Here is a 144,179-nt window from a genome sequence, read left to right as displayed (position 1 = left end):
AATATGTGAATGAAAAAGTTTAACGTTCATACACCCTGAACAATACATATAGGACATTGAATGGGCCCTAATAATGGCAATTTAGCAATAGAATTTAAAAAGTTATAGCCCTGCAAAGAAGGGGAACATCTACATTGACAAATAGAGCTGGCAACCTATGGTACAGTATATCAAGAATTTAGCCTTAGGCAATCAAAGTGTTAAGGGGATGCAGACCAGAGAAAGACGTTTGTCTTGTTTACATCAGGGTCCCCCATTTTCTTTTTTTTGATATTTAAAGTTTTTTTTATTTTTCTCAAACAAGACAATACATACATGACAAAACAAGACAAAAAATTATAATAATAATAATAATAATAATAATAATAATAATAATAATAATAATAATAATAATAATAATAATAATAATAATAATAATAATAATAATAATAATAATAATAATAATAATAATAATAATAATAATAATAATAATAATAATAATAATAATAATAATAATAATAATAATAATAATAATAATAATAATAATAATAATAATAACAATAACAACAAGGGGCGAGGGGGGGTTGCAGAGCGTTACAAAGGTTCAGTACACAAATTTATTCCAGATAGTGATCTAATAAAGTTCAGGGGACCTTGAAGGCCATCGGGCCTATCACTCTCTTGAAGAGACAGAGCAGCCTGTTCCATCGATAGCAAGTCCATGAAGTCCTTGCGCCAGTTATCCATACTGAAGCAGTTCGGTTTGTTTGCGTTCTTTCCAGTTCATTAAAATAATCCGTTTGCATGCTAGAAAAGCCAGTGCTACAGTATTATTTACAATCTTTGCTTGAGCAGTGACCATTTTTACACCCAATATACACATTATAGGGCAAGGATTAATGTCAATTTGGAGAGTAACTGACAGGTCCTCAGCAATGTCCAACCAAAATGTCCTAACAAGCGGGCAGTGCCACAGCAAGTGCATGAGCGTACCCTCTACTCCACACCCATGCCAGCACAATTTGGGTAGGGTGTGATTCATTTTATTCAATGTACAGGGTGTTATATAGGCCCTGTGTAGTATCTTTAATTGTATAATTTTATATCTAACACATTTTGATATTTTTGTACTATTCCCAAGTGCTGCTTCCCATTGTGTTTCAGATATGGGTATACCCATGTCTCTCTCCCATTGGACTTTAGTTTGGGTATTGGTATCAGGGGTGGTTGAACATGATAGTTTATACATTGCAGAAACAATGCCTTTCGTGCCTGTAATTCCCCTTAATGTCTTCTCCATGACTCTGTTTGTTCCTATAGCTATGCCTTTAGACAACAATGATTTAATAACTGATTGTATTTGTAAATAAGATAAAAATTCTGTGTCTTTCAGCCCAAACTGTGTTTTAAGTTCATTAAAAGGTAGGTGTCGTATTCGATTTAAAGAGAATAATCTTCAGGACGAGGAGATTGCATTTAGAGATTTATTCAAAGGTAAGCATTAGTTAAGCATGAGTGTAACTCCATCCACGGCTGACTGTCAGGACCCCTTGTGCAGGTATTCATAATAGGAAGGTGCGCCTGGCGCGCCTGTCGTAAAATGAGACATTCAAAGCATGAATATTACATCCTCCTTCTTTTAAAGAAAGCTTTATAAGCTATGAACAAAATTGAAATAAAGAAAGTCGTGCATTACTCTGTAAGAGTTTCTTTGTAAACAATAACCATGTGCGTTACATGTGTCAGGACCAGGCAATGTAAACAGGTAAGATTAATATGTTAAGCATAAAGATTCTTGTATCAAAGGTATTACAGTTCGTATTGTGTGCCCTCTTATTCTGGAAAGTCTGCTTTAGTATTTGAATACTTCAGCTGTGAATAAGGTATGTATTCAAGGCTTATTTGGTCGTGTGTCTCACCACTCTTACCATATGCAGCTCTTATTTGTAGAATGAGCTTGCTAGCAAAATGGGAATATATCGACAAGTAAGCAAGGTAAGTAAGTCATAGATTCAACACATATAGTAAGTCATCATTTCAGCATACATTAATATTTTGTTACATTTCACCACCCCTTTTTTTTTTCAATGGGGTAAACGGTGTTATAATAGGGCAGCGATCCGCCTGCACCCTGTACATTTATAGGTCTAAAACGTCCCGAGGCTTCACTGCTCGGCCGGATCTGGTGTAGTATGAAGCTGAGTTCTCTTCTGAGTCCTCTGACAGTTCAGGGTCGTTGGTCTCCGGCGGTTGATCGACGCTCTCTGGACTTGGCATACCGTCGCTGTCCTGGAAGTGTTCCTCTTTTGTGTCCCTCAGGTGCCTGCGGTTGCGGCGGTATTCGCGTCCATCTTGGGTGCGAACGTGGTATGACCGCGCAGTGTCGGCTGGTTGTATGACTACTGCTGGCCTCCAGCGTCCATGTTCTTGGAGCCTGACAGACTCACCACAGTGTAGTGGGGGCAGTGGTCTAGCTGACCTGTCATAGTATTTCTTCTGGTGCTGTTGTCTCTGCACTCGCTTGTCATGTCCATCTTTGGGGCTTACTACCCCTGGCCGCAGCTGTTGGTTGGTGCTCGGGAGGGTTGAGCGTAGCCTGCGGCTCATCAACAGCTGTGCCGGCGATTTGAAGTTGTCGACTGGGGTGTTACGATACTCCAGGAGGCTTAGGTACGGGTCTCTTCAGTCTGCCTTAGCCTTGTCCATGAGTGATTTTGCCATCTTCACAGTTCTCTCCGCTAGTCCGTTGCTTTGCGGATAATGTGGGCTTGACGTGACGTGTGTAAACTCCCACGACTTGGCGAATGCCTCGAACTCTTTAGACTTGTATTGTGGTCCGTTATCTGAGACTATGGTCTCTGGGACGCCATGCCTGGCACAGGCTGCCTTTAGCTTGTGGACAACAGCTGCCGATGTGGTGCTGTGAAGTCTGTCTAGTTCGAAGAATCTGCTGTAATAGTCGACGGTCACGACATAGTCCTGGTTGTTCCAGTTAAAGAGATCTGTCCCTACAACCTGCCAGGGACGGTCTGGGATACGATGAGGCATCATGGGCTCCTTGGTGTTTGATGGGCGGCACTCTTGGCATATTGAGCACTTCTCCACGACTTGCTCTATATGTCTACCCATTCCAGGCCAGAACATGATGTCTCATGCTCTCAGTTTGCATTTCTCCATTCCCATGTGGCCTGCATGGATCTTGATCAGCATCTCTCCTCTGAGGCTGGTAGGGATGACTATTTTCTCCCCTTTGAAAATGATTCCATTCGTTTTGGATAGTTCATCTCGGTGATTCCAGTATTCAGTGATGTTCTGGGGGCATTGTTTTCTTTCCTCAGGCCATCCCTCCAGGATAGCCTGGCTGAGCAGCTTTAGCTGTGTGTCATTGTCTGTTGTTTCTCTGATCTCCTGTAGCCTGTCGTCGTGCACAGGTAAGCTGTTGTATACCATGTGTACCTGAAGGTCCATCCCTTCACTGAGACCGTCGTCGTGAGAGGTGAGTGATTTCCTGGACAGCGTGTCGGCAACTGGGATGTCTTTCCCAGGGCGGTGCACGATTGTGAAGTTGTACTTGTGTAGTTGCAGTATCATCCTCTGTAACCGCGGTGGGGCTGCAGCGATCGGCTTCTTCATGATCGACTCCAGGGGCTTGTGGTCAGATTGCACCATAACATGGCGACCGTAGGCATATTGGTGGAAGCGTTTGAATCCATAAAGGACTGCGTACATCTCCTTTTCGATTTGTGCGTAGTTGACCTCGCTGTCCGTGAGTGATCTGGATGCGTAGCTAATGGGCCTTCCTTCCTGCATCAGCACAGCACCCAGACCATACTTTGATGCGTCCACTTGCAAGCTGAGCTCCTTATCTGGGTCAAAGTAAATGAGGACTGGCCCCGATTCACTGGTAAGTATATCTTTCATCTTTTGGAATGCAGCGTCGTGCTGCGCGTCCCACAGGAACTCATTCGATTGTTTAAGCAGCTGTCTCATGGGTGCGTTGATCTCGGAGAGGCTCGGGGCGAATTTCGCCAGATAGTTGACCATACCTAGCACGGTCTACAGTTCTGCACGGCTCTTTGGCGCCTCCATCTCCTTGATGGCAGCTATCTTGCCTGGGTCAGGCTTCATGCCGTCAGCTGAAAGGACGTGCCCGAAGTAGCTCACTTCGGTGGCTCCGATGGTGCACTTGTCTGCGTTGAGCCGAACGCCTCTCTCCCGTGATCTCACCAACATTGCATGTAGGTTCTTATCGTGTTCCTCTCTGGTCGCGCCATATACAAGGATGTCGTCTACTATAGCTGCTACTCCGTTCAGTCCCTCGTATGTCTCGTCGATTTTCCGTTGGAACTCGTCCTGGGCAGAAGTGAGCCCAAATGGTAATCGTAGGAATCTGTATCGTCCAAACGGTGTGTTGAACGTCGTCAGCTTCGATGATTCTGTGGAGAGCTTGATGGACCAGTATCCCGACCTTGCATCCAGTACGCTGAAATAGCGTGCGCCTGTTAGTCTGGGTGTGATGTCCTCTAGTGTCGGCAGAGGGTAGTGCGGGCGCTTGATAGCCTTGTTTAGCTCCTTAGGGTCCAAACATAGTCTAAGCTTGCCTGTGCGTGGTTTCTCAACAATGACCAGTGCACTGACCTACTCCGTTGGTTCGATGACTTTAGCGATGATCTGTGTGTCTTCCATACTCTGTAGCTCCTTCTTTAGTCGGCCACGCAGGGCGATCGGTGTCCTTCTCAGTGGGCAGACTACTGGCGTGGCGTCTGGGTCTATATGGATGTGACACTCTCCTGGGAATAGTCCTATCCCTTTAAACACGTCGTGGTATTCTTCCATGATGGTCTGTTTATCTGTGTATGCATTTACTGACAACACTAGTTTAATGAGGTCCATATTCAGGCATGCCTGTAAACCTAGAACTGGGGGTGCCTGAGTGTCTACTATGTAAAAGTCTAACAACATGTCACGCTCTTTGTATTTACACTTTAACGTGCATGTGCCCTTTACCACTAGCTTCTCTCCACCATATCCTGTCAGTCTGCGTGAAGTAGGCTGTATTTTGCGTTTATCTTGTAAACTGTGATACTCTCTCAAAGGAATTATATTTACTAAGCTTAAATTTAAGCTCTGTGCCCTGTTTTCCTACTTGTATGTCTGCGAACGCTTGTTCTGTTGCATCAAACCATCTGTCTGTCACGGTGTCTACATACAGTTCGTCTGACTCTTCTCCTGACTCAGAGCGCATGCTAATCTCGTGTACTGACTTTTTCTGGAAACTACTGGCCCTGCAGACTTTGGCAAAGTGGTTCCATTTTCCACACTTCGTGCATTGTTTCCCCCTAGCTACACAGTTATCTCCTTCCTTGTGAGCTCTACTCCCACAGTATCCACAGTTCTTACGTGTGTCTGTGTCGCTCTCTCTGTCCACTCTGTTCTGGGGCGGTATCTCTGTGCGCTATACTTCTGTTCATGTCTGTGCACCTCGTGCACGAGCTGCTCCTGCGTGCTGCTTGTGGCGCCAGTAAAGCTCTTTATCTGTGATTGTGCTAGCTCGTGGGCTCTAGCTATATCTACCGCTTTGTCTAACGACAAGTCTGATCCAACGTTTAATAGTTTCTCTCTTACTTTTGCTGAGTGTATGCCAAACACTATGCGGTCTCTAACCATCTCATCGGTGTTCACATATGCACAGTCCTTCACGAGTAGTTTCAATGCAGTGACAAATTGTTCAAATGACTCGCTAGGTTGCTGGGTTTTTTCATGGAATTTGTACCTAGCGAAAATCGTGTTCCTCCTTGGAAGTACGTATGCTTCGAAATTGTCATAGTAGCTCTTCAATACCTTTGCTTCATCTGCACTGAGAGTCCATGTGTTGTGAATGTCTCTCCCTTTTTCTCCGCTCCACAGTAGCAGGTAGCTACATTTCTCGTCCTCTCCTTTCTTCTCGAGTGGGCCCGAAAACATTAGCTCTGCGTGCTGCCTGAACTTCTTCCATTCTCCCGGTAAGTCCAGAGAATCCCAATTCATCCGTGGCGACGGGACTCCGTTGATATCCATGTTCATCCTGCTTCTGACATCATGTCGTATTCGATTTAAAGAGAATAATCTTCAGGACGAGGAGATTGCATTTAGAGATTTATTCAAAGGTAAGCATTAGTTAAGCGCCTGTCGTAAAATGAGATATTCAAAGCATGAATATTACAGTAGGGTCCCCCATTTTCAATTCATAGTGATGGACCTGTAAGCGCCTGGCAGAGGGCAGTAGGTCAAACAGGTGATACATGGTAGCCTCTCCCTGCTAGCTGGCACGCCTCCACCATGGCGTATCGACGAGATGACCTGCCTTGTGCAGAGCAGACAGGTTTCAGATCACGTGCAGGCAGCTTAAAAAGCCTTAGACACCATTATTCTGAACTAGAGATAAGTAATAGAGATAAGGCTTGTAATACACAACAGAGTAACAGAGTCCATCTCGAAAGTCTAATCTAAAAATCTAATCTTCGAATTCCAATCTGGCTTTAGAACATCCCACTCCACTGACACATGCCTTCTCTATTTGAACGACCACATCAAACAAGAGGTGGACGCGGGCAAATACTGCGGCATGGTCATGCTGGACCTACAAAAGGCCTTCGACACAGTCAATCCCTCCATTCTGATTGACAAGCTAAAAGCAATTGGTTTTGATAGTCTATCAGTGAGCTGGATGCAATCCTACCTGGAGGGGAGAGAACAGATGGTGGAGGTAAACGGTACCCTACCCCCCCCCCCCCCTCCCAGTGAGCTGTGGTGTTCCACAAGGAAGCATACTAGGACCGCTACTGTTCCTAATTTAAATAACATGTCGTCAGCTTGTGACTGCAACTTGTTCCTGTTCGCGGACGACTCAGCCCTGCTGGTCTCTGACAAGAACAAGTTACAGGTTGAAAATACCCTCAGCTCGGAACTAGGCTAAATCTGCACCTGGCTCGCTGACAACAAACTATCATTACACCTGGGTAAAACAGAGTCCATTCTCTTCGGTTCAAATAACAAACTCAGCAAGGCCGACGGCTTCTCAGTTACAGTGGGTGACAATCCTAGAGGCTAATCTTTCCTGTGACAAAATGGCATCCAATGTAATAAAAAGAGTCAATGGGCCTGGTCTACAAGATACACTACACAACCAAGGTACCCATGTACATGTCAAAATACTTCCCAAAGGTCAGTGAATACCACGATCACAACACCAGAGGGAGCTCCACAAATCATGTTAAACCCAGATTCGGCTCAAACAAGGGACTAAACACGTTTAGCAATTATGCCACATCAATGTGGAACGCCCTACCCACAGCTGTAAAGGAATGTGAATCACCACCCACTTTTAAAACTGGCCCCTGTAAATGTCCTAACCCAACCCCCTCCAATGTACAGTAAATGTCCTAACCCAATAATACACAAGAACCTCTTCTTGGGACCAAGTAAGGTTTCGTCGATAATCCAATGTACAGTTCGGGTGTAATGCCGGTGGATATGGTGCAATATTGCCCTAAATTATTCTCTCATAATTGAAGTACGCAGTTACATCATTAGGCCACAAGATGGCCCCGTTGTATGACTGAGGTAATGGTTCAGTTTTGTCAGCATTTTGCTGTAGTGTAGTTTCAGTTACGGATGAATGAATGAATGAATGAATGAATGAATGAATGAATGAATGAATGAATGAATGAATGAATGATGAATGAATGAATGAATGAATGAAAACTTTATTTAACAGATTGCAGAATGGGTACAATACAGTACGGCTCAATACATACAATTGTTAAGGGGATGCAGACCTGAGAAAGACGTTTGTCTTGTTTCCATCAGGGTCCCCCATTTTCAATTCATATAGACATTTATGACATACACAACATACATGACATTTATGGCATAGGGACATATAGGTATTTAGTACTGATACATTTGTGACATAAGCGGTATTCAAATATACAGTACTGTTACCCCTAGATCCTGACAGAGTATATACATATGATGGGGAGGGGACTATACATTAGGAGGGGGTGGGTGGGTGGGAGGGAAATATACATACGGCGGGGAGGGAATATATACATGCGGTGGGGAGGAGACTGTCTATTAGGAGGTGGTGGGGGTTTTGGGCATTTACGGTGGCCAGTTTCGAATTGCAGCCTCCCGTAGGTGCTCTTTAAGAGCGGTTTTGAATGTGGGCAGGGATTCACATTCCTTTACAGCTTTGGGTAGGGCGTTCCACATTGTTGTGGCATAATTGCGAAACGTGTTTAGTCCCTTGTTTGAGCCGAATCTGGGTTTAACATGATTTGTTGAGCTTCCTCTGGTGTAGTGGTTGTGGTATTCACTGACCTTTGGGAAGTATTTTGACATGTACATGGGCACCCCGGTCGTATAGTGTATCTTGTAGACCAGGCCCATTGCAAGTTGCTGTACTCTGTCGTCTACTCTAAGCCATCCTAGGTTGTCAAAGTGGGCAGGGGTGAGGTGGGTTCTGGGGTTCAGGTCAAGTAGTAGTCTGACCAGTTTGTTTTGTGATGTTTGTAATTTTGTTTTAAGCGCCTTTGAGGTGCTTTGGTACCATGAGGTGCACGCATAGTCATAGTACCCTTGAATGAGTGCTCCTGCCAGAGTCTTCAGGGTATTCTTGTTTACCAGAGAGGAGATCCGGTACAAGAATCTAGTTCGTTGGTTGACTTTTTTTATTACATTGGATGCCATTTTGTCACATGAAAGATTTGCCTCTAGGATGGAACCCAGGTAGGTAATTTCGTCTTTCCTTGTGACAATATTGTCACCCACTGTAACTGAGAATCCGTCGGTCTTGCTGAGTTTGTTATTTGAACCGAAGAGAATGGACTCTGTTTTGCCCATGTGTAATGATAGTTTGTTATCAGCGAGCCATATGCAGATTTTGCCTAGTTCCGTGCTGAGGGTTTTTTCAACCTGCAATTTGTTCTTGTCAGAGACCAGCAGGGCTGAGTCGTCCGCAAACAGGAACAAGTTGCAGTCACAGGCTGACGACATGTCATTTGCATAAATTAGGAAGAGTAGCGGTCCTAGTATGCTTCCTTGTGGAACACCACAGCTCACTGTGAGGGGGGGGGATAGAGTACCGTTTACCTCTACCATCTGTTCTCTCCCCTCCAGGTAGGATTGCATCCAGCTCACTGATAAGCTATCAAAACCAATTGCTTTTAGCTTGTCCATTAGAATGGAGTGATTGACAGTGTCGAAGGCCTTTTGTAGGTCCAGCATGACCATGCCGCAGTATTTGCCCGCGTCCACCTCTTGTTTGATGTGGTCGTTCAAATAGAGGAGGCATGTGTCAGTGGAGTGGGACGTTCTGAAGCCAGATTGGAATTCGTAGATTAGATTTTTTTCCGCCAGGTACTTTTCGACCTGTTCGTAGACTATTTTCTCCATCACTTTCGAGATGGAGGTAAGAATAGAAACAGGGCGGTAGTTGCCTGGGTCTAATTTGCTGCCCTTTTTGTGCAGAGGGGCCACTCTCGCAATTTTGAAGTCCTTGGGGACGTGCCCCTGTTTTATAGAGAGGTTTATTATGTGTGTGATGACTGGGGTGATGGCGGCTGCTGCGTCTCTGAGGAATTTGGAGGGGATGTTGTCATGGCCAGTGGCCTTGTTAGGTTGGAGGGCGCTCAATTTTTTGAGTACCTCATCGGTTGTTACCATTTCAAGTTTGAAGTCGTCTTTGTGGACCCCTAGGTTTTTGTAGTATGCTACTATGTGTTCTACCCCATAATGCCCTGAGTGGGAGGGTAGTTTGTTTACCAGTGTTGTGGCTATGTTTGTGAAGAAGATGTTTAAGTAATTGGCTACATCCAGCTTGTCTGTGATGAGCGTGTTGTCCGTCTTTATGTTTATGTTTGAGAATCTGGTTTTAAGTTTTTTACTGCAGCCTAGTTGATTATTGAGTAATTTCCAAAGTTCGCAGGGTTTGTTTTTGTTTTCCTCAGTTTTGTCGTTGATGAAATTTCTTTTTGCGGTTCTGATCATGGTGTTTAGTCTGTTTCTTTGGATTTTTAGTTCAACCACGTGGGCTTGGAGTTCACTGTTCACTGAGCTTTTGGAAAGCTTTGTCTGACTTTTATGAAGTTCAGAGCATTTTTTGTCTCTGGTTTTCATAGCGGCCAGTATTTCAGTGTGCATCCATGCCTCAGCACGATTTTTAACCCTGGTGGTTCTTATCGGTGCCATGTTGTTGAGTATTGCTGTGAATTTGGTTTTGAATCCAAGCCATGTTTCTTCAACCTGTGTACCACTGAGTTCATCTGACCAGTCCAAGCTCCCCAGTTCTAGGTTAAAGGCCTCTCTAGAGTAAGTTTTGAGGTCTCTAGATGTGACTGTTTTGTGACAGCCGGCCTTCTGTTTTAGCTTTTTGCGGGTACAGAAAATCATATAATGATCACTTAACCCGCATGCTATCACCCCTTTATTGGAGATCATTGACTTGTCAGAGGTCAAAATGAGGTCAATGGTGGTTTCGGCATACTGCTACTGTCTTTCATGGATCAACAATCATTTTAACATTCGCTTTAGTCTGTGTTACAACCCCAGTAAGTCAAGGGGAAGGGGTAACTAGCATAAAAGATTATTGTGTTGTAACCTGGGATAAATTAACCAAAGGAAAAATAAACCAATGCCAACAACAAATGTGAAAGAAAGTGAAAGTATTGTGCAATTGATATTTAGTGTTTACAATAAACCAAAGACGGACTAAATGCACAACAATGGAAATGGTGGGTTCTGGAGGCACACGACCATGGGGGGGGGGGGGGGGGGTCTTGAATGTTGCCAAAGGAATGAACAGAGTATTGATTGATTGATTTTTTATCCACTTTTTCTCCTCCTGTTTTTCTGTGATTTCCTCCCATCCCAATTTAGTCGTTATGCCAATTCCCCCCTCCCCTTCCTGGTCGTTGCTCGCATGTGCGCCCCACTGGTCGGTCTAGGGAGCCCTGAAGTCCAGCAGATGCTTCCCCCGAGACATAGGAGACAGCCAGCAGCATCTTTTCCCCTGCCAGCGCGGACTCTCATTGGTGAGGTGTAACGCGTGGGAGGTCACACTACCCTCACCATCTCCTTCCCTCGCTGTGCAGGCGCCCTGACCGACCTGTAGGAGTCGCTGTTTACAACGACCAGAATACCACCCCACCGGCTTCCCTCCCGCTGACTCTGCCAATTGAGCCAGTATGACGGCCGGCCAAGCCGGAGGCAACGCTGACAGCCGGATTCGATACCAGTGTCTCTTGCGTTGGTGACGAGCGCTTAGACCGCTGCGCCACCCAGCCACCTATTGATTGATTGATAACTTTAATTAACAGATTGCAGAATGGGTACAGTACAGTACAGCTCAATACACACAATTGTTAAGGGGATGCAGACCAGAGAAAGACTTTCGTCTTGTTTACATCAGGGTCCCCCATTTTCAATTCATAATGACATTTATAACATACACAACATACAGATATAATAATCTTATCATTAATCTAATCATGACATTTGACATACAGATATACAGTACTGTAGGGCTGACCCCTATTAGTCGAATAGTCGACTAATCGATCGAAAGGAGCCTTAGTCGACTGCCAATCTCTTAGTTGAATGCAAAAAAATATATATATTATAATTCTTTACTAGACAAATATCAAGATGTATCAATCAGTGGACCAATTGCATGCTTTTGCAGAGAACAAGAAGCCTTCCGTCGACTCCTTCAGACATTAAGCACCCCCACAGCCCAAATGGAATGATAAAAAAATAATAATAAGGAAGGGTACAACTCTATCAGCTGAGTAACAATGTTCATCAAAGTGTTGAGTGCATGACAGTAAGGTAATTTTATTTAATTTTTTCAGATTTTGATTGAAGAAGTGTGTCTTTAGTCGATGGCAAAAGATTGGTCGGGTTTCGGCTGTCCTAACTGTGGTGGGAGGTTCAATCCACCATTGTGGGGCAAGGACCGAGAATAGGCGGCTTCTCTTTGATGACCCTCCCGGAGCTCGGATAGGAGTAGGTCTGAGGCGGCCAGAAGATGCAGAGCGTAGAGGGCTTGAGGGTGTGTAGTTAGAGACCATTGACTGGAGGTAGGCGGGAGCCGTTCCCTTTGCAATGGGGAGCCAGTGCAGGTCTCTAAGAAGTGGGGTGACATGGGCTGACTTCGGTAGGTTTGAGATCAGGCGGGCCGCTGCTTTCTGAATGAGTTGAAGAGGCTTGGTGGCAGTGGCCGGGAGGCCAGCAAGCAGTGCGTTGCAGTAGTCGAGGAGGGAGATGACTGTTGATTGGACGAGGAGTTGGGTGGCTTCTTTTTTCAGGAATAGGCGGATCCGTCTGACGTTGCTCATTCATTCATTCACCTACATTCATGTTAACTACTGAGTTAATCTTCATTCATGTTAACTACTGAGTTAGTCTTCTATTCATTCATGTTTCATGTTAACTACTGAGTTAGTCTTCTATTCATTCATGTTAACTACTGAGTTAGTCTTCTATTCATTCATATTAACTACTGAGTTAGTCTTCATTCATGTTAACTACTGAGTTAGTCTTCATTCATGTTACCTAGTGAGTTAGTCTTCTATTCATTCATGTTAACTACTGAGTTAGTCTTCTATTCTTTCATGTTAACTACTGAGTTAGTCTTCTATTCGTTCATGTTAACTACTGAGTTAGTCTTCTATTCGTTCATGTTAACTACTGAGTTAGTCTTCTATTCTTTCATGCTAACTACTGAGTTAGTCTTTTATTCTTTCATGTTAACTACTGAGTTAGTCTTCTATTCATTCATGTTAACTACTGAGTTAATCTTCTATTCATTCATGTTTCATGTTAACTACTGAGTTAGTCTTCTATTCATTCATGTTAACTACTGAGTTAGTGTTCTGTTCATTCATGTTAACTACTGAGTTAGTCTTCTATTCGTTCATGTTAACTACTGAGTTAGTCTTCTATTCTTTCATATTAACTGCTCAGTTAGACTTCATTCATATTAACTACTGAGTTAGTCTTCTATTCATTCCAAACAAACTGCTGTTGCTGCTGTGTGACAGATGTTTTTTCCTGGAATGAGTTTAGAACAGACAACTAACCCCTACCAGACACCAGTGATTAGAACAGGACTGTCCTACCAGACACCACTGATTAGAACAGGAACGTCCTACCAGACACCACTGATTAGAACAGGACTGTCCTACCAGACACAACTGATTAGAACAGGACTGTCCTACCAGACACCAGTGTTTAGAACAGGAATGTCCTGCCAGACACCACTGATTAGAACAAGACTGTCCTACCAGACACCAGTGTTTAGAACAGGAATGTCCTACCAAACACCACTGATTAGAACAGGACTGTCCTACCAGACACCAGTGTTTAGAACAGGAATGTCCTACACCAGTGTTTAGAACAGGAATGTCCTACCAGACACCAGTGATTAGAACAGGAATGTCCTACCAGACACCAGTGTTTAGAACAGGAATGTCCTACACCAGTGTTTAGAACAGGAATGTCCTGCCAGACACCAGTGATTAGAACAGGAATGTCCTGCCAGACACCAGTGATTAGAACAGGAATGTCCTGCCAGACACCAGTGATTAGAACAGGAATGTCCTGCCAGACACCACTGATTAGAACAGGAATGTCCTACCAGACACCAGTGTTTAGAACAGGAATGTCCTGCCAAACACCACTGATTAGAACAGGAATGTCCTACCAGACACAGTGTTTACAACAGGAATGTCCTAACAGCCAAGAACAGCAAATGTAAAAGCATTAGTGAACTGATTATAGGTAGAATCACTATTGTGTTTCATCAGTTGGTGACAGAGAGTGGCAAAATAGACATTTATTTATATAAAATGTATTACTTTAGGATCTATTCAGTGCATTACCTGCATTACTGCACAGAGGTATGGGGTAACACATACAAAACAACCATAAATACATTGACTATCCTACATGTCATGTACAGAGGTCTAACGACCGCACAGAATAGTAGCTGGAGCAGGCTGTACATGAACAGAAACAGCCCCTCTCAGTAAATGCTTTTCAAACAGTCCCGGGTAGGCAGATAATAAACGAAGACGTTTCAAATGGTAAATAATATTTATTGTATGTGGGGCTTTAAACCCACTGCTTTTCCCAAAGGGAAAAGGGATGTTATTTCAGAGGGGATTTAAACCCAGACCACACAAAGGGAAAAAGGTAAGGGGAGAACAAACACGGTATACATACAGACAAACAAACAATTAACAAAATAACTACGTGTCCGTTTATAGGACACCACCACAATCTAGGATCGATCCACACCAAGTGGTCACTAACACAAAGCCACAATGTATATCACTTCCACCGCGACAGCTAGCAGAGAAGGCAACCTTCCTTACTCCACTCTGAGACGTGGCAGTGACTCAAATGAGGCGCCTCGTGTGTGTGCCATCTTCCAGGTTATATCCACTCATCCAACTGACTGCCCACAGGTGCAATCAAGCAGGTGCAATCAGCTCAATCAGGGGGATGCGTGGTATCTGGGAAGGGAGAAAGAGAAACAGGATTAGAAGATGACACATCACACAAACAAAAATAACATAACACATACTAATTATACTAACCTGATGTTCACAAGGTCTTCCAAATACAGTAATAATGATAATGACCAACCCACGTACGTCACACCTCCCCCCATAAGAGCGAACCCGCAGGGTTAGCAAAACATTATCACTTATTATTAACCAACATCAGATTAGCACCAACAGAACAGAAATAAATAAAAATCACCCTCCATATAGGCCACATGCCCCTATTTCGGGCCCACACGGTCAACCACCACATCACCCAAAACACATATACCGGCCTTAGGCACACCTCCCAATACCAGATGCATCAGCCGTCGGAACGTGGCTGGTGCATTCCTCATACCGAGGCCATGACGGTATACTGTAGTCAACCATACGCGAATTGCTCAATGGGGTTCGCACTCCCAACATCAACACCGTGCGTCCTGTAAGGCACATTAGAACACAACACAGCATGTGAAACAACAGTCCTGTCACATCTCAACTCCGACAAGACGCGGGCAGGACTTTTCATTAGCCTATTCACATGACACCAGCGTGTCCTTCTCCGCCGCTCGGGCGTACACAACATATACTTAGTGGCAGACACCCTTCTCTTTACCACATAAGGTCCTGAGAACCGGGCAGTGAGCACAGTACCAGGCGTGGGCAGCACAATAAACACCTCATCCCCCGCCTCAAATTGTTGCTCCACCGCCAATTTGCACAACTCACCACAGACAGAGTCACAAAACACAGTATTTATACTGTGTGTAACATTTGGCTACTTTAAATCATTGAATGTAGAGAGAGCGAGAGCGAGAGAGAGAGAGAGAGAGAGAGATAGAGAGAGAGAGAGAGAGAGAGAGAGAGAGAGAGAGAGAGAGAGAGAGAGGGGGGGCGAGAACGAACAAGAGAGCCAGCCCCCCCCTTCGGGTTTTGTTCTAGGTTCGCGTTTTGATCGTCTAAGCTGCCGTAGGTGATGACGTCACACTCGAATGTAAACAGGAAGAGATGGAGATGGAGACACACGGAGATCGAAATTGAATGATATACAGAAATGAATAACCAATAAATATGAAGTTATGTTTAAACTTCTGTTGTCAAGCGTTGTCAATATAACCCACCCTGAAAAGGGTCACAGCCAGCAAGACCCAAGATTGATGACCTCTCGACAACCAGGGACTTCACGTTTACCAGAGGGCACAGGATCTCCCCCCCCCCACGACGAGAGGGTGGTCAGAGTATGAGAGACCAAAGAAGTCAAGAAAGACAGCCAGCTACACAACCAGCAAGCCTTATCAATAAAAGAAATGTTGGTAAAAATATAATCAAAAGCAACGCCCTGTTTTCTAAAAACCTGGTTGGAAGACAGTGATTATATAGTTGTGTGAACAGTGATTTCTGTTCTACCCTTTTGTATATGTAACACTATAGCCGTATAACCTATTTTTCACATGTAATTATATAGGTACATATATGTATAATGCTATATTGATTATATGCTTCATAGGCAAATCATATGTTTCTGCTTAAGAATGAATTGCCTGGTCTGCATAGAGGTGTCTGTAAGAGCAAGCATGTAGGAAGGGAGTTAACTGTAAAAATGTGGCCTTGACAGGCGGGGTCTCTTCCCTTGAAAAAGGGATTTTACCCACAGAAGGCCTTGCCTAGCCTGCCTGCATTTTTTACTACCTGTTCCGTACTGATCCGTCTGCTTTTCTTACTGATAGTGTGAGGCAGAACGAGAGGCCCCAAGCCAGGGGAGGTAAAGGCGGGAATGTGAAAGCCTAGAGAAGACAGCCCAAGTCAGAGGGGGCATTGTACTCTTGTGTATTCTTGTGAATCACTATTCTGATATATAACTGCAAAAGTAACAAATAACTGAAGGAGTTGAGAAGAAACACGTTATGTGTGCCACAAGTCAACGAGCGCCACCTGTGTAATAAACTTATACACTCTTAAAACTATATAACAGTTAAATGTTAAATGTTATGCTACAGTCAGAAATGTTGGTATAGAGGTGTATACATATACTGCTGAATTAATTATATGTTTCATAATTATATGCTTAAAAAGAAAGTGTGTAATACTATATATTACTATACTGTGTAAATTCTGTGTTCACAATGGCTGAGAGCAACTCTGAGGACTCTCTGCCACTCGGAGGCAACTCTGAGGAGTCGAGATGGGAGGTTTCACAGATGGCCTCGCGGCACTGGCAGACACAAGGTTAACCCTTGCAAGCCTTGCCCTGTTAAATAGTGTGTGGAGGGACTCTCCATACTTGAATCACTATGTAACTGCATGTAACGCAAGTAGGGGAAAGGGGATGAACAGTACAGTATATGTACAGTACAATGATTGGATAAAATATACTGATGTTTTAAAACGTTGAGTGGCTAGTGAAATTACATCACAGTATTTAAACCAATGGCAAAAAGATCTTCTTTCCTTTATAAGGGCTAACTCGCTCCATCTCAAGAGAGATTTTTGGATTCTGCATTCTGACATTTTTAAGAGGAACCTTTTGTACTTAAAGCATGATTGTGCATTTATTGTAATCTTGTATTTTTAAAATAAAACCTTTTGGAACCTACTTCGTGTAAATCCTTCTGACCATCTCTTTATGATGAATTGAAAATGGGGGACCCTGGTGGAAACAAGACGAAAGTCTTTCTCTGGTCTGCATCCCCTTAACAATTGTATGTATTGAGATGTACTGTACTGTACCCATTCTGCAATCTGTTAATAAACTTTTCAATCAATCAATCAATCAATCAATCAGCATTGAAATGTGTTGCACTTGTAACTTTACCCATTTTTTTGCATGATGAAGGAGAGTCGGCAGAAACACTGCCCCGTGATGTTTATGATTTATGATGTAAAACTCTAGTGGTAATGATCAGTAATCAGTAATGTAGATTCTATATAATGGGCTTATTAAGTAATGTTACAGTGGTAATACTTATTAAAAAAGTAGTAATACAACCAAGCCTTCAAATGAGCAGTATTACAAGCCCTTTCGTAAAATGATGATAATGATGATGATGATAATAATAATATTATTTTTATTACAGGCGATAATGGTTCTCCTAGACATACATATTGTGACTTCGTAAGAGTAACTCCTAGTTGCCGTGTGACGGATAAGGGAAATGGATATCATCTGATTAACGACAGTGTCATACTGGTCAGATGAATCCTTCCCGGTGCAAATAAAATAAGAGATTCCGCAACTTCAATCACTTGACTATGGTCGATGACTGGGGGGGACGGAGCGGTGCATGTGTTATCTCTGTCGGTCGGGTGTAACCCCAGCATTTTGTAGGCGCATTGGGTTCTGGATATCACAGACATTGCAGGATGCTGCTTGATGTTGAGATGAGCGGACCAATGAGTTATGGAGTTATCAATCTGACCGGAGACTAGCATGGGCATTTATCACACCCCCTTTCCTCACGAATGGAACTAGTCTTGTGGAGTCCGCTTTGACCGTTTTCCAGGGTTAGCAGAGATCGGTAGTTAGCTTAGCATAATCCTAATGGATACCTTGGTTAGAAGCTACCGTTAGCTCATTGCTCGTGTCAATTAAATTGCATGTTATTAAAGGTCCGCGCTGGTCTGTCTAATGAAATTACAACCGCAACATTATATTGCACTGTACAGCCCTGATTGTAGGCTAATGTTTTACTATAATTTGTATGGATTAATTTAGGAGTGAAATGCGAATGAAGGGTTGAAATCACCACTCGCAAGCTTGCCCCCAGATATTATTTTAAACTCGCACGGACCAAATTAGGGGGCAATTTGCGATCATATCATCGCACTGTACAGCCCTGCAATAAGGACTAACTCGCTCAAAGCTTCGACACCATCCACGTTACATGCTTCACACCAAGGAGTAAACATAGTCCGTTGTTCACGGGAAAAATCAACATGTGTTTGAGAGGGAGCTTTACTTAGTGCCCTAAATCGTTGTCTATACGCTTCCGGCACCAGTTCATATACGCGCAAGACAGCACTTTTCACTTTCTCATATACCACGCTGTCTTCATTCGATAATGACTGGCACGCCCCCTGAGCCCTACCAGTGAGTCTGTATCGCAATGAAATCGCCCACTGGTCCTTTGGCCAATGCAAAGCCCACGCTATTTGCTCAAAAACAGAGAAATATGATTCCACCTCAGACTCCCGAAAAAGGGGAACTAAAGAAATATGCTGCCCAATATTAAAAAGGGCCTGGGAGGCTCCAGTCGAGGAGGAGGAAGAGCCACCACTCTCCAACTCCATCCTTCTTATCGCCAACTGGAGCTCCCTATCCTTCTCCTCCTTTTCCCTCAGCATCTCTCTTTCTTCCCTTCTCTCTTCCCTGTCTCTCTCTTCCTTCCTCTCCTCCCTGTCTCGCATAGCCGCTCTCTCCTCCATCTGGAGACGGGCCAAACGTGCACGCGATTTAACAGTGGGAGAAGAAACAGAGGCACGTCCTGAGTGTACAGAGTTATCACTGTCATTCTCCTCCCCCTTGGTAATGCCACCTCTCTGTTTTTGTACCGCACCAGCGTTTCGATCTAAACCACCAGTGTCCTCAGTCGCCTCGCCATGCGCGACGTTCTCAGAGACATGTCCCTGGGCTATGGGCAAACTAAATATATTTTTATCCAACAACCCAGCCAGCACGATCGCTTTCAACTCCTCTTTACTTTTCGAACTTTGGACAGTAATGCCATAATGTTTGGCGACACTACACAAATCTATTTTTGTGCAGATATCAATTTGATCCCTCGTAGGGTCTGCCAAAAAAACGTCCAAAGTAAAAGCTGCCCCAGCCATAGCCCTTGCAGAATATGACTATGCCACAAATAACATATGTATAAATACCCTGTGCTCCCGTAGCAACCCGCGTTACCACCAAACAAATAACAGGCACCAGGAAATATCCACTCACCTACTCCACAATATCCGTGCGTAACACATTTAATCGCCACATTCCGTAGTATACAATTTAACCAATCTGATTTAATGCCCACATCTACCATTCATGAAAACAATAAACGTTGGTCCTAACCATCTAACTAGGATCACCTGTGTCAGTCGCTTACCGATTTCATTGCACGCTCCACCGGAATTACGACGCGTGCCCCCCACCCACTAACCAGGTAGGTGATCCCCCTGTTACCTATGTGGCAGAAAAAATATTAGTTTAAGAGCATTACATACAAGAACGGTTTACATCAATCAAACTGTGTAGCACGGACAATGGAAACACAATACAACTTACCAATGAGGGAAAAAAAAAAAACGCTACCTTACCTGCCATGCTCCAATTGACAAGTTACAATGTTACATAACTATACAATTGCGCAAACTAACGAGCCCCCATGTCATGTACAGAGGTCTAACGACCGCACAGAATAGTAGCTGGAGCAGGCTGTACATGAACAGAAACAGCCCCTCTCAGTTAATGCTTTTCAAACAGTCCCGGGTAGGCAGATAATAAACGAAGACGTTTCAAATGGTAAATAATATTTATTGTATGTGGGGTTTTAAACCCACTGCTTTTCCCAAAGGGAAAAGGGATGTTATTTCAGAGGGGATTTAAACCCAGACCACACAAAGGGAAAAAGGTAAGGGGAGAACAAACACGGTATACATACAGACAAACAAACAATTAATAAAATAACTACGTGTCCGCAGGGAACAAAATTAACTTTTTGACTTACCAGCCATTTGGCTGGTAGATTTTAAAAACTACCAGCCAGGCAGATTTTTTACCAGCCAAAAATTAAAAATAGCTTTTTAGTATATCGCCATGTGTTATTATTACTATATAATACTCTCATATGCTATTTTCAATTAATATCATAAACAACATAAGGAATATTAGCATAATTTTGAGTGGACTGAAGGAATGAGTCAGCGTTAATCGTTTTAAATGCAAATAATTTATTGAAACATAGAAGTGGGGTCGGGGACACACACACTGTTTCAACTCACCACCCCCGCATCATATTGTAGTCTAGTCTGTCTTCAAACTTCCACTCCTCTCGAAACCTTTTTATATTTGAATATCAACATTATCTGTGCATCCTCAGTAATCCTCAGTTTACTACAATATACTCCTCTCCTGAGTCCTGGCTAGTGACTTCATCGTCTTTCCAAACGCACGCACACACAGAGAAAGGGAGAGTGCCCCCCCCCCCCCATTTCCCTTTCCCCAGTCCACACTGTCTGCTGTTCTCTATGGCTCTGCCGCTGATCAGGATTAGCTTGTTAGCTTACGCTAACATAACGTTCATTTCGGGCGATGTGGGCATAAAGGAATGGCGACGATGCAATGCATGTTAGATGCATTTGACCCGTTGTGAGAAGAAGAAAAAACCACAGACTTATTTCATCCAACTGACTGCCCACAGGTGCAATCAAGCAGGTGCAATCAGCTCAATCAGGGGGATGAGTGGTATCTGGGAAGGGAGAAAGATAAACAGGATTAGAAGATGACACATCACACAAACAAAAATAACATAACACATACTAATTATACTAACCTGATGTTCACAAGGTCTTCCAAATACAGTAATAATGATAAGGACCAACCCACGTACGTCACACTACAAAAAAGAGCAATAAGAGAAATAAACAATGCAGGATATCGGGACCACACACACACACCGTTTCTACAATCACACATTTTGAAATTCATTGATATGGTAAACTTTTAAACTCTGCAAGTTATGTACAAACAAAGCAAGAAATAATGAATTTATAACTGAGATGAGACAGGGTTTCAGCTGGACTCCAACACATTTATAACTGAGACGAGACAGGGTTTCAGCTGGACTCCAACACATTTATAACTGAGACGAGACAGGGTTTCAGCTGGACTCCAACACATTTATAACTGAGACGAGACAGGGTTTCAGCTGGACTCCAACACATTTATAACTGAGACGAGACAGGGTTTCAGCTGGACTCCAACACATTTATAACTGAGACGAGACAGGGTTTCAGCTGGACTCCAACACATTTATAACTGAGACGAGACAGGGTTTCAGCTGGACTCCAACACATTTATAAGTGAGACGAGACAGGGTTTCAGCTGGACTCCAACACATTTATAACTGAGACGAGACAGGGTTTCAGCTGGACTCCAACACATTTATAACTGAGACGAGACAGGGTTTCAGCTGGACTCCAACACATTTATAAGTGAGACGAGACAGGGTTTCAGCTGGACTCCAACACATTTATAACTGAGACGAGACAGGGTTTCAGCTGGACTCCAACACATTTATAACTGAGACGAGACAGGGTTTCAGCTGGACTCCAACACATTTATAACTGAGACGAGACAGGGTTTCAGCTGGACTCCAACACATTTATAACTGAGACGAGACAGGGTTTCAGCTGGACTCCAACACATTTATAACTGAGACGAGACAGGGTTTCAGCTGGACTTCAACACATTTATAACTGAGACGAGACAGGGTTTCAGCTGGACTCCAGCACATTTATAACTGAGACGAGACAGGGTTTCAGCTGGACTTCAACACATTTATAACTGAGACGAGACAGGGTTTCAGCTGGACTCCAACACATTTATAACTGAGACGAGACAGGGTTTCAGCTGGACTCCAACACGTTTATAACTGAGACGAGACAGGGTTTCAGCTGGACTCCAACACATTTATAACTGAGACGAGACATGGTTTCAGCTGGACTCCAACACATTTATAACTGAGACGAGACAGGGTTTCAGCTGGACTCCAACCGGAGGAAGGTCGTCGTGGCCCGCCAGACGAAGCACACCTACAAGCAGGCCCAGGGAACCAGGGAGTACATCGCGGTCCTGGCCTGCCTCAACGCGGCTGGGGAGGACGTCCCCCCTTTTATAATTTATAAGGGGGGCTACCCGGGAGGGCCCTACAATAGGGAGGGAGTCCCCAATGCCCTCTACGGGAAGTCGCTTCCTGAAAAAGCATAAAAAAGGAGCCTTAAGCCTTAAAGGGGTATCTTAAGTACACACAGATCGTGATAGCCTGACTATAATCAGATCTTGACATAGGCCTATTCCCATTATAACGATACTGTATACTGTGGGATTAAATGTATAATTCAATTCACTTTCAATGTTAATTTAGTTTATAATGTTGTTCTGTTTAATAGGTTGTTTATAAAACTCTAAGTGGTTCCTTATCTCATTGTGGTGTCCTTTGTGTCCTGTATATGTATGATAAAGACAGACCACTCTGTGACATTATGCTAGTAGCTGTTCTGTAGTTTAATAGGAGCCTAGTACTGCTCTTCTAATTTAAGGCTCACAATCACCCCTGACAATAAATAGTATCTAGGCGTATTATGCATTTCCTGGATCCTTATGGTCCTGAGAGTGTTGTAGATTTTGTATTCTGTGTCCCTGTTGCTCCTAGATGACAGTAGGCTAAAATATAGTATAATTTAGGCGGAAATCATGAACAAATTTGTTGTTGACTGTTCAAAGAGCTCCAGTGACCTCTATATTGGTCAGAAAGATTCACATATTAGCTTGAATGAAAGATGACACTTTCCTTTAAAATTATACCAAAGACAATGGGTCTCATTCTCCAACGGACTTACGACAAAAAGGGCTTTCTCTTAGGGCCATTTGAGACATTTTCGGGCAAGACATGAATGTAGACAATATATTATAATATAATATTAATTATATATGTTTTATTGGGACCGTCTGTGAATCCCAAAATCGGCCCGAAAAGGTCTCAAATGGCCGTAAGAGAAAGCCCTTTTTGTCGTAAGTCCTTGGTGATTGTGAAACATTGACAGATGTCCTCTGTGAGTCTAAAGCAGGGGTGGGCAATACATTTTTACATGGGGCCACTAAGAAACCTGAACTGTGTTGGAGGGCCGAACCAATGATAACTTGAACTTAATTATGCTCAATATACATCGTCTCCCATTGTAAAAAGTAGTAAATTATATATTTTGATTACCTGCTACTGGTAATCGAAGAATAAACATAGAAATATAGAAGTAATAAACAGTAAAAACTAAAACAATCATTACATCAGTGTTCCATTTTATTTTCAACTTGTTGATCTTCACAAACACTGAAGAGATGTTTTGCAGTATGTTAAAAGACATGCAATTGATTAACTTTATACAAAAAGCAATACAGTAGTTGTGTGTTGTCTTGGGCTTTATCACGTTAGCCTAGCTTAGCACAATGAATGGAAGCGGATAGTGCCGGTTAGCTAGGCTAATAACGTGCAACCAGATAGCACTGAATGCAGACACACACACACACAGCCAGCATGTAGGCGTTATTTATTTCTATTGTGATTCATTCATTGACTCGTTCTGTAGAAAGCCATCTGGCTCAGACTGGCTGATTTCTCCAAAGTCCAGTTATTATTATTAGCCTAGCTTAGCACAATGTGCTGTGCGGGTTAGCTAGGCAAAGTCATCATTGGATTCACTCTCGCTCGCCGGCTCAGTCTTCATTGAGACCGAGACAAAATAATAATAATAATGGCCTAATATCTGTGAACACAGAATTCTCCAATACGATTGATAACTGCTGCCAACGCTGTGTTGTGTTGTGTGCTGTGTTGCCCAAAGGGCCGGACGTGGCCCGCGGGCCGTAAATTGCCCAGGTCTGGTCTAAAGCATGATATGCACCAGCATCTGAAATGCTATTTCCTGAGGGGGTGGGTATACTTCATGACTTGATAATTATGATACAGCTACCACTCAGGAAGGGCTATCATACCAAAATATCATCTACAGACATGGATCTTTAAAAAAATTATATATACGTTTCTTCACCTTGAGTGGTACCGACAAGTGAAATTTTGGGCTCTGGCCCATGGACTATTAGCCCTTTATCTGCCGGAGCTTATTCTCATCCGTGTAGCCTCTCTGCCAGTACTGTAAGTCTATGGAGATGTTCACCTTCTTTGCAGGGCTATAACTTTTTAAATTGTATTGCTAAATTGACATTACTATGGCCCATTCAACATCGATTATCTATCGTTCAGGGTGTAGGAACGTTTTACTTTTTCATTCACACATTCATACAAAAATACGGTTTAGAGTATAAATATGTTTTTATCGTTTTCTGCAGTATTTCATAGAACGTGAGTTATAGCCATAAATGCATATATTAGATCATCAAATGCAGTTTGATACTGATTGACGCCAGATTAAAAATGTCAACTGTAACTGAGGGGTACAATTCCCTGACTGTATTGATAAGTATGGTATCATTAAACCACTACCGCTTTATGTACTTTAATTACTGGCCATACAGTACACGATATATGAATATGATGAACACCTCCCACAATGAAATCGGTTCCAGTCAAAGGTATTAATCAAGTATTTAATGGAGCAAAAGGTACATAGGATACTTTACATTATTCTTTGAATGCACTTGTAAGGCAAAGGAGTATGCGTAGGCAAATCAATAACGAATGTCCATTCTCTGGTTACGCAGGAGGTAATTATACAACCTGAATCTTAAGGAATTATATCTATGGTACACTAGTAATAGCGGGAGATACTGGAAGGGGTTCCCACTGGTTGTAAGCCAGCAAGGGGGGTAGAAGATCTGTCGGTAGTAGGACGTCTGGTCAACGATGACTAGGGAGACTTCAGGTACAGAAGCCGGTGCAGTAGTCTCTTGATCCACAGACGAATACAGCTTGGTTCTCTTGTAGACTGTAGCTCTACAGGGAAGAAAGCTAGGCGGCCTCAGGCTCTCTGAGCGCCGACTCGACTTGACTCCTCTCGGGGTAAATCCAACACGTGCAGGCGTCGGCGATTATCCGCTCCATAAATCATAGGACCAAAGCAAATATATTCCAGCCGCAAAGGCTATGTAGTCGTCGGGTAGATTAATCCAGTGTACATGTCCACACGGTTCTCGCCTAGGTCTCCTCGGGTGAAGGCGCCATGCGGTCGGCCCAGCCTGGATAAGAACTCTAGCTAATACGAGAAAGCGTTGGAGATGCTGGTCACTATAGAATTCTAACCGCACGATACACTATACACAAATAGACTATTAAAGACTCAATAGAAATATGTCGCACTCGACGGTATAGTGCCAAACTCTGACAATTCAGTTATTAATTCGCACGCGGTCTCGATACTCTATTCTGAGGCCAAACAGGCCATACTTCACCGCACGTTGTATCGTGGGTGAGGCTTCAACTTATCGGTAACATGCTAAGTGCACGAAGGGTACGGAGGTAAGGGGCTAAGGGTCTTCTACATTCACCTGCGCCGTATTTATACGCACGGTGCACAAATAGTGCCACTCTCATTTCTGTCGCCGTATCCCTGGGCAGGGCCGGGGCAAGTACAGACATGTCGTGTCGGTGACTTTGAACTTGGCTCCGGGGGCCGGTCCCTGGCGCCGGTGGACCGCTGTCCAATAGGAGAATGAACTATTATGGGCTGGACTAAAGGGATATTCCGTGTATATGTACAAGGAATATACAAGGGATATCAAACGATATACAAATACTATGCAATATATATCAATAAATAAATATATATATTCGGTTTAATCTGATCCTTCGTAACATCAACTGTACATGGTCCTAGACATTATGACTTATCATCTGATGTTGACCGGAGGGGGGGGGGGTCGTTTATAATTCCGTGGCCCACGTTAAAGCATTTATGTAGTATAGGTGATATATAGATCAGAGCAGTTTGTATCGAAAATGGTCTCCTCGTAGCGTTGGGTGATGAGCGTTGAGCAAAAAGATCGCTATTATGGGATGTTGATCTATGTGATCCATTTCCAGGTTGTATAATACTATATACGTCCAAATAATGTTGTTTATTGAGTTATGGCAACGGATCGATGTCCAGTGTGTCAAGATGGAGTCCCGCGAGCAATAGCGAGTGGCCGGACGGAATAGGGGAAACACCAAGCACTTCCGGCGACTTCCGGTTTTGGCACCTCGCCGATCGGCCACCAGGTGGCGGTATAAATTACACACCAGCAAGAACACTGCGATCATCAGCTGCTGGACTACTAGAGGCTCCCAGAAACAGTCAAAAGAGGATCTGTAATGCAGCTTTTATCAACTATGCCCCAAAACTGTGGAACAAACTACCCCAAAACATCAGAGAAGCCAACTCGCTAGACATCTTTAAAAGACAGCTTAAAACCTATCTCTTTGCTCAGGCATTTCACTGTGGGGTAATGTAGGCAAATACTTGATGCTCTGTTGTGAGGAGAAGATGACTTTTGACCTAAATCTTTTCAAAGTTGTTTAACATTCCAGTTAGGTACATGGTGTTCACCGCCTAGCCTAGGTTGATTCTCCTAACTGGGCCATTTTCATCTGATTGAACAATCTTATCACACTTTTTACTGTAACCTTGCTATTTACATTTTAAATTTTTATGCTCGCTTATGCCTGAATTTTGTACTGTTGTACGTCCGTTCTATTTTATAATTTTTAGACTATTTTTAAACTTATTATTTTAAACTATTTTATTATTTGTATTACTGAATGAAACTGTAAACAGCCTATTGGGATGCTAGATCCTAATGTGAAACACTGTGATGCCTGTATTTTTTACTGTTGTATGTCCGTTCTATTTTATAATTTGACTATTTTTTAACTGAATCATTTTAAACTATTTTATTAATTGTATTACTGAATAGAGAGCCTATTAGGATGCTAGATCCTAATGTGAAACACTGTGATTTACCATACCTTGCTATGCTCGCTCATGCCTGTATTTTTTTTACTGTTGTGAAGCACTTTGAACTGCAACCTCTGTATGAAAAGTGCTATACAAATAAAGTTATTATTAAAGTTATTATTGAAGTGTTGGAGAGTTGAGCGGAGATCTACAGCACTTTGATTTGACAATTTCCGTGGGTGAAATATGAATACCATGACAGAAATTTGAAATATTGATCCAAAAGACGCTGTAAAACATCATTGGCAGATTACGCATGGCGAGGAACGACGTCTTAACACGTCATCGGCGGAGAAAGGGTTAGTGTCGTGGGTCCAGTGTGACAACTGTGTACAGTGGGAGGAGGGCGAAGACTTTTGGTGCTATTGGTGTTCGGATGAATGAGAATGAATGAATAAATGTATGTATGGTGTATTGTGTTTAGGGATGTCCCGATCCGGTGACGTGATTGGGGCAGATCGAGATTTTCAGAAAATCTGGAAAAAAGAAAAAAAAATTATCTGGATTATTTTTTTTTTTATTCAACAAACATGACCATGTTCACGTCTTAAACTCATACTGAGGCCTTAGTTTTGGTTTTAAATTGCATATCATCATTCAGTTTTTAGATTACTCCGGTTGCAATGCCTCGCTTGAATGAAGTTAACTTTTCACCTGGATAACATCAACATTCAGGGTGAATGTAATGTGAGCCACCGGCACTCGAGCCACCTCGAGGGACTATTGAGGCAACAGTCTCGCTTGGCCAGTTTGACAAAAATGCGTCAAATCGGTTACTAATGGCAAGGCGCTCGCCACTAACGCAGGGGATGCTGGGTTCGAGCTCAGCTCTCTGCGTTGCTACTGGCTTGGCTGGTCGTTCATACTAACACAATTGGCAGTGTTAGGGGAGGGAAAGCCAGTGGGTGGGGATTGGACGTTGTGGACAGCGACTCCTACAGGTCGGTTGGTGCGCCTGTACGGCAGAATCAGGAAGTATCGGGGGCACCGTGAGCCTCCCACGCGTTACTCCTTGCCACTGAGAGATTGCGCTGTTCAGGTGAAAAGATGCGACAGCTGCCTCGTGTACCGGAGGGGACACGTGATGCAAGGCTTGGTCCTCACTGCAGCCGACCAGTGGGAGGCATAGTCTAGCAACGTTCGAGACAGGGGAGGGGAGAATTGAAGGAAGAATTGGTGAGGTGAAATTGGGATGAAAAAAATAATAATAAAAAATTTAAGATTGGATCGGGAAAGATCGGTATCGGTAGATACTCAAAATCACATGATCGGGATCGGATCGGGAGCAAACAAATTTGATCGGGACATCCCTAATTGTGTTGTAAATAGTTTATATTGTTTTCAATTGTTTATATGTTTGTTTATAAAATGTGCTGGCTGTTGTGTCAAGTTTGTCATATTTTTCAAAACAAGTGATTGTGATTAGTATTTGTTTGTTAGAAAATATAAATGACAGTACTGTTGTTGTTGTTGTTCTTCATTCAGTGTTAGCAGTGATGAATATAAAACATTTACAATTTTTTTTATTGAAACCAAAATAAGTCATTAAAAAAACATACATTTGGGTTTTGAACTGAAAATGGCCTGTGTATTTACAAATCAACTTACATACAGTACTTTTCTGTAGTCCAGTAGATGGCAGCATTGGTTTAAAAGGTGAAACGTTATGTCAGAAAAGGTTGTGTATGTCAGAACTACAAATCCTACAAATCCCAAATCCAGGGGTCAGCACCGGATTAAAGGTGAGGAGACGCCACCTGAATAGTGGCCGAGATTGGCTAACAAATTAGCATAACAAAAGTGCAACACTAGCGTTAGGTCTGTTGTCTAAAGGGGGACATATGGTACAATTTAAAGGAGACATGCACTGCTATTCCTAGCACTATTTGGGCAACAATTCCTGTGCGTCTATTGAACACATCTGTACGTTTTTATTTTTTTTATCATTGTTTTATATTTCTAATCAAGTACTCAAAAGCCACATTTTTCTCCCTTTGGAGTTCAGGCTGTGTTGGCCTGGCTCCGCCCATAAGCACTTTGAGTGACAGTCATCCACACAGTCTGCGACTGGCACAGAGAGAGAGATAGAGAGGGAGTGAGATAGAGAGAGGGACACGGAGCATAAAGTTATCTCTCCATTGCTTCCCCGCGAGGTCCAGGTTGTGTGTAAATGAGTATGTGCTACTGCCGCTTCCCCGCGAGGTCCAGCCCAGGTTGTGTGTAAATGAGTATTTGCTACTGCTGCTTCCTCGCGCGCGGTTTTGTTTCCCCAACAGAAGCTCCCCGCTCCCTCCCTCTCCCCCTGGCTCGTTGTCTGCCTCACTCTGTTTGAGGAAGTGAAGATTTTCCACTCGCTCTGCGGTCGCCGTCAACCATAGAGTTAGTTATGCAAATCAGTGCTATATTCACGTCAGCAAAACCGTCAAATCATAACAGCTTAGTTGAGTGAGGGAAGATCTCGTGAACTCGAGACTAGACTGATGAGTCAAAATGGTAATTAGAGACACAGACCAATTGATACTAACTCCTATTACTATAAAACCATGCTAAACACAAAGCCATTTATAATGCATGTCCCTTTTAAGATTTTAATGATAGTATGAGTACATGGGGATCCTATTGAGTATACTGCTTAAAATAAGTACATGGGGATCCTATTAAGTATACTGCTTAGAATAGGCACATGGGGATCCTATTGAGTATACTGCTTAGAATAGGTACATGGGGATCCTATTGAGTATACTGCTTAGAATAGGTACATGGGGTTACTATTATGTAAACTGCAAAATGTGTTTTGGGACCCGTTCTCTCTTCTTTTCAAGTCTACTCCCAGCTTAAACTTAACAGAATGTTTCTTTTTTCAGTATGAGTTCTCATGTGTGTCTTCAGATCTCCCTTCATACTGAACCCTTTCCCACAAACTGAACAACTAAATGGTTTCTCTGCTGTATGAGTTCTCATGTGTATCTTCAATTGTTGTTTCCTATTGAACCCTTTTCCACAAACTGAACAACTAAATGGCTTCTCTCCTGTATGAGTTGTCATGTGCGTCTTAAGACTTGCTTTCATACTGAACCCTTTTCCACAAACTGAACAACTAAATGGTGTCTCTCCTGTATGAGTTCTCATGTGTATCTTCAGATAGTCTTTCCTATTGAACCCTTTTCCACAAACTGAACAACTAAATCGCTTCTCTCCTGTATGAGTTGTCATGTGTGTCTTAAGACTTGCTTTCACATTGAACCCTTTTCCACAAACTGAACAACTAAATGGTTTCTCTCCAGTATGAGTTATTGCGTGTATCTTCAGAGAGTTTTTCCAATTGAACGCTTTTCCACAAACTGAACAACTAAATGGTTTCTCTCCTGTATGAGTTCCCATGTGTGTCTTAAGATTAGCTTTCTTATTGAACCCTTTCCCACAAACTGAACAACTAAATGGTTTCTCTCCAGTATGAGTTATTGTGTGTATCTCCAAATATTGTTTTGAATTGAACCCTTTTCCACAAAGTGAACAACTAAATGGTTTCTCTCCAGTATGAGTTATTGCGTGTTTCTTCAGAGAGTTTTTCCAATTGAACCCTTTCCCACAAACTGAACAACTAAATGGTTTCTCTCCAGTATGAGTTATTGTGTGTATCTTCAAATATTGTTTTGAATTGAACCCTTTTCCACAAAGTGAACAACTAAATGGTTTCTCTCCAGTATGAGTTATTGCGTGTTTCTTCAGAGAGTCTTTCATATTGAACCCTTTCCCACAAACTGAACAACTAAATGGTTTCTCTCCAGTATGAGTTATTGTGTGTATCTTCAGATATTGTTTTGAATTGAACCCTTTTCCACAAACTGAACAACTAAATGGTTTATCTCCAGTATGAGTTATTGCGTGTCTCTTCAGATCTCCCTTCGTACTAAACCCTTTCCCACAAACTGAACAACCAAATGGTTTCTCTCCAATATGCTTATTTATGTGTATCTTCAGATTTCCCTTCTTTCTGAACCCAGGACTGCTGTTACACAAACTTTGTATTTTCTGTGTCTTCTTTGGTTTCAGAGTCATGAAATCTGGCCCTGCAGTCTCCTTCCATTCATCACCGTCATTGGTCTCAGTTTCAGGACTGTCATCATCGCCGTCATTGGTCTCAGTTTCAAAACTGTCATCATCACTGTCATCAGTCTTAGTTTCAGAACTGTCATCATCGCTGTCATCAGTCTCATTTCCTGAAGAGAGGAGCTGGCCATCTCTAGTTGGTTCTAAATCACCAGCTGGATCTAGGTTACTGGCTGGTTCTGATACTCCACAGTCCTCAGCATCAGGTTCTGTTTTCATCTGTTCAGTTGAAGTGCTGGGTAAAGAGTATGCTTCTCTGTTTCTCTCCCTTTGGGTTTGAAGAGGCTGATCATTCTTTTCACCATATTCACATTTCACTGGGTTTACTGTGATCTTGGAGCAATCAGCTTCTTCCAGCCCTTTATGTAGTTCAACTTTAATCTGTAGGAGCTCTGGGTCCTGGGTTTGGCTGAGTTGTGAGGACGGAGTATTCTCACTATATTCTTCATATTTCACAGGATGTAAGATCATCTTGCACCTATCAGACTCCTCTAGATCTTGACATAGTTCCTCCTGTTCCTCTTTAATCTGTAGGGGCTCTGGGTCCTTGATTTGGTTAAACCACGAGGACTGAGGTTTCTCTTCATCGTGTTCACTCTTCACATAGACAGGATTGAATGTGACCTTCATGATGTCAGCCTCCTGCAGACCTTGGAGGTGCTCTCCCTCCTGACTGGTCCAGAGTTCCTCATGTTCCTCTTTCATCTGTAGGGGCTCTGGCTCCTCCTGGTCCAGACTGGGGCTCCTCTCCTGCTGCTCAGGGGGAACCTCCTCTTCACAGATAAACAGTTGTAAGGCAACGGAGTCTAGAAAGAAGAATGCATGTTAAATGTAATTGGTTGTAACCATTACTTTTGAAAGTAACAAACACTACACTCTTGCCAGGAAAGTAACATGTTGAACAAATAGGCCTATATAGGGATGCACAGATCATATACCCAATATCGCTGTCAGGGTGATACATTTGATTGATCTGTATCGACTACAGATCTATTACCAAGTTGTCATAAAGCTTCCTCCTCCAGTAACATCAGAGGAGAAGGAAAAGGTTCCCAGCTTTCCTCCAGAATGGATCTGATTCCACTTGATGAGATATTGGCCAAAGGTTTGACATTTCTATTACATAAGGCTATAAAGTAAGACAGGTACATGAGTATCTCATCTTTTACAGTCTATGCTTGTTATGTTTACAGTCTATGCTAGCTCACCAGCAGTCTGAGCTGACCAGAGATTCTCCTTCTTCTTAACTTTTTAAGTTAATGTGGAAAGTCTGTTTTTATCTCTGGTCCCATTCCCACACTGGCCTGTTGAGTAGAATCCTCAATCTTCACACCTGGCTCCAGTGCTCAGAACATGGCTTTCATTAACAATTTGAATCTGTTTTGGGAATGTTCCTCGCTTTTTAGGTATGGGGTAGATTTCTATCAAAAATAAACAAACGCAAAAGTAGAATCCACAATCGTAAAAACGATCCACACACACACACCTCTCAATTTGTGTTTCATAAATCATAAAAACACGCTTGATTTGTTTAGATTCACGTACGGAATTCTAAAAACAGCTTGATCTGGTTAGATTTACGTACGGAATTCTAAGGACACGCTTGATCTGCTTGGAGTTACGGACGGAATTCTAAAAACACGTTTGATCTGCTTGGAGTTACGGACGGAATTCTAAGGACACGCTTGATCTGCTTGGAGTTACGGACAGAATTTTGAGACAAATATTTCACTGTTTTCCCCGGCGGGGATTCGTGTCTGAAGCTTCTTCTTCTTCGGCGCTACCAAACACGGCCCAAGGTGTCTCTGGCTCATGAGCGCTACCAGTGGCCAAAATCGCACATTATCTTTAGCCCTAGGCATCAACATTTCATTATGAAAATGAATGCTCAAAGTATATATAGTACCATTTTGAAGATAACAACTACGGCTTTCAAATGATATAAAATATCTGTATGATTATCATGATTATTATTATTAATATCTTTCATATTTGATACAGAAATTATTACAAAAATCTTGTCCGGCCACCACATTTCAACAAACTGCATTTTCAACCACTTTACTGACAAGCTAGCAGGAAACTTAGAGGGTATGGGATATAGACAATTATGTGGGCAATATAGAACAGCCGACAGATTCGAAATATAATTTATTGTTCAAAAGTTATGATAATTATAGTGATAGTAATAAAACAATTCCGTCTGAAAATGTACTTGAATGGGTTTATGATGAATATCTGTTTGTGGGTATGCTCAAAGTAATATATTATTCATATCTTTCATATTTGATACAGAAATTATTACAAATATCTTGTCCGGCCACCACATTTCAACAAACTGCATTCTGAATTAATTTAGCCTTGTAGTTTCTAATCCCATCATTTATTTGTATTGATTAAACATAAGTCAGTTAGTGTACAGGACACTGTATGTCAAATATGCTAAGGTAATTAGCTTTAACTTATTGCTTATGGAGCATTGTTTCCCCATTTATCCCAGAGGAGTTGATGAACACTGCAGCTGTATTATGTAAGAAATACATATGCAGTATATAATAATTGTATATAATAATTGTAAAATGTTTTTATTTTGTTTTACATTTACATTATATTTCATCAAAGTGGTGTGTTACAGTGTAGGTTAGTTTATTAGGACAAGTGCATGACAGTAAGGTTAGTTAGGGTTAGTTTTCTTTTTTTTAATTATTATTATTATTTTTTTCTTTCTTTCAGATAATGGTTGAAGAAGTGCGTCTTTAGTCGACGGCGAAAGATTGGACGGGTTTCGGCTGTCCTAACTGGGGTGGGTAGTAGTTCATTCCACCATTGTGGGGCAAGTTTGTGTAAATAAAAATAAACTGATCATTTCAAATCCGTTTAACTTTTTTGGTATTACACACTGTTCTATTAAATTCAATTAAAAAAACTTTATTAGTCCCGCAAGGGGCAATTTAAGGCATGATATCACGAACAGCTGCATTTCTATACATTCAAGACAAAACAGGACAAAACAGGGACAAGATACATACTCAAAGCATAAAAGACATGACACTGCCAGAATGGGATTCCTAATTGTTGAACTGTGAATCCAATAGATAAATAAATAAATAGATTTGGTCGGTATATAAAAAGTGCACTTTCGTCAAAATATTCAAATCAAGGGGTCCAAAGGGTGCACGTTTGTAAACTGACCTTTCCTTGTACTGTGGCCATTCACCAGTCGAATGGCCTCTGGTACAAACCCAAATTTCCTTCTGTTTGTTTTGCAGGCAGGCTGTCTAAAGCGCTTTCCTGAGAGCAGCAGGTCAAAACACACATGAAGGACATGTGTGGGGTCATCAATTATTTTGTGTGCTTTCTTGAGCACTTGGGCATTGTAAAACTGCATTAGGGATCTTTGTGTTCTGCCGAAAATCTTTGAGCTAAGGTTGACAACACCTTGCAGTTTGTTCTTGTCTCTTTGACAGAGGGATGTGAACCAGCATACAAATGAAAAGGTTAAAATACTCTCAATAAAGGAATAAAAAAACAGTCAGAATTCAGTTTTTTTATTTCGGCTATGCGAGTCTATGGAGTTCCATGGACCAAACCAACTACTCACCCCTTAGTTACTTTCTCTAAAAAAACTGCAGGTCTGTCCAAAGGTCAAGTTTCTATAATTTATAAAGATCTATCACAAAGATGTACTTCGTTAATACCTGTTATCCAATCGTGGAGCACAGAATTGGGATTAGAACACCATCAATCTATCAATTGGACCAGAGTTTGGGGAAATATTATTATGGCATCACGAAATAGAATAGAATAGAATAGAAATACTTTTATTATCCCGTGGGAAATTAGACACTGCAAATCGCTCAACATTTAAACATTTAGACAGGACAGGTCACAAATTAGAATAATAACACAAATCAAATCAAGTTGCCTAGGATAAGAGTAGAGTAAAATAAAATAGGATAAAATGAAATGAAATGATATATACAGAAATAAATACAGTAAGAATATACTGAGCATACTGAGCATGGGGTAAACAATTTGGTTATAATTATAATTTAAATCTAAATCTAACTAAATTAAATATGAAATATATATTCCAGTATTCAGTGTAACTAGGTGCAGTATGCTTTAGGTAGTGTATTGACCTCCTTGGGTTCCAATAAGACTTAGATCAATGTCTGGCACCCAAATCATCAGCAGATTAATTTCAATTTTGTCCATAAAACATATTTAACCCCCCAGAAAGCTTATAGAATGAGACATGCTATTTCACTGAACTGTACACTTTGTTCTCTAAATACTACTGGTACTTTTACACATATGATGTGGGAATGCCCCACAGTCAAAAGTTTCTGGGAACAGATAACTAATTATCTATCTAAAGTATTACAAAAACATATTCCCTGTTGTCCCAAATTATTGCTCCTTAATGAAGATGATTCTTTAGCTTTAAGTATTGTTCAGAGATGATTTTGGCTGGCAGGAAGTACCACTGCAAAAAAAAAATTGGCACTGCGATGGCAAGCTCCACATTCTCTGCCCTTTATTCACTGGAAACAGTTATTAGCTGATGTTGTAACAATGGAGCTTTCTACAGCTAGATTAAATGGTGCAAACTATAAAACAATAGATAGCTGGAACCATATTCTCTATAAAGTTAGGACCTCTACTATATAACTAGCAGGACATAACTATGGACATGTATAATTCCCTTAATTTTTTTTGGTCTTTGTTGAAATCTTTGCTCAATTCTTTTTCTTTTCAGGCCTATGACGGGGTGGGTTGGGGGGGATTATTATTATAATTTTTTTGTCAACAGTGGTTGGTTTCATTTTTCAGATAATAATTTCTTTGGTTTTGGATACATTTAAATCCAGAAAACAGCCATCACACCAGTCTACAAAGTCTTGCATTATGGGTCCGTGAGATTTATCTGACTGACTGAGAAGAGATAGGATAATACTGTCGTCAGCAAATTTTACAATATGGTGATTTGTATATTTGCTAAGACAATCGTTTGTGTATAAAACAAAAATAAGAGAAGAAAGAACACAGCCTTGCGGTGAGCCAGTGGAAATTATTATTGATTTGGAACTTTTTCCATTTATACTTACTGTCTGAGTTCTATTGGTAAGAAAACTGATAATCCATCTGATAAATTGGTGATCCAGGTTAAAGTCATTTATACGTTTTTCTACAAGTATGTGAGGCTGCATTGTATTGAAGGCTGACGAAAAGTCAACAAAGAGTAATCTTGCATACGTGTTCATGTACAGAGTTCAAAATGTATAATTTGGCATCATCAACACCTCTCTCAGGTCTATATGCAAATTGCATGGGGTCAAGAGCTGATCTGTTTGCATTCACAATTTTCTCCAGACTTTTCATTACTAGTGATGTTAGGGCTATAGGCCGCAGGTCGTTGAGGATTTTGGGTCTGCTGATCTTTGGAATTGAAATGATGATAGAATTCTTCCAGAGATCAGGAACCACTGCTGAGTCCAAGCAGAGCTGGAAACGTCTTTGAAACACTTGACTCAGTTGATCAGCACAGTGTTTCAGTGTCCTTCCACATATTCCATCTGGCCCTTTAGCTTTGTTTACCTTAATCTCTTTCAAATGTTTAGCTATGACTGCGTGGAGACTTCTGTCCAGGTGAGAGTGAATCCGATAGCTTCTTAAGTTCAACACTAAAATCCTGAGAGTCAAACTGACAGAAGAACTTATTTGCCTCATCTGGCAGGGAGTCATGGCTACTATTTCCTATTTGTATATTTTTAGGGGCTGTATTGGTGTTCATCCCGGACATAATTTTTATTCCTTTCCAGGCTGAACGCATGTCCCCTTGATTATATTTATCTGCTATCTTATTCTTATAGTTTAGCCTTGCCTGTCTCACTGCTCGTTTGACCTCTTTATTAACATCTTTATTCTCCTCAGGTGTCCCACAGAAAAATATCCTTTTCTTTTTATTAAGAATGCTTTTCAGGTCCTTCGTTACCCAGGGTTTATTATTAGGAAATATTTTTGTCTCTTTAGAGGGTATCACTGTGTCCACGCAGAAATTAATGTATGATGATATTACATCTACATTATCATTTATGTCTGAGCCTGGCTCGACAAGAGCATCCCAATCAGTACATTCAAATGAGCCTCTAAGGGCCTCAATGTTGTATTCTGACCAGACCTTGGATGTCTTTATGGTTGGTTTTTCTCTTTTAATGACTGGTTGGTATGCAGGGGCCAGCATAACTGTGTTGTGGTCCGTAAGTCGCAGGCCTGGTAGCGCGAAGGATCTATATGCTCTGGGAACAGAGCCGTAGCATTTATCCAGCACCTTGTTGAGTTGTGTAGGGCAATCAATATACTGGTGGTATGCAGGTAAGACACCATCCAGCTGACAGTGATTGAAGTCGCCTAGGAGAAATTTAGGTGCATCTGTTGATATTTTGTCCATCTTGTTTACCATGTCCACTATAACTTCCAGTGCATTGTTCATGTTGGCACAGGGGTGGATGTACACTATACTGCATACATGAGTTGCGGGAACTCTCTTGGTAATGCGGGCGAAGAGACACAGTCAGCATTTCTATGTCAGCTGTACATATTGTGTCCCATACAGTAACAGTCTTACACCACTTTTGGTTTATATATAAGCAGACACCTCCCCCTTTCTGCTTACCGGTGATGGTTTTATCTCTGTCGAGTCGTATTGGTGTGCCAAAGCCTTCAATATACAGGTCCGAGTCGGAAACCCGATTGTCCAGCCACGTCTCCGTTAGGGCCAGGATGCACGCATTCCTGTACTCTTGCTGATGGTAAACATTCGCCTGTAGCTCATCCAGTTTGTTGCGTAGTGAGCGTACATAAGCATTTATAATGACAGAGTAACTGCCAGATATTGAAAGTTGAAGTAATCCTGGAAAAGGAGGTAAGACCACTCACTATAGAACATTGTTTTGACAAAACAAAGAAAATCCCGATTTTCCCACGAATCACTATAATGGTTATAACTTCTGTCACCTGTTCTATATTGCCCACATAATTGTCTATACAATAAGATAAGACATTCCTTTATTGATCCCCTTGGGGAAATCAATAAAAAAAGTGTTTTAACCAAAAAAGTTAAAAAAACGGATTTGAATTGATCAGTTTCTTTTTATTTACACCAAAACAAAATAAAAACATCAAAAAACACTTTACAATTATTATTAGAGGTGGGCGTAGATACATTTTTTAATCTAGATTAATCTATCTGCAATCCTGAATTTAATCTAGATTAATCTAGATAAAAATGGCTAAAAAAAAAAGAAAATACCTGCCGAAGCCATTCAAAATATGTGTGTTCTACCCAAATAATGACCAGAAGTAAGTCCTTACTTTTTCTTTCCTCCTTATGTTTCTCAGGCCAGGTGGCCCATTACACCATGAGCCCATTACAGACTGTTTGAAAAAGCTGTTTTGCTATGATAATTGGTAATGAAATATCAAAATAATGTTCAATAAGATGTACTTGTGTTTAATAAGTTGTTTTATTCAGAAGTTAACACAAATAAATAATATTACCAGTACAGTACTCTCAGGAGCAAAACAGAAAGAATCATTTCAAACTTGAACTATGTGACATGGCTTGAATCAACTGCTCTAGTGGAGTTGCTCAGTGGCCAATGGTGTCAATTGTAGTTGTACTGGGCAGCTCCCAGGTGTGAATGGAACTGTGTGAATGTGAAGCAGGGCGTTCCTAAAAAAGAGCATCTGTGCTCAGCGAACCTACCCTGGGTAAATAAAGGTATATATATATATATATATATATATTTTTTTTTAGATTAACACTTTGATTGCCTAAGGTTAAATTCATGATATACCATCCGTTGCCAGCTCTATTTAACATGGAGAAGTTCCCCTTCTTTGCAGGGCTATAACTTTTTAAATTCTATTGCTAGATTGCCATTATTAGGGCCCATTCAAGGTCCTATATGTATTGTTCATGGTGTAGCAACGTTAAACTTTTTCATTCACATATTCATACTAAAATATGGTCTAAAGCAGGGATCGGCAATAGGCGGCCCGCGGGCCGAAATGGGCCCGCCAGCAATAATTTCTGGCCCGTCAGGTTATTTTGAGAATATGATGTTTATTTTACGCGCAGGAAATATTCACTCGTTGTGACGCCAGAGTGTCTTTTGAAGCTGTATCTATCTATTCATCATATCTATGGCTGTCACTATAGCCAATTGAAATGCTAGAAATGGTCACATGGACTGGGAGAACCAATGGAATTTCACTTTCACTTCCGCGTTTGGCATGCCGGCGAGGCGAGCGAACGTTTGCAAAAACAAAACAAACGTCTTTGGATAACTTCTTTGCAATGCAACGGGGAAATATGATGAGCCAGAAGAGGAGCTTACGACCTATAAAGCTTATTTTAATAAACAGGTGTCATTCTTAAAATACGGGTTTATCGCAACAGGTAACTCTTGCAATAAGCAACCGGTGACTCTCGCTTGTTGACATGGCAACACGAGCAAGCAACTGTAGTGTGTTCAAGTTGGGTGGGCATTCAACGCGAGTGGACATTTAACATGTTATTAACATGGATTTTGGAGGACCGAAGCAGAAACAATATCAAGTCCAGGGCAGGGCTGCCTGCATTATGCCGGTGAGTGTTGTGTTTTAATAATAATAATAATAATAATACATTCGATGTATAATACACCCGCTGTGGTGCTTAAAATCAAATGCACCCTACTGATCTCGATTTATAATGCGAGCACCTGCATTAAAATCAAATTACTGATCTGTTCATGTGTAATGCACTGTCTGAGAGGCACTTTATAATAGAAAAAAGACAGTGCAAACATGTATATGTCGTTTTTTTTTTACAGTTAAAAAATGTTCACTTATCATTGGCCCGCCACACAATGGCTTGGGGAAAATTTGGCCCGTGGGCAAATCTAATTGGCGACCCCTGGTCTAAAGTATAAGTATGTTTTCATCTCTTTCTGCAGCTTTCTCCAGAACGTGATTTATAGCCCCAAATGCATTATATTGATGATGAAATACAGTTTGGTAGGAATCTGTGCGAGATCAAACATTTCAATTGGACGTACTTCTAGAAGTTTCTACGTATCATCTGATGTCAAGTCAAGTCAAGTCAAGAGTTTTAATTGTCACGGCATACAGGTATACAATGAAATGCGGGTGGTCTTGTCCGCGACGATGTGCAATACAGTGGTACAACATATAATAGAATCCAATCAAAATACAGTGGTACAACATATAATAGAATCCAATAAAAACAACAGTGCAATAAACAGGTAACATGGTGTGACATCTCGGTATCTGTACATAGTATTTACAGAGCATATAGGACATGTTAGGTAGCTTTAGTAGTGCAATACACTGTTCCTGTTGTTATACTAATTTAAAGTGGCCTTTCCTCTTGGCCATAAGTGTGCGTGTGTGCGGCATGAGTGTTAAAGTGGCTGCTAGTGTGTGAGCGTGCTCAGCGTGCGTGTCGTGTGTGTGCTTATGTGTGCTTGTGTGTGGATAGTTCAGTTTCTGTGGCTCTCAATGTTCATTGTTCAAGGCTCTGATGGCCTGGGGGAAGAAGCTGAGCCTAAGCCTCTCCGTCCTAGTAGCTGGGGTTCGCAGGCGTCTGCCTGACCTCAGCAGCTGGAACAGGCTGTTATTGGGGTGGTGGGGGTCTTTCATTATTCTGCAGGCTCTGGATTTGCACCTCTTGTTGTATAGAACCTGCAGGGTAGGTAGCGCAATACCCGTGGTACGCTCGGCTGAGCGCACCACTCTCTGTAGGGCCTTCTTGTCCTGTGCCGTGCTGTTTCCATACCAGGCAGTGATGTTTCCGGTCAAGATGCTCTCTACAGCTCCTGAGTAGAAGGACTGGAGTATCTTCCCCGATACTCTGAACTTCCTTAACTGTCTCAGGTGGTAGAGGCGCTGCTTCGCTTTCTTTACTACTGTGTCTATGTGTGTTGACCATGTCAGATCCTCTGAGATGTGGACCCCCAGGTACTTGAAGCTGCTCACCCTGTCCACGGTAGCCCCGTTAATCATCAGTGGTGTGTGTGTCTCCTGCTGTCCTCTCCTATAATCCACGATCAGCTCCTTGGTTTTACCAATGTTCAGGAGCAGGCTGTTGTCCTGGCACCAACGTTCCAGTACCTCAACCTCCTCCCAGTAGGCCTTCTCGTCGTTGTCCGAGATCAGCCCCACCACCACCGTGTCGTCTGCGAACTTCACTATGGAGTTGGAGCTGAACTTGGCCACACAATCGTGTGTGTAGAGTGAGTACAGCAGGGGGCTTAGAACACAGCCCTGGGGGGACCCGATGCTCAGGGTGATGGTGTTGGAGGTCTGACCCCCCACCCTGACCGCCTGGGGTCTTCACTCAGAAAGTCCAGTACCCAGGCGCTCAGGGCGGAGCTCAGACCTAGCTCGATCAGCTTGTCCACCAGTCTGGTGGGGACTATGGTGTTGAACGCTGAGCTGTAGTCAATGAACAACAGTCTCACATAGCACCCCTTCTGACGGTCAAGGTGGGAGAGAGTGCTGTGCAGTACCTGGGAGACCGCGTCGTCAGTGGACCTGTTTGTCCTGTATGCAAATTGCATAGGGTCCATATCACTGGGGAGGGAGGCACAAATGTGGTCCTTGACCAGCCTCTCGAAACATTTCATGACCAGAGGTGAGTGCCACCGGTCTGTAGTCATTTGGACATGCTGGGGAGGGTTTCTTCGGTACAGGGATGATGGTAGACATCTTGAAGCAGGCAGGGACCACTGATGACCGGATGGGCGGGGGATCGTTTATAATTCCGTGGGCAGCGTTAGATGATTCATCCAGAGTGGGTCATATGTTCATCAGAGCAGTTAGTAAAGAACACGTTAGAACAGTGGTTCTCAACTGGTCTAGCCTCGGGACCCAACATTTTCCTTAGTCATTAATCGCGACCCAAAATTTTGAACCACTATGATTTATGTAAAAGAAAAATTGCAGTAATACGCAATCTTTCAAAACATGAAATAAACACAAAAAAGTGCAACAAAAGTGCAACTATTGCTAAAAACCCAATGAAATAAAAGAATAAATAATATTCTGTATTTTATTTTTTTATTATTTTTGACATGTTGTCATTGTTGTCATGTTTGTTTATGTGTTTGTTTAAAAAAATTATAAATAATATATGCTTCTTAGCAGATTTCTTAGCTTAACATAACAGACCTACATTTGGGGGAACTAATGGGATAACTGAGTTTGCAACAAAAGTGCAACTAGGGCTAAAACCCAATGAAATAAAATAATAATAAATAATATGCTTCTTAGCAGATTTCTTAGCTTAACATAACAGACCTAAGTTTGGGGGAGCTAATGGGAAAACTGGGGTTGCAACAAAAGTGTAACTAGGGCTAAAAACCCAATGAAATTAAATAATAATAATAATAAATAATATATCCTTCTTAGCAGACTTCTTAGCTTAACATGCAGGGAACTAATGGGATAACTGGGGATGATGTTTGCTCCTGACAAGAGTCTCAAAGTCTGGGGTGATGGTAGACAAAGCAACGCTGAGGTCATGCTCAATGTCCAATCTGTTCCTCCGTTTTGTCTTCAGCTGGATCAGAGCTGAGAAGCCACTTTCACAAAGATAGGTCGTGAAAAAAAAAAGTTAATTTTTTTTTTCACTTTTTTTTTACACACATCCCATCCATTTTTACCCACTCAAAATGGCCCCGCGACCCACTTTTGGGTCGCGACCCACCAGTTGAGAAACACTGCGTTAGAATATAACGCTGAATCTTACCGTGGCTTCCTCGCGCCGCTGGCAGATGAGCGTGGAACAGATTTTTTTCTATTATGGGATGTAGAAATGCCCGATCTATTTCCAGGTTGTATAATAGTATATACGTCCAAATCATGTTGTTTTTTCGAGTTATTTCCACCGATCGATGTTCACTGTGTGAAGACGGAGTCTCTCTAGCATTAGCGAGTGCCCGGACCCCATATGGAGTGAGTCCTACCGGGTTAAAGGTTGACATCCGGTTTCGATCTGCCGATCGGCCACCAGATGGCGCTCTTGAACCGCTAGAGGATTGAGAGGAGATCAGAACTGTGTGTCAAGGGCTCCGGATGGAAAATATGATTCCGATCACAGATTTTTGAAATATTGATATCAAAGACGAGTTCCGGCGTCCGCGGCAACTTGAGCATGGCGGGGAATGACGAGTTCCGGCGTTTTCGGCAGTTAAAGTGTTAATGCGTTAATTATATTATCGCGCGATACTAGTATAGTGTTAACGCAGCACGTTAACGCCGTTAACGGCCCAGCTCTAATTATTATATACAATTATTATATACTGCATATGTATTTCTTACATAATACAGCTGCAGTGTTCATCAACTCCTCTGGGATAAATGGGGAAGCAATAAATTAAAGCTAATTACCTTAGCATATTTGACATACAGTGTCATGTACAGTAACTGACTTATGTTTAATCAATACAAATAAACGATGGGATTAGAAACTACAAGGCTAAATTAATTCAGAATGCAGTTGTTTGTTGAAATGTGGTGGCCAGACAAGATTTTTGTAATAATTTCTGTATCAAATATGAAAGATATGAATAATATATTACTTTGAGCATACCCGCAAACAGATATTCATCATAAACCCATTCAAGTAAATTTTCAGACGGAATTGTTTTATTACCATCACTATAATTATCATAACTTTTGAACAATAAATTATATTTCTAATCAGTCAGCTGTTCTATATTTCCCACATAATTGTCTATATCCCATACCCTCTAAGTTTCCTGCTAGCTTGTCAGTAAAGTGGTTGAAAATGCAGTTTGTTGAAATGTGGTGGCCGGACAAGATTTTTGTAATAATTTCTGTATCAAATATGAAAGATATTAACACTTTGGCTGCCATGAAACGTCTTTAGACGTCATTGCCGGCCATGCTCAAGTTGCCGGAGGACGCTGTACAGCGTCCTTATATCAATATTTCAAAAATCTGCGATCGGATTCATATGTCCCCTCCGCTGGCCTGAGATCCACCAGCAGGACCCACTGAGCTCTCTGGCGGTTCAGGAGCGCCACCTGGTGGCCGATCGGCGCAATCGCTTAACAGGATGTGCCATAGAGGTTGTGCTAGACGTCCGTATTACTTCCGGGCACTCGCTATAGGTCCCGGGACTCTGGCTCGTCACGCTACACAGTGATCGATTGCCAATAACTCGATAAACAACATGATTTGGACGTATATACCATTATACAAGCTGGAGATGGACCGGGTAAATTTACATCCCATAATGATAAGATTTCTACTCTACGATGATCGCCCAATGGCGCGCGGAGACTGGGGTGAGTTTTAGCGTGTAGCGTTACCGTCTTCGATACTAACTGCTATTATCAACATTTGACCCACATTAGATGATTGGTATAACGCTGCCCACAGAATTATAAACGCCCCCTAGCCCATCCGGTCAACATCAGATGACGTGTAGTAACTTCTAGAAGTACGTCTAGTTGGAATTTTTTATATCGCGCTGATTGCCATAAAACTGTATTGCATCATCAATATAATGCATTTGGGGCTATAGATCACGTTCTGGAGAAAGCTGCAGAAAGAGATGAAAACATACTTATACATTAGACCATACTTTACTATGAATATGTGAATGAAAAAGTTTAACGTTGCTACACAATGAACAATACATATAGGACTTTGAATGGGCCCTAATAATGGCAATGTAGCAATAGAATTTAAAAAGTTATAGCCATGCAAAGAAGGGGTACTTCTCCATAGACAAATAGAGCCGGCAACCTATGGTATATCATGAATTTAACCCAAGGCAACCAAAGTGTTAATAATAATAATCATGATAATCACAGATATTTTATATCATTTGAAAGCCCTAGTTGTTATCTTCAAAATGGTACTATATATACTTTTCATAATGAAATGTTGATGCCTAGGGCTAAAGATAATGTGCGATTTTGACCACTGGTAGCGCTCATGAGCCAGAGACACCTCGGGCCGTGTTCGGTAGCGCCGAAGAAGAAGAAGCTTCAGACACGAATCCCCGCCGGGGAAAACAGTGAAATATTTATCTCAAAATTCTGTCCGTAACTCCAAGCAGATCAAGCGTGTCCTTAGAATTCCGTCCGTAACTCCAAGCAGATCAAACGTGTTTTTAGAATTCCGTACGTAAATCTAAGCAGATCAAACGTTTTATTAAACACAGATTGAGTGGTGTGTGCGTGTAGATAATTTTTACGATTGTGGATTCTACTTCTGCGTTTGTTTATTTTTGATAGACCTCTAAGAAGAAGAAGCGTCACACACAAATCCCCACGGGAAAAGCGAAATATTTGTCTCAAAATTCCGTACGTAACTCTAAGTTGATCAAGTGTGTCCTTAGAATTCCGTACGTAAATCTAAATAAATCAAGCGTGTTTTTATGATTTATGAAACACAAATTGAGGTGTGTGTGTGTGGATCGTTTTTACGATTGTGGATTTTGAGGTGTGTGTGTGTGGATCGTTTTTACGATTGTGGATTCTACTTTTGAGTTTGTTTATTTTTGATAGAAATCTAGCCCCATATTTTAGAACTGACAAGAGTCCATCCAAACAGACTGGGTAGTGTGAGACTTTGGTAATTCTATTTGTGCTCACATAGGGAATGTCATCAAATTCATATGGACTCACAACAGCCACCTGTTGTGGCAGGATATGAGAGTCTGTGTTCTAAAATGAAGAACTGTTGAAATTCTATACCATCTTTTAAGTCTGTCCTTGTTTGGTCTGATACTATTTTCTGAAAAGCCATTTCATTGGCTTAGTGACGATAAGACGCTTGTTTTCTCTGTTCTGGGCAGAACGTCTTGGCGTCTCCACACTACTGTATATTATGCCCGTTGCAATGTAGAATTTTCCCATTGCAACGTATTATTTTCCTGTTTGTTGTTCACTTATGAATAAACCTCTGAAAGATTAATTCTACCTTTTGTTATTGAAGATGATCAGACAGCAGCCGTATGCTAGTGGCTAACTTACAGCACGCTGTCCAGTCACGTGATTGACTGTTTACATCCACACCCTACTCGCGGACCCCTCCCCCTCCTTCATGCCACTGTGTGATCACCTGAATCAGCCTTATTAGTCCACACTCTTTTAAACATAGGAAAGGCCTGGGACTAATTAATTTAAATGTAAGGAGTCTGGTAAAACAACTAAATATGGATCATCTGAAGATTCTGGTCCCTCAGATTGATTCTGATATTTTAGTGTTAACTGAATCATGTGACATCAGCTCCATTGATGAACTAGCAGAGTTACTCTCCCACTATTCAGACATTGAGATGATTGTCTTTGGTGATTTTAATGTTAATTGAAACAAAATCACACTATTTCCAAAAAACACCCCTGATGTTGTTCTCTCTTAGTCATCAATAAACATGCTCCTTTTAAATGAATTAGGATAAAAGATAGATTAACCCTGTGGTTCTCACCTGATGTGATTTATTTAGAGAAAGGAACACATAGACACTCTGGAAACCCTTCCCATCAGTTATTATTTAGGCAATTTAGAAATAAATGTGCATCTCTGAGGTAGTGAATGCCAAATCAAAACTACTATTTGAATTTTATCACCAGCTCATATTTTGAAGTGGTGAATTCAATTGAATAGTCTAATATCTGAGCAGAAAGAGATTTGTCTGGCCTTTAATAGGCAATTTTTGTTTTAATCCACTTTTTCTCCTTATTTTCAATTTTTTCTCCCATCCCAATTTCGTATCGCCAATTCTCTCCTTCAATTCTCCCCTCCCCTGTCTTGAGCGTTGCTAGACTATGCCTCCCACTGGTCGGCTGTAGTGAGGATAGAAGCCTTGCATCACGTGTCCCCCCAATCCCCACCCATCGACTTTCCACCTGCTACCTCTGCCAATTGATAGTATGACGACTGGCCCAAGCCGCAGGCAATGCTGACTCTGGGAGTTGAGACTGCAGCCTCTTGCATTGGTGACGAGTGCAATCTCCGCTACGCCACCCAGCCACCAATAGGCACATTTTCTGAAGCCGGTCATTTGTTTGATAATAATTTTACGGAGCCCCCTCTTGGTGATCATGAGCTGGTGCACGCTATGAGGCATGCCTCACAGTTTACCTTGCAGCCCTTCACTCCCTGTGTTGTTTTTGAAGTATTACAGACCATTGCTACCAGGAAATCAACTGGAGAGGTTAAGCTAGACTCTCTTTCTCCTCAGGTTAGCTGCTCCAGTAATTACAAAACTAACATATATAAACATTTTCATTGCCATCATGTATAGTTCCTAGGGGTGGGAATCACCAGTTTCATCACAATATGATACGATATCGATTATTTGGACAACAATACGATATTTGCAGATATCACAAAGTCTGCCACGATACGATACGATTCGATTCAGGTGCCTGCGATCGATATGAGGAGATATTATGTGCCCATTTAACGGAATCAGTCACATTTAGATCAACTAAAAAAAGGCTATGGAAATATCAATTGACGTTTTTATTTTTGAGCTCTTCCAGACATTTAAATGAAAAACAATCTATTGTTTTTAATACAAATATACCTCCTGTTCACTGTAAAGTGCCACGTTTTTATATATTGAGCTTTAAACTTTAAGTAAAATGTTTTGGAACTCACAACACGCAAGCTAAAAACCCTTCCTCTCCCAAACCGTTCCTACAATTGTTTTATGTTGCATGATGATCATATGTTTAAATATCAACATTATCTGTCCATCCTCAGTAAATAATATCAATATAATAATACTCCTGACTTCATCTGGTATTTTCAAACGCACACGCTGTTACGACCCTGGCTCAGGGGCACGCAACCTATGTGCAAACCAACACCAAAACCCCGTGCTCTAACTCAAAGTGCTACTAACTCAAGGAACTCTTAAGGTAAATGTAACTAAGGTACTAGTGCAAACCCAACGGACAAGGACTGAAGGACCTAACAGCTCTTTCTCTAAGCACAGACCCTCCATGTGTGTTACTAGGTCTGCCTTTAAAGCTCCCCAGCAGGTAACCAATCAGCACTAATTGGCTAATTGGCAGGCCTCACCTGCATGCCCGGTGACACAGGAGTCATCAGGCCTCTAGTACATAACACCTCCCCCACCAAACTGGTTGCCCAAGAGGCAACCACTACACAACAACCCATAAACAAAACAAAAAACAACTGTGACCCCTTAGTTGTCAGGGCCACTACCACAACAGCGATAACGGGTACCACAAACACCAGTACTATGATCGTGAGAGGGCGTCTGCTAGCACGTTGTCCCTCCCACGATGTGGCGAATATCCAAGTTATACGCCTGGAGGAACAAACTCTACTGGAGGATCCAACGTAAACATCAAAATGGTTCAAGGCAAGAACCGGGTCGGCCCCTGTCGAACACGACCACCGATACCGATCTGTCAAAATTATACTGCAAACCAAAATCAACCTGAGAACTGCGCTTAACAGAACAGAACACAGCACAACAAAACCATAGATCACTGATACCACCACCGCACCCATATCCATCCCACCTGGCACTGGCAGTTCAGGATACTGCACACCGTGAACATCCAGAGTAGGCTGTACCGCCTCAGGTACAGCCCCAGTGTACCGGGAACATGGCAGTACGACAGTCACAATAACGTCTGGAACACCATCTAAAATGGCGTCACCCAAAATAACATTGTCCTGATCAAAATCAAAATGGCTGCCACTCAACAGACCAGGTCGCGAAGGCGGCTCCTGCTCCACAGGACACAGGTAACTAGGTTGACCATCACACCTAGTGCATGGCAGAGAATCAGTGTGGACATGTGGATCAATGTCAGAATCATCAACTGACATACTGGGACCATCCCTGCCCACAAGTGAAACATTAGGGACAATAGAGCTACTGTGGGAAGGCTGGCAGCCTAAGTCAAGCTTAGTAGCCTCTCCAACTAGAACGGTGTCACATGAAACAACAGCACCTCTCATAGCATCCTTCCCACACTCATCCTCCAATTTGTTCGTGGCCTCAGCCACCGTACAGGCTGGGAAGACCTTGAGACACTGCGCTGCCATATCATCTCCTGTCACATGCTTCTCCGGCACGCATGTCAACTCTGGTTTCACCACCGGGCCTAACACACAACCACAATCAAGAGAATCATTATGCAGAGGTACATCCACAGTGTGCTTTCCAAAATCCTCAACAGGTACACATTTTAATTCAACAAAGAATGTGTCACTAAGTGTAATGTCCCAAGTCGAAGTATCAACAACATCACTTTTGTCCTTTGACATTTCTCGTGCCACAGCACACACAGGAAACACTCCTGGATGTTTCTGTGCCAGCTCATTAGAGACCTCAGAAACCACAGGAATGGGAGTTACAACCGGAGTAGCCAACACTTTGTCACCAGCCAAATCATTCCCTAGAATGAAGGACACCCCCTTTATGGGAATGTGAGAACATACCCCCACAACAACATTGCCTGATACTAAGGGAGAATTGAGCGTGACCTCATGCAAAGGTGCATCCACAAATCCACCCCCAAAGCCCCGAACAACGACACCGGAATGCAAAGAAGAGTTTTCTGAAAACGGCAAAACCCCCTCCAGAATGAGGGACTGAAAAGCACCGGTATCTCTCCAAATTGTTATAGCCTGTTTGGACTCTAGTGCATTAGTCAGGGAAACAAATCCATTCATCATAAACCTTGAGGAACCCTCGAGCTCTTTGTCCACACGTTTGATACTTTCCCCATCCCCATCTAACGTTGGCATAGGCGTCCTGCATATGGTTTCTACCAGAGCCACGGTTCTGACATTTTTCTGCTCAAGCACCGGGCACCCAGCAACGATATGACCAGGTTCTTTACAGTAGAAACAGATAATCCCTTCTGGGAATGCACCAGCAGAACCACCCCGCCTAGGAGGTGAAGTTAACTGACCAGCAGACACAGGTTTTGGGAAACGGCCCCCCTGAACAGGACGCCTATCCCCGGACTCAACACGGTAGTCCTCCAAAAACACGGACTTGTGTGTCAACACAAACTCATCAGCGAAGACAGCTTCGACATCTTCGACATCTTCGATACCCCACGCTCATTTAGATGTGTGGAAACGGTATCAGGAACACATCTTTTAAATTCCTCTAGGAGAACCAACTGCCTAAGCTGCTCTCTTGACTCTGTCTTCTGAGAAGTGCACCACCTGTCAAACAGGTTCTCCTTCTCCCTTCCAAACTCAACATAAGACTGCCCCTCCGACCTGCGATAACCTCTAAAACGCTGACGATAGGCCTCAGGGACCAACTCATAAGCCCTCAAAATGGAAGCTTTAACCAGCTCATAATCAGTGCTTTGTTCAAGGGACAGAGCAGTGTAGGCTTCTTGTGCCCTACCAACCAAAACACATTGCAGCAGCAGTGTCCAGGAGGTATCAGGCCACTTCAATGTGGTTGCCACCCGTTCAAAAAGGGGAAAATATCTTTCCACGTCTTTCTCAAAAAATGGTGGCACCATCCTAATATTACATACATCAAACCCGGAACGTGACTCTGGATGCAGAGCACCCGCCTGCAAGGCAGCATGCTTATATTCAAGCTCCTTCTGTGCACGCTCGTGCTCCAGCAACATTTGTTTCTCCTTAAACACACGCTCCTCACGCTCACGCTCATGCTCACGCTCCTCTTTCCTCTCTCTCTCCTTAAGCTCACGCTCCTCTTTACTCTCTCTCTCCTTAAGCTCACGCTCCTCTCTCCTCACGCTCTAGCTGCCTTTCCCTAAACTCCAACTCCCTAATCCTCCACTCACCCTCTACCCCAGGTAATAGCGGAGACGCGCCAGACGAAGGAGGCTCCTCCACCCTCTCCTCAAGCACCTGCTCTCTAATGAGTAACACCCTTAAAGCACTCAAGGCAGACGGCTTCAAACGTTTCTCACTGGGAGTAAGCTCGACCTTGTAGTGCACAGCAAGCTCGAGAAGCTGTTCTTTTGAAAACCTCTCCAACATGTCATGTGAAGGGTGATCCACAAAATCCCTAATGGAAGCCATCTTTTCTGCACCAGCGCCACAACCCGTTCACTTTAGAGTCACCAAAAAGCTGCCAAAAGCACCCTAGTACACACACAATCCACCTAAAGAGCCACCAAAGAAACACTAAAGAACCACTGAAGAACGACTAAAGAACCATGACGAACCACTGAAGAACCATACAGAATGCCAAAGCCACTAATAATAACCATAAAGGGACGCGGTGGCAATGTGTGCTACGGAGCGCACATTTCTAGGACGCAAAAAAAATAAAAAAATAAAACACACCCACCCCAAATAGACGTGTCATACACGCAGGGTGTTAGGTGCTACCAGGTATGCTCACCAAACACTCAAACAAACAAAATAAATCCAACAAACAATTCCAAACAGGTGCGCCTTCTAACCTGATATGACTACATATGCTTCTACGTCTAAACTGCAGAAAAACCCGGCCCACCACATGTCTACCCTAAGAAACACTAAGTCAAGCCCTACCACACTACCTGTGTTTTCTGGCCGCCCTAATCTACCTACCCTTAACCTAATGCCCTGTAGACCTAACCTTCTTCAACCACACCTGCTACCAGTCAAAGATCATATACCAATCATTTCATTGACCGCCCCAGGAGTACGTGGTGCACAGGACGCTAACCAACAACCAGAAAATAATGTCCCTATCTACATGTGGTGCCCACTAAACTATATATTTGAACAGCATAAGTAGTCACATCAAATTACAAACAAATACGGCATACTCACCTGTTTGACGAAATGGCTCAGCCCCCACGTTACACCATATGTAACGAACACCACCCAAACCATAATACCATGACACCCCGTGTAACAAAAAAAAAAAAAACACCAAACAAAGTTCTAGGGGTAAAAGATCCCGGATGAGCGCCCAACTGTTACAACCCTGGCTCAGGGGCACGCAACCTATGTGCAAACCAACACCAAAACCCCGTGCTCTAACTCAAAGTGCTACTAACTGCACTCAAAGTGCACTCTAACTCAAAGTGCTACTAACTACTCTTAAGGTAAATGTAACTAAGGTACTAGTGCAAACCCAACGGACAAGGACTGAAGAACCTAACAGCTCTTTCTCTAAGCACAGACCCTCCATGTGTGTTACTAGGTCTGCCTTTAAAGCTCCCCAGCAGGTAACCAATCAGCACTAATTGGCTAATTGGCAGGACTCACCTGCATGCCCGGTGACACAGGAGTGATCAGGCCTCTAGTACATAACACACGCATACACACACAGACAGAATGCCCCCGCCCCTCCTCTCCTCCTTCCCCTCTCCTCTCTCCGTTTCTCTCTCTCTTAGCTTAGTTAGCTTAAGCAGCTAATGTAACGTTAATTTAGGTCTGCCCACGCGACGTGGGCATAAAAGAATGGCGACGATGCAAAGCATGTTAGATGCATTTGACCCGTTGCAGGGAAAAACTGCACACACTTATATCGGTTCTCAAAATAGACGCTCCCTAGCGCTGCTCTGCTGTAAAGAGCTACACCGGGGCAGATATGACGTCGCCGGATTTTCAAAATAAGAGTATCGCAATATGAATCGATCTTTTTACGTTGCATCGATCCTATTTGATTTTTGATAATAGATCGATGGATCGATGTATCGTCCCACCCCTAATAGTTCCTAGTATATGGAAAATAGCTCATGTTGTTCCATTACATAAAGGTGGAGATAGAAGTAATCTGAATAGCTATCAACCAATATCCAAGCTATCCTGTCTTGCAAAGATCTGTTTCTCTCAGATCACTCTATATTAGGGCTGACCTTCAAAGCTTTTTTTGGCAATCGAAGCTTCGGGCCGAGCTTCGATTTTAATTCGAAGGTTCAAACATTTTTATTTTTATCTTATGTTGTGGGACTTGTACAGCACTTTGGTAAACTTTGTTGTTTTTAAATGTGCTCTATAAATTAAGTGGATTGGATTAATTAATTAAGTAGCCCCTTTCGTGACTGTGACGCAGCCAACAAGGTTTCACTCGGCTGTGTGATTTAATTCAAGGTGGATCGCTGTTGTCGTTTGAACAACTTCCGATTGGGAACTACCAATCCCCCAAATCAAGAATGTTTAAGATGAATGAAGTAAGATTTTGATTATTTGAAATATGGCCTGTGTAAACTATGCACAGAATTATGTCAGTCTACAAGGTCCGGATTCTACATGGTCCGGCAATAGTAGACCTTGTAGACTCCACTACAGACCAATTATCAGTGAATGTTCATGCATTTTTAAGAAGGGCTACTTCCACAAAAAAACAAAGAACTCACCAAAACATCTCAGTAGCACCTTATCTAAATGTTCTATTTCATATATGGAGATTCATATTTATTTATGTATTGCATGCATTTCTACATTTTATTTCCTATTTTGTTTATTCATCCCAGTATCTTTCTTTATGTGTGGAATTCTACAAGGCATGTAGGTGTATATGTGTTTGAGGATGATATCCTTCAAACAGGCAATAGTGATGATATAATTTGGGCAGTGCTGAGCTGGGTTACTTTCCTCCGGTGTATTTGTCCCCCGGCCCCACCCAATGGCCCCATGCACACACACAAAAATCGAAGTAAAAAAAAATAAAAAATATTAATATATTATATATATATTTATGTTCGAAGCTTGTGCCATCGAACGAAGCTTCGAAGCTTCGAAGTATTTAAGACAGCCCTAATTAAGACATATTTTTATATGGGTCGGGACACTTTAAAAAAGCAGCACAATGAACACAAATCTGTCCGACATAGTCTTAAATAACAAACGGCATTGCTTCGCTTCTTCGTCGACATGTCTGCTGCACATGTCCTTGTTGTTTTCAACACAGATAATCTCCACGTGCTTGTTGTAGAGAGGTGGAGTCGAGGCGCCGCTTACTTTCGTTTCATTGGAATGGAGGCGGGAAGGCGCCGCTTACTTTCGTTTCATTAGAATGGAGGCGCAAGATTTTGGAGGCAAAAAAAATAAAATGTAATTTTTTTTTTTTTAGCTTGTGCCATCGAACGAAGCTTCGAAGTATTTAAGACAGGCCTACTCTATATCAAGCCCACATCAATGTGACTTTAGAGCAACAGCCACTACTCTAGTTGTAAATGGTATAGTATCTGACCTTGACAGAAGAAAACACTGTGCTGCCTGTTTTGTAGATCTGTCAAAAGCATTTGACACAGTTCATCACTCTCTTCTATTGCAAAGGTTAATTAATGTTGGCTTTGACACATCTGCTTACAAATGGTTTCAGAGCTATTTATCCAAAAGGCATACCTTTACATTTACTAGTTTAGTTTCAAGTGTTGTTGTATTTGTCACATATAAAGTACATGTACTAGGCTTGGGCGGTATGACGGTATACCAGGGTATTTAGAAATCCCGACGGTATTGAAAATCAATACCGTCCGTCACCGTCAAAATCACAGATGCGCTTCAGTTTCTATAACAGTGAAACAGAGTTTTGAGTGTAGTGCACACACGGAGTGTAGTGCACACACGCGCCAGCAGAGGGCGAGACCGCTCTAGTGGAGCGAGTGGGTCACAACTAGGGATGGGTACCTTTCACATTTGAACCGGTACCGGTACCTGTGAACCGATACCGGTACCCAACGGTACCTTTTTTCGGTACTTTAGTCTCAAGAAATTTAATTTGCCTACCTCAGTCGTAAAAAAAAAATCCAAACTTCAAATAACTACAATTTCGACAGTTTTCGGCTTGTCATTGCTCCGACTGCTTTGTTGTTGAATCAAGTCAAATCCTAGGTAAGCATATATTGTGCATGTGAACATTGACATGAAAAGAAAAAAGTTAAAAAAAAAATAAAAAAAAAATAAATAAAAAAACGGTTTCTCACTTGATTCGATACTCGGTAGTACCGACGTGTTTCGGTTCGGTACCTCAAAAGTACCGAATTCGGTACCCATCCCTAGTCACAACGGTGTTCACGTTTTACGGTAATGTTGCGACAGTGCTGTGAAAATACCGTAAAGCGTTGTGACGAGAGTTGGTGTGTGTTGTTGTGGAGCAACTGGTGGAGCAAGCAAATAATCCGTCTCTTATTATATGTGAACTAAAGAGTACAAGGTTTACACAACAGCCCCCACCCGCCTTTTTATTGTATTTGTACCGTCCTGTACTATCCGCTGTCAGCTGTTTATCTCTCTCTGTGAGCTACTGAGCTTGAATAACTAGCGTTAGCTCACGTTAACTAGTGTTAGCTCTGCGGCTAATCTTAGATTACCCTGAACTAAATCAATGACTAGGTTATAAAGCATTCGAGTAGTTTTCACTGCACATAGAAGTAGCCAAACAACAGGAGCAACGGGAGGCAATTTCTAGCCCTTAAGGAATCAAATAGTCTGCCATGGCTAGATGCTAACGCTAAAACGGTGCAGGCTTCTACCGGTGCGGGACTACCATTCTGAGAGCTGACGATGATTTGTTTACTTGGTAACACGGGTCGCCCCCCCCCCCCCGCTGATGAAAATGAAAGTCATACCGTCAAATACCGTGCACCGGGGTATTATGTCATAAAGGTTTGACGGTGTGAAAAAAAGGATACCGCCCAAGCCTAACATGTACAGTACATTACAGTAAAATGTATGAGCCCCCTGATAATATGCTTCATACAGTGAAAAAGTTAAGAATAGGATCCAAACACTATACAAAATATACAATATACAAACTAAAGTACAACCTAAAGTACAAAATTTAAACAATGAGGTACAAAATGCAAACTCTTTTAAATGCACGAATGAGGTATGAAAATGTTAATATTTTTGTAATAAATAGACTTGTGTGAATGGGAGACTTGTGTGTCTTGGAGAATTGTGCGACTGGAAGACTTGTGTGACTTGGAGACTTGTGTGACCTGGAGACTTGTGTGTCTGGGAGACTTGTGTGACTGGGAGACTTGTGTGACTTGTGTGACTGGGAGACTCGTGTGACTGGGAGACTCGTGTGACTGAGAGACGTTGTAAATACACAGGTCACAACATGTTTACAGGAACGTTTGAGAGTTGTATTTTGATTGTATTTGGAGTATATTTCCTGACTGTAGTGAACTAGGCTAGATGTCTGCCCCACTTCCAGTGATGAAGCTAAGCTAGGCTAACGGTCCAGGCGTTACCTAAGCCCAATGCATGCAGAGAGACGAAAAAGGTATGCATCTTCTTGTCTAACTCCAGGGAAGATAATTTCCCAAAATGTTGGAGTTTTCCTTTAATTGTTAAGGGTGCTCTTGTATACGGAAGCATTATATGCAGGTATATTCAGACAGATATGGATATATATATATGCAGTAAATATAAATATAGATATATCCAGCACTATTGTACATGCTATCATACAGAGTTATATGGGTAGACGTTCACGCCTGGTCAATGTTAGCATGGTGTTATTCACCTTCAAAGATGGAAAGAAAATAACGAATAATAATAAATTATATTCTCCTTTGGTTCATTACAATTTACTCAAGCATAGTAACAGACAAAATATTTCTGACACTGGGAATACATTCCCTGAGGTAACGTCCATAGATGTCCCTAGATACCAATAACAGGCAAATGGACCTTGTAGAAGTGGAGCAATCTTCCTTTTACTTGGGTATGTACTTTTAGGCGAATTTAGAGAGTCTGGCTTAAGAGTAGGGCTGCAACGATTAGTCGACATAATCGACGACGTCGATCATAAAAAAAATCGTAGACGGAATTTTTGCGTCGATGGGTCATAAAAAAATCAGAGACGCAAGTTCAAGTTTCAAGTTTCTTTAATAGTTGTCATACAGAAGTACAGAATACTTTATACAAAATGCTTCTTACTGTTACGCTCCAGAGACTGTGCTAGACAAGATAAGTGTGAAATAAAATAGTATAGCATGTAAAAATAGAAGTAAAAATAGAAGTCAGTGTTCAGTATATACATATGTACAATGTTCGATGCAGAATAGAAGTAACTGAGTTACCATACAATATACTATGCAATGTACTAATATACAATACTATATAGTGCAAAGCAGAAATGCGATGAGGTACAATTTAGGTACAATTTACAGTAAGGTGTACGGGTTGTAGTGCAAATCCTTTACCAATAAATATAAAGTGTGTTTAGGTGTTCTAAAGTGTGGAGAGAGGGTGCTGCAGTGTGTTGTTTGTTTAAAGTGAGTGTATGCGTGTGGATGTGTGTGCGGTGTGCATTTGATGGTTGTTGCATAGTGTTTATTGTTCGTTGAGCAGCCTGATGGCCTGGGGATAGAAGCTTCTTCTGAGTCTTTCTGTGCTTGCCATGAGACTCCGGTATCGCTACAGGAAGTGCTGGGGGCAGTATCGTTTCCATTGTCTGACTGCAATCTGTAGTAACGGCCGGGTAAGAAGAAGAAAGAATGCACCGTCCCGGAGGCGTGTATATTTTTTCACTTCCGCAATCTGATTGGCCACTGACGTTTCTCTCATAGCCAATCGCGTTACGCCTAGTTATGCCTCTAACAGCCTGCTAGCTAGTTAACACCTAGTTCCATCACTGGTTAAGCTTGGTGACTCTTTCGAAGTTGGTTAAGGTTAGAGTTTGGAATCAGGGCTGGTGGTCTATCGCCCTGCTCTAAACCAAACTCTAACCTTAACCAACTTTGAAAGAGTCGCCAAGCTTAACCAGTGATAGAACTAGGCGTAACGCGATTGGCTTTGAGAGAAACGTCAGTGGCCAATCAGATCGCGGAACCCGAACGCGGAAGTGAAAGTCCGTTAGGGAAAATATACACGCGTCCCGGAGCCATGGTGACTTCGGAACATGGGTAAGTTTAAGATAGTTAGCCATAGTATTGTATTTTTTACGTTAGCTTACATGTTGGAAAACAGAACGTCTCATGGATATGTATAATGCTTGCTACGCAAACTCTATTGCTGAGGCTTATAGAGGCTGCGGTATGTTGTATGTAACGTTAAACGGCGCCAAGCTTACAGCGTTGCTGCATGCTATTTCAGTTATGCCGAGGCTGCGGTATGTTGTAAGTAACGTAAGGTTAGCAGTCACACAAGTCTCCAGGTCACACAAGTCTCCCGGTCACACAAGTCTCCAAGTCACACAAGTCTCCCAGTCACACAAGTCTCCCAGTCACACAAGTCTCCAAGTCACACAAGTCTCCCAGACACACAAGTCTCCAAGTCACACAAGTCCCCCAAGTCTCCCAGTCACACGAGTCTCCCAGTCACACAAGTCTCCGTCACACAAGTCTCCAAGTCACAAGTCTCCCAGTCACACAAGTCTCCCAGTAACACAAGTCTCCCAGTCACACGAGTCTCCCAGTCACACACGTCTCCGTCACACAAGTCTCCAAGTCACAGAAGTCTCCCAGTCACACAAGTCTCCCAGTCACACAAGTCTCCCAGTCACAAAAGTATCCCAGTTACACAAGTCTCCAAGTCACACAAGTCTCCCAGTCAGACAAGTCACACAAGTCTCCCAGTCACACAAGTGTCCCAGTCACACAAGTCACATGAGTCTCCCAGTCACACAAGTTTCCAAGTCTCCCAGTGACACAAGTCTCCCAGTCACACAAGTCTCCAAGTTACACAAGTCTCCAAGTCACACAAGTCACACAAGTCTCCCAGTCACACAAGTCTCGAAGTCACACCAGTCTCCCAGTCACCCCAGTCTCCCAGTCACACAAGTCTCCCAGTCACACAAGTCTCCCAGTCACCCAAGTCTCCGAGTTACACAAGTCTCCCGATAACACAAGTCACACAAGTCACACAAGTCACACGAGTCACACGAGTCTCCGTCACACAAGTCTCTGTCACACAAGTCTCCAAGTCACACAAGTCTCCCAGTCACACAAGTCTCCCAGTCACACAAGTCTCCCAGTCACACAAGTCTCCAAGTCACACGAGTCTCCCAGTCACACGAGTCTCCCAGTCACACACGTGTCCCAGTCACACAAGTCTCCAAGTCACACAAGTCACACGAGTCTAGGGCTGTCTTAAATACTTCGAAGCTTCGTTCAATGGCACAAGCTTCGAACATAAAAAAAAAATCAAAGTGTAAAAAAATAAATAAAAACTTTTTTTTTTTATAAAAATGTTTCGTCTCCAAAATCTTGGGCCTCCATTAGGGATGCCCCCCGGACCCCGGTTTTGAACGGGAACCGGTACTATATTAGAAAATACCGGAGTATTTATAAGCTCCGACGTCCTCGGTACTGCTATCGATACTCTAGAGAAATTATTATTATTATTATTATTATTATTATTTAAAAGTTGCGAACGATCCTCTCTGTCTCTGCACGAGAAGCGAGCCGCAGCCAGCGAGTCAATTATTACACACACTCCTCGCGAGTCGCTCGCTAGTGCTACACATAGACATACGGGTACTACATACGGGTACTCCTTAATGAAAGCGCTCCCCGACGCCCCGTGTTATAGCGCGCTGCACACAGACAGCAGCTCTGCATGCACTGAGTCGTGATCATGGCGGATAGAGCGAAGCGTTCTAAAGTATGGATATACTTTACAAGGGTCAATGCCGACAATGCACGTTGCCACAAGTGCAACAAAACATTTGCCAGTAAGGGTGGCAATACGAGCAATCTATCAAAACATTTGTTGGCAAAACACGATATTAGTGTGCAGAAATGCGCGTATTTGACTGCCTTGCGCGCAGTGTCCCATCTGCATCCACGTCCACTGCAGCCGGTAAGCCAAGATACAGAGTTGCCTAGGCTAATAACGAATTATTACAAATAGGCTAATAAACAAAATAATTGTTTAGCTACAAATACTACAATCTAAAAACGTTTTATAGATCGTCAAGCTGAGGCGTCAGCCACCATGTCCCAGCCCAGTGAGCCCAGGGCCACCACACATCCTCCCTCTACCTCCCTCCACCACCCAAAGTCCTTTCACCCTAGCAGCTAGAGTATGGATGACAGGGGATAGGGTGAACGAGTGTCACAGGGCTGTGACAAAGTTTGTTGTCAAAGGCCTGCACCCCTTCTCTACAGTGGAGTCCAAGGACTTTAGGTAACAACTAATCATTCAGTGTATATCGTTTTTTTTGTATACATAGTTGTCTAACTTGTCTGTTGTTGTTATAAGTTATTATTGAAGCAGCTATTCCCACCACTCCACACAAATTTACAATAATTCAATCATTTCTAATCTTTACTGTAGGGAGATGACCAATGCTCTCAACTGCAAATATAAAAATCATAAAGAAATAATGAAAAAGAACCGATAAGAGTATCGATAAAGTACCGAACCGTTAAGCAGTATCGATAAGAGTAGTAGTATCGATAAAATCCTAACGATACCCATCCCTAGCCTCCATTCCAGTGAAACGAAAGTAAGCGGCGCCTGGACTCCACCTCTCTACAACAAGCACATGGAGATGATCTGTGTTGAAAACAACAAGGACATGTGCAGCAGACATGTCGACGAAGAACGCATCAGACGTGTGGTTACACTTTAAAATATGCAAAGACAATGCCCAAAAAGCAGAGTGCCAGATATGCCAGAAGAAAATGGCATATCACAACTCTACAACAACTTTGTCAAATTACCTAAAAAAGTAAGTATCGTTGTACACGACGGCGACGCCACACAAAACATTAATAAGGCTATGCCTATGCTGCTATGACTAATGTGTTACCAAGTTGGCTAATTTAATTGTAATCATGCTTTTGTAGGTGCATTGTCTGATATAATTATAAATTAAATATAATATAATTGTTTGCTTGATAGACGAAGGTTGCAACATAATTATGTAATGTCATGTCGTTGGCTGCGAGAGCAGCCCCACTGCACCCAGGCAGCGCAGCCGAGTGAAACCTTGTCGAAAGGGGCTACTTAATTAATTAATCCAATCCACTTTATTTATAGAGCCCATTTAAAGACAACAAAGTTTAGCAAAGTGCTGTACAAGTCACACAATGTTGTGAAGGGCCAGATTAAACCGAATATATATATTTATTTATATATATATATTTAATTGTATTTGTATATTCTCTAATATTCCTTGATATCCCTTGTATATTCCTTGTACAATATGCATTGAATATCCATTCTAGCCTACTGAACATCCCATAATAGTCTCCATTCGACTATTGGTCAAGACCTTGGTGCCAGGCTGCCATACCCCCCAGACCCAGTTCAAACGTACCGCTCAACATGTACGAACAAGTCCTAGTTCCGCGTAGGAATCTGGCTACCGCACCACTAACGGTACTATTTGTTCATAGTGCGTATATATACTGCGCTACTAAAGTAGGACTTCCCTTTTCAGTCCAGTTTCTTACCCTCCAATAGAGTCACAGACGTAAAGCCTCCCCGCGACGCCACGTGTGGGAGTAAGGCCAAGTTCGGCCTACCATCGGTATTGAGACATCGTGTATATTAATATTTGAATAGTCATATTTGGCACTATATCGTCGAGTTGGACGTAGTCTATTAAGCTAATAATAGTCTATTCATATGTAGTGCTTCGTGCGGTGAGAATACTACCGTAGCCAGCACCCCATCGTTTCGGGCAGAGACCTGGCTGCTTATCCAGGATGGTCGACCCCATGTGAGACTGCATCCGAGGAGCCCCAGAGCCGACGAGCGAGTGGACCTGTATACCGGATTATTCTACCGACGACAGCCCGCCTTCCCAGGCACGGATTATGCTTTGTGTACAGTGATTATTCCATGGATAAAGACCCCCGACACTGCCGTGTGTTGGAACCCCCCCCCCTGGAGAGGACGCAAGGTGAGGAGACGCTCTGCAAGACGAGGTCGCTTCACGTCTCTCCCCCGTGGACCGGAGAGAGCCGGCCCACAGAGAGTCCAGCTGCTTTCATCTGTGGTCCAAGGATCGCTGGCGCATTGAACTGCACTACTGTGGGTTCACCCAGGATACCCTTAGCCGGACGAGGCAGCCAGACTCTACCCCCCCCCCCCCCTCCTACTCCTGTTGTCTTACAAGCGACCGGATTACCCCCCTTAGTGTATCCAGTCTTATAATCATTAAAGTATCATTGCTGTTATTCCTTAACTATTCCAGGTCGTATATTTACCACCTGCGCCATCAGAGATTGGACATTCTCTATTGATATACCGACGAATACTCTTTGCCATAAAAGTGCATACTATTTCAATTCATAAATGTAATTAAGTGATTAAGTGCTTGCTCTACACACCATTGCTGTGTAGGAATAAATACATACTTCGACTTCGTACATTTGTGTTGGATCCGTTTCATCTACGTGAGAGTGTTTATCATAATATATTTATGCCGAGTACTGGGTGGCCGAATATTAAGTACAAAGGTAGTGGTAGTAAGTATCATATCTAGTAATACAGTCAGGGAATTGTACCCCTCAGTTACAATTGGTCCTTCGAGCCGGAGGGTAATTAGTGTAATATTAATATAGTGTTATTAATATTGAAATGGCCTATGATGAACACTCCACGAAACGATCCTCCTAACCAACGCCCGCAGCGCGAACGACGGCTCCCTCAGTACTTAGAGGCTTACGCTGTCAGTCAACAACCTAGTCTTCTACTAACAGTAAACGCGGTAAAACTAGAAAGTAAAAGTATGTCTAACCCCAACGCCCAGACTACCCCGACCATAGAGGCCCCTACGGGTTCTAATGTAACTGACCAAGTTCACGGTGGGGACCAGTGGGAACCAGACATGACTTCACACCCCGCCAGTACTGAAGAAGTAGTCCCCGATGAGTCCCGGGAGGAATACAACGCTACCGAGAGAGAACTCGGCACGGAAGAAGACGGGGAGAGCACCGTGGAGATAGAGCTCCAAGGCTCCGCAAGGAGTACCCCGAGGGAAGGCTCCCCTATACAACCGCCTTCTCCCAGCGAGGCAGAGAGGACCCTACAGCAGGCCTTCCTCATCAGCCTGAACGCCGCTGCTGAACGCGACCGACTGCAGATCCAGCAGCGGAGCGAAGAAGAGCATATACGTCTAGAAATAAGACGCATTCAGAGGGAAGAGAATGTGGCCCGAGACCGAGCAGACAGCCAGCGAGCAGCTGCTGGTGCTCTACGGGACGCAGAGCGCGACAGACAGCAAGCGCAACTAATAGAACAGCTGATCAGACGGACAACACCCTCTCCCTCCGCCAGAGGCTCCAGGAACTCGTCTAGACACACCTCCAGGGCGGCATCCCCTAGCCGAGTAAACAACCCTGAACTTGACCAACAGACGAGGTCTATACCCCCCACAGACCACCTCCCCCCACCGGTCCAAGCGAGACCTAGCAACCGGGAAGGAGCAGCATATCCTGTGGAGAGGCTAAACCAGAGACTACAAGCACTGGATGACCTAACTGAAGACGAAGAGGAAGAGGAGGAGAACCACGCCCGACGACAGCACAGTACTCTACCGGACCAGGAGGTCCGGTACAGCCCAGGCTATACTCCCGCGGAGCTGCGCTACAGACCCCCGACTCTATACCCGGGTGAGCACGACGCACGACCCGCACCGAGGAACAGCACCTGGACAAGCGGGCCATGGTACACTGCCGGTACCAGCCCATACCAAGGAGCGGGAGGAGACTCGCCTAGGAGGCCTCTCCCCCAACGCTCGCCGATGTATCCACAGTCAGCGTCATACATTGGCACGCCTATGGTACCCGACTTCACCCAAGAGAACCGGGCCCAGTATACAGAACTCCGCATGTGTCTGGAGACCATGTTGGTGGATGTATTGGATGAACGCCATAAATACGCCATCCTACTGAAGCACTTAAAGGTACCCCGCGCACATAATATAGCGCTCGCCTACGTGACTTCCACCACCCCATACACAGCAGCGCTGGTAGCATTGGACCAGAGGTATGGGCGCATATGGGATTACGTGATCCAGGAGATCCGACACATCGACCGCTTACCCCCAGCAATAGACAATCGAGCACTGGACGACCTGTCCATCAGAGTGCAGTCCCTGGTAGGGATGTTGGGAGCGCAGAGAGAGAAGGGGAGGCATGAACTTTACGCCAACTCAAATGTGGAAAGGATCTTGGAGAAGCTGCCGCCCGCTCGACAGGAGCGTTTTAGGCGGCAGAGAGACCACCGAGACCCGAATGGCCCCGAACCGAACCTCCTCGATCTAGCAGACTTCCTGGCGAGAGAAGTCAGCAGCCTACGGCTAGATACATTCGGACGGAGCACCCCTGGCTCCAGAGAAGGAACCAGACGACTAAATGATGGAAGATCGGTGACTGTGATGCACCAATCGGAGTCAGTACCGAGCAGCAGGAGCCACAGTACCCCCTCCAGAACGGAGAAGTGGAAGATAGTGTGCCCCTACTGTGAGAAAGAACACTGGCTAGCGCAATGTGACTCCTTCCCCAAGCTGAACGCGGAGGAAGCAAGTCAATGGATAAAGTCCAACAAGCGCTGTTTTCGCTGTGCGCGCTCACACATGGCAGCCGAATGCCGCTTAAAGAAAAGGTGCACCAAGTGCGATGGAGCCCATCTGGACATACTTCACGACAGTAACAGACGGCGCCCTTCACCCGCACCATCCAGCAGCAAAGCGAGCGTCATGTACATCGATCCCGCCAGCAGCAGTGGAGCCCGAGTACTCCTAAAAGTAGTGCGTGTGACACTAAGCTACCAGAATAAAGTCCTGGACACTTACGCCGTCCTCGATGACGGGTCAGAGAAGACCCTTCTGCTCGCCTCCGCTGCGGCCCAGCTAGGGCTGCGGGGAAGCGAAACCCAAATGACAATTCGGACAATAAGACGAGATTTGAAGACGATAAAGGGCGAGAATGTCTCATTCTCTATCGCAGCAAGCGGCCAGCCTGAGCGACGGTACCAGATTACAGACGCTTTCACCAGCCAAGAAATAGGACTGTCGCGGTACACATACCCCGTCGCCAAGCTGATGGAGAAATATGCACATCTGCGCAAGTTACCGATCCCGCTCATAGACAATGCTATGCCGACCCTGTTGATAGGCTCCGACCATGCAGACCTCATTGTCCCGATAGACCGGGTTCATACCGGACCCCGAGGCTGTCCTGCAGCAGTCGAGACCCGTTTGGGATGGACTCTCCAAGGCCCGCTCGCCAAATCTCTCAACCGAAGTACAGCCACTAGATGTCTCCACTCCCGAGTCACAGAGGGAGAAACCGCACTCCTGCAACACGTAGAGCGGCTATGGACCTTGGAACAAATGCCCTTTAAGAACGGAAAGAAAGACATTCGCTCTAAAGATGACATTTACGCCATTCACCTCCTCGAGACAGGGACCAAGAGAGTCCCGGTCAACGGCGTGTTGAGATACGCCACGCCACTCCTGCGGCGAGAAGGAATGCCTACTTTCCACGCCAAGACAGACGCCACAGAACGGTACCTGCTGAACACGGAGCGGCGCTTAGCCAAGAACCCCGCCCAAGAGAGTGTATACCGCGCTGAGATTGAGAAGGTCATCACAGCGGGACACGTCACAAAGATGGACATTAAAGAGGCTGACCAGACCACTGAATCGTGGTACGTGCCTCACCACAAGGTCCATCACAACGGTAAAGACCGCATAGTATTTAACTGCAGCTACCAGATCGGATCCCAAAATCTGAATAAAGAGTTACTGCCCGGTCCCACACTCGGCCCCTCCCTACTCGGCGTTCTACTCCGCTTCCGCCAGGAAAAGGTGGCCATCAGCGGGGACATTAAAGGAATGTTCCTGCAGGTGAGATTAGTAGAGGAGGACAAGCCCCTGTTACGGTTCCTATGGAGAGAGAAGCCAGGAGATGAGCACCCAGCCATCTACCAATGGGAAGTCCTCCCCTTCGGAACGACGTGCAGCCCCTGCTGTGCTACATTTGCACTACAGAAACATGTAGCAGAGGACCCAGCAGCGGACGAAGAGGTCCGACACAGCGTAAAGAACAGCTTCTACGTAGACAACTGTCTACAAAGCCTTTCAACCCAGGAAGCAGCCGAGGCTCTCCTGATTAAACTCCGCGCCTCATTGATCAAAGGCGGCTTTGATCTCAGGCAGTGGGCCAGCAGCGATCCGCAAGTACTGCGCAGCCTCTCCTCCGAGGACAAGGCAGCCAGCAGCGAGACCTGGATGGCTACAATCCCGGGAGAAGCCCAGGAGATGACCCTGGGATTGGTGTGGCGATTCAAAACAGATTCGCTCCACTACAGACACAAGCCCCTGACTACGGAGCAGGGAAGGCCGGCGGCGGCGCCGACCACCAGACGGAGTGTGTACACAACACTCGCCCGACAATATGACCCGCTAGGATGTATTCTACCGTACACCACCAGGGCAAAAATGATTGTACAAGCATTGTGGGACAAGGACCAGGGCTGGGACGACCCCATTCCCGCACACCTTGTATACACCTGGAGAGAGTGGGAGATGGAGCTCCACTCACTCCCAGGCGTTAATATGCGCCGAAGCTACTTCCCACCCACGGTGAGGCCAGAGACATGTAAAATGGACTTACACGTCTTCAGTGACGCCTCAGAGGTCGCATACGGATCAGTAGCCTACTTGCGGGCCCAAGACCAGGGGGGAGAGATCTACACAGCATTTGTCCTCGCCCGCTCGAGAATAGCCCCACGCAAGCAACAATCTATCCCACGTCTAGAGCTCTGCGCAGCCCTAGCCGGAGCGCACCTAGCCACGCTCATCCAACGTGAGCTCACCATACCGGTGTCTAGAACAATCCTGTGGTCAGATTCCACGACAGTACTCGCCTGGATCAAATCGGACTCATGCAAGTACAAAGTCTTCGTGGTAGTCAGAGTCACCGAGATTCAAGACTTAACCGAAGAGTTAACCGGAGAAACAGAGTGGCGCTACGTTGATACAAAACAGAACCCAGCTGACGTCATCACCCGGGGAATGCCCCTAGATGACCTCACCCGTCGCAATGTCTACAGTGACGGCCCAGCATTCCTAAAGCTCCCGGAAGGAGAGTGGCCCACGCCTATCCCGAGGGAAGCCAGTCAGGAGGAGGCTGAGAATAAGAAGCCTGTGTTCTGTGGATTGAGCACTGTTATCTCCGCAGACCCCAACATAGATGATTGCACTACCATAGAGAGTGCACAACAAAGGACATTCCTACTGCACTACCTACCGTCTCTACAGACCCGCCAGAAGTGGGTAAAGGAGAGAGACAATTTGACAGAAGGAACAGTCGTCATGATTATTGATCAATCACTGCCCAGAGCTATGTGGCCGGCCGGCCGCGTAAGCAAAGTGATCACCGGTGCCGACGGCAAGGTCCGAGCAGCTGAAGTGCTTGTCCAGGGTCGCACTTACACCCGTCCCGTGGCGAGGCTCATAGAACTGCCCCGACTCCCAGACACAATCGATGATGACCATGACCCTATAACCCTATGACTTTGTGAAGTTGACTGACCCCTACAGCAAACCCTTATGTGTAAATAGACAACGCGATTAATCTGTCTCTGCTTAACTGATTAGGTCTGGGACCAATCAGGGGGTGGCTGTTGTGAAGGGCCAGATTAAACCGAATATATATATTTATTTATATATATATATTTAATTGTATTTGTATATTCTCTAATATTCCTTGATATCCCTTGTATATTCCTTGTACAATATGCATTGAATATCCATTCTAGCCTACTGAACATCCCATAATAGTCTCCATTCGACTATTGGTCGAGACCTTGGTGCCAGGCTGCCATACCCCCCAGACCCAGTTCAAACGTACCGCTCAACATGTACGAACAAGTCCTAGTTCCGCGTAGGAATCTGGCTACCGCACCACTAACGGTACTATTTGTTCATAGTGCGTATATATACTGCGCTACTAAAGTAGGACTTCCCTTTTCAGTCCAGTTTCTTACCCTCCAATAGAGTCACAGACGTAAAGCCTCCCCGCGACGCCACGTGTGGGAGTAAGGCCAAGTTCGGCCTACCATCGGTATTGAGACATCGTGTATATTAATATTTGAATAGTCATATTTGGCACTATATCGTCGAGTTGGACGTAGTCTATTAAGCTAATAATAGTCTATTCATATGTAGTGCTTCGTGCGGTGAGAATACTACCGTAGCCAGCACCCCATCGTTTCGGGCAGAGACCTGGCTGCTTATCCAGGATGGTCGACCCCATGTGAGACTGCATCCGAGGAGCCCCAGAGCCGACGAGCGAGTGGACCTGTATACCGGATTATTCTACCGACGACAGCCCGCCTTCCCAGGCACGGATTATGCTTTGTGTACAGTGATTATTCCATGGATAAAGACCCCCGACACTGCCGTGTGTTGGAACCCCCCCCCCCTGGAGAGGACGCAAGGTGAGGAGACGCTCTGCAAGACGAGGTCGCTTCACGTCTCTCCCCCGTGGACCGGAGAGAGCCGGCCCACAGAGAGTCCAGCTGCTTTCATCTGTGGTCCAAGGATCGCTGGCGCATTGAACTGCACTACTGTGGGTTCACCCAGGATACCCTTAGCCGGACGAGGCAGCCAGACTCTACCCCCCCCCCCCCCCTCCTACTCCTGTTGTCTTACAAGCAACCGGATTACCCCCCTTAGTGTATCCAGTCTTATAATCATTAAAGTATCATTGCTGTTGCTGTTATTCCTTAACTATTCCAGGTCGTATATTTACCACCTGCGCCATCAGAGATTGGACATTCTCTATTGATATACCGACGAATACTCTTTGCCATAAAAGTGCATACTATTTCAATTCATAAATGTAATTAAGTGATTAAGTGCTTGCTCTACACACCATTGCTGTGTAGGAATAAATACATACTTCGACTTCGTACATTTGTGTTGGATCCGTTTCATCTACGTGAGAGTGTTTATCATAATATATTTATGCCGAGTACTGGGTGGCCGAATATTAAGTACAAAGGTAGTGGTAGTAAGTATCATATCTAGTAATACAGTCAGGGAATTGTACCCCTCAGTTACACACAACATAAGATAAAAAAAAATTTAAATTTTTAAAATTAATATATATATATATATGTTTCCCTCGAAGCTTCGAATTAAAATCAAAATTCGATTGCCAAAAAAAACTTCAAAGTTCAGCCCTGGGAGACTTGTGACTGGGAGACTCGTGTGACTTGTGACTTGGAGACTTGTGTGACTGGGAGACTTGTGACTTGGAGACTTGTGTGACTGGGAGACTTGTGTGACTGGTGTGACTGGGAGACTTGTGTGACTGGGAGACTCGTGTGACTCGTGTGACTGGGAGACTCGTGTGACTCGTGTGACTGGGAGACGTGGTAAATACACAGGTCACAACATGTTTACAGGAACGTTTGAGAGTTGTATTTTGATTGTATTTGGAGTACATTTCCTCACTGTAGTGAACTAGGCTAGATGTCTGCCCCACTTCCAGTGATGAAGCTAAGCTAGGCTAACGGTCCAGGCGTTCCCTAAGCCCAATGCATGCAGAGAGACGAAAAAGGTATGTATCTTCTTGTCTAACTCCAGGGAAGATGTTAAATAAGCTAATTTCCCAAAATGTTGGAGTTTTCCTTTAATTGTTATGGGTGCTCTTGTATATGGAAGCATTATATGCAGGTATATTCAGTAGGGATGCACCGAAAATTCGTCCACCGAAAATTATCGGTCGAAAATGGTTAAAAAGGCTCTTTCGGCCGAAAGGGTTTTAGCACCGAAAATATATCACAGAATATCAAAGAACAGGGATACGCAACGTTCGTAACCGAAAGTGTTGTTGTGATGATGTAATCAAAACGTGCAACGTGTAACGTGAGCAGCTTGGCAGCTCTTCCTGCGTTCTGCAGCCTGTGATAACTAACTCCAGGCGTTCCCTAAGCCCAATGCATGCAGAGAGACGAAAAATGTATGTATCTTCTTGTCTAACTCCAGGGAAGATGTTAAATAAGCTAATTTCCCAAAATGTTGGAGTTTTCCTTTAATTGTTATGGGTGCTCTTGTATATGGAAGCATTATATGCAGGTATATTCAGTAGGGATGCACCGAAAATTCGTCCACCGAAAATTCTCGTCGAAAATGGTTATAAAGGCTCTTTCGGCCGAAAGGGTTTTAGCACCGAAAATATATCACTGAATGTCAAAGAACAGGGATACGCAACGTTCGTAACTGAAAGTGTTGTTGTGATGACGTAATCAAAACGTGCAACGTGTAACGTGAGCAGCTTGGCAGCTCTTCCTGCGTTCTGCAGCCTGTGATAACTAACTCCTCTTGGGAGTCGTGCTGTTTCTATGTAAACTCCGCGACCGTGAGCAACGCATCCAATAAATGCGTCTTTAACATGCTTTATATCCTCGCCATTACTATATGCCCGTCGCGGTTAAAACATTTTGAACTAACGTTAGCGTTAAGCTAGCTAACGCTTCCATTCCTCTTTGACCCATCTCTCGTAAGCTACGTCATCCCCCGCTAAGAGTCATGGGAGATGTAGTAAATATAACAGTCCTGTGTGTGTCTTTATGCAGATCGTTATGCAGTTTTAAAGCACCTTGGCTTTGTTCTGAATGCACTTTGTTGTAGTTATCCTACAGAGAAAAGAAAATGCACTCGACTTTAATGCACATTTTGTTGTATGCAAAGAGAAAATGTTTAAATTGTACAATCTTTCAGCAGTCAATCTGGAATTAATGTATGCATTCAAAAGTGCTGAATAAATGTTTTATGGGCCCATAATAGTGAGTATTAATATTATTCAAGTTGAAGTTTTGCCATAATCATGTATTTTGCCATAATCAGGTAGCTGAAAAAAAAGAAATACATTATATATATATTTATATTAATCATTTTCGGCCTTTCGGCATTCGGTTTTCGGCCAACTGTTTCCTATTTTCGGTATCATTTTCGGCCAAGAATTTCCCATTCAGTGCATCCCTAATATTCAGACAGATATGGATATATATTAGGGGTGGACGGTATAAACGGTATAAATTTGCCCTACGGGACTTCCGGTTTAGCGTAATATGTAGCAGACGCATTTGGCAACTGCTCCGCTCCCACCAACGGTAATTTCGTTTAAAAACATTATTTGGACAATATCAAAAGAGATTAGACCACATCGTATGTATTGATAAGACCTTCTACTGGCTATATCAAAAGACAACATGACTAAGAATAGAGGAAATAAGGGAAAGAAACAAGATACGGTAACTCCAGGGCCGCAGAAAGATACTCGCTCAAGAAGACACGTACCAGCCGACGCGGGTAAACTGCCGTCAGAGACAAGCTCCGACGTGGAGAACGAAGAGGAAAATACACCGGGACCATCGACTACGGTCCCCGACAGAGAGTTAATAGATGCCAACATAACAGAAGAGACAGAATCAAGCTCCGTGAAAGAGAGAGCAGCCAATCTGGATAAGAGAATACAAATAGCAAAAAATTCCACCGTCACCGTCACTGCATCTATGTCGCCAATTGAAACAAGCAGTACTACCACTCCACCCGATTTCAACACACTGACTAACCTGATGATAGAACAGTCTAATCTGATGAAAGAACAGATTACACACATCAAGGCGCTCGAAGCAAACGTCGATGCTAAATTCGATCGCATCGATGAGAAATTAGAAGAAGTCAAGAAAGCGATCGATGCACAGTCAAAGCGAATCACGTCAGTGGAGAATACGGTGACAGATATTACACAGGCAGTCAAAGCGAATGAAGGTGGCATGACAGAGATGGAAAAAGAGATAGAAAGTGTGAAAGAAGAATACCGGGGGGAAATACAAGTGGTTAAAAACGAAGCGACAGAGAGGCTACTAGAATCCCAACGCTACCACAGGCGGAATAACATCCGCATTGTAGGGCTTGATGAAGCAGTAAATTGCGAAGATGCCAACTTTCCAACAGTGCTATCAACGATTTTGGGTAACAACGATCCAAACACAGTGCCAGAAGTGGACCATGTTTACAGAATCGGTTCTCGGGGGCAAAGAAACATCGGGCCAAGAGTCATCATTGTTACTCTGCGGAAGACTACAACAAGGGATGACATCATCAAATTTGCTCGCATCCAACGTGGGAATCTGAATTATGGTGATAAATCAATATTTATCTACGAAGATTTGAGCAAAGAAGCCATCATTCGACGTCTACCATACAAGGAGGTGATGCAAAAGCTGTTCAAATCTGGTCACAAGCCAAGGCTATCATACCCGGCGCTGTTATCATTCGTGGGCAGTGACGGCCACAGGTCTGGTGTATACACACCTAAAGAAGCTGAGGATTTTCTGAATCGAAATGGAGCAAATACCCCAAGGCAGGACGACAATGCCGAAAACAGATAAGCCTCTTTCTCAATGTATACCAGTGTTAGAATGACTTTATTGTGTTCATCAAGGTAGCAGACGATATGCAAGCCGTCTATAACAATGTGTACTGTGTATAATACGATTCGTAATACATTATAATTTCAGACTCTGGTCTCTGGGGAGACAAATACATATCATTGCAAAAAGATCTATCTGGAATATTCTGGGTTTATCGCTCAAATGCCCTGGGTCTCTTAGATCATTCTGGAACATAAAAATAGTCTATTGCACTAGTATACTCTACAACCTTCTAGAATATAAGGCACCATGACAACGAAGGCCTACAACTCTAACAATAAACATCCGGTGTGTATACACATAGCAGATAATCAATTGAATGAAGTTCAATCAGTCCTTAATAATACTTTAAAAATTAACCACACCTAAACGTATGAACACTACAAGGTTATTCTAACAATTTAAGTAATCACTCCATTGATGAAGTGACTGGCACATTGAAGCTCTAAAAGGCTCTGCTTTTCTATTTTATCTAATCTGTTAATTCGGTTCTAGTGGCTTCTCCACGTTGATAATTATTCTATCTCTCATTCCTTATCTATATCTTTCCTTTAATTTTTATTTTATTTTATTTTTTCTTCTCATTACTCTATTTTTTATATATATTTTAACTTACATTGTTCTTTTCCACTGTTCTTCACATTAAGGTGTCAATATTGCTCTACAATCTTTTCCTTTTTTCCTTTTTTCCTACACGTTAGTAGAGGGTTCAAATGAATATGTCGATGAGTTTATTCTCTTTTTTTATTTTTTATTTTTTGTCATTTATCACAATACTTCATTACAGTAAGGGAAGGTGCAAGACCAAAAGCGACATTCTATTGCAATAGAATGGAAATGTTAGATCCTATGGCAATTAGCATAGGAAGATTAAGATTACAATGCTCAGTTTGGGCAATCCGGTGGACTATGGGGGAAAGTCAATCGCGGAGGATGTGTTTTTGGAACACAGGCCTGTACGACTTTCTGGGTGAGGGGAAAATAGGGGATTTTTATTTGTATATATATATGTTTTTAAGCTCAGCTCTCAACGGGACCTCATTAATTGGATGTACATCTATTGTAGCTTCGCACTCCAGAAGCATTACCAAAAACTACACAAAAACATGCATAGATTATGGCTAGTTTGAATATAATGGTATGGAACACCGGTGGGATAAACAAACAACACAAACGCAAAAGCGTGCTCACGCTGATGAAAAAAGAACATGTGGATGTGGCTCTATTAAGCGAAACGCACATTTTAGAGGAAGACATAAATACGTTAGCGGATAACATATACCATAATATTAGTCACTCTTCTTTTGTTACGAGAACTAGAGGGGTAGCCATAGTCGTCAGACGCAAATTAAATATCGAATTGAAAGGGGTATGGTCGGATGCTGAGGGGCGCATAACTATAGCTAGGATTATACACAATAACAGAAAAATTGCGTTGGCAGCGGTATATGCCCCAAATTTGTACGAAGTGGGTTTCTTCACTTCACTAACCGGAGAAATGTTAAACCATCCCGAGTACTCATATATAATAGGTGCGGATTTTAATGCCATTTGGAACCCAAGGATGGACAAAACTTACCTTGCCTTTTCCAGCGAACAAAAAAATTCATCTAAAGCATTAAAAGATTGGTCAAAATCAACAGGGGTAATTGATTTATGGCGTTCACTTAATCCCATGACCCGTAAGTACTCCTGTCGTTCGGCGAGACACAACACACTATCCAGAATTGATTACGTCTTTGCATCCCCGAGAATATTTGATAAATATGAAGTGGAAATGACACCCAATGCGCTATCAGATCACTGCTACTTAATCCTGAAAGCAACATTTGGTACACTATCTTCCCGGGCCCCAAGATGGCGTTTTAATTCTATGCTGCTTAACAACAAGGAATTCATTACACAAATTAAAGAAGCTCTCACAGTATTCCTACGGGATAATGCAAACGCGGTGCAAGATCCCAGAATATTATGGATGTCGGTAAAGAGTATGATCAAGGATTTCACGGATAGATTTTCCTCCATATTGCGCAAAAATCAATGCACAAAACTGTCTGAAATGGAAACGCTTTACTCAACGCTTTTTAATTCTTTAAAATACAACAACTCTACTAGACTAGAAAACCAAGTTAACATTCTAAAGACAGAGATCAAAGCAATATACAGACAAAAATCGGAATTGCAAATACGCAGCACAAGACAACAGCAGTACTTCCAAGGATCTAAACCTAGTCACCTATTAGCCATGCGATTAAGAATTAATGCAAAATTTGCAGATATAACTGCCATTAGGAAACAACAAGCTCTAGTAACAGAACCCAAAATAATAAACGATACATTCAAAGAATTCTACTCCGATTTGTATAATTCAGAAACGACCTTTGATCAAGACAAATTAGACACATATGTTAATCAAATTACTCTCCCTAAACTTTCGGAGGACGACGCTAAACAGTTAGAAGCACCGATCACATTAGAAGAACTCAAGAAGGCCATATCCGGAATGAAAAACGGTAAGGCTCCGGGAATTGACGGTATCCCATCAGAAATGTACATTTCTTGCTGGGACATATTTGGACCCTTATTACTAAATATGATCTTATACTCCGTCAAAGAGGGAAGCTTCCATAAACACCAAAATATCGCACTCATTTCAGTTCACAAAAAAGACAAAGACCCCACTGAGTGCGGTAGTTACCGACCTTTAAGCCTCCTCGGAACCGATGTCAAACTGTACTCTAAGATATTAGCCATCAGATTGCAAAAGCATATGACGTCTTTAGTTCATCCGGACCAAACAGGCTTCATAAAAGGTCGCCTGATCAATGATAACATAAGGCGAATACTGCACGTACTAGACGCAGACAAAGAGGACACCACACCTAAGGCGATGCTATCCCTGGATGCTATGAAAGCATTTGACAGGTTGGAATGGTCGTTTCTATGGGCAGTATTAGAAAGGATGGGGTTAGGAAAAGGATTCATTGATATGATTAAAGTACTATACAAGGACCCATCGGCCAGGATTACAACAGGCACATTCATCTCCGATATCTTTCCGGTATCACGCTCAGCCAGACAGGGTTGCCCTCTTAGTCCCGGACTATTCGATCTATCATTAGAACCTTTAGCACAATTTATAAGACAATCCCAACACATAGAACCAATAGTAATCAAGGGCACACAACATAAAATGTGTTTATATGCGGACGACGTAATATTGTTCATGCAAAACCCCAACAACACATTGCCGCATATACTCAAGTTGATAGAGAACTTTGGTGATTTATCGGGATTTAAAATAAATTGGCCTAAGTCGGCTTTTCTTCCTCTTAACATCAGTGCAAAAAAAGACACAACCCTCCCAGGTGCGATACCCATGGTCAAACATTTTAGATGCTTGGGTGTGGAAATATTTCCCACCATAAGACAAACGGTGAAGCACAATTACACAAAAATACAGAACAAAATCAAAGACGACCTGGACAGGTGGGCAAAACTTAAAAACTCAGTACAGGCAAGGGTATCAATAGTTAAGATGGATGTATTACCAAGAATCAATTTCTTCAGCTCAATGCTTCCGTTACCTCCTCCAGAGGGCTACTGGAAAAGATTACAAACCTCCACATACAAATTTATTTGGAATAACAAACCACCTCGCATAAAAAGATCCACCGCACAGAGAAATAAAGCAGACGGTGGCATGGCAGTTCCAGATTTTTTACAATATTTTAAGGCTTTCACATTAAGACCATTGAAGATATGGTTTGACCCCCAGGCTTTGGTATCTTGGAGAGAATTAGAAGAAAACATAGTAGCCCCACAGAGACTGAAAGACATAGCACACACTAAACTTTCAATCAAGCATTGTGAGCGAGAATTTGGCCCAATAATTACCCATGCAATCAGAACATGGCAGGAAACACAAAAGAAATATCCTAACCCTCAAGAATGGCATAATCACACTCCAATATTCAATAACAATGCACTCTTAATGGGAAAACGCCCTATAAGATTCCCTATATGGGAAGAGCAAGGCATACACTCATTAGGGGATATTTTTAATAACCAGGGCCTCTGTAGTTATGTCGAAATATGCACAAAGTTTAACCTCACCGAGTCCACATGGCTTTTTTACATACAGTTACGACTTTGTCTGAGGTCTCACGGTGTTCCATTACTCATACCAATTGAACACCACAGATACCACAAATTTTTCTATGAAAGAGAAACATTGGGAGGTTTTGTATCAGGTTTTTATTATCAATTACTAACGTCCTCGTATGAAACCCTTCAACTAGACACTGTCTGGAGGAGGGATATACCAGACCTGGAAAATGACTTTGATTGGCAAGGAGCCTGGGCAAATGTCCGACTTACATCAAGGAACCCGGATCATCAACAAATCAATCTGAACTATATTCACAGGACATACTTGACTCCTATAAGGCTGTGCAAAATGGGGCTTAAACAAGACTCCAAATGCTCCCAATGTACAAATGGGGACGAAGGAACATTTATGCACATGTATTGGGACTGCCCACCAGTTAAGGCATTCTGGAAAGATGTGTCCCAACAATTATCAATACTCGTATCTTGGAATATACCTGTACACCCCTCGGTATTACTATTGAATGATGTTTTTGAGTTTGCAGTGAATCCACAACTAAAGAGATTGGTTTTATCGGGTATCACAGTAGCTAAAAAAAACTGATCGCATCACGTTGGTTTCAACCGGAAAAAATGTGCCGAAAAGTGTGGTTTCTTACATATCTCGATGTGATATATCAAGAAATATCTACAGCAAGAATTCTGGGTCTCAATGAATCCAAAATGTCAATGTGGTTAGAAGTGGTGGAGAGAATAAAAGCTAGCTTATAATGGTAGTGTCTGGTTAGGAGTGAGGGATAATGGAGGTACTATCCAAGAGGGGGTCCGGGAGGGGGGGGGTTCGAGCTGGAGCATATATGTGTAGGGTTTTAGAAAATAGGTATTAGGGGTATATTATATGCTAACATTTATATAATTGTAATTTCGCTGGATATACACTGTATACGGTTAAAATGTTATTATAGACTATTTTTGTTTTATCTTGTTTCTGTACTTGCATGTATTTTAACCACCTTTACTGAAAGTTTCATTATGCATTGTGTGTTGAGTACTGACTTTTAATATTTTTTGTTTTGCAATAATAAAAAAAATATAAAAAAAAAAAAAATTGCCCTACGGTATGGCTTTTGACTATACCTTCATACCTTGTGACCGGTAGACTAGAGCAGCTAGTCACAGCAGTAGCAATGACGTTAACGTTACTTGTCGATTCACTCGACATTTGCAGTGGTCGTTGCACGTTGCATGTTTAATTGTACTGAGTTTTTCTCCACTTGTTCACGGACCTTGCCATATAGTTTTGGCATTTCAATTTGGCTAAGGAGGCTGGCTTTAGCACAGCAACGGGCTAACGTTAGCCGCTAAGCTAACTCACGTTAGCGTTCTAACGTGACTCTGCGGCACCAGTTCCATTAGTGAGGAAAGGGGGGGTTATATTGATGAGGTCTCTCTCTCTCTGAGTTGTATTGTGTTTGAGGGAAGGAAACCTCCTGTCCTGCTGTAGTTTTTATTTTCACTTTGTGCCGCTTGATTTGATTGTATTTCATGAAAAAAAGTGTTTTTCAGAGATGGAAGTAACTTGAGAAAAGGTTTTGCACAATAAATGTTCTTAAAATACCTCTGTACTATATGAAATATGTCCTAGTAATACAAGAGTACAGTAATAGCTGCCATACCAGTGTTTTACCCCTTCAGAAGCATTTATATAGACATTTTAAGATAAATGAATATACCGTGATATATACCGTTACAGTCTATGCTTCAAATTATACCGTGATATACATTTTAGACCATACCGTCCAGCCCTAATATATATATATATATATATGCAGTAAATATAAATATATAAATGGATATATCCAGCACTATTGTACATGCCATCATACAGATTTATATGGGTAGACTATTTCACGTCTGGTCAATGTTAGCATGGTGTTATTCACCTTCAAAGATGGAAAGAAAATAACAAATAATAAATTATATTCTCCTTTGGTTCATTACAATTTACTCAAGCATAGTAACAGACAAAATATTTCTGACACTGGGAATACATTCCCTGAGGTGACGTCCATAGAAGTCCCTCCCTAGATACCAATAACAGGATTGCATTAGCAGAATGGTCAGAGAGAGACTAGAAACAGACGTTTAATGTGTGTGGAGGGTGAACAGCAGTTGCCATGACAGCGCGTCACATGGCAGCAAGAAGAGGGGCGGGGCCTGTCGTTGCTATGGCGAAGATAATATAATGTGAGTTTTCTTCTGGGTACAGTTATAATGATAAATTAACCACACCGAAGAGCGCACGCGTTGATCAGAGACTTTCATCCCTCTCTCACCCTCGCCGGTGGGGGAGGGGAGATGACACATCATCATTAGCTTCAGCTAACGGGAAATGGTGGTGGGCTCCGACAAGGCCCAGAACCATCGGACTAACAGCAGACGAGACGATAGAATAATGAATTTAGTGTTCCATCAAAGACTTTTCAAGGACAATACGAAATGGGTAACATCTGAGGCTTTTGTTTATGTAATAAACAACGTGTTCCGAGAAAAGTAACATGTCTGACGGTGTGAATTATTATGATTACGGATTGCATTAAAGGGGAATGACCACGATGTACAGCCAGTATGAGAAGACGTCGGAGAAATAAAAACACAACGCAGAAATGACCCGAGCCAGCCAACAGATAAAGAGGTGATAAGTGGCTGATTGTGGTTTGCCAGAATCCAACATTGGGTATGTACTTTTAGGCGAATTTAGAGAGTCTGGCTTAAGAGTAGGGCTGCAACGATTAGTCAACATAATCGACGACGTAGATCATAAAAAATCGCAGACGGGGAATTTTAGCGTCGATGAGTCATATAAAAAATCAGCGACGCAAATGTTCATTTGTAACTGCAATGCACTACAGGAAGTGCTGGGGGCAGTATCGTTTCCATTGTCTGACTGAATTCTGTAGCAACGGCCCGGGTAAGAAGAAGAAAGAATGCACCGTCCCGGAGCCATGGTGACTTCGGAACATGGGTACGTTTAAGATAGTTAGCCATAGTATTGTATTTTTTACGTTAGCTTACATGTTGGGAAAACAGAATGTCTCATGGATATAGATAATGCTTGCTACGCGAACTCTATTGCTGAGGCTTATAGAGGCTGCGGTATGTTGTATGTATGTCAAATTCAAAGATGCCTGCCTTACCTATAAAATCCTACATGGCTTGGCTCCTCCCCCCCTCTGTACTTTCATAAAACAGAAAGCATCTGCTGACAGATATACCAGGTCTGTAGTCAGAGGGGACTGTGTAGTCCCAAACAGGAGGTCTGCTTTTAGTCAGACAGCCTTTTCCGTGAGAGCAGCCCACACCTGGAACAGTCTGCCAACACGGCTCAGGGAGTATCAAAGTTACATTTCATTTAAAACTAACTTAAAATCATGGTTGAGAGATGGTCAAGTGTGCGACCATTTTAACTGAGGGGTTGTATTGTAATGTATTTATTTGTATGTATTTTAGTGTATTGTAACCTATACTGATTCCTACTGTGTTTTAATTATTGTACTATGTTTTAATTATTGTTGTGCTCATGTCACCTGCCCCAGAGACTACAGTTGAAAATTAGCCAACTTGGCTAAACTGGCATATTTACAGTCAAATGTTCCTTAATATGCACCGTCTCTGTATTTTAGACCAATAAATACAAATACAAATTAAACACAAGTTTACAGCTTTGCTGCATGCCATTTCAGTTATACCGAGGCTGCGGTATGTTGTAAGTAACGTAACGTTAGCTAAATAACAGCGCCAAGCTTACAGTGTTGCTGCTTTTATATAAACATATACTCAATGTGGCAGTGTGTGTCACAATCTTACATAGCTAGTCAGTCTGCAAAAACACGACACTGTGCTAACGTGAGCCGTCTGTAGCCTAGCCAGCCAAGTTCCAACTAGCTTTCCCATGGTTTATCGTTAATGGTAGGGATGCTCGATATTGGCTTTTTTACCGATACCGATATACCGATATTGTCCAACTCTTAATTTCCGATACCGATATCAACCGATACCGATATATGCAGGGTGTCCGTCCCCCCAAAAAACAGAATAATTTCAGGTAATTAACATTACATATCTCTTGTTGTGGAATTAACACAACATTATGCATACTTTTGACAATAAATAAAATCAGAATTTGTTCTTACTTGCTTGTCTGGGTAAATAAAGGTTATAGTAATGTAAAAAAAAACACATTTTAATGCCGATATCGGCCGATAATATCGGTAGGCCAATAATATCGGACATCCCTAGTTAATGGCATTATGCAGTACACCATCTAAAATAAAGTTTCACACATACACACACTCCTCACACACAGCAAACAAAATACCTAGAAGTCCGTCTGATCTTATCACTATGAATTGAAAATGGGGGACCCTGATGTAAACAAGACAAACGTCTTTCTCTGGTCTGCATCCCCTTAACAATTGTGTATTGAGCCGTACGTAATCGTTAGTTGCAGCCCTACTTAAGAGGTTAAAGTCAACACTTATAAAGTCATAATGTTTACAGATTAAAGTCAACATTTCCATACTTGTTTCCATGCAGTCCAAACAGCCCTTCTCCTGGTCCAGCTGTGACGGTTTCATGCAGTCCACCAAACAGACAGACAGTTCTCTCCAACCAAGGTGTGAGAGGCTATGATGGGTAGTCATATTCAGACCAATCTGGAGGGAAAGTAAGGAAAGAAATATCAGTACATTTTACATTCATCCTAACAAACAAAGGTCTAACTTTTCAGTTGAAATTCATCAGGAACACAGAGAGCCAAGCAATAACCACCAGTCCTTAACACTTTGAGTGCCAGCAGGGGGCGCTAGAATTTGCGCTTGAGTGCCAGCACTCTATTCTCTATTCAACGCATAAACTATATCTTAAATTATGGCTGTCTATTATATGTGTCTAATACGCCCGTCGCTTATCAATGACTTGTTTGCAGTCAACATTGTCGAAACGGATTGTTTTGTTAATCTGTACATTTCCGTTTTATACCATTTTGAAAAACGCTTGTTTTTGGAAATGTTAAAAAAAAAGATTCTGAGATAATAGCTCTTTAGTGGAATACGCAAACCACGTCGTCATTTTTCGGCCTATTTATGAATCGTTTTCAAATAAACGCTAGATTATCGATAGTATATGTGTACTTATGCACGCTAGAGAATCAGGCTGAAAAATGGATTATCCATTTCCTGATCAACACACACATAATGGGACACGTTGAGATATGTGACCCCGACCAGTGCTTTAGCCCACATGTCTATATTTTCATTTTCCAGATTCTTCCAGATTGTGAAAGTACAGAATGTAAGCTTTCAAATGATGTCATACTTTGAAATCTGAGAATGTTATTATTGTGATGTGCTAATTTTAAATCTTGTAGCAGTCTTTTTTCCCCAGAGACTTAAGCAGAGAAAACAGCTCTTAAAGATTTGACACCTTTCGCCAGGATTCTGCTGGGCGTAAACAATACCTCCCAGCCACACCTCTCCCCTGAATAGTATTAACATAATTAAGTGCTGTGACAGCCATGCTGTCATGACAGATCAGATACAAAATCAAACATTTTGTATTGTAGTATTAATATAACTACTAGTCTGAATAATGTATATTTCAGTTATTGAATTGAATTGAAAACCTTTATTTATTAAATTAAATTATATTGACCTATTTGTTTACACAGCTTGTGTTGTGTCCAATCTTTCGCAGCATTATTCATTAGACACAGGCTACATAGTGTATTCCAATATCTGTTTTATTGATTAATGATATATTTGAAAGAATGCAGGTTATAGCTGTATAAAACAAATGTCTGTCCCATTGTACCAATCAATGGGATATATTGCATGTTGGCTATAATGATTTTATAAAAAAAGAGAGATTAAATGCATGGCCATATATTTATACATTCATGTGACATCACAGCATATTATTTGTATAGCCCAGTGTTTCCTGAAAACAGATATGTACGGTGTTCAGGTTATACATCTATCATTACACAATTACAACCAAAATAGGAAGAAATTATGTTGACCGCAGGGAATTTTAATGCATAGTTGGTAGAACTGGCCAGCGGAGTGATAGACACGAGCCTTTTTTACACAGAAATGCAATAAATAATAATGCATTAAAGAAGACCCCTCATTCTGCCGGCTTTGCTTATTTACACTGAACCCAGCAAAGGCGGAACAATGCCACCACTGTGTGTAGATTGAGACAGAACGCCATGTTCCTGAGTCGTATAGGTGGATAGAAGCTTCTTGGGTCCTGAGTCGTATAGGTGGATAGAAGCATCTTGGGTTGTGGTTCTGAAACAGGTCCCAAGGAGGGAAGCATGAGGTGATAAACATGGAATATCTTCTAGTGTGGCATTACCTCTGCCCCCATTAAATGTTATGTCATGTAGCCTACATTTCCATCTGCCAAAAATGCCTTTATTCCGCAGTATGCGATGCAGTGTTGTGGTTTGTTCTGGAGACTGGTGTATGAGTCCAGGGCAGCCCGGTGATGTACCGTGAGCTTTATACAAAACTCGCTAAGATAAAGATTGCATCTTCTCACATTGCTTATTATATTAATTGGACCTAAAACCGGTAGCCTATTATTATTATTGTTATCAGTCTTTGTTACCACCTTTCATGTGACAACTGGACGAAAATCAGCAGACAATATCAAATCAATTCAAGAGGTTTATTCGTCACATACATACCAGGGCATACAGTGAAATGCGGGTGGTCATGCCTGCATCGATTGTGCAATAATACTAATAATAAAATACATAAACAGGTAATAAGAAGGCATAAGATGTGCATGATAAAAATAGACATGCTAATACAATATACAGTTTCAACTCTGTCATGCTATACTACAATAATCTAAACTATACAAGAACCACATCGGTTCTTTCCTTTAAAGTGACCTTTCCATTTAGTTTAAAGTGAATTTTTTTTAATTCATTGCATACATACCAGGGCATACAGTGAAATGCGGTTGGCCATGCCCGCTACGATTGTGCAATAAAACAATAGTAATAATAATAAAAATATAATGTACATGTACCGGTACACAACAATACAATTCTTCTATGTCCCTATGCTATACTAGTACTACTATACTATCAAGTCAAGTCAAGAATGCAATAATAAGAATCCAATAGGATGAGAATGCGACATTGTGCAATAATACAAGTAATAAGAGTAAGACATATCAGGTATATGTACATGAGTTTTACAAAAGCTTTTACTATACAAGAATCACTCCTGTTCTTGTTGAATTTTTTTAAAGTGACTTTACATTGTGAGCGTGTGCAGCATGAGTGTGTGTGTGTGTGTTCATGTTAAAGTGACTGCTAGTACAGTGTGTGTGTGTGTGTGTGTGTGTGTGCTCTACATCCATGTGTCTTCTCCATGGTATCGAACATCGTACAGTCTTCTTGTTCTGAGGTGCTCTAGACGTTGGGAGTGGGCATGTAATGTCTTTTGCGGCATCAGAACAGTATTGTCTTATCTCCTTATAAAGATATTCCTGTCGGTCGTTGTCTAGTCCAGGTGGGGGGAGGACTGGAAAACCAGAGATGGTTGGGTAGCGTTTTGAGTCTTTCAACAGCTGAAACGTGAATGGCTCTGTATCGTCACGGTGTAATTTCGCTGTCACCATGCCAGGACTGTTGGCATCGAAGCTGAAGTGCTGGTATTTCTTTATTTGTGGGAATCTTTTGAAGAAGCCTCCCAGATGTCGTTGCCAGTCGTAGCTTGGCACAAACACTGTGCCATCTTCGAGACCCACAAGTTGGGGGATATTGACTCCTTTCACTGCAGAGCTTTTCCTGACGATGTCTGCAATGCCTGCCAGGGTGTCGACCGCAGTCTTCCTGTAGACCTGCTTGATCAAACCGAAGCACCAGTCGGGGCCAAACTTAGTGTGGCCTGCAATCAGGAAGTGGAGGCCAAGCTGCAGGTGGAGTTTGTGAATCGTGCGCCAGGCAAAATACCACAAGACATAGTTGTTTTTATTTTGCCCGGAGCAATTGTCGCAGTGCAGGTCCACTGATTTTTCTCCAACTCCATAGTTGGTGAAGAAATGATCCACATAGCTGATAACGCCGTTGCTGCCTTTACCAGTTGACATCCCTTCATCAATCAGGTAATTCACCTGCTTCGTCAGCCCTTCACAGTGGACACCGAACAGGCCACATTTGCGCGGTGTTTGAAAAAAGATGGGACCCACTTGAAAAGGGTGAGATGGGAAATGTACCTGACAGAGAAAGAAGAAAAAGAAAAAAGGACATTGAAATAAGGGAACAGGGGAGGAAATTAGGCCACTTTACTAGCCAAATGCAAGTATTTTTTATGTTTGGCGAGTGATTCATGAAAAAATAATTGAATTGGAGTTGTATTTGGTGACGTTCCCTACAGGGTCCTACAGTCACCAAATACAACTCCAAAACGTTCCTGTAAGCATGTTGTGACCTGTGTATTCACCACGTGGAGAAATAAAAAATAATTGAATTGGCGTTTTGGAGTTGTATTTGGTGACGTTCCCTACAGGGTCCTACAGTCACCAAATACAACTCCAAAACGTTCCTGTAAGCATGTTGTGACCTGTGTATTCACCACGTGGAGAAATAAAAAATAATTGAATTGGAGTTTTGGAGTTGTATTTGGTGACGTTCCCTACAGGGTCCTACAGTCACCAAATACAACTCCAAAACGTTCCTGTAAGCATGTTGTGACCTGTGTATTCACCACGTGGAGAAATAAAAAATAATTGAATTGGAGTTTTGGAGTTGTATTTGGTGATGTTCCCTACAGGGTCCTACAGTCACCAAATACAACTCCAAATACAACTCAAACGTTCCTGTAAGTGTTCCTTTAACAACAAAAAGCAACATTATATTGGATATTCACCTGCTGTGCGTAATCAAAGCTGTAGTGCATCGTGATATCTTGGCTTGCAGGTGCGGAAGGGCCTAGAGACAGATCCATGGAAATTTCACAACCCTTTTTACGTCAAAAAGAGACAAAAAACGCTTGTGATTTCTCGGTTGTTTCTTCCTCTCACGCGGTGTGAGGCCATCTGTCTTGTAGTGTTTGAAAAGGCTTTTGAGAAGAGCATCGCTGATCCTAAACAAAAATGTTAACAATAGGGAAGAGAATTAATGAATGAAACACACATTGTACACACTGTCTATCTGTATGTCATGTATGTCATATATTATGTTATGATGAATTGAAAATGGGGGACCCTGATGTAAACAAGATGAAAGTCTTTCTCTGGTCTGCATCCCCTTAACAATTGTATGTATTGAGCTGTACTGTACCCATTCTGCAATCTGTTAATAAACGTTTCAATCAATCACTCTTGTTTACATTCAGGTGTAGTTTTTAAGAATTCAAATCCTAGCGATGTGCATTACAAAATGGCCGCACAAAAACTACACTACCCATCATAATATCCAAAATGGCCATCGCAGGGGTAGCATAGGATTCGACGACTATCTCTACACTTTAAACCTATTTAAACCTATTGCTAAACATACATATACGTCCAATACAATACATCTACGTCCAATACAATATACAAGCATAAAGACACTTACCCATAAATGAAACAGAACGTTGGACGACAGACAACAACGTTGTGAAATCTATACGTTGTTCTTGAAGCCACACGTACAGCGTTGACTCTCTTTGTACTTTGCGTCATCTCTGAAACATTTTGGCATGTTCCAATAATGGACAACAGACACACAACAGTCCCTTTCTCTTGGTGTCAACAACGCGGTGTCCAATCTGTTTTGGTAGATTATCTCAACAGACAGTTTTTATAACGAGACAGGGCAGATCGTTCGGAATTTTCCTTTCGGCGTGTCTGGCACTTGCAGTCGAAAGCGTGTATCTTTCGGAGTTCCTCTTCTATTTCACCCTCCACCGTTAAACCAGACATCTTTTCAACTGATCGCATGGTCGATTCAGCTGAAAAGCCCAATGCTACAGTTTCAACGCAAATGTCTCCGTCTTCTTCTGTTTCACCATCGTCGGTAGGTTCGATTGGATCTGGCACAATGACGCCTGGCCCCTCGGTGTCCTCAACGTCGGATGAAAGAGCTGGTCGGTCACCACCGTCGTTGCTGTCAGTCATGTAATCAGTTATGTGGTCATTCATTAACGCAGATGAGTCGATAATCATTCCATCTCTCCCTCTATTAAGAGCAGCTGATAATCTCTGTGCGGCCATGTTATCTGAGCAGCAAAAAAGTGTTCTGACTGGGCTACAGGTTCTGTGTATAAACACACTAGTGTAGTGTGGGCGGCACTGGGCGTACCTCACATTAACAGCAGCCTTTCACATGCAAAAATGGGACAGCCCGATGAGACAGCCCCCACGGCTTCGTGAGAGAGGATCAGAGTCTGTCTCAAGGAGCCATTTTTAAACACAATTTAAACACAATTAGTTATTATATATGTTCGCTGTTATACTACATATGTTGTTCAACCCTCGAACTGTAAGTATATAAAAAAAAAAATAAACGGAATGAAAAAAATTAAAATAATACTTTCACCTCTTGTCAGGAACCTGGGGCGCCGAGTTGTAGGCGCGCACGCTGGGCGGGGTCACATATAGGGATGGGAATCGAAAGGTTCCTAATTGGTCGATGCCTGGAACCGTGTGGCTCCCGTGACTTTCGATTCCCTTATCGCTGCCAGGTTATTCCTACAGTTGCGCAATAACGTTAGCGTTACCATGTAGCCATGGCAGACTCTATTTGATTCCTTAAGGGCTCGAAATTGCCTGGGTTTTGGTAATATGCTCCCGAAATGCTCCCACTGTTTGGCTACTTCTATGTGCAGTGAAAACTACTTGAATGCTTTAGAACCTAGTCATTGATTTAGTTCAGGGTGAGCTAAAATTAGCCGCGGAGCTAACGCTAGCTAACGTGAGCTAACGCTATTTAATCAAGCTCACAAAGAGAGATAAACAGCTGACAGCGGATAGTACAGGTACAAATACAATAAAACAGCAGGTGGGGGCTGTTGTGTAAACCTTGTACTCTTTAGTTCACATATAATAGACGGAGTGTTTGTTTACTAGTCTGTACACTGTAAGCCAGTAAGTACCGTGGTGGTGCAACATACAAATGTGTCCGTGTAGCAACACAAGCCAATACCTTATAGGACAGGGGCCCGGGGAGGGAGCTCTGTGTGTGTGTGTGTGTGTGTGTGTGTGTGTGTGTGTGTGTGTGTGTGTGTGTGTGTGTGTGTGTGTGTGTGTGTGTGTGTGTGTGTGTGTGTGTGTGTGTGTGTGTGTGTGTGTGTGTGTGTGTGTGTGTGTGTGTGTGTGTGTGTGTGTGTGTGTGTGTGTGTGTGTGTGTGTGTGTGTGTGTGTGAGACAGAAGTCAGAGGAATAACGACCTGTTATTCAATAGATTAAATTAGTTTAAGAATAAAAAAAAAATACATTTTAAGAGAATCTCAAATACATTATTTTATTTAAGTGTAGGCTATAGTTAATGTTTTATTTTTTACAGTTTTTGTATTTTTCTGACATGGGGGCTCAACAATAAATGACATTCAGAAATCGACTAAAGACGCACTTCTTCAACCATTATCTGAATAAAAAAAGAAATATCGAACCCTAACTAACCGTACTGTCATGCACTTGTCCTAATAAACGAACCTACACTGTAGCACTCAACACTTTGATGAACATTGTTGCTCAGCTGATAGAGTTGTGCCCTTCATGATGGCTTGTCGTACAGAACTTGTAAGTCGCTTTGGATAAAAGCGTCAGCTAAATGACTAAATGTAAATGTAGTTCTGTTGCATTTCCAATTTATTTATGTTAATTATAAATTGATCAGGTATCGATAAGGGAATCGATAAAGAATCAAATCGATAAGCAGAATCGATAATGGAATCGTATCGATAAAATCCTATCAATTCCCATCCCTAGTCACATATGTGAAAAAAAGTCTGATTACCCCAAGACTGGTAAAATTGATTCCTTACCTCAGATCAGATGTTCTCCAAAAAGAGTATTCCAATTCCTGATCGCCATTCCAAATATCAATTGCGTTTATTGATCCAACGCTGGGTACTGGAAACACATAATCCACGCTGTTCTGAGGGTGGGCAATGAAGGGATCGTCTGATCTTACATACCTGATAAGTAAAATGTGGATTCCGGATTCTTTTTTTCCCATCCATTTCATTCAGTCCAATCCAATGGGTGCAATACCATCCGGAGAGACGATAGGGGGGCGGTATTTTCCCTGGTCGAGCTCAGAGAGAGTCCCAATGGTAACGTGAGGCTAGAGTGATGAAAAATGTATGAAAATCGTTAATAAAAAAGATAACGATTAATTACGAGATTTCTCGTCGTTGGCACTCAACGTGTTAACCAGCTATACAGGCAGCGCTCTTTTCCTAGGCTAACAAATTGGAAAGGAAGGAACATCCTGACAGGAAGGAGATGTTCATAAGAACTGAAAAACACATGGGTGTATACTGTATATATAGACAGATACACTGCTATAGTTCTGATCTATGAATATAAGCCTATGATATTGAATTTCATTTTATGGCCAAAACGATGGTTATTGATGAAGGCAGGTGTTGTTTTTGGCCAATCAGATGTTTGTCTTCCAAGTGGTGTTTACAGCGTTGCATTGGACAAACTAAGTCCTTGTCAGAAAGTACACTACATTAAATGAGAATACAACTAAATGCAATATCATGGACATCTACAGAAGATTGAAAAAGAACTGTTGGTAAACTGCAAATAATACAACTTTACCATGGACTCCTAAGGGCTTGTGTCCATAGCGGACGTTTTATGAGTTGTCAGCTCCTTCCTGTCATTAATTTCTATGCTACAGGCGCAACAGGCGCGCTCCTCTTCCCAGCGCCGCGGCTCGTGTTTATGAGCTCTCGGCGGCAGCGGTTTTGGGCGGAGCGCTCCCAGCGCATAAAGTTGAAAGTAGTTAAACTTTTGGAAAGGAGCGCGCTCATCAAGGTAATCAACATCGAGGAAGGGGCGGAGCCACGGCAGTCGCGAGACCCATGAAAACGCTCCGAGCTTTAAAAAAAAAAATAAAAATTCAAAGCGCTCCACCTTGAAAAAAACTAAGCCCTAAGCCAAGCTAAACTAGGATAATGTATGTCAGATAAACAGATGAGAAACACTGCTAAGTATAGGGCTGGGCGATAAAACGATAACGATAATTATCACGATATATTTTAACACATTAATTGCCAATAACGAGTATACTCGTTGTTGGCCGCCATGCGTTGAGTGCCAACAACGAGTAAACTCGTTTTTATGATCGTTATTTTTTTTATTCGCTATTGGCATTAATAATTCATCCAGGAAGCCTCCGGGAGCCAGCTGGACCCTGTCTGATATTGCAACGCCTCAATACCGCTGCCTGGTGGATTTCGGGCGAGTTACACTCCACTCTAAACCGGAAGTGGCACTCGGTGCATCGGGGAAAAAGCTCCGCCAGAGATATCTTGTAACGTTATTGCGTCATACAAAGGGAAAATGGATCTAGCACATAGGTGTCAAACTCATGGCCCGCGGGCCAAATGTGGCCCGCCACGTCCACCTCTCGCCGTTATGAGTTCTCGTCATTGTCTGTGATCAGGCCGAGGATGGTGGTATCGTGTGCATATTTAAAGATTTTTACTGAGCTGTCCAGGGAGATGAGTTGGTTGGTGTAGATGGAGAAGAGCCAGGGGGAAAGGACGCAGCCCTGTGGGGCACCAGTGCCGAGTGTCAGGGAGTGGGATGTGAGGTTGTTCACCTTGACTTTTTGGGTTCTCTTGTTGAGGAAGTCAAGGATCCAGTAGTTCAGGGGTGGCCAACCAGTCAGAGACTAAGAGCCACAAAAAAATTACTGTGGTACCACAAAGAGCCACACCAGCATTTCTCAACCTTTTTTTTCAGTCACGGCACCCTTCATGTGTTTATAGGTCTCACCCTCTGGCCTCTGAAGTTGCTAATGTCTTTTTTATTTGGGCCTCACAGGGTTAAAAGTACCCTGTGAGACCCACGGTTGCAAAATTACAAAATCACTTTTAGCCATTTAAAAAAATAATGTTTATTTAAAAAAATTTAAAGGGGAACTATTAACTATTATACTACTATTTACTATTTCTTTCACTATTTGGGCACTTTTACACAATTCCTGTGAGTCTATGGAACACCTAGGTTTTTTTTCCAAAAAAATGCATTGTTTTGTATTTCTAATCAAGTACTAAAAACCGCATTTTTCTACCTCAAGATCTTAAGCCGTTTTGAGGCTGGGCTCCAACCACTGTGTGGCCTGGTGCCAACTGCCACATTATTATGCAGCTGAGAAATCTCTGACATCACAGATATGCACATTTTCAGATGATTCAGTTCAGTGAGGGTGAATATTGTGAGAGGAGAATTGGAAGAATTCGCCAATATGAGAATTAGAGACATATATCCTATAAATATAAGTCCACATAGCTAAGAAACAATGGTAAACACTGAAAAAAGCCATTTATAAGATAGTTCCCCTTTAAGCACATGTATAGTCAATTGGTCCTGTTGTTCAGCCTCACAATGCTATTTGATAGTAAATGTGTTTATATGTCCCACCCTCTGGCCTCTGAAGTTGCTAATTTCTTTTTAATTTGGGCCTCACAGGGTTAACCTCTTAAGCCCGAGATATACAGTAAAAGTGTATATTTTCAGCATTATGTTTGTTTACCAATTATTTTAACTGTTATTAGTGAAATATAAGATTATAGAAATCTCAGGGCATTGAGTCGGAAACCGGCGCATATTGACAGGAGGAAGTGGCACAGCCAAAAGTGAGTGTAGTCTTTTGAAGGAAGAGACTCAGGGCTTTCAAATTTCGAAAAACTACCCTACCCAGCTCACACCAGCCCCTGTCAATCATCTGACTTCTGGATTTACTTTTTAATTTCTCTTATTTTTTGGGATTATCTCCCACAAACCTGAACGTTATTGCCATAAAACAGAACGCAGTTAGTTTCTCTACCTTTCTGTGAACGTCTTGCAAAAAACGGTGTTGCAATATGATGAAAAATGGTGGAGAAATTTACATTATAAAAAAGATGGCAGAATTCAGTACTGTATCTACAAAACCTTCTGTTTAATCATCTTCCCTTTATTCATTTGCTTAGATTTTTCAGGTCTGGTCAATTTTAGCATGGTGTTATTTACAGTCAAAGATATTTTTTTTTAAATAGAATTGATATTCTCCTTTGGTTCATTACAATTTACTCAAGCCTAGTAACAGACACACTATTTCTGACACTGATCCATATGTCCCTAGATTCAGATACCAAGAACATGCAAATGGACCATTTAAAAAAAAATTGTAAATGTTTATTCTACGTCCTTATGGAATGAGTGACATAAAAAAAAAAGTAAAAAAAAAAAAAAAAAGGTAAAAAAAAAAAAAAAAAAATATTTTTTTTTATTTTTTTTTATGGATGGAAGAGCCGCACATTGACGGGCAAAGAGCCGCATGCGGCTCGCGAGCCGCGGGTTGGCCACCCCTGCAGTAGTTCATGGCCGGGTTGATGTTCATGTCCTGAAGTTTGGAGAATAGTTTGTTGGGGGAGATGGTGTTGAAGGCTGAACTAAAATCAATAAACAGGATGCGTGCGTATGTGTTGGGGGTTTCTAGGTGTGGGAGTGTGTGGTGGAGTACTAGACTAATGGTGTCCTCTACTGACCTGTTGGCACGGTAGGCGAATTGGTATGGATCTAGTTGAGGTGATATGACGCCATTTATATTGATGGCCTTCTCATTTGTTTATTTATTTATTTTAAATAACAGTGACACTTTTCCCTTTGATAAGAAATCCAGCCATATTCCTTTCATTGTATTTCAAATACTGCACTTAATTTCAAGCAGAAAAAAATCTTTCCATTAAGAACTGACAATCAGGGAATTTAAACATTGTTGACATTGTTTTTTTGTGTTTATATTAGGGCTGTCAGTTTATCGCGTTAATTAGATTAATTAATTACACAGCAAATGATCGCGTTATGAAAATTAACTCAAAATTAATTACTTTTATTATTATTTTTACATCTCATTCATTCCATAAGAATGTAGAATAAACATTTACAGACTTGTTTTTAAATGGACCATTTGCATGTTCTTGGTATCTGATTCTAGGGACATCTATGGATCTCAGGGAATGTAATATATAATAATAATATAATAATAATAATAATAATAATAATAATAATAATAATAATAATAATAATAATAATAATAATAATAATAATAATAATAATAATAATAATAATAATAATAATAATAAAATATTTTTTATCTTTGACTGAATAACACCATGCTAAAATTGACCAGACAGACCTGAAAAATCTAAGCAAATGAATAAATGGAATATGATTAAACAGAAGGTTTTGTAGATAACAGTACTGAATTCTGCCATCCGGACACATATGAATGAAATGAAATATGATTATAGAATATAGAATATCAGGCCTAAAATGGTTATGCGATTAAAATGAGATTAATTAATTATAAATCCTGTAATTAATTAGATTAATTTTTTTAATCGCCTGACAGCACAAGTTTATATTAAAGAAAGGAAAGTCTAGTGCTGGCTGAGCATATTGTTTGTTTGCACTAAGTTAATACTTTGACAAATGTAGCCTATATTTTTCAGTCAGTTCAGTATTTGTGTGCCAAACATTATTTAAAGCTGTAAACCTTTTTTTTATATATATATATATATATATATTAGGGGTGGACGGTATGGTCTAAAATTTATATCACGGTATAATTTGAAGCATAGACGGTAACGGTATATATCACGGTATCATACGTTTTTGATAAATAAAAAAAAAATATTTTATATATATATATTTTTTTTTTTATAAAATATATATATTATATAATTAGACTTGTACTTGTATTATCTGCGAGACATCGCCACCACGCAACAAGCTCCACTGTCTGTGTGTACTCTAGTAGCCTCCAGCTACGGCCAGGATTCTCCGGAGCTGCACCTGGACCTATACTCGAGTAGCCTCGAGCAGAGCTACGGCCAGGATTCTCCGGCGCTGCACCTGGACCCTATTGTATTGGTATAACGTTAGCAAGCCCTCAGCTCGAATACGCATCGAATCAGTGTTATAAGACATTGATATCAGGAGCTATCTGTAGCTACTGCATATATAACGTTAATACAACGCCTCAGTGAATTATTTAGTTCAATGGGACATTTCGTTTTGAACGGTGAACTAACTTGCGTTAACGTGAGCTAACAGGTAGCATACACATCTCTAGTACTAGACTTTGTGGAGCGTTTGTTGATGTCAGGAGCTATCGGTAGCTGGCCGACTAGATACCGTTCGGTTAGACAATGCCCCATCATGTATTAAACTAAAAGTGAATAGTTGACTGGGTCATTTTGTAACGGTAGCTAAGCTAACGTTAGCTCAGGGAGACGCCGCCGTCCTCCCGACAGCTCCCGTGTCCCGTCCCACTAGACTACTAGACCCGTGTTTACATGCGTGCGGTAGGGGCTGGCACGCCCACTGCGCGAAGCCTCCTAAATAACTTTTTCCAGTTCGCACATATCTATTATCTATGACTAATTCTATCTATTTTTAGGGGCAAATGCGAGTGAAATAGTCGCGCTGTGGTTACATGACGTCATTGCTATTTTAGAGCTGCACTACCGGTTAGGGGTGGGACGATACATCGATCCAGATCGATACATCGATGTAATTATCAACGATCGAATCGGATCGATGCGATGTAATAAGATCGATTCATATCGATACTCTTATTTTGAAAATCCTGTGGCGAGTCTCATAACTGATTGTGTTAAATGGGCATATGATATCATCTCATATCGATCCCAGGCACCTGAATCTAATCGTATCGTATTGTATCGTGAGAGACTTTGTGATATCGGCAAATATCGTATCGTTGTCCAAAGAATCTATATCGTATCATATCATGATGAAACTGGTGATTCCCACCCCTACTACCGGTTACACGGTATAGTCAAAATCCATACCGTAGAGCAAATTCATACCGTTTATACCGTATACCGTTTATACCGTCCACCCCTAATATATATATATAAGAGGTGGGCATAGATAAATTTTTTTAATCTAGATTAATCTATCTGCAATCCTGGATTTAATCTAGATTAATCTAGATTAAAATGGCTCAAAAAAACCTGCCGAAGGCATTCAAAATATGTGTGTTCTACCCAAATAATGACCAGAAGTAAGTCCTTACTTTTTCTTTCCTCCTTATGTTTCTCAGGCCAGGTGGCCCATTACACCATGAGCCCATCTCCCGTTTCCAAAATGCATTACAGACTGTTTGAAAAAGCTGTTTTGCTATGATAATTGGTAATGAAATATCAAAATAATGTTTAATAAGATGTACTTGTGTTTAATAAGTTGTTTTATTCAGAAGTTAACACAAATAAATAATATTACCAGTACAGTACAGTATCTAGCACACTCTCAGGAGCAAAACAGAAAGAATCATTTCAAACTTGAACTATGTGACATGGCTTGAATCAACTGCTCCAGTGGAGTTGCTCAGTGGCCAATGGTGTCAACTGTGGTTGTACTGGGCAGCTCCCAGGTGTGAATGGAACTGTGTGAATGTGAAGCAGGGCGTTCCTGAAAAAGAGCATCTGTGCTCAGCGAACCTACCCTGGGTAAATAAGGTAAAAAAAAAAAAATGTAAAAAAATGTAAAAAAAAAAATGTAAAAAAAGAAAAAAAAAAGAAAAAAAAAAGATTAATGCGTTAATTATATTATCGCGCGATACTAGTATAGCGTTAACGCAGCACGTTAACGCCGTTAACGGCCCAGCTCTAATATATATATATATATATATAAATGAGAAGCATGTTTAGATTTTTGAGTGTTACATATTTTTTTATATATAAAAAACAACGTATATCGAACCGAACCGAAAACAGTGACCCCAAAACCGTGATACGAACCGAACCGTCCATTTTGTGAACCGTTCCAGTTAGAATGTGGATGTAAATATGAATATTTAAATAACACTTGAGTAACAGGGCTATATTTTGGCTAGGCTAGAAAACTTGCTAGCTAAATATGAAACATGATTGACATTTGAATTACATTTTTATTAATTGTTATTGTTTGAATCACATCTATGTCCATACACTGGCCATGTTTTAGATTCACTGTAGGCTACACAAACAATTAACATCATGAGTAAAAATATAAAAATGTTGCATCATAGTCTACTCTCTCTTCTATACAATAACAATAATATCCTAGTCTACATTTAGAAAACAATTGTAAATATTATAAACAAAAGTAACTTAGAAATGGTGTTCTAGAGGGCGGCTACGTGGCGTAGTGGGCAAGGCACTCGCCACGAATACTGGAGACGCTGGGCTCGCCTGTTCGAGCCCAGCGCTCCACATTGCTTTCAGTTTAGCTGGTCGTCCGTACTAATACACATTGGCCGTATTAGGGGGTGGGAAACTGATGGGTGGGGATCGGGCGTTGTGGACAGCGACTCCTACAGGTCGGTTGGTGCGCCTGCGCAGTAGAATCAGGAAGTGTCGGGGGCAGCGTGAGCCTCCCACGTGTTACTCCTCGCCACTGAGAGATCGAGCTGCGCAGGTGAAAAGATGCAACTGCCGTTACCTCAAGTACCGGAGGGGACTTGTGCTATGTATGACTTAGTCCACATTGCAGCCGGCTTGTGGGAGGCAAGAAACAGCGTTCGTGACAGGGGAGGGTTGAATTGGATGATACGAAATTGGGATGGGAGAAAAATATAGAAAATGGGAGAAAAAGTGGATGAAAAAAAAAGAAATAGTGTTCTAGATAATAGACATTGCATTATTATCTTATGCACATGCATCATTCATATAAATTACTATATATATATTTTTAATCCTCTTTCTCCGATTTTCTATGTTTTTCTCCCCATCCCAATTTAGTCATTATGCCAATTCCCCCCCTCCCCTACCTGGTCGTTGTGCGCATGTTCCCCCTACTGGTCGGTACAAGGGAACCCTGAAGTCCACCACATGCTTCCTCCGACACATGCGGAGACAGCCAGTGGCTCTCTTTACCCCTGGCAGCGCGGACTCTCATTGGTGAAGTGTAGCGCGTGGGAGGTCACGCTGCCTCCACCATTTCCTGCCTTTCGCTGAGCAGGCGCCCAGACCCAACCTGTAGGCGTTGCTGTCCACAACGCCAGATTACCACCCACGACTTCCCTCCCGCTAACTCAGCCAAACGAGTTAGTATGACGATCGGCCTAAGCCACAGGCAATGCTGACTCCGGGAGTCGAGACCGCAGCCTCTTGCATTGGTGACGAGCGCAATCTCCGCTACGCCACCCGACCGCCCACATTACTATTTATGGAATAGTGCATTAACCTATGTGTCACCATCAAGAGCTACTGGAGGAGATTGTTGTTTATTTTAGACATTTATTTAATTATTAATTGTTTTATTTTTATTGTTGTTTCAGATACTTCACAAGTGCAGACAGCATCCAGCATGCAAAGGATGCAGTGACCCAAGAGGTAGATAAAATGGAGGCGTCACTGAGGACGAGGAGGACCACAGCTGAGGCAGCAGAGCCAGTGGAAAAGGCCAAGCAGCAGCTTCAAGGGCCTGTTGGAGGAGATCCTGCAGGAGCATGATGAACGTGGGGGCAGGGCGAGTACTAGCTCAAGCACACAGGTTCAAATACAGACATATTTGACAGAGCAAACTATCCCGCGCTCAGACCATTCCAGTACTGGGGAGGCAACCAACTTCGGTCTCCCACCCTGGCTGCAACTGCTGCAACATGTCTCTGTGCTCCTTGTACCAGTACAGGGAGCAAAATTAACTTTTTGACTCACCGGCCAGTGGCGGGTAGATGCCGATGGGAAGAATCTACCCGCCAAGCATATTTCTTACCTGCCAAATTCTTTTGATTAAAAAAATATATATTTTATATAAAAAAAAAATGTTTAAATAAAATATATATTATATAATCATACTTGTAGTTGTATTATCTGCGAGACATCGCCACCACGCAATAAGTCAAAATGCTCGCTATCTGCAAACAGCTCCACTGTCTGTGTATACTTGAGTAGCCTCCAGCTCCAGCAAGGATTCTCCGGCGATGCAGCTAGACCCTATACTAATACTCTACATTCAGCATGCAAGGATTCTCCGGCGCTGCAGCTGGACCCTATTGGTATAATATTGCGGTTCTTTTGTCTAATCACATTCATCAAGCCCTCAGCTAGAATACGCGTTGAATCAATGTTATAAGACATTGATATCAGGAGCTATCTGTAGCTACTGCTAGCCCGCTAGATAACGTTAAGACAATTTAGTTTACTGGGACATATAGATCTAACATGAGCTAGCTAACGTGAGCTAGCTAACGAGGGAACGGAGGTATTATGCACTCGAGTCGACTATTGCTGGAGCATGTTGATAAACTAAAAGTGAATAGTTGACTGGGTCATTGTTTAAACAGTAACGGTAGCTCATGGAGGTCCGATCTAGACTAGAGCAGACTGCTACCATTCTGAGAGCTTAATGTTAGCACTAGAGCTGCGGGCGAGCTGCTACCATTCTGAGAGCTTAACGTTAGCACTAGATGCTGCGGGCAAGCTGCTACCATTCTGAGAGCTTAACGTTAGCACTAGAGCTGCGGGCGAGCTGCTACCATTCTGAGAGCTTAACGTTAGCACTAGATGCTGCGGGCAAGCTGCTACCATTCTGAGAGCTTAACGTTAGCACTAGATGCTGCGGGCGAGCTGCTACCATTCTGAGAGCTTAACGTTAGTGTTACAAAGGGTCAGATTAAACCGAATATATATATTTATTGCTTGATATCCCTGGTATAATATTTGTATATCGTTTGATATCCCTTGTATATTCTTTGTATATATACACGGAATATCCCTTTACCTAGGTACAAGCCAGACCATAATATTCGTTCTCCTATTGGACAGCGACCCCTAGGCGCCAACGGCCATACCCCCAATGGCGAGTTCAAAGCCACCGCCAAGGCTTGTCTCAACATGTCCAGGTTTGCGCAGTAATACGAGACAGAACTGAGGTTGGCACTAGATTATTCACCTTACGTATAAATACGGCGCAGGTGGAAACAGCAGCACTTCGTTCAAAGTATCAGTTCATTCAGTTCATCATTCGTTCAAAGTAACGTCTAGTTGAGTTCATTACTAGTAAAGCCTTCACCACGAGTCAACGACCAAGTGAAGTGAGCAACTTTGCGTCTAAATAGAGCACTTATATAGAGCCATATGAAATCCGCGTTCACGGAATCGCGGACGGAATCGCGGAATTGACCAATAAAAATGGTATCAACTGCAAAACGTGGAATATTGCAGAATTTGGCCTAATCTGGACTGAAATTCCGTTTTTGGGTGGAACGCTTGGTGCACACGCGACCGGGGAGGCGGACGCTAGAGCGGGTTACACACAACACAGGCAGTCTCCCAAGCGTCTCGCTGCTTCGGTGTTTACATCGTCAAGAAGCTAATAAATTCCCCAATAAGCCCTCAATTCAGAGCAGAGCAGTATCCTAATGACTTTTATGCCTCCGGCGATAAGGTGTTTTGCTAATTCTGTCAACGTTCCGTGGACTGGAGCCACAAAAACACTTGCGACACTATTGTGATTAAACAGCTATAACGTTAGGACATGATCGCTTCTTGCTAAATCTAGTGCACCCATCCATTTGTTTAATGCAAACGAGTCATTATACACTGCCCTTTATAATCGAAATAAACTTAAATAGCTATGAAACGTTTTACAGTACATAGGACTATAGATGGAAATTATAGCTTCTTGCTAAATCTGGTGCAATCCATTTGTTTAATGCAAACGATTGTCATTATACACTGTCCTTTATAAACGAAATAAACTAAACTAAAGGTGCCTAAATTATGCATTACTATATTTCATCACAATAAAATAGATATAGCTAGGCTAGGCCTAACAAAAATAATAGTTGGTTTCAGGTTGGTTGTCAGTTTGGCCATGGGTAGGTAGGGAATTTATTTTTATTTATTTTTTATTTTATTCTTTCCCACGGCGACTATGGATAGGGAATTTCTTTATTTAATTAACCCTTTCACTGCCACACGACAGAAGGTTAGCCCTTTACTATCACACAACCGACGGCGATGCTCCATCATTAGCATCATTAGCTCCGCGGATGCGGAGCTAATGATGCTAATGATGGAGCATCGCCGTCGGTTGTGTGATAGTAAAGGGCTAACCTTCTGTATTGTCACAGTGAAAGGGTTAACCGGCTGTCGTGTGGCAGTGAAAGGGTTAAAATGTTCACAACAACATGGATGCATGTACTCTGCCAGCATGTTTAATATCCATAATACTAAATGTTTGACTAAGATTTCTATGAAACTTTATTCTAAAAAAAAAAAAAAAAAAAAAAAAATTTAATATATATTTTTTTTTTAAACTCATAAAATATATTGGGTCGCACCTAAATCGGCAGGGTCGGTCGGCAACCTGAAACCAACCATTATTTTTGTTAGGCCCTACTGACATTGTGATAATGTCAGTAGTAGCTAGCTGTATCTATTGTTTACACTTGAAATGTGTATTTTTATTTTGTCACAATATTATTTGAAAAGTATTGTGTAAAATGTAACTGTATTTCTGAGTTGCAGCACTTAAAAACATTAAATGGACTGTTATATCATATTCAATTGTAGACATTTATTCATTCCCACTTATTAGACACTATTTCTGATGGTAAAATGAGCATAAAAAGCAAAATACAGAATTCTGAAATATTCAAACGGAAAAAACGGAATTTGGGAAAAAATAAAATGGAATTTGGAAAATAATAAAACGGATTTCATATGGCTCTATACTTATAACATGTGCGAATAGGATAGTAAAAGTGTCAGAGTTTAGTGAAATAACGTCAAGTTCGACCTAGTTAATGTGAAGTATAGCGCACAGGAGAATCTACACCGGCGAATGCAGAGCCTTTTCCGGCTGGATTATATTGCTTTTGGTACTGTGGCTGCTGGAGCAGAGAACCGTCTACCCCACTGCTGTGTGGGATCTACCCGTGAGGAGCATCACTCAAGCCCGTCTCTAGGAAGAGGCTGGCTGGCTTTCATCCATGCTGTCGCGCATACTGGATTATAGCTGCTGCTTTTGTCTGCCGATCGAGGGGAGTATATGTACCGCCTCCCGTAGCTGGAGCTTATTTATTCCTCGTTGACCCAGACTTTGCATCCGAACATTCTTCTCCCCTGCTGGCTTACAACCGGAGGGAACCCCTTAGTATCTCCAGCTGACTACGAGTGTGCCTTATGTAATTCTTATGCTACAGGTGGTGTCAGTTATACCCATCTTAATATGCTCATGGACTTACGCTCTTGACCTACTTAAGTGTTCTTCGCCATATAAGCGCAATTCATAATTCTCAATATTGTAACCTATTGTTGCTGCTCTGATAATAAATACTTCTAAATATAACTTTCTTTGTTAAGCCGTATTCTTGTGTGGGTGTTCACCAGATATACCGTGTACTGTATGGCCAGTAATTAAAGTACATAACTAAGTAGTGGTTTAATAATACCATACTCTCAATACAGTCAGGGAATTGTACCCCTCAGTTACAGTTAGCACTAGAGCTGCGGGCAAGCTACTACCATTCCGAGAGCTTAACGTTAGCACTAGATGCTGCGGGCAAGCTGCTACCATTCTGAGAGCTTAACGTTAGCACTAGATGCTGCGGGCGAGCTGCTACCATTCTGAGAGCTTAACGTTAGCACTAGAGCTGCGGGCATCTGTGTTGATACGAGCAGAAGCCAATAGTATCCCGCTGCAGGGCGGATATGACTCGTTGCCACGTTTTTTTTCAAAATAAGAATATCATACGAACCGAATGCTGCTAACTGCCGGAGCCATCGATATTATGACTCTAGCTGAGCTTGGGCCGGAAATGAGACCCGCACAGATTTTCAAAATAAGAAAATCACCCCCCCCGAGTGTGGATAGCGAGAGACTGTTCAGCGCTAGGGATGACCCCCGGACCCCGGTTCTAAACGGGAACCGGTACTATATTAGAAAAGACCGGAGTATTTATAAGCTCCGACGTCATCGGTACTGCTATCGATACTCTAGAGAAATTATTATTATTATAATTTTTTTTTTAAAGTTGCGACCAATCTCTCCTCTCTCTGCACGAGAAGCGAGCCGCAGCGAGCCATTATTATTACACACTCCTCGCGAGTCGTGATAGTCCTACACATACGGGTACTTCGTGCTGACACAGACAGCTCTGATGGCGGATAGAGCGAAGCGGTCGAAAGTATGGATATACTTTACAAGAGTCGATGCCGACAACGCACGTTGCCACAAGTGCAACAAAACATTTGCCAGTAAGGGTGGCAATACGAGCAATTTATCAAAACATCTGTTGGCAAAACATGATATTAGTGTGCAGAAATGCGCCGTATTCGACTGCCTTGCGCCCAGTGTTCCATTTGCATCCACGTCCACTGCAGCCGGTAAGCCAAGATACGGAGTTGCCTAGGCTAATAACGAATTATTACAAATAGGCTAATAAACAAAATTATTGTTTAGCTACAAAATAAATACTACAATCTAAAAACTTTTTATAGATCGTCAAGCTGAGGCGTCAGCCACCAATGTGTCCCAGGCCAGTGAGCCCAGGGCCACCACACATCCTCCCTCTACCTCCACCACCCAAAGTCCTTTCTCCCTAGCAGCTAGAGCAGGGGTCTCAAACTCGCGGCCCGCGGGCCAATTGCGGCCCGCGGGATGATATTTTGCGGCCCCCTACTGGACGTCAACGTTTAGTGTTAGTGCGGCCCGCGCGCAACTGTTTGCCGAGTCGTTGCGCGAGAGTTGGAAGTTTTATTTATTTTATCACTTGTAGGCTACCATAGCGCAGGCTCATGACAGCAACGTTATGTTAGTGACTTGGTTGAAACGTGATTCCGGAGTGATATCAAGTAAAGTGGAAGCAAATGCATCCTCGCTCTCTCTCTCCTCTGCGAGCAGTGCTCTGCATGTCCCGCAGCACTGCCACTGTGTGTCTGTGTATGGGTCTGGTCCAATCACATACGCGTCCCGTCAGCGTTTTCCCCCCTCACCCACAGTCTGCGAATCAGATGCAGAGTAGGGGAGTAGGGCGGGTCTTCACGGACTGCATGTCGTCTCTCTCTTTCAGTTCAAATCGGAGCAGAGTTGACAGCGCATCTATTCTACAGTAAACTCGCTCCCAGTTTTATCTCTGTGAGATAAATGTAGCTATTAGCCTATTTTCGCCAGCAGGCAGGCAGCAGAAAAATATGGCATTTTCAAAGATGGTCAGTAAAAGAAATGTCGACTGCATTCAAAGGTGAATGGACGGGAAAATAATCCGTTCATGCCGAGTCCCAGCCAGGGGCGTAGCTGGAGATTCTGGGCCCCATCAAAGAATCAATTTGTGGGCCCCCAATCTATTAAAAAATGTGGGGCCCCCAATCTATAAAAAAATGTGGGGCATTTGCTGGGCCCTTGGAATCATCCTAACCCCCCCCCCCAGCTACTCCCCTGGTCCCAGCACCAAACCAATTATGTGACTATATGCCAAGAAACGGTAGCTATTTGAAAATAATGTATGACTGAAGTGATGGAGACCATGTTTGAAGGCAAACAAAAGCAAATCCCCCTCAGATCGCACAGCAACCAGAATAACTGAAATACTGGCACAGTGCATTTCCATAGCTGTGGATAAGTCTACTGACACAGCTGTGGATAAGTCTACTGACAACACTAAGAAGCCTGAAGATAAGATTGAGAAGATTGGATCAGTTGTACTTTTTTTTGAATACTTGAAACCCTTTTTTTGTGGAATATTTGATGCGGCCCAGCCTCACCCAGACTCCACCTCCAGCGGCCCCCAGGTAAATTGAGTTTGAGACCCCTGAGCTAGAGGAAGGATGACAGAGGATAGGGTGAACGAGTGTCACAGGGCTGTGACAAAGTTTGTTGTCAAAGGCCTGCACGGCACCCGTTCTCTACAGTGGTGTCCAAGGACTTTAGGTAACAACTAATCATTCAGTGTATATCGTTATTTTTTGTATACATAGTTGTCTAACTTGTCTGTTGTTGTTATAAGTTATTATTGAAGCAGCTATTCCCACCACTCTACACAAATTTACAATAATTCAATCATTTCTAATATTTACTGTAGGGAGATGACCAATGCTCTCAACTGCAAATATACCCCTCCCTGCAGGAATGCCCTCAGTAACACACTGACTATAATTCAGAGTCAGACACATTTAAAACATTGTTGCTGCTGTTGCTGAAGAAATTATATTAATTTATTATATTGATTTATAAAGTTATATAAAATAACATTGCTGCTGTTGCTGAAGAAATTATATTTATTTATAATACTTATTTATAAAGTTGTATAAATAATAAAGCAGTCGATTCTGTTCTTAATTAATTGTCTTTTTTTCGTGCAAAGAAATAAGCAAAAAGAACTAGGGATGTCCGATATTATCGGCCGACCGATATTATCGGCCGATATCGGCAGTAAAATGTGATATCGGAAAATATCGGTATCGGTTAAAAAAAAATAAAAAAAACAATAACAATATTTGTTATACATATATCCAGTGAAATTATTAGTTACCTGAAATTATTCAGCTTTTTGGACGGGGAAACCCTGCATATATCGGTATCGGTTGATATCGGTATCGGAAATTAAGAGTTGGACAATATCGGAATATCGGTATCGGTAAAAAAGCCAATATCTAGCATCCCTAAAAAGAACCGATAAAGAGTATCGATAAAGTACCGAACCGTTAAGCAGTATCGATAAGAGTAGTTGTTGTGAAGGATCAGATTAAACCGAATATATATATTTATTTATGTATATATATTTAATAGTATTTGTATATCGTTTGATATCCCTTGTATATTCCTTGTACATATACACTGAATATCCCTTTGGTCTACTAACAGCCCATAATAGCAGCCAAGCCCCTTGGTTCAAGTTCAATCGTGCCGACGAACATGTCGTTACTAGCCCCGGTTCCGCGTAGGAATACGTCTGGCGAAATACGAATGGTACTATTTGTTCACAGCGCATATATATATGGCGCAAGTAAAGTAGAACTTCCCTTAGCCCTAGCCTTAGAGGTGAGGATGACTGATCAGACTGTTATTGAGGAGGTGAGGATGACTGATCAGTAGGGGTGAGACGATACATAGATATATCGATCTATTATCAATTATCAAATAGGATCGATGCAACGTAAAAAGATCTATTCATATTGCGATACTCTTATTGTGAAAATCCCCTCGTGAGCATATCCGCCCGGCTGCAACAACAACAGTAGCTCAGCGCAGCTCAGCGTGTGTAGACGTTAGACAGCATTGCTTCAGAGTCCGCCTATTTTGCCCGAAATAAGTGCCTGTTGTTTTTTTCCCCACAAGGGGTAAAATACATCTAACATGCTTTCCATCCTCGCCATTCCTTTATGCCCACGTTGCGTTAAATACCGAAATTAACGTTGCGTTAGCGTGAGCTAACTAAGCTAAGCTGATAGAGCCATAGAGAGAACAGCAGAGGTCCACTAGGGACTGGGAAGGAGGGGGGGTTACTGCATTCTCGAGATAGCCGCACTAACAGGATCTGGCCGGTACTGCACCTTCTGACTCACAATATGCCTTGTCCAGCCAAAATACAGTGCTGTGATTAGGGATGGGTACCGAATTCCGTACTTTTGTGGCACCGAACAGAAACACGTCGGTACTACCGAGTATCGAATCAAGTGTGAAACCGAAAAGAAAATTAAAAAAAAATTAAGAATTTTTTTATTATTATTTTTTTTCCTTTTTTTTCATGTCAACGTTCACACGCACAATATATGCTTACCTAGGATTTGACTTGATTCAACAACAAAGCAGTCGGAGCAATGACAAGCCGAAAACTGTCGAAATTGTAGTTATTTGAAGTTTGGATTTTTTTTTTTACGACTGAGGTAGGTAAATTAAATTTCTTGAGACTAAAGTACCGAAAAAAGGTACCGTTGGGTACCGGTATCGATTCACAGGTACCGGTTCAAATGTGAAAGGTACCCATCCCTAGCTGTGATAGGATATTAATATCGAAGAAAAACGAACCAAAAACAGTGAACAGGAGGTCTATTTGTATTAAAAACAGTAGATTGTTTTTCATTTAAATGTCTGGAAGAGATCAAAAATTTAAATGTCAAATGATATTTCCATTGCCTTTTTTTTTGTTGATTTAAATGTTACCGATTGTGTTAAATGGGCATATAATATCGTCTCATATCGATCGCAGGCACCTGAATCGAATCGTATCGTGGCACTTTGTGATATCGGAAAATATCGTATCGTTGTCCAAAGAATCTATATCGTATCGTATCGTATCGTGATGAAACTGGTGATTCCCAATTTCCCACCCCTACAGATCAGACTGTTATTGAGGAGGTGAGGATGACTGATCAGACTGTTATTGAGGAGGTGAGGATGACTGATCAGACTGTTATTGAGGAGGTGAGGATGACTGATCAGACTGTTATTGAGGAGGTGAGGATGACTGATCAGACTGTTATTGAGGAGGTGAGGATGACTGATCAGACGGTTATTGAGGAGGTGAGGATGACTGACCCCAACCAGACTGTTATTGAGGAGGTGAGGATGACTGACCCCAACCAGACTGTTATTGAGGAGGTGAGGATGACTGACCCCAACCAGACTGTTATTGAGGAGGTGAGGATGACTGACCCCAACCAGACTGTTATTGAGGAGGTGAGGATGACTGACCCCAACCAGACTGTTATTGAGGAGGTGAGGATGACTGACCCCAACCAGACTGTTATTGAGGAGGTGAGGATGACTGACCCCAACCAGACTGTTATTGAGGTGAGGGAAATTTATTTTACACTGTAATTGTAATTTGTTTATTTTGAATGTTTTGTTTTTAAGTTGATGTAGCACTACTGTTTTATACTGTTCGTACTGTACTATTTAAATGTCTTATTTTACAAAATTGTTTCCTATTTATTTATGTTCTTTTTAGCTGCGACCGCAGCTCTATAGCTCTGTCGGTTTGTCCACAAAAGTGTCCCTGGCACATGGTCGCAACTTATCACGTGCTAAGTGCTAACATGCTTGTTCATTTATGACTGACTGTCAAACTTGATAATAAAAGAAAGTTCTATCATGGCATTCATTCTCTGTATGTATTTGTTCATGTTTTACAAAGGGTTTAACTGAGCCAGGCCATACAACAATGATGGCAATCATATCATAGGGTTAGTAGTATATTGTATAAAAAAAAAGAACAGTATATGTAAAACAGTGTCTGTAGCTGTAAAAAATAAAACTTGGGTATCGGATCGGTAAAAAGGGTATCGGAACATCTCTAACCGTTACTAGGTCAACAACGTGTGTGTCTGTGTGCCCGTCTGCCAGTTCTTCAAGCCAGTGCCCATCAGGCTCCACAACCGGGGGCACGGACTGCTGCCAGTAGCTGGAGAACTAACTGCTGCAGAACTTGAGAACTATTAGGAATGTCTGACTCTTAACCACTAAACCCTGCATGGACTATAACGCATATTATGATCTGCACCTTTGTGTATACCGTTTACTTTGTCATATTTTATATTGCCTATATTTATTGTAACTTATATTATGACCAATAGGGTATACAGACTCATATGCAACTCTGTGTATAGTTTATTTTATAAAAATTGTATATTCATATTACATTTGTTTATTGCTTATATTTATTGCTCTCCTATTACCCTGACGCGGAAACACAACTGCGTTGGGGAAAGCATACACGCTACCTGTACCCCCTGCTGCTATGGCGACTGAATCTCCCCAAGGGGATCAATAAAGGAATATCCTGCCCAGTCCTGAGGATAGAATGTTTTCCCCTCTGCGTGGGCGAGACCCGTTTGCTGCTATCTCCTCCATCCCAATTGATTGAAAACTTTAATTAAGAGATCGCAGAATGGGTAGAGTACAGTACAACTCAATACACACAATTGTTAAGGGGGTGCAGACCAGAGAAAGACTTTCGTCTTGTTTACATCAGGGTCCCCCATTTTCAATTCATAATGACATTTATGACGATACACAACATAGATATAATAATCTAATTATGACATTTGTGACATACAAGACATGCAAATATACAGTACTGTTAAACAGATCCTAACAGTAAATAACTAAATATATACATACAAGGGGGAGGGAACTGTACATTAGGAGGGGGTGGGAGGGTGGTTCAGACATTTACGGGGCCAGTTTCGAATTGCAGTCTGCTGTAGGTGCTCTTTGAGAGCGGTTTTGACGGTGGGTAGTGATTCAAAAAAATGTACGGCTGTGGGTAGGGCGTTCCACATTGATGTGGCATAATTGCGGAACGTGTTTAGTCCCTTGTTTGAGCCGAATCTGGGTTGGACATGATTTGTGGGACTCCATTACAACAGATAATGCTAGTGGACAATGCTAGCAATTATGTTAGTTACGTCTTAATGTGTCTCTTCCATTCAATTAATAGGGCCACCAGTTTGGTCTACCCGTTTTTAAATACTGGATCAACGGAGCTGTCTCTTCAACACTGGCGTTCATGCTTCAACAAGTGCTGATCCAAAATCTGTCTTTAAAAATAGGTAGAATGGTGGACCTAATTGTAACAATTTAATTGTAATTGTTGACAATACTTACTTTGTGTGAATAATATATTGTAAAATTATAGGCTGGACAAATGCAAACCTGTCCTAATATGAATGCATATTTATTTACTACAGATACAAGGGTTCTTAAACCTTTCAAAGTGGCAACATATCGAACAGAGTCGGCCGCACAGCCTTTAAAACACGTTCTATTCTCTCGCCTGGGCAAGCGAACGCCAGACGACCCACCGGCGTTGATGAAGACACAGATCATTACAGGTCTGGAGAAGCGGTATAGTGAGGAAAAGAGGGTGTTCATGCTGCTGAACAAAGCTTAGTTAATACTTAGATCCACACTTCCATCGAAGAAGGGAACATAAACAGGAGGTGGCCTTACTGGAGGAGATGAAACAGGTGAATGAAAGCAGGAGGTGCAGATGGCCTTACTGGAGGAGATGAAACAAGTGAATGAAAGCAGGAGGTGCAGATGGCCTTACTGGAGGAGATGAAACGGGTGAATGAAAGCAGGAGGTGCAGATGGCCTTACTGGAGGAGATGAAACAAGTGAATGAAAGCAGGAGGTGCAGATGGCCTTACTGGAGGAGATGAAACAAGTGAATGAAAGCAGGAGGTGCAGATGGCCTTACTGGAGGAGATGAAACAAGTGAATGAAAGCAGGAGGTGCAGATGGCCTTACTGGAGGAGATGAAACAAGTGAATGAAAGCAGTAGTGATGTGACGTTTGAAGCGAGGCTCCGGAGCTTGTGTCGAGCAATCCAGCTTTTTTTAAGTGGAGCCTGTATCGAAGCGCGTATCAGGTGGCGTACTGATGACGTCCGAAGCCTCGGTCCGGGGGGTACCGCCCCCGAAGCCCCACTCCGGGGGGTACCGCCCCCGAAGCCCCACTCCGCGTCACTGATCAGGAAATGGCTTCGGGGTTGGTGCGCAACGCGTCTCCAACACGGGATCATCCCTATGTTCCCCGGAACATCCCCGCAACACAAGTGTCGACATAGGAATTCATTACGAGTTTCTTTGCGTTGGAGAATCCCGTGGAGTACTGGGAAAGACAAATAAATGTGTATCCTAATAATCCCAACATATATATATATAACAGATGGTAGCGCGAGGCACTGTCAGTCACGATGGACTTCAAGCGTTGTGAAGTGACTGGCGAGTAGCGGTACTGCGAGTTAAACTCACTCCACTTAAAAAGACACACTTTACACGTCATGAAGAGTGAATTCACCTTGGTGTAGCGGTCTGTGCTGTCACCTGTCGCCCGTGTCACGGCAGACCCGGGTTCTAAACTCCCTCGGGCATCGAAGAAAGTTAAACACAACGCAAAAAAGGTGACGATATCAGCTCCGTTACATATAAACTTGCTGTAATGTCTAAATTGCTGTGCCTAATCTGATCACATCTGTATGATCCAAATGCAGGATGGCATGTCGATTTTGAGTTGCTTTTTCTGAATAAAAATGAATGAAGCAAGCACTTGTCCCTGCCATCATTCTGTTAGAAAAACACACTATATTAAATTATAGAATGTTGTAGTAACACAAGCACTTTCTCCTCTGTCCCTGCCATCATTCTGTTAGAAAAACAGACACATTATTATTTGTTTATTGGCATCATCATCACTCTGCCTGTTCTACATTTATTGTCCACTTGATGGCACAGTAGAGCAAATACACCATGAAGCTTCAACACATGTGTGGTACTATTGGATGGAAAGCCTCAATGCTTCAGGAAGCTTCATCTCGCCATCACTAGAAAGCAGGAGGTGCAGATGGCCTTACTGGAGGAGATTAAACAAGTGAATGAAAGCAGGTGGTGCAGAGCAGATGGCCTTACTGGAGATGAAACAAGTGAATGAAAGCAGGAGGTGCAGATGGCCTTACTGGAGGCCAACCTCCTCCTAGAAGCATCAGCAAATTCAGCATAGCCTCTCAATTAAAGCCCAAACAGTGGCTGAAACGCTCAACAGTTAAGATGTTCGGTCATTATTAGTAAGGAGCTGAATAAACGCACATGTCTCTCTATACATAGAGTCGCACCAGTTTCTGACCTAACGTCACATATTCAGTTTAGCAGCTTAGCTTGTTAGCTGCTCCAGCTACCTCTGGTCAAGGCCCAGTCTGGTGGAAAAGTGGCAGAAACGCCCAACAGATCAGATGTGCGGTCACGCCGGTCAGTAGATGAATAAAAGCAGAGTTTACTGTAACAAAACGGTGAGGTCGACATGAACCTACCTGTGTTTGTTTCCCTGTGTTGTTCTGAACGTAGTAGAGTCCAGCAGCGTTCTCCTGCTGCAGGGGAAGCTCCGTCATGTAACCTACTTGTTAGAAGTAGCCGGACTTCGGGCTCATTCCCTCTGGAAGGTGGTGACAGTAAACCAGGAGACACTTCTCTCGAGGACTGCACATTTATTTGGGTTTGCAGGTTTGACAACAGCTCTCTATTCTTAATGTTATTGACTAAAGTTACAGACAAATAAAGTTCTACCGTCCCCGCTGCACTCTGACCGCGCATATATCCCACAATGCATCACTCTGGTCTTACAACGCTCCCCCGCGTTATTTCTTTTCGTAGCCGCATTTTGCGGAGACGCTCTCTGATTGGCCACTTCATGTGACATGTGCGCCCAATCGCGTGACGAGCTGTGTCTTTGCCCATTTCCGCCTCGAACAGCAGCAAACTACCACCTAACGCCTAGTTTATCACTAGTTTTAACCTAGTTTAGCTCGTCACGCGATTGGGCGCACATTTCAGTGGCCAATCAGAGAGCATCAGTCAGTGGCCAATCAGAGAGCGTCTCCGCAAAATGCAGCTGGGAAGAAAAATAACGCCGCTCCCCCTACTCTGGATCCGCGCATGCGCTGTGAGGGCCGCTCAGCTCACCCCCCCCTGTATTTTTTTCCGTAGCCGCATTTCTCGGAGACGCTCTCTGATTGGCCACTGACTGACGCTCTCTGATTGGCTACTGACATGTTTGCCCAATCGCGTGACGAGCTGTATCTTTGCCCATTTCCGCGTCGAACAGCCTGCAAACTACCTGGCGTTCTATCGCCCTGCTCTAAGACAAACTCTAACCTTAACCAACTTCGAAAGAGTGCCTAAGCTTAACCGTCGAAAGAACTTGCCGTCACGCTCTATGACAAACTCTAACCTTAACCAACTTCGAAAGATAACCAGTGTAGAAACAGAATCACCAGAAAGGCTTTCGAAATAGTGAAATGCATTGTTGGCCTCAATATTTTCAAAACAAATTATATGAAAAGGTTATGAAATGAACAAGAATGTTGATAAAATATGTAATAATTATATATATTATATATATATATATAGTTATAGTATATATATATAGTATATATATATAGTATATAGTATAGTTATATAAATTTACCTCAACTTTCAGATTATAATTTAAAGGAAAGCACCCAAAGTTCAAGACCAATTCCACTTCAGAGTTGTAATGGAACACCTCAGAGTGTCACCCAGAAACTTTCAGTACATTCTGAAGTGGCATTTCAAAATAAAAGCCCTCGAAAATGTTATATAAATTTACCTCAACTTTCAGATTATAATTTAAAGAAAAGCACCCATAGTTCAAGGCCAACACCTCAGAGTGTCACCCAGAAACGTTCAGTACATTCTGATGTGGCATTTCAAAACAAAAGCCCTCTAAAATGTCAAAATCTAGCAATCTTTCCTCAACTTTCAGTTTAAAGGAAAGCACCCAAAGTTCAAGACCAATTCCACTTCAGAGTTGTAATGGAACACCTCAGTGTGTCACCCAGAAACTTTCAGTACATTCTGAAGTGGCATTTCAAAACAAAGGCCCTCTAAAATGTCATAAACTAGCAATCTTTCCTCAACTTTCAGATTATAATTTAAAGGAAAGCACCCAACGTTCAAGACCAATTCCACGTCAGAGTTGTAATGGAACACCTCAGAGTGTCACCCAGAAAGTTTCAGTACATTCTGAAGTGGCATTTCAAAATAAAAGCCCTCAAAGATGTTATATAAATTTACCTCAACTTTCAGATTATAATTTAAAGGAAAGCACCGAAAGTTCAAGGCCAATTCCACTCCAGAGTTGTAATGGAACACCTCAGAGTGTCACCCAGAAACTTTCAGTACATTCTGAAGTGGCATTTCAAAATAAAAGCCCTCGAAAATGTTATATAAATTTACCTCAACTTTCAGATTATAATTTAAAGGAAAGCACCCATAGTTCAAGGCCAACACCTCAGAGTGTCACCCAGAAACTTTCAGTACATTCTGATGTGGCATTTCAAAACAAAAGCCCTCTAAAATGTCAAAAACTAGCAATCTTTCCTCAACTTTCAGTTTAAAGGAAAGCACCCAAAGTTCAAGACCAATTCCACTTCAGAGTTGTAATGGAACACCTCAGAGTGTCACCCAGAAACTTTCAGTACATTCTGAAGTGGCATTTCAAAATAAAAGCCCTCGAAAATGTTATATAAATTTACCTCAACTTTCAGATTATAATTTAAAGGAAAGCACCCATAGTTCAAGGCCAACACCTCAGAGTGTCACCCAGAAACTTTCAGTACATTCTGAAATGGCATTTCAAAATAAAAGCCCTAGAAAATGTTATATAAATTTACCTCAATTTTCAGATTATAATTTAAAGGAAAGCACCCAAAGTTAAAGACCAATTCCACTTCAGAGTTGTAATGGAACACCTCAGTGTGTCACCCAGAAACTTTCAGTACATTCTGAGGTGGCATTTCAAAACAAAAGCCCTCTAAAATGTCATAAACTAGCAATCTTTCCTCAACTTTCAGATTATAATTTAAAGGAAAGCACCCAAAGTTCAAGACCAATTCCACTTCAGAGTTGTAATGGAACACCTCAGAGTGTCACCCAGAAAGTTTCAGTACATTCTGAGGTGGCATTTCAAAATAAAAGCCCTCGAAAATGTTATATAAATTTACCTCAACTTTCAGATTATAATTTAAAGGAAAGCACCCAAAGTTCAAGGCCAATTCCACTTCAGAGTTGTAATGGAACACCTCAGTGTCACCCAGAAACTTTCAGTACATTCTGAAGTGGCATTTCAAAATAAAAGCCCTCGAAAATGTTATATAAATTTACCTCAACATGGGGCGGAGCTGAGCGATCATGGAGTAGACGTGTTTCACATGAGCTTCCTTCTACCGTGCTGAATATACGTTTCTCCCCATTAGTCTTTATTTTATTTTTATTTGTTTTTTATCTGTTTGCTAGGTCGTCGTGTTTAGTATACATTCATCGACTTTTTTCGACTTTCTACGATGGCGGGGGTGGAAACCAGAGCCATGAAACCAGGCGCCACAACCAGCAAGCCGGCACCGCCGAGCCTGGCCGCACCGTCTCCCGCTGTCGGGGAGTTAAGCGAAGCTGTGCTCTTGGTCATGACCAAGCTACACGCAGACTCTGAGACACGCATCGCTGAAGCACAGAAGAAAGTGTTGGCGGATTTCTGTATCAGCCTCCGTCGTGAGATATCAGAAGAAATACGGCTGGCGGTAGTCCCGCTGACAGACAAGATGGAGACGATTCACGCTGCCTCATCGGCTAATGCTAACGAACTAGCCATGCTAACAACGGAGGTATCATCACAGTGTGAGAAGATGGCGGGTCTTGAATCCGCCCTGCTGGCTAGGCAGGCTGAAGTCAACAAACTACAGTCGGCAATGGAGGAGATGCAGTCCCGGGATAGACGCCACAACGTCAGGATTGTTGGAGTACCGGAGATCAGCGGTGAAGGCCGTCTCTCTGAGACCGTGCCCGAACTGCTGCAGAAGATACTAGGGACGGACGTCCTCCCTATGTCTCCTATCTGTGAATCGGCCTACAGAGCGGGCAGGTTTTCTCCCGGCGTGAACAAAGAGCCGAGGCCCATCATAGTCAAGCTGAACAGACTCCAGCAGAGGGAACTCATCATGCGGTCGGCTCGTACCAGAAGGGGTAATCTGAGGCTTGGCGATCACAAAGTAGCCATTTTCGAGGACTTTACACCGGAGGTTCAAGCACAGAGAGCCGAATACAAGGTGGTCCTGACTAAGCTATGGAAACTAGGCCTGAGGCCCACGTTATTCGCTCCCGCGAAATTATCTGTGTTGGAGAAGGTCGGTGGTCAGCGTTTGTTTTGGTCGTTGGCTAAAGCGAAGGAATATCTCGCGGAGACACCCGAGTCTGTTGCTTGATATCTATGTCGGGTGAGTGACTTGGCGGTTTGGGCCTATATACATTGATTAGGTCGACTATTCACAAACACTTGCTGTCATGCCCAGACATGCTAACTGTCCTCTGCCCATCCAACTAGCGGGGCTTCCCAATGACTTCTGTTACTTGCTAAAGCTGACCTCATGGTCGTACTTGTGTATCGCCTCTTTGGAAGCTAACGAGCTAGCTGAACAATGTACATAATAGGCTAACGTGCTATCCGGATTCATCACTAGCTCACGCGCTAGCCTCGGGCTATCCAGCGGGCTTCGTCTATGGTCTGCGCTGAGACATTCGAGACCCGTTAATGGTTACGTATTTTGGTTGCTGTTGCTGTTCAAAGGGACATTGGTTTGCACAATTCAAGAGTGACCGAATCCCTAACTAACTTCTGGTATGCTTTTATTTTTATATCCAGGTTGTTTTGAGCTTTGGGATCCAAAGTAGATGCCAAGGTCGGTTGAATATGCATATACAATATATGATAACAGGTTGGGTCGGGTATGGCTTGCACTTTATGGCTATATGGTTATATGGCTGGCACTCTAGCCATTACCCTCTTTTCCTTTCTTTTTTCTTTCCTATTGTCGCTGTTTTTATGTCATCTGTATGCGCGATTTAAATGTGATCCGATTCTACCTTGGACTAACTGCTGATTCGCCTTAATTTTGTTTTGAATTTTCCGTGAGCCACTTATGCTATAACGTTGCGACATTAATATGCAGACTACAAGGTAGATGGTTACAGGGTTGATGCTGTGTAATTATATAATAATTATTGTCGCTGTTTTAATGGCATTTGAATGAGCAATTTAACTGTGATTCGATCCTACCTTGGACTAACTGCTCCGACCGATATCTTTATTGAAACAATGTATGATAACAGGTGGTGTCAGGTGTTGCCTATTACCATCCCCGGATTAATTAATGAATGTGTTTAATTCTATTCTTACATAGGTTATGTCATTTCAGCCGTTGTGCCTGATCAGAGGGACAGCTAAAGGGGTGCACTTTGACCATAACCCTTTTTTTCCCTTCCTTTTTTTTGTCATGGTTTAATTGACACTGTTCACACAATTTTGCACATTTAACCTGTGACCCGATACTGCCTTAGACTATCGGCTGGGATGCTTTAATTTAATTTCGTTTTGAATGTTCCTATACCCTTTTGGGCCATAACAATGCGACGTTGAAGCGCAGATTCGGAAATAGATGGCCGCAGGTTGATGTGGAGTTATTATTTAATAATGGCTATTTTTACCATTATGGTTATCTCATGTTGGGGCCAGGGCTCAGGTGGGTTTCGACCGATATCTTTATTGAATTTTATTTTTATTATTATTTGTGTTTATTGGACTAGTGGGGGTTTACTCAGGGGTTTATCTAGAGCGGGGTTGGAGTGGGGAGCGTCTTATTGATCCATGTCTCTAGTGGGAAGTGATAAGAAGATGACCATCCTCAGGGGATGGGGCATAGGGTGGGGATTGGAGAGTGGGTATAGGGGGCCTTATAATAGGACGGGTGGGATAGGGTTTAGAGTAGAAGGAGGGGGGGTTGTAGCTGGGGTGGTATTTTTATGTGTTTTATGTACTGTTGTCTTATATGTGTGTAATCGTTCCTCCTCTGAACTCCTGGGATTGACCGTCCGGGCCCGCCGGGATCAGCACCACTGTACTCAGCCTGGCTGCACTGGTATGTTCTCTATGCATTTATACAAGCTCGACCATGGCTAAATTGAATATTTTAATTTGGAACGCAGGAGGGCTTAACGCCCCACACAAGCGTGCCAGTGTCCTTTGGCTATTGAAGAGGAGAAATATTGACCTTGCTCTCCTTAGTGAAACGCATTTATTGGTAGGTGACGTGTCAAGACTGGCAAATCGGCAATATCACGTTATCTCCTCATCCTCAGCCGATGATAAGACGAAAGGAGTAGTCATAGTTACAAGACGTAACCTTGATATCAAAATCTTGGATGTATGGTCGGACACGGAGGGAAGGATTACTATAGCAAAAGTTGAATTCTTGCATAGGAAGATGGCTATAATAGCATTGTATGCTCCTAACACATTTGATTCAGCGTTCTATAATACAATCACGAAGAATATGTTGGAACTTAATGGATACGCTCTCATTGTGGGTGGCGATTTTAATGCGTGCTGGGATGCGGAGATGGATAGGTCCGGGCCCTCTGAAACGAGCGACCAGAAACGGGCCTCTAAGGCCCTTAGGATGTGGGCCAAAGACACAGGGCTCACAGACCTTTGGCGCTTATGCAACCCCACCCTCAAAGATTACTCTCACCTGTCAGCCAGACACAAAAGCTTCTCTCGAATTGACTATGCATTCGCGTCCCCTAATATGTTTGATAGTTTCGATGTCTCATTGGTTCCCTTGGCTCTCTCAGACCACAAGGGGATTTTCCTTACGGCAACCTTTGGCAGGCTCTCCGCAAGAGCTCCCAGATGGCGTTTTAATTCGACCTTGCTAAAGAACGATGACTTCTGTTCTGAGTTCAGGAGTAAACTAGCTGAATTTTTGCAGATCAACGTTGGCACAGTAGAAGACCCTAGGGTCCTGTGGAACGCATTGAAAGGATTCATCAGGGGTCATGTCACACTATTTGCCTCCAATTTGCGAAAATCCCGGTCAAAAAAGCTAGAAGGACTGGAATCATTATATGCGGACCTATACGCATCCTTGCAAACTGACTATAATGAACGACTAAACACACAACGTAAGATAGTCAAAAAAGAAATAAACTCCATACTTAAACAACAGTCTGAGTTCTTGATACATAGGACAAGACAAAATTACTATTTTCACGGCTCCAGACCTAGCCATCTATTGGCAATGAAAATACGCTCAAATGATCATTTCTCGGATATCCCCTCGATTAGGACGAGCCAGGGTGCAGTCACTACTGATTCGAAAAAGATCAATGACACTTTTAAAGAGTTTTACTCACAGTTATATAGCTCAGAGGGTAATCTGGATGACTCTAAATTTGAATCGTTCATTGGCGGGCTTGAGATACCCCACATTTCTGAGGAAGAGGCCAAGGAACTGGGGAGACCGATTACTCTCGTAGAATTGAGGGAGACGATTGTTGAAATGCAGAGGGGTAAGGCACCAGGCTGGGATGGTATTCCACCCAAAGTGTATTTAGCTTTCTGGGACCAACTGGGTCCATTGATGCTCGATATGATCAATTACGCTATCGAACAAGGGGAGTTTTCAAGAGATGTCAATATGGCGTTGATTTCTTTACTTCTCAAGAAGGACAAAGATCCCAATGATTGTGGTAGCTATAGACCCTTGAGTCTTCTCGGGGCCGATTTAAAGGTGTTTGCCAAGGTGCTGGCCCGTCGCCTGCAGAGATTTATGTCTGTATTGGTACACTGCGATCAAACTGGTTTTATCCCGGGGCGTCTGGCTGCAGATAATCTTAGGAGGCTGTTGCATGTAATCGATAACAGTAAAGACAATACAACTCCATCCACAGTTCTGTCTTTGGATGCCATGAAGGCGTTTGACAGACTTGAGTGGTCATACCTGTGGAAGGTACTTGAGGTCATGGGTCTTGGAAAGAGTTTTATTCATATGATTAAAGTCCTGTATGCCTCGCCGTCTGCGATGATACTGACAGGCAAAAACTGTTCCACACTCTTTCCAGTCTCCAGATCTTCTAGACAGGGTTGCCCTCTGAGCCCGGGACTGTTCGCGCTTTCCCTCGAACCTTTGGCCCAATTTATTAGGCAATCGGAGGACATCGTCCCCATAATGGTCAACAATACTCCACACAAAATTGCTCTCTATGCGGATGACCTGCTGATTTTCATGGACGACCCCTCCCGGTCGGCCACAAAATTATTGAGGATAATCGACGACTTTGGTAAATTGTCAGGTTTTAAGATTAACTGGAACAAATCAGCCTGCCTACCTCTTAATGAACTGGCCAAGGCGGTACGACTACCAGCTGATATCCCCATAGTAGAACATTTTAAATACTTGGGCATAGAGATATTCCCCACGCTGAACCAAACTACTAAGTACAACTTCACGGGTACTTATGATAAAATACGCCAGGATCTAGACAGGTGGTCGTCCCTTCCTAACTCCTTACAAGCCCGGGCTTCCATAATCAAAATGAACATCCTGCCTAGGATAAATTTTATTAGCTCAATGCTCCCCCTGCCCCCTCCAATAGACCACTGGCGCAAGGTACAATCGATGGTATCTAAGTTTGTCTGGAATAACAAACGCCCGAGAATCAAAAGGGCTACTACTCAACGTAGAAAACAAGATGGGGGCCTCGCAATCCCTGATTTTAAACTTTATTTCTGGTCCTTTTCACTGAGACCTCTGATGTGCTGGCTAGACCCTGTAGAGGCTGTATCGTGGCGCTCCTTAGAAGCGGCGGCGGTATCTCCGCTAAGATTGCAGGATGTAGTGTACTCCACTGTCTCTATTTCGAAATGCCGGCTGAGGTATGGACCGATCATAACTCACGTGATCCAAACGTGGCGTAATGTACAGAGGTCGTGTGGGGTTAAATGCCCTTGGCACCTGGACTCTCCAATTTTTAATAACCAGCAATTACTTGTTGGACACAAGCCGGTTAATATTCCTCAATGGCAAAGGAGGGGAGTGCATACTCTGGAGGATATTTATGACAAGAACGGCCTCCGTGCGTTTCAGGACTTAAGAGAATTTTATGATCTTCCCGGCGAGTCCTTCTTTCTTTACCTTCAACTAAGGTCAGCACTGAGGGCGCATGGCGTACCGTGGGCTCAAGCCTTGCACCCACACCCCTTCCTCAGGCTCATAGTGGACAGGACGACATCCAGAGGGTTTGTCTCCGAGTTTTATACGCTCTTAATTCAATCCACGTATAAAAATGTATCATTGGATACAATCTGGCGTGTGGATATCCCGGAGTTGGACCCCGAGTTTGACTGGGATGATGTTTGGGCAAATGTGGCATTATCTTCCCGCAACCCCAATCACCAGCAAATTAATTTTAATTATATTCATAGGACCTATCTTACACCTAGGAAGCTATATGCTATGGGACTGATAACCGACTCTCGGTGCACTTTGTGCTCTCAAAAGGCCACTGGCACTTATATGCATATGTATTGGGATTGCCCACCAGTGGCCCGCTTCTGGAGGTCAATAACGGACAAACTTTCAGATCTGTGTGGCTTAACTATCCCATTCACAGCTGTTACGCTACTCCTGAACGATATAACGACACTACCCGCGCCCGTACAACTGAAAAGGGTTGTCCTAGCGGGCGTCACAGCAGCGAAGAAGCTAATAGCAATGAGATGGAAGGAGCCTGAGAAGCTTACAATGATTAACTGGTCCCTAACTCTATTGGATGTGATTTATCTTGAGATATCCACAGCCCGGGTGATTGGGGTGGGGCAGGCTGGAATTGACCTGTGGTTCGCAGCAGCTGAGAAGGTAAAGAGCGCAGTGTGCGGCTGAGCGGGGTTGGGGTGCGTGTTCGGGTGAGTCCGGCGGTCTCTTGGGAGGGGGAGGAGGAAATGTTTTTGTCTGTCTTGTCTTTTGTCTTGTCATCTTGAGTTTAGCTGGGGATATTATGGGGGGGCAGCTATTTAACTATTTCTTCACTGTTTGGCCACTTTTACACGGTCTCTGTGAGTCTATGGAACACCTCTACAGGTTTTTGTTTTTTCATGAAGGTTCATTGCTCTGTTTTTGGGTCGTGTTCTCAAAAAATGGTCCTTGTGGTGGATTGGAGATGTACGTTTTATTAATATAGGGTCACACGGCCGGGAATCGGGGCTGAACACTGGGAAAGACCATTTATTAGATAGTACCCCTTGGAATTAAATTTAGAAGGTTGAACTCTGTTTTCTTTTCTCTTGTCTGTATAATTGTTAGTCTGTATTATTATTATTGTTTTTGTTATTTTCTTGTGAAGTTCTATGTATTGTGATTGTGGTTAATGTGTTGTCTTGTTTCGTGTGAATAATAATAAAAAATTTGATAAAAAAAAAAAAAAATTTACCTCAACATTCAGATTATAATTTAAAGGAAAGCACCCATAGTTTAAGGCCAACACATCAGAGTGTCACCCAGAAACTTTCAGTACATTCTGATGTGGCATTTCAAAACAAAAGCCCTCTAAAATGTCAAAAACTAGCAATCTTTCCTCAACTTTCAGTTTAAAGGAAAGCACCCAAAGTTCAAGACCAATTCCACTTCAGAGTTGTAATGGAACACTTCAGAGTGTCACCCAGAAACGTTCAGTACATTCTGAAGTGGAATTTCAAAATAAAAGCCCTCGAAAATGTTATATAAATGTACCTCAACTTTCAGATTATAATTTAAAGGAAAGCACCCAACGTTCAAGACCAATTCCACTTCAGAGTTGTAAGGGAACACCTCAGTGTGTCACCCAGAAACTTTCAGTACATTCTGAAGTGGCATTTCAAAACAAAAGCCCTCTAAAATGTCATAAACTAGCAATCTTTCCTCAACTTTCAGATTATAATTTAAAGGAAAGCACCAAAAGTTCAAGACCAATTCCACTTCAGAGTTGTAATGGAACACCTCAGAGTGTCACCCAGAAACTTTCAGTATATTCTGATGTGGCATTTCAAAATAAAAGCCCTCGAAAATGTTATATAAATGTACCTCAACTTTCAGATTATAATTTAAAGGAAAGCACCAAAAGTTCAAGGCCAATTCCACTCCAGAGTTGTAATGGAACACCTCAGAGTGTCACCCAGAAACGTTCAGTACATTCTTATGTGGCATTTCAAAATAAAAGCCCTCGAAAATGTTATATAAATTTACCTCAACTTTCAGATTATAATTTAAAGGAAAGCACCCAAAGTTCAAGACCAATTCCACTTCAGAGTTGTAATGGAACACTTCAGAGTGTCACCCAGAAACGTTCAGTACATTCTGAAGTGGAATTTCAAAATAAAAGCCCTCGAAAATGTTATATAAATGTACCTCAACTTTCAGATTATAATTTAAAGGAAAGCACCCAACGTTCAAGACCAATTCCACTTCAGAGTTGTAAGGGAACACCTCAGTGTGTCACCCAGAAACTTTCAGTACATTCTGAAGTGGCATTTCAAAACAAAAGCCCTCTAAAATGTCATAAACTAGCAATCTTTCCTCAACTTTCAGATTATAATTTAAAGGAAAGCACCAAAAGTTCAAGACCAATTCCACTTCAGAGTTGTAATGGAACACCTCAGAGTGTCACCCAGAAACTTTCAGTATATTCTGATGTGGCATTTCAAAATAAAAGCCCTCGAAAATGTTATATAAATTTACCTCAACTTTCAGATTATAATTTAAAGGAAAGCACCAAAAGTTCAAGGCCAATTCCACTCCAGAGTTGTAATGGAACACCTCAGAGTGTCACCCAGAAACGTTCAGTACATTCTTATGTGGCATTTCAAAATAAAAGCCCTCGAAAATGTTATATAAATTTACCTCAACTTTCAGATTATAATTTAAAGGAAAGCACCCAAAGTTCAAGACCAATTCCACTTCAGAGTTGTAATGGAACACCTCAGAGTGTCACCCAGAAACGTTCAGTACATTCTGAAGTGGCATTTCAAAATAAAAGCCCTCGAAAATGTTATATAAATTTACCTCAACTTTCAGATTATAATTTAAAGGAAAGCACCCAACGTTCAAGACCAATTCCACTTCAGAGTAGTAAGGGAACACCTCAGTGTGTCACCCAGAAACTTTCAGTACATTCTGATGTGGCATTTCAAAACAAAAGCCCTCTAAAATGTCATAAACTAGCAATCTTTCCTCAACTTTCAGATTATAATTTAAAGGAAAGCACCAAAAGTTCAAGACCAATTCCACTTCAGAGTTGTAATGGAACACCTCAGAGTGTCACCCAGAAACGTTCAGTATATTCTGATGTGGCATTTCAAAATAAAAGCCCTCGAAAATGTTATATAAATTTACCTCAACTTTCAGATTATAATTTAAAGGAAAGCACCCAAAGTTCAAGACCAATTCCACTTCAGAGTTGTAATGGAACACCTCAGAGTGTCACCCAGACACTTTCAGTACATTCTGAGGTGGCATTTCAAAATAAAAGCCCTCAAAGATTTTATATAAATTTACCTCAACTTTCAGATTATAATTTAAAGGAAAGCACCCAAAGTTCAAGACCAATTCCACCTTAGTGTGTCACCCAGAAACTTTCAGTACATTCTGATGTGGCATTTCAAAACAAAAGCCCTCTAAAATGTCATAAACTAGCAATCTTTCCTCAACTTTCAGATTATAATTTAAACCAAAGCACCCAAAGTTTCTGGGTGACACTCTGAGGTGTTCCATTACAACTCTGAAGTGGAATTGGCCTTGAACTTTGGGTGCTTTCCTTTAAATTATAATCTGAAAGTTGAGGTACATTTATATAAAATTTTCTAGGGCTTTTATTTTGAAATGCCACATCAGAATGTACTGAAAGTTTCTGGGTGACACTCTGATGTCAAACTAATTTTCACAGAGGGCCACATCAGCATTATGGTTGCCCTCAAAGGGCCAAAGACCGTATAAATGTTAATGTAAAATAAATGTAGCTACTCATTTACATATTGTTAAACATGTTGTTTCTGTATTTATTACTTATTCAAGTTATACATATTGCATATGAATTTGCATAGATGTAAAAATATATGTTAGCTTATGTTATTTTAACAAATACTTTTAGTTTATCAGAACCCCATATTACTCCATCAATCAATGATCAAACCATTCAAGTAAATAACAAAGAAGAATATCATCAAATACAAGCTATGACATTAAGTTTGTTCAAAACCTTTTTGTCACAGTCAAGAGGGGCAGAACTAACAACTGTGAGCTGCAAAGAACACGTGGGACAGATGTAGCAGATGTTACAAAAACAAATGGCTGCACACAACCTTGCAGAGGCCATACATCCAACTAATGGAAGATAGTTTAATTAACTTTAATTAACAGATTGCAGAATGGGTACAGTACAGTACAGCTCAATACACACAATTGTTAAGGGGATGCAGACCAGAGAAAGACTTTCGACTTGTTTACATCAGGGTCCCCCATTTTCAATTCGTAATGAAATTGCTATTATGTGTCCGCATGAACACACAACTGTAACTGTACTCAAAAATAACAAAATAAGGGTTGTCTCAGTTCACAACTATATTGGTCAAGTTTTGGGTGGGACCCTACAGCTTCTTATTCAATTGAGCGAGATGCTCGGTTATGTCACACAGCCAGTTTGCATCTGACAGTTCAGACAATATTTCTGCAACCCTTTGTTACCTATTCCGCCTGGATCTTTTTTGTATTTTGAGCAGTAAAATTGTCAAAGAATGTCTGAGGAGTAAGTGCTTTTGGCTTTTTTCCTTTGTTACTTCATCAATACCTCAGATGTTCAACATACATGTAAGAATGTGTAATAACTAAGGCTGTCAAAGTTAAAGCTTTATTAACGCATTAACCCACAATTATTTTAACGCCGCTATTTTTTAACCCAAGATTAATGTTAAAAAAGAAAAAAAGATTTATTTTTTTATTTTATTTTTTACCAGAGCTCTTGGGGGCCACATCAAATGACGTGGCGGGCCACATTTGGCCCGCGGGCCATGAGTTTGACACCTGTTCCTTTACAACTCTGAAGTGGAATTGGTATTGAACTTTGGGTGCTTTCCTTTAAATTATAATCTGAAAGTCTTCTTTCTGAAATCTTCGGCGCAGCGGGCAGCACAAAATACTAATAAAGACCGGTAACCACTGTTTGACGTTGGTGTCAAACCCATTAGGACCCACCGTGACACAGGTGTCACATGTACTTTACATGTTCTGGACATTTCCATATAAAGCTTTATTCTTGATTTTACCTCATGAAGTCCCAAAGGGACACCGGTGGAACATCCTGGTGGGGTCATGTGACAGATCATGTGATGTTGTGCTCCCATAAACCACCTTTCCACAATGCTGACTGATGGTGGTGACTAAATGACAGAAGTAGCTAGCATTCAAAAGCTAGATTATTGTTGCTAAAAGGTAAGATTTGCCCATTTAAGAATTATAATGCTTACATAACATGTTATTTATTATATATAACCTGTTGTGAACACATTTCTTGAATAAAATGATAAAGAAAACAATTGATAAAAATCACTGTGACACATACGTCACACCGGGCAAATCGCCTTAAAATGTTCACGGAAATTTGATGTGACATATATGTCACAATACGAACAATTATTATGATCTACTCAGTTAATTTGTCTGATTCAATGATATTTAGTTAATATATTTTATATTGTTCAATTGTTCAAAGTTGTTTCCCAGATTTACTTCTGACAGCGGGAACATGATATAATTTTGTGATCTCAGATTGTAATGTCCACCTCTTGGTTGAATGAGTAAAATGTCTAAAGGATTTCACCATTGAATTGTCACCGTTAATTGTACGTCATAACCAGCTAGTGTTACTCAGTTGCGTTTTGAGAAATCATGACATGATTTGCAGACTTGTGGTTGGTCAGACAGGGGAGACATAGAATACTGTAATAAAACATGTTGAAAAGCAAACATCTAAATAAATGGGTTTCCTGTGTTATAATGTGTGTCAGTTTAGGGCTCCTTTGTTTGAAAATGTTTAGATATCGTGATCAATACGTGTTCCTTGACACAGGCGAACAACATTATGTAACATGTTAAATAGTTATTTAAAAGCAATTATAAGTTAAAGCTGAACTGTACTGTTTTCGGAGGGGAAATTATTCTGAAAGTATTTCTGTGGCAGTCAGGGCTTCTGCTAGTGTTCATTGTGTGAGGTTTCTGTCCTTGCCTTCTCACTCGTTCTGTTCCTTTAACCACCCTCGCTTTGTTTTCATTCATTTTTTCTGTCGAGTATTTCAATTCCCTCGTTCACACGTTTCTCCCCGCTGACGTCATCTGAGACGTCGCTGATTGGTTCCCTCACTTCCCCACGCTTTTCAATCACATTCCCCAGCTGTCACTGCCTTTCAATCAATCGATCCCTCATTATTTATACCCCGTTTTCCCCACCCTAAGTTGTTGGTTCGTCTTGATTTGTCGCTGGATGTTTTTCCCCGTTGCTTCTGTTTCACTGTGCTATTCTCCAGGAATTCCTAGAAGCCTTCGCTTGGATACCTGCTCCGTGGCGCGCGCTCGCCTCCACTGTTGTTCCTGTTCCTTTACGCAGCTCGTCTGGGTGAGTTTTTCTAGATTGACTGTCTTGACCTATTTCCGATTTTCGTGTGTAAACCTTTACACTGAAGTCTACCACCTTTTTGTCAGACAGTCACTCACCCAGCCATTATCGTTTTTGCTCTTTCCTTTTTTGGAATAATATTTTGGGGATCTTCCACCTCCCACTGTGTATTGACACGAAGATATTATTTCACATTTGGACTGTGTTTGGATTTTTGCTCACTGTGTATTTACACGAAGATATTGTTTCACATTTGGACTGTGTTTGGATTTTTGCTCACTTTGTGTTTACACGAAGATTGTATTTCACATTTGGACGGTGTTTGGATTTTTGCTCACTGTGTGTTTACATGAAGATATTCACTTGGGCTGTTTTTGGAATATTGCACATCACTGTGTTGTTTAACACGAAGAATATAACACCCTGTCCTCCAGCTCGTTTCAAGTCTGCTCTGTCACTGACCCGTTCCCTCTCTCCCTCTCTCGGTCTTACACAACATCTGAGAGGTCCGCCGTGAGAGTCTGCAGAGCGGTACAGAGGTCTGCTCCTGCTTCCCAAGACTACCCTTCCGGGAGAAGCTGCAGAGCAGCAGAACTTTGCCCCTTGTTCATTGTACCTGTTCTTGTTGACCTGCTTTCCCTGTTCCACTTATTCCTATTATCAAATAAACAAGCCCTCGTATTTGGCAACTCTGAATCCAACTCTCTTGTGTCGTTAGCGTTTGGGGTCGGTGTCAAACCATAACATTACGAACCAACCATGACGACCCCAGCCGACACAGAGGGGGTCAGAACCGCACTTGCAATTCAAGTCGAGTTGACCAGGGATCACGGTCTCCAACTTGAGCGGGCTGCGGCTGCGGTGCAGAACCTCAGGGACCAGGTCCTGCCTATGCAGGGTTCAATGGCCGCTATGGCGGGACAACAGTCCGAGATTCTCGCCCAGCTTAACTCGCTGGGCGACGCCGTTAATACTTTTCATCTCTCACACCCTTCAGGAACATTCCCCGCAGCCCCAGCAGATCTCGCACCTCGGGAACCCCTTCTCTCCGTCCCACGGCTGTTCGACGGTAATCCCGAGGAATGTGCCACATTCATCATGCAATGTGAGTTGGTTTTCCGTCATCAACCAAGCCGTTTTTCTGCTCAGGGGTCCCGAGTGGCTTATATAACCAACCTACTTTCAGGCCATGCTGCCCAGTGGGTCACTTCCTCCTGGGCAATGGAAGCAGATTTTTTGTTCTCCTACCCAGACTTCGTGGCGGAGCTCCGCAGAGTGTTCCACCATCCAGCCCGAGGTCTGGACCCTGGAGCCCGGTTGGGGACCTTCCGACAAGGGAGCAGCAGGGTGACGGACTATGTCATGGAGTTTCGACTGGCGGCGGTGGAGAGTGGATGGAACGAACCTGCTCTTCGCCTAACCTTCATAAGGGGGCTCAGTGACGCAGTCCGGGACCAGCTCGCTACCAGGGAGGTGCCCGACTCCCTCGAGGAGCTTTTTAGCCTTGTCATCCGTATTGACGGACGCCTCCTGGAGAGAAGGCGCGAGAGGACCCGACTGTCACCTCCTGAAACACCCCGGACTCCTGGACGCCCCGTCCCCAACACTACTGATGGTAACAGGCTTCCCCGTCCGGTGCGCGAGGAGGAACCCATGCAGCTGGGACGCTCTCATCTGAGCCAGGCGGAGCGTCAGGCAAGGCTCAGGTCCGGTCTCTGCCTCTACTGCGGAGGTGCGGGACACCGTATCGCCGACTGCCCTATCCGGCCAAAAGATCGGGCTCACCAAGACCCCGGGAGATCCTGGTGAGCCGTTTTTCCCATTCCCAGCGCCGCGCACCACCTGACCATCTGTTGAGCGTCACCCTGGCCTGGGGGGACCAACGTGCCACGGTGGAGGCCCTCATCGACTCTGGGGCAGACGAGAACTTCCTCGACTTCGAGTTTGCCACCCAAGCCAACATACCTCTAGAGGCCCTTGTGAGGCCCTTGGAGATCTTTTCGTTGGACCAACACCGCCTGGCCGACATCTCTCAACGGACCGGCCCAGTCTTGCTGACCATTGCTGGGAACCACGTAGAGAGGATCCAGTTCCTCATTACCCAATCCCCCCTTGTCCCGGTGGTCCTGGGTAGGCCCTGGCTCGCGCTGCACGAGCCCCACATCGCCTGGGCCTCCGGTACCATCAGGGGCTGGAGCTCCTCCTGTCACGCCCGCTGTCTACAGGCGGCGTCTTGTCCCCCGCCCCGGAGACCGGCTGGTGAGTTGCCCCCGGATCCCTCGTCCATTCCTCCCGAGTACCACGACCTCATGGAGGTATTCAGTAAGACCAGGGCTCAGTCCCTTCCACCTCACCGCCCCTATGACTGCGCCATCGACCTCCGCCAAGGGGCTCCCCTTCCCGGCAGCCGCCTCTACAGTCTGACTGTCCCGGAGAAGAAGGCGATGGATCTCTACATCTCTGAGTCATTGGAAGCAGGACTCATTCGGCCTTCCTCCTCCCCGGTGGCGGCCGGGTTCTTCTTTGTTGGTAAGAAGGATGGGGACCTGCGACCCTGCATCGACTATCGTCAGCTCAACGAGATCACCATCAAGAATAAATACCCCCTACCTCTCATGAGCTCCACCTTCGAGCCACTGACCCAGGCCTCGTTCTTCACCAAGCTGGATCTCCGAAGTGCCTATCATCTTGTCCGTATCCGTGAGGGCGATGAATGGAAGACCGCCTTCAAGACCCCCAGGGGCCACTATGAGTACCTTGTGATGCCGTTCGGCCTCACCAACGCCCCGGCGGTATTCCAGGCACTCATGAACGATGTCCTCCGTGACATGCTGGAGGTGTTCGTGGTGGTGTACCTGGACGACATTCTTATCTTTTCCAGGACCCTCGAGGAACACATCCTGCATGTCCGCCGGGTGCTGGAGCGCCTCCTCCACAATCGGCTCTTCGTCAAGGCGGAGAAGTGCCGTTTCCACTCCAACTCCGTCGACTACCTGGGCTTCATCGTGGAGAAGGGCTTGACCCGAGCGGATCCTCGCAAGATCCAGGCTGTGGAGGATTGGCCGGAACCCACCACCCGGAAGGAGCTACAGAGTTTCCTCGGGTTCGCAAACTTCTACCGAAGGTTCATCCGGAACTACAGCCAAGTGGCGGAGCCTCTTACCAAGCTGACCTCCCCCGCTCTGCCGTTCGACTGGTCCCCAGCGGCACGCGCTGCGTTCCGCTCCCTCAAGAGAAGGTTCACTTCCGCTCCTATCCTGCTCCACCCTGACCCCAAGAGACAGTTCATCGTGGAGGTGGACGCTTCGGATTCTGGCCTGGGCGCTGTCCTATCTCAGCGTTCTCCTTCCGACCAGAAGGTGCATCCTTGCGCCTTCTACTCGCGTCGCTTCCTCCCCGCCGAGAGGAACTACGACACCGGCAATCGGGAGCTACTGGCGGTCGTGGCTGCTCTGGAGGAGTGGCGTCATTGGCTAGAGGGTGCCGAGGAGCCTTTTACCATCTGGACGGACCACAAGAACCTAACGTTCATCCGCGCTTCCAGGCGCCTCAACGGTCGGCAGGCGAGATGGGCCAGTTTCCTCAGTCGGTTCGACTTCTCGCTGACCTTCCGCCCCGGTTCCCGCAACACGAAGGCCGACTCCCTGTCCCGGATGCACTCCAAGGGGGCTCCACCCTCTGAGGACCCATCTCCCATCATCCCGGAGGCCCGAGTGGTTGGAGCCATCACCTTGGGCATCGAGGGTGTGGTGAGGCGTGCCCTACGCTTCCAACGTGCCCCAAGCAACGTCCCTAGGAGCCGTCTCTTCGTCCCTGACTCTGTCCGGTCCCAGGTACTGCTGTGGGGCCATACCAGCCGGTTCGCCTGCCACCCAGGCGTCCATCGCACGTTCTCCTTCCTGGCTCGTCGTTTCTGGTGGCCCACCATGCGGAACGACGTCAAGGAGTTCGTTTTGGCCTGCGCGGTCTGTGCCCGCAGCAAGGCCTCTCACCAGGCACCCTCCGGGCTCTTGCAGCCACTTCCCGTTCCAAGCCGTCCGTGGTCACATGTGGCGCTCGACTTCGTCACTGGTCTACCCTCCTCCCAGGGGAACACCTGCCTTCTGACCGTGGTGGATCGATTCAGCAAGGGGGTCCACCTCGTGGCCCTCTCCAAGCTTCCCTCAGCAGCCGAGACGGCGGACCTCCTGACGCACCACGTGTTCCGCCTTCACGGCTTTCCCCAGGACATCGTCTCTGACCGGGGGCCCCAGTTCACCTCCCAGGTATGGCGGGCTTTCTGCAAGGGATTGGGGGCAACGGTCAGTCTCTCCTCTGGCTACCATCCCCAGACAAACGGGCAGACGGAGAGGATGAACCAGAGCGTGGAGTCTGCTCTTCGGTGTGTGGCAGCCGAGAGGCCGGCATCCTGGAGTCGTTTCCTTCCCTGGGTTGAATACTCGATCAACTCAATGGTCAGTTCCGCCACCGGCCTCTCCCCTTTTGAGGCCTCCCTGGGCTACCAGCCCCCTCTTTTTCCCGCACTGGAGACGGAAGTGGCAGTTCCCTCCGTGCAGGTCCACCTCGACCGCTGCCGTCGCGTTTGGGAGATCACCAGGACCGCGCTGCTCCGGACATCTGAGCGCGCCTGTCGTGGTGCCGACCGGCGCCGGGTTCCCGCGCCGACTTACCGCCCTGGGCAGAGGGTGTGGCTCTCCGCGAAGGACCTCCCGCTACGGTCCTCGGCCAAGAAGCTCAACCCTCGCTTCGTCGGTCCTTTCGAGGTCCTGAAGGTACTCAGTCCGGCGGCCCTGCGCCTGAAGCTTCCTGCATCCATGCACATCCACCCCGTGTTCCATGTCTCCCGGGTTAATCCCGTCTCCCTCAGTCCCCTTATGCCTCCGGCTCCTGATCCACCGCCTCCTGTGCTAGTGGATGGTCACCCCCAGTGGCAGGTCCGCCGGTTGATGGGCGTTCGTCGGCGGGGCCGGGGATTCCAATACCTGGTGGACTGGGAGGGTTACGGCCCTGAGGAGCGTAGCTGGGTCTCCCGGCAGCTCATCGTGGATCCCGGCTTGATCACCGACTTCCATCGGGCCCATCCTGACGAGCCGGGTCGGCCTGGTCGCCGGGCGGCTCCCGTGGAGGGGGGGGTACTGTGAGGTTTCTGTCCTTGCCTTCTCACTCGTTCTGTTCCTTTAACCACCCTCGCTTTGTTTTCATTCATTTTTTCTGTCGAGTATTTCAATTCCCTCGTTCACACGTTTCTCCCCGCTGACGTCATCTGAGACGTCGCTGATTGGTTCCCTCACTTCCCCACGCTTTTCAATCACATTCCCCAGCTGTCACTGCCTTTCAATCAATCGATCCCTCATTATTTATACCCCGTTTTCCCCACCCTAAGTTGTTGGTTCGTCTTGATTTGTCGCTGGATGTTTTTCCCCGTTGCTTCTGTTTCACTGTGCTATTCTCCAGGAATTCCTAGAAGCCTTCGCTTGGATACCTGCTCCGTGGCGCGCGCTCGCCTCCACTGTTGTTCCTGTTCCTTTACGCAGCTCGTCTGGGTGAGTTTTTCTAGATTGACTGTCTTGACCTATTTCCGATTTTCGTGTGTAAACCTTTACACTGAAGTCTACCACCTTTTTGTCAGACAGTCACTCACCCAGCCATTATCGTTTTTGCTCTTTCCTTTTTTGGAATAATATTTTGGGGATCTTCCACCTCCCACTGTGTATTGACACGAAGATATTATTTCACATTTGGACTGTGTTTGGATTTTTGCTCACTGTGTATTTACACGAAGATATTGTTTCACATTTGGACTGTGTTTGGATTTTTGCTCACTTTGTGTTTACACGAAGATTGTATTTCACATTTGGACGGTGTTTGGATTTTTGCTCACTGTGTGTTTACATGAAGATATTCACTTGGGCTGTTTTTGGAATATTGCACATCACTGTGTTGTTTAACACGAAGAATATAACACCCTGTCCTCCAGCTCGTTTCAAGTCTGCTCTGTCACTGACCCGTTCCCTCTCTCCCTCTCTCGGTCTTACACAACATCTGAGAGGTCCGCCGTGAGAGTCTGCAGAGCGGTACAGAGGTCTGCTCCTGCTTCCCAAGACTACCCTTCTGGGAGAAGCTGCAGAGCAGCAGAACTTTGCCCCTTGTTCATTGTACCTGTTCTTGTTGACCTGCTTTCCCTGTTCCACTTATTCCTATTATCAAATAAACAAGCCCTCGTATTTGGCAACTCTGAATCCAACTCTCTTGTGTCGTTAGCGTTTGGGGTCGGTGTCAAACCATAACACATTGAGCTTATTGCAATAACAATAGAATAGAATAGAAATACTTTTATTATCCAGAGGGACATTTTACACTGCAAATCACTCACATTAAACATTTAGACAGAACAAGTCACGAATAAGAATAACAAAAAAAATGGCCTAAGAATAAGAATAGAATAAAATATACAGTAAATAAATACAGTACAAATATACTGAAGTCTACAGTAGGTGTAATATTGCACAGTGTTGTTTCAAAAGTAAGAGTCCAGGAAGATGGTAACTGTCACTCTGTGCTCAGTGATACAGTGAGGCACAGTGATGCATTGTAAAGTCTGATGGCTGTCGGAATGAAGGACTTCCTGTGCCGTTCAGTGCTGCATTTAGGTAGTGTGAGCCTAGCACTGAACATGCTCCTCCTGTCAGCCAAGTATGTGTATAGTGGGTGGGAGGGGTTTTCCCTGATGGCATGGAGTTTAGCAAGGCTCTTCCTCTCCGCCACCCTTGCTAGAGAGTCCAGCTCCACCTCAACCAAGAACATGGAGCATCCTGTGGTTTTCTTCATTGTATACCTGTATGCCGTGACAATTAAAACTCTTGACTTGACTTGACTTGACTTTCTGGCAGACTAGACACTGTATCTTGTGGTCTCAATCACGTCATATCCGCTGTATCCCCTTCCTAACCCACCCCATGTACCTTGACAAACTACCTTGCCTCAGATATCACACTGATATCACATGTACACACTCACTTTAAACAAACACTCACCGTACCACTCACTTTATTCACTTTAGACACTACCTGTTCCACTCGACGGGGTCGGTATCGACCCCTTTTGACCTTATTATCATATAGGCATATTTTTATGAAGATGAAAATAATTTGTGATTTTAAAATCAACCGTTTTCAAGTATTAACATCACTACTATGTCACAAATACATGTAGAATGTAAAACGTTGGGTTGGCAATAGTTTAGCAATAGGTTAAAAGTGTACTTATATCATTTTAAGTTTTTATTTGCGATTGTCTATTCTGACCCGGAACCGGATATGGAAATGTTGAACCATGGGAATTGTAGTTTTTGTAGAGGAGATCGCTAGCTATCAGCCAGCGTTGAAATTTCTTCGATCTACACTTCCTGTCACATACTATGGTGGTTCAAAGTTCAGCGTTCTGAATTAATCATATCAATAATTGTTATGATTCGCGATAATAAGCTACAAAAGGTAACGTTTTTGACAAATATTGAAACACAGTCAGTTTCTCCACACTATTGTTACCATGTAGGAAGAATTAGATCTGAAATTAGTTTCAAAATGGTTACACTGTGGGGGAAATAAAATAGTACAGTCGATTACAGTAAATATCAGTATCTGTTATTATGCACGCCTGGTGATACTATATCCAAATTGAACTCGGCCATTTGAAAGATACTATATGTATATATATATAAATGTGCGAATTGGCTATAATAAGGTAATGTATATGCATATATTCTATATTCTATAATAATATTTCAAATTGCATTGGTCCGGATGGGAGAATTCAGTACTGTATATACAGAACCTTCAGTTTGATCATCTTCCCTTTATTCATTTCCTTGTATCTTTTGTACACATGATCTCAAGAGGGTACTGAATGAGCTCAGTGGCAGTTTTTTAAGTTTGGTCATTATTATCATGGTTTTATTCACTGTCGAGGATGTTCATATTCATATTTTCCTTTGTTTCATCACAATTTAAGCAAGCCTAGTAATATACACAATATTTCTGACACTGAGAATACATTCATTGAGGTCCATAGATGTTCCTAGATACCAAGAATATGCAAATAGCCCTTGTAGAAGTGGAGCAATATTCCATTTACCTAGGTATACATTTTATGCAGATTTTCACCTGGGGTGGAACAGGTTTTAACACACTTTATATTTATCTATTATTAAAGAGATTGCCACCACATTCATACCTCATTTGCACCCTACCCCAAGTGTTGTACCTCTGCATTCTACCTCACTGTTACTCATTCTGTATTGTATTATTGACTTTACCTACTTTTTACTTTTTATTTTTTATTTTTACTTACTCTCTCTTTACTGTATGTAGCACACTCTCAGGGGCTCATAAGAAACAAGCATTCCATTATAAATTATTCTGTATTTTGTTCTGACAAACTTGAACTTGAACTTGTGATTGGCCAAATGGCTCTTTAGGGGAGTGATCAAATCATGCTTGATTTTCCCTTTTAGCGGAAGTAGCTATCAGTATGGTCCAACTACCATATTTATGAAATGGACCATACTGGTTAGAAAGATTGACTAATCCCTAACTAACAACCTATAGGTTACTAAACCTGTGTTTTTATTTAACTATATCTCCCAGAGTATGGCGCTACTGTATAATTTTCCATTCACTTACATGGAACATTAGCTTTGCTGTGCTAACCCTTTTGAGCTACTTATCAACTTATTAATTAATAGAGATGTGTGTGTGATGTACCCGAGTCTGCCAGTAGCTTTCAAACCATGTCAGGCTCGTTTGAATTCTCAATCTAGCTAAAAATAAAGAAAAGTACATTTTAACAATGAAGATCATGTTCCCACGCACTTTCCTGATGTCTTTGGTTACTGTTTTGATTGAGAAACCCCATAGCAGCCGAAAATTACATATTGTACTTTAAATAAATATCTGAAAGAGCTGATTAAACGTTGTTCTTGATCTGGTGTTTCTCCCTCTCTTCCACCATAATGACCCAGGGCCCCACCACCAAGCCTCCTCAGCCCAGCCTTCCTCCCCCTTGGCCTTACCTGGTTTGGGTTTAGGAGGAAGGTGAGGCTCCCGGTTCCTCACGTGTGGCCCAGAGGCAGCGTGTTCCTGCAGTGCCTGGTGCTGTTCTGTCTGGGTCTACTGGCCACAGAGAGGCTCGTTAAAATGTCCTGGTACCAGTCTACTCCAAGAACATACAGTCTGAAAACACCAGGTTCTATTGAGTCTGACGTTTCTGAACTCTGTTTCTGTTTGAATGAGTCTGAAGAACCTTGGTTCTATTTTAACGAGTGTAAAGAACCATTGGTTCTGTTTGAATCGGCATGGAGAACCCTTAGGCTTCGGCCTACTTTAGATCCTAGTACTAAACTGGACCCTGGACAATTATCTGCTGCATTATCCAAGTTGAACAGCAGAGGGCAATATACTCAAACGTCTGAGTTCTGGTCCCTGGTGAAGCGAGTACTTGATGTTAGTTTTTCTCAATTGCTTTGGTGCATTTCTCAGATCAGAATTAAAGTTCTCATAACTGTTAGTTCAACCTCCACAACATTTAGTAATTTGTGCACATCATAGCAGTTTCTCATTCCTCCGAACAAATTGCAAATGCTTTTGGACATGCATCAATTGCTTTCATACAATTCTCTGCTGTTTTATAACATTATCATTTGCTTATGTCATGTCAGTCAAAATGAACTATACTTATGAATGCTGAATAGGCATTCTCTATAAAACTAATAGTCCTCATTTCATTGCTTGAGTCATTACATACAAAAATGTTGAACTAGTTGTCAAAATCTGTCAATTGTGGACCATGTTGTCAATCACGGCCTCACAATTTTGCTCTACACCATATTTACAAATGACATGCCTCTTGTCCTAAATAAGTCCTATATTTCTATGTATGCGGATGATTCAACGATTTACACATCAGCCTCAACAGCCAATGAATTAAATACGGTCCTAAAGGCAGAGTTGCAATCAGTGATGGAATGGATAAAGAATAACAAACTAGTTCTAAACATATCAAAGACAAGTAGCATCATTTTCGGTTCAAACCATACTCTAAGAACGAACCCAGTCTTGAAACTTTTGATAAGTGATGTGGTAATTAATCAAGTCCAGGAGACTAAACTCCTAGGGGTAACATTAGACAGTAAATTGTCATGGTCACACCATATAAACAATATAGTAGTGAAAATGGGAAGAGGGATTTCTGTTGTTAAAAGATGTGCTCATTTGTTACCACTAAATTCTATCAAACAGGTCATTCAAGCTCTGGTTTTGTCAAATCTTGACTATTGTCCTGCAGTATGGTCGAATGTAACGACGAGTAAACTGAAAAAATTACAAATGGTACAAAACAAAGCAGCACGTATAGCGCTTCGCTGTGAGTACAGAACTAATGTTGCAGCGATGCACAGTTGTTTAACTTGGTTACTTGTCAAACATAAATTACTCTGCTCACTCCTTGTATTCACTAGGAATATTTTTGTTACAAAGATCCCCTCAATTTTATATAACAATTTATCAATAAGTCTTGACAGACACAACCATTCCACCAGACATGCTTCTGCACGAGGTTTTACACTTCCAAAAGTGAGGTCGAATGCAATGAAGCGAACTGTCATGTTCCGTGGTATGCAGGAATGGAACTCTCTTCCCAGACATGTTAAGCAGGAGAATAGTAAATGCCGTTTCAAAATCGTGGTAAAACAACATTTTCAACCAAAGAAATTGACATTCCCTAATAGATAGTGTGTAAGTAAATTAAAATGTATGTGTCTGATAAAGAGATAGGTATATATGTGTAACAAGTGCCTTGTTGCCTTGTATAGATAATTACACCCCATCACAAAATACACTTTAATACATTCCACTAATACTCCTAAACGTTTTATTTTATTGATTTAAGTTGATTTCATTCCTTTCGTTTTGTTTTATTGCACTTTTGGGAGTTAAAGCTTTTATTTTGAAATCGACACACTTGCATTTCCGGTCCTCCGGGACACGCATCTTGCCTGCTTTCCGGTGGTGAATTAGTCCCACCTGGAACTCCGTGAGGTGAGCACTAATTATTATGTTCAGTGAAAGACTTCGGTCTAAAAGTTGTTAAATATTGTATGTTACATTCCTAAAACTGTGAAACGAGTTTGTAATGTAACTAATGTTGTTAATATGTACCTGTGCAGTTGTTTTGTGGGAGGTTTGACTGGGTAAAATGCACTTTAATAGCATGTAGGAAGTTTGCACACACGTGCACTGTTAACATGGAGTTAATGCAGTCACGTCTTTTCTCAACCATAGCTCACGTGCTGCAGTGCAGATGACTATTCCTAATGCTGGTGCATTGTGTTGCCTTTGTAACCTAACAGGTATGTGTGTACAGTAGCTCCCATGTGTCCGTTTTGTATTCAATTGTGTATATTTTTCCAATGTAATTGTATGTTAGAATGTGTCATTCTTATGAGCGAGTCCCACCTGGAACTCCGTGAGCTCACGTGCTGCAGTGCAGATGACTATTCCTAATGCTGGTGCATTGTGTTGCCTTTGTAACCTAACAGGAGGGAAATAAAGTCCGTCAACAGTCATCCATGTCTGTCGTCCTTAACACAACGCCGTCAGAGAGTACACCCATACTACACCGGTCACACGTGGTGCCGTTTGACCTCGGACAACGGACAACGCTCGCCTGTCCACCGGGGACGCTGTCTGCACGCCGCTTCTTCATTCAACTGGCTGTGCTGAGTACAACGTCGAACGTTAACGTGTGCGCATAGGATAAGCGCATATGTGATATTGGGTGTTTTGTTTGATAATAATATGCTATTGATTGTAATTGTAAATATTATTGTAATGATACAGTAATTGGAGACGACACTAGTTGTACAAGACCATTGTATTTTTTTTTTCTTTTTCTTTCATCTGTTATGTATTGTGAATAGATAGCCTATGGTCTAATGTTCAAAGTTTGAGCAGTAACAAGTGTTGCTATCTAACACATGCCCACTGTAAATATAATTAGGAACTAATTTGTTTATATGGTTGGCTGGTAATGAGATATATATATATATATTATAATTTTTTTCCCCCCCATCTGTTCTGGTAAATTGTGAATGGATAGCCATACAGTAGCCTACATGTATTCGTGTGTAGTCTAGTGTTTAAAGTCTGAGCAGTAACAAGCGGCCATTTAACACATTCACACATACCTTTCTTTTGTTTATAGCCCTCTAAAGCATTTTTATTTTTTATTCTTGAACATGTCTGAAGCAGGACCACCAGATCTGGAGATGGTGGGTATGATGCCTGTATATGGCAGGGGTCAGTCAGCTCTTATGTGTGGGAGGGGAAGACCTGTGGAACTGAGTCAGTCTACAGTTCGCCAGTCAGTGTTTGAAGCAGTGGGGCCAGTGGCCACATCTACTCCAATCACGCATGGCAATGATGCAGCCCCGCAACTCGCTAGGTCAGAGGATTTAGGCAGCCTCGTCACAGACCTTGCCATACAGATAGGAGAACAAATTGCATCTACTCTGCATGCCATGCACCAGACCAGTTATCAGCCCCAGGTCCCCGTCCCTGAGCCCCAGGTCCCCGCCCCTGAGCCCAAGGTCCCCGCACCCCAACCACAATGTTTTTCTGGGTGTGCAGACATGTCAAGGATGAAAGTGATAGTGCAGGCGGAGACTAAACCACCTCCGTTCTTCAGAGGTGATCGCACTGAGCCAGTCTCCATACATGAGTGGGAAGACATGATGCTAGTGTATCTGTCTAGAGCGAGTTGTAAAACCGACAGAGAATTGTGTGATCTAGTGATGGGCAGGTTGACTGGTAAAGCTAGAGACATAGTGAAGGTGTCACTGCGTAGCCGGCCTGAGTTGTCTGCCAATATGACCCCTGCAGCTGTGTTTGACATTTTAAAGCGTAACTTCAGCGAGCTGACATACTCCAGTATGCCCATGGCCGACTTCTATGCCATGGTTCCCAGGCCTAGTGAGGGAGTGATGGATTACTGGGTCCGGCTGAATAAAGCAATCGATGTTGCAGATGAGTGTCTACGTCGCCGGGGTCGGTGTGTTGATGATGCGAGCGCCGAGGTCGTGATGATGTTGATCACGCACTGCCCAGATCCCAGTCTAGCTATGTCCTTCCAGCTGAAGCCTGTGGAGCAGTGGACTGCAGCTGAGGTCCAGGAGCGTCTAGATGGTTACCAGAGAGACCAAAGGAGATCCAGTTCACGGGCACAGCAGATTAACATCTCGGCATGCAGTCAGAGCCCCATGGCTGGTGGCCCATCCCCTCCTGTCCTGTATGGTGGGGCCCAGCAGTCTTCTGTTGTTGTGCAGTCACAGCAGCCTCCCTCCTTTGGCTCTTTTCATGAACAGCTTGGTGAGCCCCACAGGGTCTTAGTCGCAGCGCAGGCCCTCAGCCCTCCTACACCCATCTTAATGACTCCTGCCCCGGCGTGTCCCCCCTCTGTAGACCCTGGCCTTCATCAGGTGGTTGACTTGCTAGACCGTGTGCTCTCACTGTGTTCGGCCTCGCTGGCCCCAGCAGTACAGGCTCAGCCTGGTCAGCCGTCTCGCTTCCACATCCAGCCAAGTAATGGGCAGACGTACCACTCACGCAACCAGGCCAGACCGAGTCAGCAGAGTTACTCGCGCAACCAGGCCAGACCAAGTCAGCAGGGTTATTCGCGCAACCAGGCCAGACCGAATCAGCAGAGTTACCCGCACAACCAGCACGACCCATGCGAAGTGTGTCAAGACAGCAGTCATAACACTCGTCAACACTGTATGTACCATCGGCTGTGCCACCGCTGTTTCCGCCCTGGTCACTATGAGGACTCATGCCCTGGCATCTCCCAGCCATCAGCTGGATCAGCATCTCCCTCCAACAGACCCGCTCAGACCCATCCTGTCAATGCTGCCCCTTTAAACTAGCCAGCCCATGCAATGAGAGGGATAGTATGGGCAAAGTGAATGAAACCCTCGAGAGAGAACCAGACTTAGAAGCCATCTATGTAAACAGCTGCAGATTACTTCCAGAAAACGAAACAGCCATCTTTGTTGGGTCACAGAGAGTGAACGGAGCTAGTGAACTGTTTTATGCTCCAGTGTTAGTCAGTGACAAGTACACATTGAGGGGGATGTTGGATTCTGGTAGTATGTCATGCACGCTCAGTGAGGAAGGTGAACAAAAGTTACAAACCGCTGGTGTTCTCCCTCGTGTCCAGCCGGCACCTGTGAATGTGGTGCTGGTTGGTTGTGGTGGCTTGACTACTCGACCAAAGTGTGTCTATGATTTGGAGATTGAAGTTTGTGGGTCAAAGTTTGTGGTTCCTACGTTGGTTGTGCCAGGTCAGAGAGACGAGTTTATAATTGGCACTAATGTAATCAAGTCCGTTCTCCAAAGGCTGAAGTCGACTGAAAAGTACTGGGAGCTTGTGTCCTGCAGAAACAGGGACCCTGAGTGTGAGAAGTTCCTTGAGCTCTTGAGCTGCACCTCCCGCTGGTCGGGCCCAGACCCGCCCGGGGTGATAGGCACAGTGAAGCTATGCCAGGCGGTTACCCTCCTCCCTCAGCAGGAGTATCTAGTGTGGGGGAAGCTACCAGCCAGTGCACATGTGTCTCCTGGGAGTACAGTCATTGTGGAGCCCACCTCAGCGAGGTCGGCCCCTCGCAACATTATAGTGGGGAGAGTGGTGACTCCCATGTGGGGCGACCGCTGGGTCCCCATGAAGGTCTTGAACCCGACACAGAGCCCCATCACGCTCCGTCGTAATGCCAAACTGGCTGATGTCTCACCTTGTCTTGCTGTTGAAGATCTGTCCATCACTCAGGGCCTGTGTCAGCAGCAGTCTGGTGTCTCCAGCTCCTCCGCCTCTCCTGGCTCCTCGTTAGATGCTGAGCAGATGTTGGCCGACTGTGGACTGGAGGACGTGAACATCAAGTCATGTGATGTGTCTCCTGATGGGAAGAGGAGGCTAGCTGACCTACTGGTGACGTATCAAGATGTCTTCTCCAAGGACAAGCTGGACTGTGGAAAGGTCAAAGACCTTGTGCACCGTATCCACCTCTCGGACGACCGTCCGTTCCGCCTGCCCTTTAGGCGTGTCCCCCCAGCTGACTATCACAAACTGAGAGAGGTGTTGACTGAGATGGAGGTGAAGGGGATAATCTCCAAGTCGATGAGCGAGTATGCCTCACCTCTGGTCATGGTGTGGAAGAAGAATGGAGACCTCAGGATCTGTACGGATTTCCGCTGGCTCAACGCAAAGACCGTCAAAGATGCTCATCCGTTGCCCCATCAGTCCGACTGCCTTGCTGCCCTTGGTGGGAACGCTTTCTTTAGCACCATGGATCTGACCTCAGGGTTCTACAACGTCCCTCTCCATGTGTCTGACCGGCGGTACACTGCCTTCACAACACCACTGGGCTTGTACGAGTACAACAGACTCCCGCAAGGCCTGTGCAACAGTCCGGCATCTTTCATGCGTATGATGCTCGGCATCTTTGGCGACCTCAACTACTCCAGCCTCTTGTGCTACTTGGACGACCTGCTGGTGTTTGCGCCGTCTGAGGAGGAGGCGTTGAAGCGATTGGAGGTGGTCTTCTGCAGACTCAGAGTGAACAACCTCAAGCTCGCACAGAAGAAATGCAACTTCTTACAGAGGTCGGTCAGGTTCCTGGGTCATGTGGTCGATGCCAGTGGAGTCTCTGTCGACCAAGAGAAGGTCTCCGTCATCTCTGGCTTCCAGAGAGAGGATCTGATGGAGTCGGATGGCCGCACTCCCGCTCCGAAGAGAGTGAGATCCTTCCTCGGCATGGTGTTGTATTACCAAAATTTCATACATGGCTGCTCCAGTATAGCCAAGCCCCTCTTTGCCTTGACAGCTGGCCAGAAGAGAAAAGGGAAGACCAGTGCTGGTCGTACGAGAGCCGGTACGTTCCGGAAGCTGACTCCTGAGGACTGGACTCCCGCCTGTGAGACGGCGTTTGAGGAGCTCAAGAGGGCGCTCGTCGAATGTGTAGTGCTGGCTCACCCGGACTTTGAGAGGCCGTTCATCCTCTCCACTGACGCGTCGTTGGACGGTATTGGAGCAGTGCTCTCTCAAGTCCCTGTCGGGGAGGAGAAGGCCAGACCAATCGCCTTTGCGAGCAAGTCGCTCAGCCGCAGTCAAGCGAACTATCCTGCCCACAGACTGGAGTTCCTGGCCCTCAAATGGTCAGTGTGTGACAAATTCAGTCACTGGCTCAAGGGTCACAAGTTCACTGTGTGGACTGATAATAATCCACTCACGTACATCATGACCAAGCCTAAACTTGACGCATGCGAGCAGCGCTGGGTGTCCAAGCTGGCCCCTTACTGCTTCGACATCAAGCATGTGCCTGGGAGGCTGAATACAGTGGCCGATGCGCTGAGCAGAGATCCCTTCGTGAGGCCGCTCAGCCGGCGTCTCTTGACCGAGCCTTACTCCGCTCTTCTGGAGCAGGTGTGTGATGTGGAGAACAGGGGGGTGCAGGATATCTTCCGTCTGACATGCCAGCCCCAAGCTCTAGTGACCCCTTCTGGATGTGCGGTTGCTGGTGTGTCCATGTCGGCGGATGAGACCTCCACGGTGCTTTCCTCCCAGGAAGACTGGGACTCTGCGCCAAGACACAGGGCAGTATCTATGGCGGGTCACCTGTCCACTGTTGTCACTGCCGACCACGACGCAGTCTCCTCCTTGTCGTTGGCCGATCTGCAGGCCCGCCAGCGAAAAGACGCCACCGTCTCCAGAGTCATCTTTTACGTTGAAAGGGGCCGCAGACCCTCCAGACGCGAGCGCTGCTATGAAGATCAGCCCGCCTTGAGGATGCTGAAGCAGTGGGAGAGGCTCGCTATGCAGAACGGCATATTGTACAGGGTTACGAAGGACCACATGACCAGGCACAAGAGGTTCCAGTATGTTCTGCCTGAGTCCTTGAAGTCGGAGGCGCTGTCTGGAGTGCATGACTTGGCTGGTCACCAAGGTCAACCTAGAACGCTGTCTCTCGTACGTCAGCGTTTCTACTGGTATGACATGGAGAAGGATGTGCGGGGCCATGTGAGGAACTGTCCCAGATGCGTACTCAGCAAGACTCCAGAGCCGGCGGCCAGAGCCCCTCTGGAGAGCATAATAACCTCTGCACCACTGGAGCTGGTGTGCATCGACTTCTGGTCAGCTGAAGATAATAACAACAAGTCTGTGGATGTTCTGGTCATAACTGACCACTTTACAAAGCTGGCCCACGCCTTCCCCTGCAAAGACCAAACCGCGAAGAAGGTTGCTAAAAAGCTGTGGGACAACTATTTCTGTGTGTATGGCTTCCCACAGCGCCTGCATTCGGACCAAGGAGCGAACTTCCAGAGTGAGTTGATGGCGGAGCTGCTGGAGTTAGCAGGGGTCACGCAGTCCCGGACCACTCCGTATCACCCTATGGGGAATGGTGGCACTGAGAGATTCAATCGGACCCTGGGTGGAATGCTGCGCTCCCTGCCATCGGAGTCTAAGCACAGATGGCCCCAGATGGTCCAGAGCTTGACCTTCGCCTACAATTGTACACAGCATGAGACGACTGGCTTTGCCCCCTTTTACCTGATGTTCGGGAGGGTCCCGCGTCTGCCAGTTGATCTGCTGTTTAAGAATGTGCTCCAGGACGAGGTGGTCTGTGACTATGATGCCTATGTGAAGTCCCTGGCGGCCGATCTCCAGTCTGCTATGCTGTTGGCCCAGAGGCACACCTCAGTGGAACAGGGGCATCAGGCTGACCAGTACAACAAAAAGATGAAGGGCTTGCCCCTCTCGGTGGGTGATCGGGTCCTGGTGGCGAACAAGGGCGCCAGAGGGAAGCGGAAGCTGGCGGACAAATGGGAGCCGGACGTCTACACCGTCATCGCTTCCAGACCAC

The 144,179-nt window shown here is 43.2% G+C and overlaps 1 protein-coding gene across 1 annotated transcript; it reads right to left on the bottom strand.

Annotated features, from left to right (window-relative positions):
• Positions 1-29,101: 29,101 nt before the first annotated feature.
• LOC311229251 (uncharacterized protein) lies at positions 29,102-111,216 on the bottom strand (the record flags this gene model as incomplete). The annotated part of the gene is made up of 4 exons (XM_084315318.1): positions 110,980-111,216; positions 81,502-81,634; positions 31,876-32,203; positions 29,102-29,114 (listed from the first exon to the last, which is right to left on the bottom strand). Exons 1-4 carry the CDS (start codon positions 111,055-111,057, stop codon positions 29,102-29,104), a joined length of 552 nt encoding a protein of 183 aa, XP_084171444.1. The 5' UTR covers positions 111,058-111,216.
• Positions 111,217-144,179: the final 32,963 nt, after the last annotated feature.

The sequence above is a fragment of the Notolepis coatsorum genome (assembly GCF_963971535.1).
Source record: "Notolepis coatsorum genome assembly, chromosome: 5".
NCBI classification, from domain to species: Eukaryota; Metazoa; Chordata; class Actinopteri; order Aulopiformes; family Paralepididae; genus Notolepis; species Notolepis coatsorum.
The sequence above is the reverse complement of the archived record's forward strand: the minus strand, read 5'-3'. Positions and strand labels throughout refer to the sequence as shown.